Below are 143,299 nucleotides of genomic sequence, written 5' to 3' on the forward strand. Positions count from 1 at the left end.
TCTCAGAAACCAAGAGAACTAAAACAAGGTGCACAACTGCTCACACAGTACACATAGCCCTACATGATGCAAGAGTACTAAATGTTTGTGGTAAACATTGAATTAATAAATAAAACCAAATAGTTTATAGAAACCTCAACATGCTTGCAGCTGTATTTATGGTAGCAGCTTCTTTAAGTTATAGCTGCAAGTCTTTTCTTCCTCTGGCTCACAGCAGCAGCCTGCACAAATAATTCAGAGTTGATCTGAACAGTCTGCTTCAGTCCACCACATGCTGTGTCCATTTATGTGCAAACAGACATTCAGAGATCCCTTTCTTGCTTTCGAAACATCTTCAGCTGCTCTTTAAACTCCCTAACTGCTGCTGAGAGCAGCACAGATGGACTCTAATTTCTCCACTCTAGCATCTGCACATTTTTAGCCCCTTGCAAAAGAAGAGCAGGCAACTTCTGACATGCCAGTTTGAGACTGGCAGGTACATTTTTAACCTTTCAGCTCCAGGGTTCTATTCATGCTGACAAAACTGGGATGCTGCCCTCACCCATGCTGGTAAGACCATACTGATCAGTTGTGTTCTGGCTTCCTCCTCCCTGACTCATTAAATGTCTGCCAGCAAGCTCCATTTACCTTTACCCTCGTTCTAACTGCCCCATTCAGGGTGTTTTATTAGCTAAAAAAACCAACCAACTTAAAAAAAAATCGAAAAGGCCTGGTTATATTATAAACTGGATTTTACCTGGACCTCATTCACACACACAGATCAAACAAGGAATGGGCAAAGAGAAAGCTCATAATCAGTGATTAACTACCAGCTACTTCCTACAATTCAGTTTGTAGAAAAAACTTATGTAAGGCAACTCAGATAAGAAGCTCAGCTGCAAGTAGTGCTGAACCCAATCAAGAAAACAGCATCCAGAGTTTTGCAATCACATTCCCCTCATCTCCAAGGTCAGTTTCACTACAAAATCAAAGAATGAAAACCTCCTATCCAAGAATTCAGAAATGGAACAGGTCTGTTACTTTGCAAAGGCATCCAGCTTTCCAAGACAGTGAAGAGTATTAGAGAAAAACATGGGCACCTGGTCTGCCCAGGGCCATGGTCTCTTACTGACTTGTGCATCCTCAGTGAGATCAGCAGTAAGTAATGAGAGCAATAAAAAGGCTTTTGTCCTTGTCAAGGGCTAGCTCAGTTACACAGCTTGTTATAACTCCCTGAATATTTTCTACTCAAAAATCCAACTACTCAAAAGTCCAGCACTCAAACACTGCCAAGTCACAACCACAGTCACCTTACAGTACCAGAAGGAGCTTTACTTCTGTCTGTCCTGTCCTCCAAAGCACTTTTCAGCTATACCTAGATACTAAAAGTGTTAATGTAAATCCTGAATGTGATTTTAAAAGCAGTGGGTAGAAAGATTTACAAGTCCAGTGTCTTGACACAATCACTCTAGCATGAGGAGTTACTTCTGATCTCTTTCTACAAGTGGGAAAGATGCAGAGAAGTAACAGAAGACTATTGAATCTATGTGAAAGGAAGAGTTTAGAATGTTAGTTTACAAAAGCATTACCTGATAGACAGAAACAACCTAGATGGCTATTTCCAGACTTGAATGACATTTTATAAGTCACTTGAATTCTCTGAATTTCCTGTCCTCTGATTGCAGTTCTATTGCATGGGCAGGAAATATTTTTCAAAGCATGTTTGTACAGCACTGGAGAAAAATGAGATCATAACCCCTTTTACATCTTCAAGAGCTAACACAAACAGCTTAAACAGATAATTTCTACAGACATATAATGAAGAACATCTGAATTTTATTTACCACATAATTAGAGGCCTTTTTCAAAAGTTACTCATGCCTCTAGATGAGTAATCTGAAAATCTCAGCACTTGGTATATTGACACCACAAAAGAAACTAAGCATATTCCAGAATTATATATTCATGGTTTCTTGAGGGCTTTTAAAGTTATATACAGTTACATTAGTATTGCATCAATAAGATACATTACCCTCCATAAAAATACTTCCTCTCTTCCTCTAAAGCCAGCAAGGCCCTTGTGAACTCTAGCTGACACACTCAGAAGATTTACATGTGTGTTGAGTGGCCTGCAGCCATACCTCCTAAAGCTTTCATCTCATACAGCTTCACAACAGGACTGACCAAGCCTTATTTAGAGGCAATTTCCAAGAAAAACAGCTTCACAAGCATAAAAGATGAGCAGGATGAGATTACAGAGTGTGACTACATTCAGAGGGTCTGTACCTGGGGATGCAGGTGTCCATCCTGATTCCAGACTTTAAGACACTGAAAAATCAAAGGCACCACATCACAAATTGAGATATATAATGCATCTGGTTTTCTTTAAGTAAATAGTGAAGAGATTCCATTAGGATACTTGAAGTGGAAGATCATCTTGTGGAAGGTCAGTCTGAGCTACTGAGAGACATTGGCAACCAAAAGAACCAGCGAAGGCATTTTAAGTCCAGTTACAAGAGAAACTCAGATAAACTACCACGGTCAAATCCAGATTTTATTATTACAGCCTGAGGAACTAGCAAAATACAGCAATATTCAACAAGGTGCTGGCTCTCACTCCGGTACTGTTTGCATTACAGATACATAAATATTGTGAAGAGAGTTTACTGAGCCCAGCTTGATCAGAAACCATTCCACTGCAGCCAAAAGATCTGGAAAAACCCCAAAACAATAGATGGTGTGACAAGAGAGTTCTAGACTGCTATGGGGTACTTCCTGGATGACAGGCACTATGTAGGAGAATTTGCTTTTGAAATAATATAAATACTATAGCATCAGTTCCAGCAGACAGAACAAGTCCTGTGCTCATATTTCACCACCATATTCCCAAAAAAGTACCAATGCAGGACCTGGCTCCATAACTACAGCATGAATAACACATTCAACTCCATTCCATACAGTGTAAGTGCAAGCAAGGAAAGCAATTAAATTTACAATTTAAAAATATACAGAGACAACAGTAATGTTCCAGAAGAAAAAGAATCTTCCATTTTTACCATGTCTGCTTTTCTCTACTACAGGACAGACACTTCGTAACATTCCAGTCCAGTATCAGGAGTGTTCATTTTTAGGTGATACCAATATTGTTTAGGCACAGTAGTAATGCTGTTGTGATTCCCAAATATATGTATACACACACCACTTCGAAGATAACTAACTAGTTTACCTCAGACACTAAGGCAATACTGCAAAGATCAGCATGTTCTACGCTATAGCATCTTTTTATTATCTCACATTTCACTTCTCTCAAAAGAAATCTTTTGCTTTTTGTCATTAGTAAGTGCATGCAGACATTATTAAAGATGTGATTTCAAGTCACCTAGTTGGGGAAATCCTCAGCTAGTTTCAGAGATTACACATTGGCAGATATTATGGATTCCAGTATAATCAGTACTTTGAGAATCACTGAATAAGTAGTATAAAAATTAGCCTAAAAGAAAACTCAAGTGCTGTCATAAGGCATTCTCAGTCAAAAACACAGGCAAGAGTTTCAAGCTGCTAACACTTCACACTTCCAGGCTTTTGGCAGAATTATAACAATTATAAAATCAAAACTTTTTTCACAACAGCTGCCTAACATTGCTTTAAAGATTAACTGGGGTGATCACATAGAAAAGAAGGGTTTGTCTCACCTACGTGAATAGTACTGCACTTAGTGCAACTGACAGCTAGATGTTACTGCAACCCCAACATGGCTATCTAAGGCTTGATTTCAGCTCCTGTGATCTAAAATAAAAACTTATTTACAGAGAAGATCACTCAGCAGAAGATTCAGATCCAATTATGCTGTCCAGGTGATGTCACTACTCTACAATTCCAGATGAGTTTCAAGAACTATTTGACCTGTATTTATTTGACCTATATTTGATCTTGTACTATAATGCTATTTAAAAAAAAAGAAACATTAAAGTAATTTGCTTTTAATTAGTGTTTATATTTAAAAATCAAGCCAGCATTGCAGTTAAAATGAAGAAGGCTTGGCATTGAGAGGAAGCAACAACCTCCTTGTGCTCCTGCAGTGAATTTAATCTCATTGTATATGTTTATACCCACTGTGAACAACCTTAAAATCTCAACCCAAAAAACATTTCTATAAACTATGTTCCACTGTAACCCCCAAAGCCATGCTGAAATTAAGAAAAGGATTCTCAGAACATGGTTTGATAATGCAAACCATCAGCAACAGAAAAAGCTAAGACATCCTATTTGGTCACCTATTCTATCAGTGGTTTCTCATCCTACCCACCCTCTGCCTTCAGTTGTATCAACACACTGTTTCTTGTGACAATCAATTAGAATCAGGAGCAAACACCTTTTTAAAAAGAAAACCTTGTTTGCATCTTTTCTAAGGCAGTAAACAGCAATTCACTTTGTCCTGTGGCTCCATGACAGTATCAGTCATCATAGCACAAGCTGGGGTTTTACTTTGCTGTGTATCTTGTGATTAATACTTCATTGACTCCAAGCTCAGTGAGAACAGTAAAATATCAAGGGTGTTCAAGAAAGTCACCAGGTAGTTGTAAAAATGCTCTTGAAACTTTGCCTGAAGGCACTCCTGAGCAGGTCAAGGGAGGACAGCCAGGGCCATCTGAGAGATCATGATCAGATCATGAGAAAGACTCATGGTAATGAGGCCAGTCAGAGGTCAAGCTCAGAATTCAATACGCCCCTCAGCTGCAGTGAGGATAACCAAGGTCAGGTGCAGGCCAATGATTAATGAACAGAGCCACAGTTACCAGGTCAGGGTTAAAAAAAATCACTCCCCAGGTCAGGAGCAGCAAGCACCAGTGACAGGCACAGAAAATAGCACATCCACAGCTCAGGTAGGGACTAGAGGCCCAGGACTGAGCTTGAATGGGTTCCTGGGCTGGGAGAGCTGGGAGGGTTGGATGGAGATCCTGGGTGAGGCTGCTGAGGGCCATGAGAGCCTGCCTCAGGTTCTCACAGTTACAAAAGTAAGCCCCATCAAGATTCTTATCAGTCTGTCCAGGAAGGAAAAGAAATAAATCACTTTAGTAAGATCACCCTAATACTCTGAAACTCATTTTTCCATACCAAAAATAAGCACATTCAGGAGAAGGTGGCTAACCTTTCCTCATTTTGTTGTGTGCTGTATGGATAAATGATTCCCATCTCCATGGTTATTAATGTACTGCGTAAGTTTTTGGTAGTTATTATAAATGCATACACACACACACACACACATATATATCTATATATGCACATTTGAAAAGACTGGCATCTAACTTGGTCTCTCAGACCCTAACAGTAGGGCCAACAAAACTAGCAAAAATTCATTTATTCACTTTAGTCTGAACCGTGCCCCAGTATTCTAAATGAAGCTAAAAGGAGGAACCAAAGAAAGGGATGATATGTTGTATAAGATCTTCTTGAGTAACAGTCCCTGAAAATTTCCTAATGTGAGATAAATAAAAAATTTGGGGTTTAGCAATGTGGAATTGAGTATTGATTGCTGTCTCTTGAAAGCAGCACACAACATGGTTTTCAGGAGTAACAGAAGTTTTTGAAGGAATAGCTGTAGTAGAGACTAGAGCATGCTGGAGGTGGGTTCAGGAGCAACTTAGGATTTCTAATATTTTATTCAGCTCAAATAGATTTAATTGTCTCCAGAACAGTTCTGGATCTAATGGAAAAATCTGGTTATGACAATAAGCATAAAGATCAGCTTATCCCATGTAAGTCAAACATAAAGTCAATTTTCTTCCACATGAAATAAGATCTCTAGTCAGTCCTCTCTGCTCTCCTGCCAGTGCTCTGAACAGTGTAATATCTGTAATTTTGGGTTTAAAAAACTTCAAACATAAACTTGACACTGAAGTTCTGAAGTCTGGATTTTGGGACAGGTAAGACAGTTCCCTGAATTGCAGGAGCAGGTTGGCATTCATTACCTCATTGCATCACTCTCCTAACAGAAAAGCAGACAACAGAAAAGCAGATAACTGGTCTGCTTGGCACAGCAGAGCATTGTATCATTCTCTGGGCAAGAGGAGACTGAGTTTGGCTGTATAGCTTCCTGTAATAAAACATACAGAATTAAATTCCCACGGGTTTTGCACTGACATGTCCTCTGGGCAAAGCAGCTGCAGAGAGCACATGACAAAGCTACCAAACACGAAGAAGATCTCAATTATTCTCAAGAGACAGAAAATGCCTCAAGCCTCATGTGAGGACGAGGTGTTCCCTATCACCTTGTCTGACCCTCTAAACCTCTTCTGGCACTATGAATTCCTAAGGCTCCTTCACTGGCACCTTGAATAATTTCCTTTCTTGCACTTGATACACACAGAGGGCAAAAATTAGGGGTAGCAGCAGCAGTGCCCAGGTGCCAAGGGAAGCTCACTGTGGACAGCAATTTCCATAGCCTGGAATCCCAGGCAAGTCTCATAGGCACTGACTGTCAAATGTTCCAAAATGCCCCAGATGAATTTCTGTTCTTTCTGAGAATTTTCTTCCCATTGAAACTATCTTTTGCTCTTCTGAAGCCTAAATAGGCTGCATATCCATTGTTAAAAGTGCCTTCTACTTCAATTTGCTGTGAAGGTTTCTCCTTCTAACCTCGTAATTTGCTTCCATTCATAACAGCAAGGTATATGCAATTTCTTACTGCATTATTTGCATTTAATTTTACTGACTTGGAAAAAAAAAAAAAAAGCAAAACGTTTCTGACTGAAAGATCATTCAGCATATAGGAACTTCACCCAGCCTTATCTAGCTTCATCTTTGTTAATGGGTTTGTACCCTGTACCTATCAGCTGCCAGAGTGAAAATTTGGACTCTTTGTGAAGACACACAGTGTAACAGGGGTTTGCAATTCTAAATCTGTACTATTTGTGAAGACAAACAGTGTAACAGGGGTTTGCAATTCTCTGCTCTCAGCTGCACAATGTACCTGCAAGGAGAACACTCCTCCAGGTCCAATAGAACATCCTCAGAGAGCTTAGATCTTTGCTTACCTTCAGAAAGGAAATGGAAGACAATAGAAAAGCCCATATTCCTAGAGAGTCCAAGGACTATTAATAAAAAGACTTGTTAGTCAAGATTTACACATTCACTTTATCTCATTAAAGAAGAAAAAAATGTTTCACTCTATCATTTATATCCCAATGCCAGTGTTACAGGCAGAAGGGGCTGCAAGTAGATAACTTCTTTCCACTGGATTTTTAAACTATGATTCATAGAACAGTACTTCTGCCAGGCACATGTTTTAATAGAAGTTGAAAACAAATTAGCTTGAGAATGGCTGTGGTACTTTGTGTTCAAATAAGTTTAAGTGGCTTTTCTTCACAGAGTAGTTTTGCAATTATCTCTGCCTCTTATTTTGGGGAAAGTGGTAGCCAGCTTCTTTAACTTCTAGTCTACTAACCTGAGCACAGTACTACATGGAGATGTGTTTCTACCCTCCAGTAACTAGTGAAATCATGGATTGTTTTATATTGAAGAAGTCTCAATGAGACAAGAGTATGCATAGATACTTTGAGAAATAAAATTCATTAGATCAAGGGATGGTTTTCCCACAACATGCAAACATTTAAATAACTGACATTCCTGTCTCAGCTCATATTAGATCCTTATCCTGCTACATCCTCCTCATTGCAAGGATTTGTTTAGTTAGGAATCTTATTTACTATCCAATAAATACTTACTGTAGTGGAAGCTAAAGTACACCCAGATTAGTACACTGTGCTACATAACAGTCAATGTCCTTTTTGTTTTCAAAGACCAGTGTCCAAGTAAAAGGATTGCGGAGTTAAGCTGAAGACATACTTATAATAATGTAGATATGTAGGAAAAAGGGAAATGTAGATGAAAAAAAACCCCTGCAGAAATTTAGATAGTGAAAAAGGTAATTTAAGTTTGCCTACCCAAGACAGTGTTAGGTAATCGGAGGCAAGAAAAGAAACCCTGCAAAACACAAAACCACCACACAGAAAAATAACTTCTTTTTCTTGTTCCAAAGCATTTCAAAACCATGTGTCCTTGAAACATTCCAAATTACAAATCCCCCTTGTACAAAACTTTTCTGGCACCATGGACCAGATTTGGTTGTGCTCTCTCAGCTAATGCTGCACCCACTTTACTTTAGACCGTTGCTAAACACATGACTTCCATTTACAAAAGCAAAACCTTTTTTTGTGCAAGTTTTTCTACCTGCTGGAATGGGTCAGGATCCTGAGAGCACCAACAGGTCCTAATGTCCCTCATCAACATCATCTGGGGAGTCCATCCAGGCACTGTCTGTCCACTGGCCCAGGAACTGCATTTAAGCTACAGACCTTGCTCTCAGCCCTTGCCTGAGCTATGCACAGCCTAGTCCTCACTGCTCCTGCTCTGCTCTCTCCACCTTTCTGCTTGGGACTTTGGTCCAGAAGCAGAGTAGGGATATGTATTCTACATGCCATAGATTCGCTACTTGGGCTTAAAAAGTTCTTTTAGTCACTTAAAGTATGTAGCACTTTGTAGACAACAGGCAAACCAACATTAAACCTGTCCAAAGAAATTTAAATAAATCTGCCCATGGATGTACTTTGTTATTAGTGCTTATAGCTCACGACATGAGTTTGGCATTTAAATACACAAATGATCTCACTCACATGCCAGTGCAAGCTTTTTCCATTCAGTATGATATGCACAGGATACCACAAAGGCTTAAGTATATGCTGGTTTCAAAGTAGAACACCACAAGCTTCCAGTAGGAATGAAAAGGTCATTTCTGCTCTAGCTATATCAGCGATAATCTAGAATAGTCAGTGTCCTTAGTGCAGAACAAAGAATAATGAAACCGTCTCCCAAACTTCACCCTAAGAACTTCCATACTATAATTTCTTATGGTTTCTTGAAGTTACCTTCAGATCCTGTCCAGTCTACCCAGGAAACATGAGACAAATCAGTGATTTATTCCCACTTTCAAGAACCAAGCCACATGCTGTTTCTACATAATAAATATACAGAAAATACAGTGCAGTCTACAGAGAGGAGAAACCGAGAATAGTGTGACACTGGCAATGACTGAAAGAATTAGGATTGCTCATTCCAGAGAGGAAGGGGCTGAGGCATGATAATGAATTTTATAATATGAAAGGCTGCTGCAGAGCTCTGTGGAGACCAGATATGACAATGCTGTAAAATCAAAGCTTCTTGATTTGGCTCTTCATTCTGCACTGTGCACTTTTACTGAAGCAGACATTGGGTTGGGAACTGACAGAAAAGAGTAAGGAGCCAGGAGAGAGAATTGTAAAAACCAGTAAGCCAATGTAGTAGGCTGGGAAGACTTTAAAAGAAACACCCTTCCACAAACACTGCTGGATTGCCCACCCTACTTTCGTCAGGGAAAAGGACGAAAATATCTCGGTCTGAGAATTTAGTTGGAGAATGGGTCTTGGTGAAGACTTAGCTATTGTATTTGTCCTGCAGCAAGAATGAGTGACAACTAGAGATCAAGTCTAAACCCAAAGTGAGCTCTTTGACAAGCAGGACAATGACCTCCACAGGGACCTGAATAGAAAATTGAGCCCTGCTTTTATGGTAAAGGTGGCTGAACACTGGAATAGGTTTTGTGGACCATTCTTGCATATATCTAAAGCCTAACTGCTCATGGCCCTGTGTAACCTGCTCCAGCTGACCCTGCTTTAAATAGGGGGTTGGACTAGATGGTCTCCAGAGAGCCCTTTCAACATCAACTATTCTGTTCAGCCATGCTGAATTTCATACATGGTTAAATTATTCACAAACATAATTTTTTAGCTAGGCTTTCTTTTGGATAGAAGACAAAAATTAAAAGGTAGCTTTCTGAATCCTCAACAGGTGATAGTGGATAATTTTGTATATGAACCTCAGCAAAAAGTAGAGTAGAAAAGCATTTGGGCCTCCCACATACAGAAAACTCGAGAAAGGATTTGGAAGAGCTTCTAAAGATGCACCAAGGGGAATGATCAGAAGGAAGGTGAACAAGCAGGAAAACACCACAGTCAAGGGAGCAGGAGATTTTAAAACTATTTCAGCATGGTCAGGGATCATGAGGATGAAGTACCACTCTTGACTGAGTGCTGATTGTAGCCTTTGGCAAGAACGATTATTGACTCAGGAAATATCTCACATTTTTTGCTTTACTTAAGAGCTAACTGAAATATTAAAGCAGTGTTTTGGGTTGTTTGTTTGTTTTTTATATCAGTAATCATCTTTTATAGCTCAAGTGCTTCCTACACACAGAAGTTCCTGGGTAGGGTTTCAGAAAGCACGCAAGTCCCTTGGATGCTTCTAGAAAAGCTCATCTCTGTTGTTTTGCAGTGTCAGTACTGCAGACAGCGGAACACTTCTGCTCCAGACATTCCTGGCTAACTGGAAGCATGATTGCAGCACATCTCTAGTGCAACTTGTTTGAATCACCAACACATTTTTGCACTTATTCCCATTCTTGATTAAAACTCTTACTCTGCTCTCCAGCCTGTGCTGCTAATGGTTTGCTGTCTCTCACAGCTGAAGGACAGTTATGTAAAGGTCTCCACAGCCCTTTCCTGATAGCATCAGGTGGGAATTTATCCAAGGTGCTTCATTTCTTAAATAATTAGGAACAGAACAGACTATAATGGAACAATATAAAGGACCTTTAAGGCCAGGGACAAATGCCAAAATCACTCTGGAACAGTGCTTATGTTATCATTTCCTGGGACATTTGGTATTATTTATTAACTGCAGGAATTTTTATCTCATGCCAACAGTTATGTGTGATCATAGTATGCAAAAATCTACTTTCTAAAATCTGGTGAAGTTCCAGGAAAGAGTTATACAAGTTCCATGTATAAACTGATGATGGAATCCATATTCAATCCTGCTTTAACAATGTTCAGCTAGAACTGAATCCAGCAAGATCTATAATGATTGGAGGTTTATCCTCTGTATCCATTACAGAACTACCACTGGTACGGGCAGATCCACATTTGTTAGAGGTTTATGTTTACACTTTTCCCCATTTGTGCTGGTAGCTCATTTGATAAATAACTTGGACTGGCTTTTCAGAGAGCCTGAGGACTCACAATCTGAAACAGCGATGCACACTATTAATTCAAAGAGAAGGGAAAGCTTGTGACTTGTATTGAAGAGATAAGGATCCAATAATCCAGAACTTCCTGTTGAAAGTATAGCCCAAAGATATGATTCTATTAACCAGTAGTTAAATGGAATCAGTCACATGAAGAAAGTCTTGCTTGGAGGACTGAGTATGGGATACAGAAAGGCCCACAGTAGATTTGACCTCTCTCAAGAAGTCAAGTCTTGATCTCACAACACACCTCCTGAATTCTACAACCCTCCTCAGGGAGATTAGGGACACACTTGAATAACCTCCCAGAGCCAGAATGCACAGAACTGTGTAATGAAGCCCAGAAATTTACTACTAACTGGGCTCAGCTGTGATTGGAAAAAATCTCTGTGCAAACACTGTTCAGAAATGGCGTGGACACTGGTGCTACCAGCTCTTGGTCAGAGGTGAAACCCTTCAACCTACACAACCCCTCTCATTTCAGCGAGGCTTTGTCACTTGGGTTTGCCATAACCCTAATTCTGGTTGTAAATCTTTTTTTGCACTGCTCTCTGGGGACAAAGGAGGGTAACAAGACTCTTTTTCCTCCTACCTGTGCTATGTTCTTATAGGATTATGCTTGGAAACAGAGAGGTCTGGTGCTGTGCTTAATTATTGTTCCTTTTAATGGACAAAGGCCATTCACTATATTTCTCTGTTGAGGAAGTCCATCACATTTCCAAACAACCTCTAAATCCATGATTAAATTTATAAATAATTCCTGATAACACACAAAAAAATTATTAAATTGCAACAGACTCACTGTTTTTAGGATTGCCTAAAAATGTTTATTTATATACTTGAATTTAAAATTACTAATAATTCTTTCTGCTTAAATGAGGAAAATCAAAATATTGGCATAATACTACATTTCTTTGTCTTTCCTCCAGGTTCTTTAGTCTGTGCACAGTAAAATATTGGGTGCAATTACTTCTCATCAAGACAAGCATCCTGAAAAAAGTGTTTGGGTGCCTGGTGCTATTGAGTTAACATCAGGTCTGACAGGCAGTTTAAGGCTCTTCTATCCTACCTCAATTCAGAATGGGGCTGAAGTGTTGAAGGGATCTATAAGGTGATCGATGGGTAAGTATACTAAAAATAAATATTATTAAGGTACAATGCATAAGGAATAAATGAACTGCAAATTTATGACACACGAGCTGTTCTTTATTAACATGTTATTTGACCGTGTGTACATTAAGAAAAAGATCATAGAATGGTTTGGGTTGGAAGGGACCTTAAAGAACGTCTAGTTCCAATCCCCCCCTTCCACTAGACCAGGTTGCTTAGAGCCCCCTCCAAGCTGGAGCACTTCCAGGGATGAGATCCTTTCACATTATTTATAATAATATTTATAATATTTTTCACATTCAGAATTTTTTAATTTGAAAGGAAAAATATTGTGGGGACAGTTTCTCTGCTTGTTTGGTTTTTTTATTTATCGCTCAAAAGAATATCACTCATCTGTCTCTTTTTCATTCTTTTCCTTCCCAACTGCTCACTTCTGTGGTAGACTCCTAAATGTGCTGCAACTCATTGTCTCCAAAACAGACCTGCCAAGAGGACTCACCCCAGTACTGTGCCCTGACCTGCTGCAGGATCAGGCACCAGGTCTGAGCATGACTCCCCTGGTTCCTCAGCAGGCCAAGCAGCCCAGGACCTTGACCTGCAGGTCAGACCAGACCCCCTTGGGCACACCAGCCCCACAGGGCATGTGCCTGGAGATCTCCACCATGGACCAGGCAGACACCAACCTGGTCAGACTTCCCTAAAGCTGAATAATGTCAATTCTCTGTGTGTTAACACTGAAAGACATGATGTGAAAATATCTGCCTGTGTTATATCTCTGTGAGAATTCCTTATCAGTCTGTGAACTGTCCAGGGTTTTTCAAATAGCTGCAGAATCCTGGGAGTACAAGTTCTGTATATATAGCTCACCTGGTGCTTATTCTCTGTTTCAAAGAAATAAAAATTTCAGGGAAATACTAATTTCATTGAAATCGAAGTATTTATTGCAAACTAGAAATCCTTTTGGTCAGGCCTATCAGGCACATGGTAGAATTTATTCAAGTAATGCAGCAGTGACCTCTGCTGCACAGCTGATGCTATTTCATAGCTAAATTGAACCTGTTGTTAATACTCTTTCAAGTAAGTTAAAACTAAAACTTTTTTCAAAAACAAGCATACTTGCCTCAAGTTAAGAACATTCCTCTTTTTCCTAATAAAGAGGAGGGCTTCAAACCCCAGAAGATTATTTTTGAAGTTACTGGCATGAAGATACCACAACTTCAATTTTGAACGTTTTCACTGCTTATTGAGGATAGTGTTAGTATTAAATGAGCCCTGAACTACCCTTGTAAAAATATTTCTATTAATTTTACTGGGAAGGAACCAGAGGCACAAACCATTGGGTGCTGTGCCCACAGTCACACCTAAAATCTATGGCAGAGGCATCAGTTTCAGGGGACATAATGATTTCAAGCCCCGCTCTTTAACCACAGGATGACACTTTCCCTTTCCTGTGCTGGATCAGAAGAATATCAACCAATTGTATAAGGCATAATGCCTGTACATTATGCTCCACACCATCCATGTGGCAAGGAAAAGCAATACAAACTGGAAAAACAGGATGCTTGTTTTCAGCTTGTGATACATGACATGTGATCATGTAAGAATACAAATATCCTAAAGCATCTTCATAAAGTACTGAGCAACCACAAATTCTGCTAAATCAGCAGAGGCAACATGGAAAATGTTCCTTCTCCTTCCCTCCCATGCCTAAATCTTCTCTTTCCACTCAGAGCTCCTAGGGACCGTACATTTCATGGTGAAGAATTTGTGTCTGGCCCCTGCACTGGCCCAGCATTACTGCCCTCTGTTCAAAAAGTCAGAGCTGGCACAGAGCAAAGCTGTGTGATCTCACACTGACCCTGTGTGGTGATAACAGGCTGCAGCAAGCAGCCAGCTTTCACTCAAACCCTCCAGCCACAAGCAACAAAACAAAGCAGATTCCTATAATCAATCACACAGTGTTAAAAAGGTGTCTCTACTTCACAATGTGTTTCTGTCTCAGGCATCTGTTCATTACTGTGTTCTTACTTTTTCTGTAGAAGACCCATTTTCCTTTCTCATGGAATAGTTTAAACCCCCTAAACAAGCTATTTCTTGTTCTCTTTTTGATAAATGAAACATAACATTCTCCAGGGTCTTGCTGTGAGGTGTTTTTGCTGAACCTGAAGTTTTCGGGCAAAGCATTCTTTGCTTTGTTTGGTTTTTTGGCATTCTTTTCAGAGATGTGCCAGAGCAGTGTGTGGACTTCCACCTTGCTGGTGCTCTCTACACAAACATCACCACCCTGCTTCTATCTCACTTCATTTCAGTTTTGGAGGTACTGACTTCCAGGATAAGTCTTTTTGTCCACACAAGCTCACATTTTGCTTTGCTACATGATGCAGTAGCTTCAGCCCTACCTTTACAAAAAATGCATTTTGCCAGAATGAGCTCAGCAAGCAAACAGCCTAGTTCTCTTCTGTACTGCTTTTTAATATTCTACCACTTTTTTGCATCAGTCACAAAATTTTGTCAGCTTTCACATTCACTCTCAGATTAGGGGACAGGGATATTAAGTCTTCTACAAACCACTGCGTAGCCCTACTAGTGACAAATCCAATAAATGGCACTCCTCCCCAACAACAGCTTTCTTAGGTTTTCCTGCAAGCTAGCTCATCCTCCACTTCATGTCTGCCTAATGTTTGTAAAGGACCTCTTTACTTTTGTAAAACCTTTTATTTGAAATGTCATGGCATAGTTAAACTTTTAACAATGTTTATCTATGAATATATGTTTATCTGTGAATATATGTTCTGATTACTTCTCAGCTGAATGCGTTCCTCACTTTCCTATGATTTTGTTCACAACTTACATCAACTAAACTTCTTTGTAGCTGCTACTTTATTGTCTCTTTGAATCCTGGCAGTCAGGATCCACCTTTTGTAAATCTTGGCACCAACACTCTTCTGGTTTCACAAAATTCTGGAAGTTTTAAAAAACATTTAATGCTTGCAACATATTTCATGGTTAAGCCAAGTAATAATCTGGATTTATATGTTTAGAATGCTTTGTACTTCTGCCATATTGGCACTGCATTTGTGACATTCCTTGGGGCTAAGTGTAAAAATAACCCAGAAATCTGGGATAAATAGATTATTTTAAGGATACCAAGCAAATACATACTCTGTCCCAGTAAGTATGTATATTTACTTAGCATTCCTGAATGTTGTCCTCTAAATGAGTTTCATATGTGCCTGCTAAGCTTGCTAGATCCATGGAATGGTCTCCTTCGTGCCTGGCATCAGTGTGGTGTTCACAGCAGCAACTGTGATACCATCCCTCTTCCAGGAGTAGTAGGTAAAATGATGGCTTTTCAACTTTTATCTTTCCTCCATGAACTCACTAAACGTTAGCTGCTTGACTTTTTGAAACAACAACAAAAAAACCCACTAAATCTTTCTTAGACAAATGTATTATCACCAGTACTCTTAAGATTGGCAAAACAAAGTATCTGGAGGTTCAAGATCTCTTCAGCAGCTTTTTGAGAACTTTTGCTTGCAAAAGATTCATAGTCAAATGAAAAATGTTACTTACAGCTGATGTTGTTTAATAGTCTCTATGGTTACACCAGGATTAATGTGTTTTTTCATCCTCAGTTTATGGAGGCAATCAGATTCCTGCTTTTGCCATCAATACACAATAATTGATCTGTACAGAGGTTTTAGTACTGATTTCTGAATCACAAATAATTTTACCACCACCACCTAAGAATAAGCCATTGCCATGGCTAAAATGGGACAGGCCTGCTCCTCTCCTCCTGATATTTTTTTTTAGTTTTACACTCTGGATCACACAAAGGATTTTCATCCTCAGTGTCCGTCACAGCCACTGAGGTTGAAGCTGCCCTCTCTAGCAGTCCTATCCAACCCGCCAGCACACAGAGAGTATTTTAACCAGCCTGGATGTAGTCCATTCAGTTCAAGGCACAGCAGAATCCTCAGGACAATCAGCACCTCTGCTGTGGGCACACTGGGATAATTTCCATCCTTACACTGAAAGTGCACTGCACTTGTGAGATTTGTGTAACACACAAGCAGAGGCTGTGTCTGACAGGAACGTGGAGAGAGCACTGGAAGCCTGTTGTAACATTCAGAGAAGGGAGGGACACATTCACTTCATAACCCTCATGCCTATGCTGATCGTGCAGTTTGCAGTCCCTTAAGGCTCCTGCTGTTGTGCAGCCCTTTGTCCACACCCAGCACCCTCCCAGATGCCTGCTGGAACCCTCTAACCTTTCTGCCTCCTACAGCCTTAAAAAATTACCTCTTCTGACCTTAGAAGTGAAGATTTTTGCTCCCTTCCTTCCTGACCAACCCCGCTACGAGCTCAAAATCCAGTTCACATGTGCCTCCCTGCTGAAATATCTGCTTAGATAATATTTGAAAATACCATATTCTTGTTTACCATGTCACTCCCAATCCCCTACAAATCTCACTGTTGTTACCATTATTTTTGGTAGTGCCTTCCACTTTGTATATCTCTGTCATTTCTCTTTTAACCTACTTGTTCAGCACTGCTACAGTGACTCTGATCTCTGATCAGAACCTTTCTGTGCTAAGCACTGTAAATGCAGATCAGCCTTGTTTCAGCTAGTTCATAATATTCCCAAGCAATGAGGTAAAACCAGGAAAGAGAAAGCAAATTTGTGGAAAGCAAGAGAAAACAGCAGCTACACAATACAGCCCAGAAAGGGAGACACTGTTCTCAACATATGAAGTGCTCCAGGGCCTAAAACAAACAAACAGTTTTTCAAACTGTTTTTTTAAACTGCAATAGTCCTTATTTTCCTCCTTCCATATGCAACACTGCTAAGTATCTTGAGATTCAACTTGTAAGCAAAACTGGTAAAAAAGAAAAGCAATTACGTTCCCCTATGCTGAAAGGGAAAGCTTTCCCTCTAAAGTGAAACTGAAATTAGGTCCCACATGCTCAGAATGAAAGTGGATGTTTTGCAAGTTAGGCTACAAAAATTTATCCAAAAACCCCACTTATGAAATAGCAGAAAAGAAACACGACCATGTTTTCCCCAATACTCAAAGGATGAGAGAGAAGTAGTAGCAATGTGGCAGCTGGACAAAACTAAACTATATCAAGTTGTAAGGAGGTAAAATAAAATTAATTTCACACCTTTAATTCTTGTGGATACAGCATTGTGAACTCAGTGGCTTGAAAAACAAGCTAAGTTTTTAAATTCTCAAACTGACACATGACCTCATGAAACTAAAGCATGTTATCTTTGAGATTCAGCATCTACACTGATTTTTCAAAGTATGCACAGTATTTTCTTCAAGACAAAACAGAGCAGTAAATGGGATGTAATGTGTCAAAACCTCAATATAGTATATCCACATGACAAGGTTAGTTTAATTTTTAGCATCTTTATTTACCTTTAAGTACTTTTTTTAAAAATTTCATTATGCTCATCCTGTATAGGGAGTATTTAACTTCCAGCACTGCAGCTCAGTGGTGGCCAGAAGGCTCCTGTGGGTGGCCACTGTGTGCCTGCACAGAAAGGTTCCTGAATAGAGGAATTCTTCAATCCCTCTCCATCTGCCAAGGAGCACTGAGGCCTGAAGACAGCTTTGGTAAACAGTCACATGAAGAGTTTTCTAGACACCATTCTAATGTCAACCCTGTTCCTAGGCGTGGCTTTTGTGGTTTTACATACTGGCCAGGCCTACTGTCATGCACAAGAACAGAAACTTCATCTCCTGGTCTCCAGGAGACTGCAATGAGTTAACTCCTACTTTAGGAAGAAGCTAACTCATACACAGTCTATTAGAAACTATTTTGAGAAACTTGTTTTCTCTGATACTTTCCTCATGGTTTTCCACCAGGTGATGAAGTTCCTCTAAATAAATCATAACTGTTTTCTCTAGAAGGAAATTACACACATGAAACTTCCAATGTCTGTGGAACACTCCCTGTGCTAAAAGAAATAAAACTTATTCACTAGCGTGTCAAAATATGCGTTTTTAGGCTTATCACAAAAAAAGAAGGGAGAAGACACTTAGAGCACTAAAATTAGAGACTTTTCCAGAAAAGATTACAGTATTACATTCTGTATTAATAATGAGAACTGCAAGAGAGCAGCATTATGGCATACAATGCTATTAAAATTATTCTTTTCAAGATTAGTGTAGACATTCGGAAACAGATCGTACCAAAGCCTACTGAACAATTACAGATTAAAAATTCACTACAGCCTAGTAAATCTACATTAAACCCTTTAATACAAACACAGTACTTTCAAAGAGCCTACCTTTAAGGGAAGATAAGCTGTGACTACTGGGATTTATCTTCTGTCAGGGCCCTGATAGCACCAAGAATCCCTCACTGTCCTCATTAGCCTCATCTGGGACCTCCTCCCATGTGCTCTCCCCATTGGCTCAGGAACTGCATTTAAGCTCAAACTCGTAGCTATGTTTCTTCTCTGTGCTGCTTTGTTGGTGTGTCAGGACTTAATATTTCTGTCTATTATTATCATCAGCACTTCTGATAGATTTACTCCCTTTTGTTTCACTGCAGAGAGAATCTACTACACACTTTGAAAGTGTCAGGAACTGAGCTTTTACAGCTGCAAAAACAGTTTCTTCTTCTTCTATACGCTCTATACTCTATATGCTCTATACTCTAGGCTCTATACTCTACACTCTATTTTCTATACTCTCTATTTTTTCTTACAGAAGTGTGGATTGTATTTGTTAACTGACCAATAAGATTAACACACGATTCTAGTTTTTCTTTTCTTAACCTATCCTGGTCTAATTCTAACAGTCATAAGCCTTACACAAGTGTTACAAAGGTATTACACAGATTTGTGTATACAGTTTCTATCAGTTCTTATTGTTTATGTGAACACTCTATCTAAAAAATGTGAACAGTATAATTCTATCTGTATTTTGTCTAAAGTAAAGAATTCTGTGAAAAGGTAACACTGCTGCAGCAAGAACTGTGTCTAAGGCCTCTGCTACAGCTTTTTAGTGTTTAAGGCACTCAGCATGTATTTCTACTAGAAGTTAAAAAATCTATATTTGTATTTCACTTTGGTGTGGCTTCATGTATCTCAGCTTGTCCAAAGGTTTTAATTCAACCCCTGTGCTTTGGCTTCCCTCTGGGCCTGAGTCCAGAGGAGCTTTCACTCCAACATTAGGGGTTATCAGCTTTTGCACAAGTTCTAAGTGTTTCCTTTTCAATGTCTGCCATAGAGCTGTCCGTTTTGATACCTGCTTTCCTGCACCACTGCAGCTGAGAGGAAATGGAAGTATGTATCACTTGAGGACATGGATAAGCCTCTTTTTTTGTCTCTCACAGTACAACGGGGGAATTAGCAACAGGTCATTTCTTTTTGTTGCCACTTCCTGGAAAGAACACAATAGAACAAAGTCCCCCCAGTAGAGGCTGTTCTCACTCATGTCACACTGCTATTTTCAGCTTTAAAAAGCAAAAGTCAAAAAAGTACATTATTAGAGCTGTTTACTTTTCGGTGAAGTTCATTTGCCTGTGTGAAAATGGATTGATCACTGACAAGTTAAAAGAGTCAAACTATCAATCACAAAAGATTATGCTGCATTACTGCAACACTTTCTTAAACTGTAGGACTATGACTGTACTTTGGCTCCAGTGTCTTTGCAACAGATGAAATGCTGACTTCCAAAGAAAGCTAGCACATAGGCACCACAGCACAGACAGCACTTGGGCTCTCCAGCCTGCTTGGACACTGCCTGTGAGTCTGTCTTGCTGTGTGTCCCTGTTCTCTCATCACTTTCACAGGAGAAATGATAGAGATCTCCATGGTCTAAGCCATTAAAAAATTTACTGGAAGTAAGTACCAAGCAAAACTCAAAGAACTGCAACATTTAGCCTCCTCTGAGGAGCTTGTTTGCAATGTTACCAACTCAAACATTCAAAAACTCAGCCATTCGGATGAATATGCTTTTAATGAGACTGTGTAATAAACAATGCCTTGTGTTCTTTTCATTGTCTTCCAAAGTTTTGGGTCTGTAATTAATAGAGTTTCAGATGGTTTTGATTTGGCAACCTTCAAATGAAAGCTGAAATTTAGCCCCTTGATTACTGCAAGATCTGTTAAAACTACTTTATTAATCATTTTTGAACAGGATTGAAGTTCCTTTCATTTTTTTAGGTGCTGTCTCTTCACATCACTTATGCTGGATTCTAGCCCAGCTAAAATTTTTAAGGTTGACAAAGGCTCTTTTGGTCTGCAAAGGGTTATATGACTGGTGATGGAAAACTGTTGGGAAACCAAGGTAAATTCTCCACTTTTTACGTCTTCTGTGTTAGTTGGCTGCTTTCCACAGAAGAGAAGGAAGTTCTCATCTCTGGCAGTGTTGGACCGAATTCCAGTTCAGTATGCTAATGACCAAATTCAAAGAATATATTTCACCATAACCAGACTGTTTTCCTAAATGACTGAAAGTACACTGACGTCTACTGCAGCAATTCAGAACAATTCATGGCACTACGTGCTACTGGCCTCCAAGCAGGCTTGATTATACCAACACTTAAAGGAAATCAGTAGCAATCTGTATCTTTCAGATGCTTTTAATGTTGCAACTTTGAAAAAACCCCAACCAAACAAAAAAATCTTCAAATGAACCCAAATCAACCCTGAAACTGAAAAATAGCATTTGTCAAGATCAGATTTTAAAAAAATTTTTGTAAAAAAATTTGTGCCCAGATGTGTATTTTCACACTCCAAAATTGCCAGGTACAGAAAAGGCGACACTTAGAATCAGGCCAATTAAAACTTTGCCCACTCTTCAGTGGAAAAATCCAGGAGACAGCCATGGCACTGGAAAATATATTCATGTTATGCTGTTCTAGAGGAAAGACTTCTTTTGGGGATTGGTGAATATGGCTGCACTACTCCTCACCCCGGGACAGGTGTTCTTGGGGGAGCAAGGAAGGAGTGTTCACTGTGTCTTTGCCTGGAAGAGCTTGGGTTTTGCTCGGCATGTGTGAAGCTTTGAAAGCTGCTTATAATGCCTCACCTCTGCCACACATTCACAGCAAGGTCACACAATGTAGGTCTCTGACATTTCACCATTAGCTTACTAGAACTACTTATCTGCAGGTACATAATTGACAGACCTGGAGGTTTAGCATTCCTCCACCCTGTCTTAATACTGTTTAGTACATCATGTTCCAAAACAGATCACAACTGCTTGGGAAGAGGACTGGGGCACTTGTAACAAGTATGATCCCCTAAGATCTCTGCAGTCTGGGAGTTCTTAATCTTGCTCCAATTTACATGAATTATTGTGCCATACCTGTTTAAGATTTCGTTGTATAAATAATTGGGTAAAGAATCAATAAATTTCTTTAGTAGAATTTAATTAGCAGAGGTGCTTGGCACTACTCACTTTATGGAAATTGCCTAAGGCCAGAAGCTGTGATAACCTTTGTTTAGTCATCTCATTAATGACAAAATGAATGTTGTGAATGTTTCCCAAAGTAGCAGGGCACGGGCATTTGAAGAAGTTTTTTTTAACAAAACAAAGCAAAAATAAAAAAGGAAGGCTTAGTTCAACTGCAAATCCATTAAATGGAAAACGGACACCATAATTTTTTGTATCTTAAAGTATCCCATTACAGTGAGTATTGTGCCTGTTTGGAGTCCTATTTTCCAGAGCAAGATGGTTAAATCATTGGCTGCACTCATGCACTACAGCCCAGCTTTTGTAAAGCTGAACTACATAGCATTTGAATCCTGCAAATCTAAAACCCACAGCATTTTAACATTATCTTCTTGTAAGACCTCCTGAAATAGACAAGATGCCAAAGAAAATGGCACCTTAGAACCTACCTCTCTGCCAAAAGTTATCCTGCCCAGATGCTCAACTGGAATAGCCAGATTGAGCAATGATGCTGGGAACTCTTCTGAAATATCCAAGTGCAGTGTTTACTGAATATGCATCAGAGGCTTTGGTATTTGGGTCATCTTAATGCTTCAATCTTCTGGTCCTGTGTCATTCTTTCACTGTACACACTTGCTCTATCCATGCTTTGTCTTATGCCGTGGTCCTTTAATGCTGCTGCTTGTAAAACCCCCATTTTGTTCTAAATTTGATTGTAACTGGGTCCACTCTGTGTGACTGTTATGAGGGGAAGACTTAGAAACCACTTGTGTCCTAAACTGCTATTCTTTAGGTATCATTATTATTCTTGCTTTCAGGATGCTAAGGTGTTGTTAAGAACACATTTATGTTCCCTATGAACTGTCTTAGCTTGTGAGCGAGCCACAAAAATAAGTTTGGATTAAAAAAGGAAAAATTCTAGTTCTTCTTGCATTGTTACGGTCAGGCTTTAAAATACCTTATTTGGATACTTTGACAAGCAAATAAATATGATAGTTTTTAACTACTCATTCTTTGACAATCTGAGGGTCAGTTTTGTTTGTCTTCTGAACAGAATAAAAACTGGTCTCTGGATTTTTTAGATCTGTGATTCTGCTGAAAGGCTTGTGCTGTCATTCAGCATGAATGTACATATGAGAAATAACCTACTGTCTTAGAATTCTTCCTGCAGTTGTAGTCAGATGCTGTCTGCCAATCCTTTTGTTTTGATGGCTGGATTCACTCACTAAAAGGAATCCTGCAGGCACCCACATAATGATCATTTTAAGTGCTGGTCTTCAGATTACCTCTGTGTTCATTGTTGTTTCCCCTTCCATATGGTTGGAAGTGCACTCAGTGGCGTTTCCAATGGAACTCAGTCTCTCCCTGTCCTTTTGAACAGCACACAGCCTCTGGGCATCGAGCAGATACTGTTTTTGGCAGGGGTGTCCATCCTTCTCTAGCATCTATGTATTTAGCTGCCTGTATGGCAATGAATGAATGCTGTGCATAGGAGATGAGAAGGATTCAATGTCTGTCTTACCCATTATTCTGTGCTGCAAGGCCTTATTCCAAGTATTTTACATAATTACAATGAAAACCAAAATCCAAACAAACTCAACAATTTACAGTCAAACAAAACTTTTGTTTTCTTAAGACAGGCCTTGTGGGAGTCTACAGAGGTTTTTCCTTGTCTATTATTTATAAGCTTTCATATTATGTGAGAAGCTTTAAATTTCTCTGGATAAATTATACGTAGGTAAAATACTGATTTTTTTTCTTTTAATTAGCATGTTCAGTAATAATGATGTTTAATTAGCTCAGACCTGCACGGCAAATTTGCCTGTAAATTTCTGCTTTCTTCACATAGGGATTAAAATTAGGCTTTCTGGTTTTATACTAAGGGTTTTTTTAAGCTGAAAACAATAGTCAAAAGGAGTAAACAAATGCAGGATTGTTCTAGTAGTCTGTTTCCCCAGCACATGATATTCAAGTACTTAAAACTACTTTAAGTGTCAAAGAATTTCTGTAAAATTAAGTCCTTCAAATTTGTCTATAAAGCCCCCCTGAAGAACTTTAATTAGCTGTATGGATTTTGAACAGTTTGTGATTCTTCTGCAGCACAGTTTGAGCCAGAAAGGCCAATACCTTATAAAGAGGGAAACATTTTTAATGTGCTTCCTACAGAAGTGTAGAATATGGACAAAAATGAATGTGGTGTTGATACATCAAAGCCAAGGGGAGGAGGATCCTGTGGTCCCAGCAACACAGCTTGACATGCTTCCAGCCTTCTCTAGGACTGTTACAGCCCACTTTTCTCACCTTTGCTACTTCTGCTCCCTCATACTAATTTTCCCTTTAGGAAGGGTGTGCTGAGCAGAGAAAGCTGGTGCTGGTCAGAGAGTTACAGCTGTCAGCAAATAGCACACGGTGAACTTCCCACTTGTAGTGTGCTTCCTCTCAGGCCACACAGCCCCAGGCACATGATTTGATGATATAAGGGACTTTCCTGTGATCATAGGGGGATTACCTAACTGCTTCACTGCTCCTCCCCTTCCTGGAAGGGGGGGAGGTCAGGATCTGATCCAAAACCAACAGAAGTCTGTGGACAGAATCTCATTGACTGACACTAATTTTAAGTCAGACTCTATAAATAGACAAATTTGCATAAAATGTGATCAACTGAAACAACTGCTCTCTCCTTAAGTTTCCACCTTACATCCAGCAGTCCCATCAACTTTCAGTGGGAATGTGCATGCCAAGGGCCTAGCAGGAACACAATTAGGCCCCGTAGGGTTTTCACAAAGTTAAAGATATACTGAATTTTTGTCATTTTCTAGCCCAGCCTCCTGCTCAAGGCAGGACTGCTGGCAGTGCTGGATCAGGTCAGCCATGGTTTTGTTCAGCTAAGTCTAGAGAATCTTTAAATGATGGAGGCTCTGAAACCTGAGTGGCCCATTAAAGAACTGCATTATGTACCTGGTGAGGTTTTTTTCTAGCATCTGGCTTGAACCTCTGAAGTAGAGACAGCTGCCTATGCCACTGGTGGTTATCTGCCACTATGGAGAAGAATTTGTCTCTATCTTCATAACTGACCTTCAAATAGGTGTAGGATTCTAACTGACACCTCCTCAGCCTGCTGCACCTGCCGAAGCAAGGCTGGCCCTCTCAGCCTCTCGTTGTAAGGTATGTGCCCCAGGGCCCCATCTTGGTAGCTGTGTATTGTGTCCTCTCCAGTTTGTCAACATTTTCTTTGAACTGAGGGCCCTAAAGCTGACTCCAGTATTTCAGCAGCAGCCTCACCACTTCTGGGTACTGAGCCACCGTGACTTACCTCACTTTCCTGACTGCATTTCTAATGCAGCCCAGCATGTAATTTTCTTCTCTTGTGATGTGAGCATGCTCCTGGCTCATGACCAGCTTGACTTTCACCATAACCCCTACATCCTCTTCAGCAGGGCTGTTTGACAGCCAATTGAACCTGACTTCTCTGTAACCCAACATTACCCTATGCCTGCCCACCCTCCTACCAGAAACCCAGCATTTATTTCCTCTTTTAAGATCAACTTGGCTTTAAAAGTTTGCGGGGTTTTTAACGTGTGCTGTCAGCTTGACCCACTGCAGAGATCAGTATCAGCTGCGCAGTCTGTCCACAGCTCCACGTAATTCCATACCTGGGCTGTATCCAGTACGGTATTTTACACTGTTACATACCTTTCCCTCTTGGTATTCCTTGTGGAAGAAGCAGCTGTCCAACCTCTTTTTCTGTAATCACTCTCATCAGCAGTCACTAAAGAGTTACAGTTTGTGTATCCGACCAGGAAATGTTAAATGTTTGCGGGCAGCCAATAAAAGCAGAGATCAACAACCAAGCTGACTCACTGGCAAGAAAACTCGAGCTGTGCTTGAATTCGGTTCAAAGCCAACTCACACTTGGTATCTACAGTGGTTTCACTCCATCATTCCATAGTTTTATGTCTGTATTTCCAGAGGTAAGTTGATTTTTATTTCCTGTTTCTTTCCATGACACATCTGTATACTAACATAGTTTCTCTCATAGTAAGGAAACATCTTTGCTATGAATTAATTTTTTAAAATTACTTTATAATTAGAAACTTGAACTAAATGGCTTTATAGCAGTCTTCTTCATGCCCCTGCCTGCACAGCTGAGGGAGGATGGCAAAGTTATCCAAGACTTTTAGTGTCTTACTAAAAAATAATGCAAACTGTTTCCTTGCAAAGGTCACTCCTGGAATATTGATTTTGGAGTTTGGTGGTGAGATTTTAAAAGGATCTGGGAGAAAAAAAACATTCAAAAGAGCAGAATTACTGAAATAATGTTTTGGTACCTTGCAATACAAAGATGTAGTAACTCAGACAGGGAGAATGGTGCTTAGCATGTCGTGACATGGTTTGTAATGATAAAGATTGAAATGGTTTCTGTTTCAATTTTCAAAAATTTCTGGTTTTATTAGATTTTGCAAATCCAAAATAGGAGCTGATGATTAGCTTTAACTTTTATCTAAGTAGCCAGTTAGCAAGAGCTTAAAAAATGCTTATATTATTACTTGATTCAATTTTATATAAAACTAAATGCTTTCAGTAACGGTTTAGGTGGTAAAATCATTGTTTGATTTTCCTTGCGCTATAGTTGGAGTTGAGTAAATAATTTTGGCTATTTAAATTATTAATTATTGCTGTATATAATAAAAATGAGACATAATTTTGCTTCTGCCAGCGTTTTGATTACCTCCTTCATATTCAGGATTGGTAGATTTGTGTGGTCTGTCTTTAGGAATAAATCGCTCATTTAGAAAATTATCTTCATTCAGAGGAACCCTTCCAAATTTTATGAAATTGTTAACTTGTCAGCCTCATCTCTTTTTTTAAGGAAACTCTCAGAGAAGCACCTAAGGCAGTTATTGCTTTCAAACTACAACAATCTAACAAAAAGCAAAAAGTTTAACTGTGCTTTCCTACCAGAATCAAATATGGTTAAAGCTGAACTGGTAAATCAGCTGCTGCTTTTTGCATTTTTATTGTGGTTAGAGGCAAAACTGAGCTTAGATTGTGAACATGCTTGAGGGAAGAGACTGAGATTCACCAGCAATAAAATGTTCATGAACCAGATGCAAGATCACAGGCAAATTTATCTTCAGACTTTTGTTTCTGTTTTATTTGTGGAGAAAAGGTTATGTGGACTTTGAGGCTTTCTGCATCCCCGGAGCTCTTTTTGTAGAGCACATCTAAAAGGACACAGTTCTCACTCAACAGTCCTCCACAGCTACTTAAGTGCCCTCGTATTTCCTTTTCTAGCCCTGCTCTACTGGACCTCAAAGGGAGTATTCCAGTTGGAAGAGTTCTGACTCACTGACCACAGATGTTGCAGTAATCCTTACCAATGCCATCTGTTTTATGCCATCTATTATCTTAGATTGCTTGTTTTCCTCCTTTACCATTCCCTTTTTGGCTATCTCTAGCCTGATGGAGCTTCACAGATGTAATTAGTACTGTTACTCGGGTAGTAACAGGGTGATGCTTTGCAGAAGTTGCCTCTAATCCGTGTGTGTTGCCATGCAAAGTGTGGGAGACGTGCAGCTGGCCCTGGAGAGGTCCCAGACAGACACTATACTGCTCAAATTAGTGGTGGCTACACAGACACAACTCCATTTAGCAGATTTCTGACAGTTCACAATAGCAGGAATTTTACCTTTTTCTTTCCTTTTGCATTCACATATGATATATTAAAGAAGATGTGCAAGAATGATGCAGAACATGCTGACATGAGTTATTGAATAATTGCCTTTTTTATCAGAAGTGGAGAAATTATTTGCCTGGCATACAGCTGTAAGATGTTAGTTTGTTGTCTACATAATTCAGTATCACATTACAATCACATTTTATATTGTAAATACTGGTCCACTATTTCAAAGACGTCAGATAGAAATAATGATGAGCAATTAATTAGCACCTTGTAGACTCAGATGGCAAATTATGGTCCAGACACCTCTTTGCAATTAGGGCATTTTTCCTCTCTTTGTAAGGAAAGTCTGACACAAAGTGGTGAAAGGAAGGCTGTTGGATTTGTTATTTAGGAAGTAAGGGGTGGTGCAACTTCACTGTGCTTTGGTAATTGTGACAAAAAACCCTCTTAAAACTTTTTTCTTTTCTGTCACATTTTCCCCCAAGCCAGCCATCAAGAAATGGCCAATCCATTACCTGTGGTAGCCCAGGAAGATTTGGAAAGCTTTACCTTGACCAGGACAGGCTCAGGCTTTGCACTCAAAGCCTTTCATATTTCCTGGAACACTCCCATCTCTGTGAAGCTGCTGACCAGCCAGGACACTACGGACAGGTACATGTCTTACCTGCCCAACCAACCACGCAGGTGGGCGGCACAGACCTGCAGTGGTGGCACCAGAACAAATCATGGCATATCCAGGATCACCTGATCCCCAAGAACATCTCCATTCCTAGAAATCTTGACTAGCCAAGAGGCAACCTGGAGGCAATTTTACTGAGAAACAAGCTCTATGGTTTTTTACAATTTTTTATAAAGTAGAGCTTAATCCTGAAGTCAATAACTAATCTACTCTAATAATGTCTACAAACCCTGATGAGTAACAGCAGTATGCTAAGGTGTTGTCTTTTTAGGGGTCCCTGAAGAGACCTCAGTTGAATTTAATCTAAACCAGCTGCACAGACGAGAGCAGGGGAAATGGGAGGAGGGAAGGTGATGGCCAGGGTTACAAAGCAGTGAGATGTGCATGGAAAGCATGGAAACACATCATTTCCTGAATGTCACTAATAGCAAAAGAATACAAGTTCTTGGGAACAGTAAAGGAAAAATCCTTGTTTTATTCTTAATCTAGCATTTCATATACTCCAGCTTTTTCCTGCCTTCACACTTCAATCCTGCTTCAAACTGTGCTCTTATGTTCATATTAAAGCATCCAGACATCTTTCATTTTATATTAGAAAAACTGAATTTACTTTATATGAGAAAAATACACTACACTACAACTGCTTCATGTTCTTGGAATTGATTGGAAGATTATATGATACTGGGTTTATTGGATAAATAACACTAGCTTGTGCTCAACCATATGGTTCTCTCTCATTTCCACATCCTACACTCTCATCTCTTTCTGAAGTTCCCCTCAGTATAACCTGCCTCTAACTTGTTTTTTTTACAGGGAGTGGAAGTTGCTACTTCAGGACATAGCAAGTGTCAGACACTATGAGTCTGAACATCTCCTGCCTTTCCTTGGGGTTTACCAGTACCATGGACTTGTGGGGATAGTGACTGAATGGATGAACAATGGATCCCTCCAATCCCTCATCCATGAGGTAGATAAAAGGTGTCATCTTTGAGATGATAAAAGTAATTATGAGATCAGCCAACAAAGAACAATCAGCATGTAAATTATGGACAGTAGTCACAATCCTTTCTTCAGTTTCTGCATTGTAGTTCTGCTTGTTGTCAAATGAAAATGTGAATAGTAACAATTTCACACTACTGAAACCTGTATTTTTTGTTACCTAGCATCAGCTGTACCCGGAACTTCCCTTTCCCTTACTCATAAGGATCCTGTCCGATGTGGCTGAAGGGCTGCATCATCTTCACAGCCTGGAACCTGCCCTCTGCCACTGCAGCCTGAAACCTTCCAATGTGCTTTTGGATGTGCAGTACAGAGCCAAGGTAGGAGCTTCTACTGTTAGTTGATTAACATAAAATCTAGTGATTGCCCTACTGTTGCATATATTGATCTTAATAATCAACATTTGATACCAAGACTTGTTACATTGTTACTAAAATTACTTTCTCTCACGTTTCCATAGATATCAGACTATGGCCTAACCAGCTGGAGGAAACAGCAGCTGATGTCAGACCTGCAGAACTGCCATCAGAGAAACTGCCAGGATTTAGTGTATCTCCCTCCTGAAACACTTGAAGGAGGCCTCCGTTCCCAGGAAGGTGATATTTACAGGTGAATGGAATTTCTAAGGGCACATCATACCTAGTCCATGCTGCACTCTACAATGCTGCCAAAACACTTATCTTTAAAGATATTACAGTAAAAATGCCAGACCTACATAATGCAGTAGGATAGTATTGCACATGGGGCCAATTACAGCGTGAATTAAATTTTAAATTCCCATATTTGGTGAATAAGATACCAAGGTTAAAAACTGTTCTCAAAGTCAGTCATATAAATATTTATATAATGGACTTAAATGTTTTAAAAGTGTAACAGCTGCCAAAACTTTCAGATATATTTAGAAGCTTCATAACTGCTTCACACAGTTTATAAGTGTGAACTGCCATTAGCTTTAGTTTCCAAAAGAATTGTTTATGCCTAGATCAGGCCCAGGTAAAAATAAGACCTTTCCCTCAAAAGGGTCCTATTAAGGTCCTATGGAATCTCTGCTGGGATAACTTACTGGGCCACTCAAGCACTCATACTTTTTAGTGGAGTGACTTATAGAAAGGAGGGAGATTACCCACTGGCACATGACCCTTTTGGGTACGTTACATGCACTGTGGCTGCCTCAATAAATGAGAGGACCTCAAATTGCCACTGGTCTGGATGGTCTGGATGGACACACATCATCCTAATCAGCACACAGAGCTGTGGACTAATATTACAAATAACTTTTAAGGAGACCACTCTTCTGATTTCTAAGCTTTTGTGAAACCAACAAATTTAAACTCCTGCTTTATCATCACAGAGGCAGGCTCTAAGATGAGTCAAATAATTCATACACTTGAGGAGACCTATAAATGATGTGACTAATCTCATGCTGTTCACAAACACAAGTTTTGCACAGGAAAACTGGAGCCTTATTTTCAGGTAGCATAATTAATTTTCCAACATTGTATTAATATATATTATTTAATGTATATATGTATTATATAGTACCTTATATAATAATATGCTCAGATGTGACTCAGGTGCAAGACATAGGTGTATATCTGAACAGTGGTGCAACAAAGAAAACAAAAATTTGTGTCATACATGAAATACAAAGTACATTTAAGTTACATGTATGTCCACATTACATTAATACTTTCCTAGAGAGCGCAAGTAAAAGCACTTCCAGATTTTTATATGAAAGTGAGGCAGAAGAGGGGGCTCTTTTAACCACTGTAATCACTACAGCAAGATATATAAATAAGCAGATATGTTTATCCTAGAACCACCTCTTCCCCTTTTGATTGCTTTGCTTCTGACTCATCCATAGCCTGTTTTTTCTCATCCAGCAGCCTCCTCTTTTCTGCCTTTGATCGTGAAGATTGATATTTTTATTAAACCACTGTATTTTATACCATCTCAGTTGTGGGTTATATGTATAGATCTATGATATCACTGCAATTATTCCTAGGATGTTAGAAAAGGAAAAAGGTACTTGGAGCCCCATCAAAATTTGCTGAAGAAAATAGAAACATAGTGCATCAGAATCAAGTTTTTGTAGATTAACTGATGTGCTTGTTGGTACCTGCTAAAAAGTCCAGCTGATATTGAAATTACTTGAAAACTAACCAAAAATGATAGAGAAAGGAGAACAGAAGGTTACAAAATTCACAAGGTCAAATGGAAATGAGATGGTAACCTGAAAATTAATTCTGATTGAACCTATAAACAATAAAAACCCCTCAAACTGATGATTTTGTAAGAGCAACTTAGTTGAAAACTGAAAAAAGATCCCATCAAATTAGAAAATACTTGGATAGACTTTGTCTTGAAAAACTCCTTTCTCTTAAAGCAATAAACTTGCTCTTTGAAATAACACAGATATAGATAGCAAACTAATGAATGCTCTTTCACTGTTTTTTTCAGCTTTGGAATCCTGTGTTGGGAGAGCCTAAGCAGAAGGAGACCTTTTGAAGGTATTTATTGTTCATGTCAGACTTTGTGCTGTCCACATCTTGTCCACAAATTCCTTTATCATAGTGAAATTATGATACAAACACCACTGTCTTTTCAGATGTCCCTTTGCTTTTTCTTACAGTTACAGCACAAAGCTCCACATTACAGGATGTAAATATTAGAATTCCTCGCCAAATCCTAAATGTTTCCAAAGAAGCTGCTCTTTCAGAAGGTGAAAGGCAGAGCTTCTTCCCCCACTAGTATCATCAGTCTGTGCTTGATGAAACACTGTCACTGAGTTGGGTTTTCCACATACCTTTAGTGAGAAGGAATATCACTTCATATTTGTCAGCTGGAATTCCAAAATCAGTGACAAGTAGCTAATTGAATGAGCAGAAAACTCATTTTTACAATTGCCTGTGTTTCAAATACCAATCCAGAAATGGCAGTTCATGATGAATTATCTTAAGAAAGCAGGGAATCTTACTTTCTTAGACAAGAGTATGAGCAGTTTTAAAGAACTCAATTTGCAAAGCATTGTATAATAGTTGTCACAGTCTAGGAATGATCCCCGTTTCATGGACATCAGCAAGGGCTTCTTTGCTATGGGCTTCATTCTGCATGGAGAAACTGATTGAAGGACTCCTGTATTTTACAGACTGAGGACCTTTGAAAAATACTGCATGCAATAATATCTAAATGCCCATACAGCTTATGGCTGCCATCTTGAGGCTGCTCAAAGTAGATTTTTTTTTACAATTCTTTCGTTCTATTCTCATAATGCAAGTGTAAGGCTTTATATAAAACTTTGCTTAGGATAATAACATGTATTCCTGAGGTATCCGTGCACATAGTTTACAGTACAAGTTTATATAACCATTTGTGACTCAATATTGGACAGAGTTCTTTATCCTGAAACGTCCAGTTGCAATAAGGAGCTATAGCTATTGTTAAAGGTTAGCATATCCACTTACAAGAGCATTAATATATTTTTCCTTTTTAAAAAGCAATCTTTGTTTTAAAACACACAATATGACTTACACTGGATGTCATTTTAAGAGAGTTCTGAGGTCTTTAATATTTTTTGGCAGTGACATTTTCCTTTAAATTGTAGGTCAAACAACCCTGCTTGATGTTTTGAGAGGAATCTGCAGCAGTTTGCGGCCAAGCCTTTCAGAAAAGTTCATACCAAGCAATTTGCCTGAGAGGAATACACTGTTGAACCTCATTGCTCTGTGCTGGCATCAAGAGCCAGATTATAGACCACATACTGCAGGTAACATTCAGGATTTGCTTTCTGTGCAAGATTTGTAATGGAGACGTTTTTATAGGAACATTGTGTTAGCACTCTGAACAACTGAAGTGGAAGTGATCTTTAGATTATCAGACTACCTTTGATGTTTCCTCTAACCAAAGCTTCCTACAAGAAATTGACTTATTTGTCTCCAAAATTGTGTTTATTATAAAGTAAAGTATGAGGTGGAAGTTGTATTAAACTAATTTCCTCTAGTTCATCCCATTTCTCAATATAATAGTAATGCTAGTTGCAATATGACAATGCCTAAATATATACATTCTTCCATACACAATATGTTATTTAAAATGCTTTATTACTCCTGCAGAATGTGTAGACCTTCTAAATGGAGTTCTGACTAGTATAAATAAGGAGGTAATTTCTGCAGCAATCTACAACTTGAGGGATGCAAAGGTCAGTGCAAAATTTCTTGTTCTCCTACAATGGCATTACTTGAGTTGTTCAATTGCAATCTTTGTGATCCAAAACCACGAAAGGTTTTGTTCTGATTGTTTTAATGGACATGCCAGAGAGCTGGAGAGTACCCTTTGGCACTACAGGTTCAGAAATTGTAGAATATATATTGTGAGGTTCTCTAGAAAATGAGTCAATTGCTACCTGCTATTTTAAAAATATGATAACTTCTTTCTAGTCACCACCTGGAGTCAGACTGGCAAACCCATGTGAGTGAGAACAAACATTAGCTCAAGTACTGCAGATTAGGGCTAGAACCAAGGACAAATTTTTTTGTATGTACTGGTTAGAAACCATTTAGTTCAAAACCTGAATAGCATTTGTACCTGTAGCAATACCAGTAACAGCCCTGCTCTGTGCTCTTCAATAAAGCTAATTTGATATATGCTTACACTGCCATGGGAAATCTGGCACAAATGTGACTGCCACAAACATAGCTACATCCTATCTAGTTAACTTAGGCACTGAGGGAAAACAGTGACACACGTGTTTTGGCCCTTGGACAAAGACTCTGACTCTAGCTGGAGTTACACAACCCATGCTGTGTTGTTGGTTTCATTCCTGTGTGTTGTGTATATTGATGCATGCAGGATTATTTCTGTATGTTGCAATCGTATTCTGGGCATATAGAACAGCCTTGATGAATGTTTTAATAGGCGGCATAGTTAGAGTCAAATTAATTTTTACTACTGTTGAAATTTATTTAAGATTGTACTGCCGAATATTCCATAATCTAATACTTCCACCTCCCTTGAGCAAGGTTTTATATTTTAATTTGTTAAATTGTGAAGATTTATTTTTTTACTGAGCATTATTTATTGTTCAGACAACCAAACTGGTAAGTCCAAAATTACTCTGAAAATGATACTGAAGTTTCTGGGAAATTGATTGATTCACAACTGTTGGAGTATAAAATCTAAAAAATAGTTTAACAAATCTGCTGTGGATGTACAAACTGGAAAAAAGTTACAAGTATTGACACATCCTTACTGCAAACAACTTGGCACACTGAACACAGCATGGCCATGCTGTTTGGCTCCTTAAAGGAAAACATGTTATAGCTAGCCCAATCTCTCTCAATACAGGCTTATTTTCACCTTCCCCTGCATGATTCAAAACTGGGTTTTTAAATAAATTTGAAACACCAGAAACAGTAACGGGGTAGAATTTTGTCAGATTCTATGCCCGTTCACTCTGGGCAGTTCACTATGACTATATATGAGCATACCTTACAGGATAATACGTATTGTCAACATAAGTTATGTTAGTATAAATTGTTGCTCCTGACAGCTGTGAACGGTACAAACCACGTCTACACTTACTGGAGTTATTGTTTTCTTCCAGGAGAGAGCGCTTAATGCATGCAAAGGCTCAGAAACGTACACATTGCAGAGACACAATGCAGAGGTGAGTTCGTGGCACAGGAGTCTTCCGAGTACTTCAGCGACTTATTTCTCCCGACAGCCCTGATATAATGCAAACACGTGGGCAAAATGTTCCTAACCAGGATAACTCCATCCAATAAAACCCACTGCTTTACCTTGTTCAAAGCAGCTCACTCTGACACTGCTCTTACAAAAACACCCCCCTCCTCTTAAGGTTTGTTTAGAACCTCTCCTGTTTAGAAAAGATTTTGGAACAAAAGTTTCCAAGAAGATAACACTTCTCTATTTTGATCTCTTTCAGATCATCTGTCCACAAAAAGACAACCGCTTAATCAGCAAGAAAATTCCTCTTGTAGTGCCAAGCTTGTCAACAGTTCTACTTGATAGCAGTGCAAATACTGCAGGAAGAGATAATATCGAGATGGGTGTGTCAAATGCTACCCCACAGAATGCAACAGCAACAAAAGGTCACTGTTTTGACTTATATTCAGGTCCAGCTGTTATAAGAAAAGGACAAATACTACTCGTTGTTCCATATAGAAATGTAATTTTTCATGTAAAATTGTCACCTCTCAGAGTAAAGCTGTGTTCTCTACTGGTATCATCTGAAGCATGAGTTCACTGCAGGAAACCAGAGACACCACAAAGCTTTCCACTTAGATGTATAGATCAAAAAGGCATTTTTACTAATTTTTTTTTAGAATACTGAGCTGTAAATGTAGATCTGCCTTTCTCTCACACATCAAATACTGCCTGTTGCTTTTGACAGAAAAAGTCCCTTCTGGGAATCACACTGCTTTGTGCCACCAGGAATAACTGTTTTTTTTGTAATCTGCTAAGAAAAGGAGATATGTTTTAAAAAGGCTATGTTGCCAGGAGCATGTGAATAATTCCTGATAATCACTGTTCCTATACAGATAACTTCCTTTACCTTTCCAATGTGGGTTTGTCCTATCTAAGTGTTTAAATTTGTGTCAAGAAGAGATTGTACTTCTCATGCCTTCAGGTACAAAAATTGAGACATCAGAAGTCAATTCACTTGTAGCAACATCTGCATTTCCAAACATTTTAGTTCTGATCAATAGCCATCAGACTTATGGACAGAACAAAATGTTCCATAACTTCAATAACAAATTCCTACAGACAGCTTAGGAAAGTCAGAAGTGTGTAGTAATACACGCCAAAACCTTCCTAGGAATCATGATGTATTAACAAGAGCCAAAGTAATCTCAAGTCAGTCTTCAATTCCTGTCTCCTGTAGTTGCTGACATACATATAATGCTTTCTTGTTGTTCAACTCAAAGGTCTAATCTTGCTCATCTTAAACTTATTCTAGATCACCCAGGCTCTGAGAGTAGAAAATCAAGCTCCTTTTGCACAACTCCTTTATCTGGTTCAACTGCAGGCAAAGAGAGCAGTCAGCGTAACTCCCCAGCACTGGCTCTTAAGCACAGACCACAACCAATGCACCTTGGACAAGCAGTGACAGGTAAGGCACCATTTCCAGTTTCAGCTGGCAATATTCACCTTGGCCAGATCTTAGTGAGCAAATTGTTTAAAATTTGGAGGACACAGATATTTCTAAATTTTATGCACATTTTCAGGTGTTTATGGTGATAACTGATTCTAACTTGATACAAACATCTCTCTGCTCGTGTATAGCTGCTCCTCTGTTCTTAGAAGTTCAGGCACTGACCACTGAGAACATTGGCTTGTTCTTTTATTCCAGGGCCACAGTGAGGCTGAGAACAGTTCTGAAAAGACCATAATAAAAATACAAAAAATATAGCACACACTGAATGTGAAATACATTAGTTGTTTAGGTCTGCAATATTTTTTCACAATCATAAGCTGTATATTGCATATCTCCACAAAAGTAGCTATTGACTACAGAAACAGGTGACAGGGGACCCTTCATCCCCTCACTTACATGGTCTCAGGTCTTCCTGCAGAACAGAGACAGAAGGGGTCAGCTTTTCATTTGTGAAGACCCTTTACCTGTGGGGGAATCTTTGTGAGGTTTTTTTGCTAAATTTTTGCAAGCTGGCCTGTAATAGTTATCAACCTAGCTGGCCATCCTTCTCCATGGAAATTTACTTGAGTGATGACATAATTTCTGGATAAATCAACAGACTAGACCGTGCAGGAAAAGCTCAGCACAGAACTCTCCTGGCAACAATCAGAAATCAGAATGACAGAGGCATGTTCTCCAAAGCAACATGGCTTTTGGTTATTAATTTTCTCTTGGTGTATGGTATTTACCATACACTAAAAACCCTGATGTCAGCACTAGGTGTTCTAATCACCTTGTGAAGAGAGGCAGAACCCAAAGCTCTCGACCCTTTTAGTCAAGAGTATTACTTTTCTTATTAGTTTGGCTTTGACATATATTCACTTTCCCAGTTTCATGCTACATGTATCAGACACTCCTACTGCCCTGAAGCACCTGTTATCTGTTCTTCCACCTTCACAGGAAGATTTCTTATCTGTGTCCAGCCAAGGTGCTTTGCATAAAGTTAAATACAGATGCTAGATGAATAGGGCAAGACCTGAAAATCAAGTCCATAGACTGATCTTCGCGAGTTTCAAACACAAAAATACTTTCGGACTAGTTTCAAACACAGAACATAAACTAAATCCTCCTCCTTCCTTCCTCTACCGAGTTTGTATTTCTGGTGTTGATGCTATCACTTGCTTACAACTTCTGGAAGAAAAAAGCACTTCATCTCATTTTGTTTTCTTCTCACTCAAGGTCCTTGCTGCAAAGGAAACTGCTGTCAAATTCTTTCCTGCCAGAGACAAACCATACTGAAGTGCATGACAGAAGGACGCCTCAACCATATCCTCGATGTGCTTCGCTCCCAGCAAACCCTGTCCCGAATGGATTATGAAACAATTACCTCGTACCCCACAGTGACTGGGCGTGCTCGGGCACTGCTGGACACTTGCCTTTGCCTTGGCGAGAGGGCAGCACAAGCTGTAGTGACTGTACTTTCAGTGAACAAATGTAGTCCTCTGGGACAAGTCATTCATTGCCCAGACTGTCCTAAGGTAAACAGGCTGATGTTGTGACTGATTTTTTTGCAGTCTGTTGTATGCATCTGAGCTCTAGTAATTTGTGATGGCAAAGATTCACCTTAGTTTCTCAGAACCCATTGACTAAAGTCAATTCTTCCTACAGCCCATTAGTTGAGTCCTATAGTGGAAAAAGCTAACTGGACTAAAAGGTCAAGTGAACCACTGCCAACAGAAATCGCCAAGACTGTTCTTTTGGGTCTCAGAGATGGGAGAAGTGCAATATGTACCAGAGCAAACAGAGTTCAAGGGAGATAACACCTTATTTCCTTGACATTTTTTAGAAGGAAGGAAAATGAATTATGATGTTTTGGAGGTCACACTATGGAAGAATGGCTGTTTGTAAATCCTTCCAAATAAGGATAATAAACAACAGAGTACTGGATAAGGAGAAAAAATTTACTGCCTTTCACAGAGCTCACATCTCAGACAGCTGTTAGAGTGAAAGGTTTCAGAAAATCAAGAACTATCTCTTCAGTAGGGTCTTAAGGAAGACTTGAAGGTTTTATATTATGCATATAAATTACTTCATTTTCCTCAGAAATGGTTATATGCTCTGAAAATGTAGCAGTACTTACAGCAGTACTTTGGAGAGGTGGGACTTCTCATTACATGGAAAAATGTTAATACCTTACATCCATGTTTCTCTCTAAATATGTTTGCAATTCAAGTGTAAAATTAAACCAGGCAGAAGAGGTGCCAAGCTGATAATTTTGAAATGGTGATCCTGCTGAACTGTTGTCATGGTTGTACTCAGATGGGAGACAGCCTGGGAATACTGGGAGGCTTTCCTGCTCTGGCCTGGACTTACCCATGGTCACAGATGCTTTGCAGCATCCTGTTGCTGCTTGAACTCATCCTCAGGTCACGGACCTTTTGACTTGAATTCACATGGAGTTCCAGTCTGTTCAGTACAGCAGCACAGAAACATTGCTGTTATCCAAATGTTCCCAGGCACAGTCCAGTAAGATGATAAGTGGTACAGCAAGCAGTGAAAGCAACAAACCAGCCACTAACAAGCACCAGACACTTGTGTACAGAAGGCAAACAAGCCCCATGGCAAGCACAGGAGTCTGTCAACAGCTAAACAGCAATAGCAGCTATAAATGTGATCTAGCACATTCCAGTCAAATCTGTTGTTACCCTGAACCCTTCAAGCCTCATGCTGGATGCTGAAAAGAACATTTGTCATTTAACCCCAGCAGACAGCTATGCTCCACAACAGTAAAGTGAGAAAACTTGTTGGTTGAGATTCAGACAGTTTAACAGGTAAGGCAAAAGCTGCACACAAGCAAAGGAGAACATGGAATTCATTCACCACTTCCCATGGGCAGGTGGGTGTTCAGGCATCTCCAGGAAAGCGGGGCTCCATACCACATAATGGTTACTTAAGAAGATGAATGCCATCACTCCAAATGTTCCCCCCTTCCTCCTTCTTCCCTAGCTGAGCATGATGCCACATGGTCTGGAGCATCCCTTAGGCTAGCTGTGGTCAGCTGTCCCAGTTTGTCCTATCCCAACTCCCTGTGCACCCTCAGCCTCCTCCCTGGTGGGGTGAGGGGCAGAAAGGCCTTGGCTCTGTGTGAGCTCTGCCCAGCAATAACAAAACATCCCTGAATTATCAACATGGTTTTCAGTACAAATTCAAAATACAGCCCCATACTAGCTCCTATGGAGAAAACTAACTCTACCCCAGCCAAAACCAGCGTAATTTGAAAGAGAAATAATACGATTACTTTCATTATAATGAAAATAATGATATAAGGTTATGGATTTTTAAAGGCCCGGTGGGATTTCTTCGAGCTTCTTGGCACAAGATTAAGATGAGAATTTGTTATACCATCTACAGGTATTTCAAATGCAAAACCACGTTTTTTGTTCCTTTATGTCACTTTTGTCCTCTCTGCAGTTTTGAAGTTCTCATTGAATTCAGTAGTTAGGCTGATTGCAACTTTAAATGCAGTAATGATGTTTAGTTTAGGCACACTTAAGAAATTTGTTACATCAAAATTTCCAGCTACGACGCTGCTAGAACAATAAACATAATTTATTTTTTTTACATAACTTCACTGAACTTTGAGACTGCCTTGAATTAAAATATTGTTACAATTAAAAGCAATGTCTATCAGAATATGTTGACAATAGTTTTGCTTATTAAAGGAGCTAAACATCTATTTCACAGCTGAATTTTTTTTCAATTTGCACTTTAAATGGGAAATTTCAACAGTCTGCTAAAAAAGGATGTCTTGCTTGTGAGGAAAGGAGCTACTGTCATGGTGTATTACCTGTTTAGAAGGCATAAAATACTCAGTAAAATATCTATTTCATCTAAAATATCTATGTTTATCTAAACATTCACCTGTAGTTACAGACCTTTAAAAGAGAAACTGGCAATACTGTTGAAACTTAATATCAGCTTTCAAAATCCTTCCATTTAGTTTTTCTGCTGGATACTTTATACTTCTGTGAAAGATGTGCTGGCTGGCACGCTATGCTGAATTTTTGTTGTGTTTTTGACACAGAAACAGTTTTGGCTCTTTTCTAGAAGCAGCTGCCTACTTGAGAATATAATTTGATGTCAAACCTAAGTCCACTCTTAACTGTTAATAGAAGAATCGTTATCAAAATAGTGTGAGCACAAGTTAACTCCTTGTCCAGTGCAGTATTTTTGAAGGGATGCTGCACGTTTGTTGAAATGAAACTTCTGCTGATATAAAAAGTTTTGATACAAAACTAAAATACAGTGACCTGGAACTAACATCATTTTTTCTCACCACAAGTACATACTCTCATACAGCCCCCTCTAATGTTTAAAAATGTCTCATGTTGGTCACTGGTGTGAAATATCAAACTGCTGAAAGCTTATGGTATTTTGCTCCTGCCCAAGCTTGTTCATTAGCTAAGATTTCTATTGTCCTCACCTCTGTTTTCTGCAGTTGCCTTGACATTACAAAACAATGTAGAATAAATGGCACTGAGAAGGAGTAAAGATAGAAGAATCAAACTGTTCTTTAGTATCTATGGGAATAAACAAGGTTTGAATGTGAAGAACAACTGGCGTTGCAGGAAGGAAATATAAAACATGGGTATCTCTAGAAAACAGCAAGGAGAATAATAAAACAAAATCACTTTAGGACTGATCATACAAACTGATTAGTAAAACTGTTGCAGTTACTCAGAAAGACAAACCTAGAGTTAATAGATGTTAAAAATGACTAGTTGTACAAATTTTATTAAGCTATTTAAATTTATTAAAGAAATGGTAAGTAGAGTAGGCAAATGTTCATTTTTCTGACTTACAGAAATGTAATTTTCTTCTTGAAACTGGTTGCAGCTATCTTTGGCTGATTTGCAAGAAGATGACTGTCCCTTGCCCTTTGTCCTATCTACACCACACTTTTATCTGAGATGGGACAGTTTCTGCAATGTAAGAATGTCTGCACTGGAATTTGTTTGAAGTTGATTTGTGGAAAATTATTCTGAGGTACTGGAATGAAATGTTTAAGAGATTAGTCCTTCCAGCAAAGAGCAAGACAAGCAAAGCTATAAATAACCCTCAAAAGTTGTTACCAGTGCCTGTTAAAAGCAGTTCCAGAGAACATCAGAGGAAGATAACAAGTGCATATTCATAAACTGCTAATCTACAGAATTTCAAAAAATGCATTAATGGACTGCTAACATACAGAAGAATTTTACACCACATAAGTAGTCTAAAATGTACAAAACCTAAAGCACTAATGAAAACATGCTAAACCTCAAGGGTTCTTACTTTATTGTTTCAAGTCTGAATCCTACATAACCTTGTAACATTCTCATGCTTACCCAGGTTTAGTCACTCGAGCATCATATATGAAGATTTGTAAAGGTTAAGTGCATAAATAAATACTTGCGGGCCTGGTATATTAGGGAAGGACCCAAACATCATCAAGGCAGGCACAGAAAATTTAGATTTCTTTATTGCTATTTATTGATTTCAGTGCTATACAGCTATTAACTATGCTCTCCTCCAGTAATACATGTTGTCTCCAGGACTGCTGGGGTCTTTCATGCCTCAGGAAATCTTGTCTTGCACTATATTCCCTTTCATTCTTTTCCTGCACACAGTCCTGCCCTGCCCTCCCCCCTTTGCAAAACACTTTACTGGTGTGCAAAAGGCCCTACCATAGTTTGATTTTGTTCCTTTTCTAGAGAAGCAATCCCCTCATGGCTTGCCTGGAACTACATTCCCTTAACTGAGCACATGGTTGGTTTGACAGATGGTATGTCAGCTGAGTTAAACAAAACTCCTGGATTTTGAAGGTAAGTCCACCATAAATTAAACTACTTTACAAGGTCTGAAAAGAACATATCTAATGAGATATTTGGGTTACATTAAAGTCAGCATAGCTGCAAGAACATATTAATTGTAAGCATTTTGCTTAAACCCAGCAAATATGGTAGATCAGAAGCTCAGACATATTATTTCCAGCTCTCGTGCTGATATGATTTGTGATCAGTATTTCATTTCCTGCCTTTATTTCTCTTTGCCAAGAATACATGACAAGTAATATTACAGAAATTTATAGCCTGTCATAGGTTAGCAAGCATAGTCCCGGAAGGGACGTCCTTGCTAAGGGGTGCTTACAGTTTCCTCTGGGAACTGATAGAACCTATCAGCTGGCCAGTTTGAATATGGACAATTCTCTAAGCCACTTAAAGTTGTGATCACCTCTGTGATCCACATTTAAGAATAGGCAAACTCCCCCTCCAAGCTCTCTCTCGTTTCCGGCGCTGGGACAGGTGGCTGCAGGGCCCCAGCAGGGCCCAGTGGGCCCGGCCAGGCCCTGCCTGGGCCAGGCCGGGCCGGGCCACGGCCATCCTGAAGCCATGGACCTGTTCCAGCCATGGAACCCCCCCCACTGCCTTGCCGTGGGCAGCCGGAGCAGCTCGGCTCTCCCCCCTCTCCACTTCGATAAGAAAAAATTCAACATTCCAGCTGTAAAGCTGCAAGGCCGAGGTGAGATTAACCCTTTTATTGCTGTGAAGAGCTGAAAACCTGAGGGAAGAGAGAGAGGAGATGCTTAAAGCTGAAATTCTGTTGTGAAGCTATGATATATCAGAGTATCCTGTTGTAATTTCATGAAGATATGGGGGGTGGAGTGTTCAACTCGTGAGCAAAAGCACCTGCGCTGAGATAGGCAGATGCTGACGCAGCTGTAATTTCATGAGAAGTTTGGACAGGGAGAGATGAACCAGATGAGGACTTTTGCTCCAAACAGGAAAGGAGAAAACCTCAGTCCCTAGAGATGAACCAGATGAGGACTTTTGCTCCGAACGGGAAAGGAGAAAACCTCAGTCCGTAGAGATGCTCCCAGAGATAGTCCTAAAGATGAAGATGATGAAGACCCTTTGCTCCCAGGGAAGGAGAAGGGCCTCTGTTTTTGTTTCTGAACGGCTCAACCTTAAAATTGTACCCCAAAAAACTTCAAGAGTGGACCCTCGAAGGCAGTTGCGGGAAAAGCTGCAAGTCGGGGGAAAGGACTCACACGCAGGCAGAGAGACTCCTCTTCCTAAATGGACTGAACAATATTTGGAAGTGGGCGGCTGTCTCGTTGTGATAATGTTTTCATAGCATGAGCAAGAAGAGACTTCTCTTTCTAAATGGACTGAACAAGGTTATTATGGAAGTGGTAAACAGACTGAACATCTTAAGGGTTGTCTTTTCACATCGTCAGTGGGAGAAGGGAGGAAGGTGGGGGGAGGAGGAGAGTTCTGAAGGTGGTATAATTTTTTTTCTTCTTTTAGGTCTGTTAATAAACTTCTTTATATTCTTTCAAGTTTGGTGCCTGTTTTGCATTTCTCCTAATTCTTATCTCACAGCAGATAAACAGTAATGAGTATTTTGGACCAAACCACTACACTAAATTGGTGTTTCCGCCCGGTTACAAACCGAACCCGCGACATAGCCTCAAACTGCCATTTTCCCTGCGCTTTAAGAATGACCTTTCTTCTTTCAGAGAAGACATGCATCAGTTAAAGAACTTCTGGACTCCTTCAACCAGGATGAATTAAATGGCAGTAATTTAGAATAAGAACTTGTTCACCCCTTGAAATGTGATAACATTCCAAAGTATCTCAGTATCTATTTCCAACTTCTGTACTTCAACTTTCCACAAAGCAAAAGCAATATTCATGCAAGCAGAAAGCATGCCTGAATTTCATCCTTTCAGAAGAAACCTGGCTGTGCTCCAGAGTACAGTTAGTCCTTTCTGTACAGTTGGTCCCTTCTTTAGATACCAAGAAAAAAAGTGCCATATTAGTTAACAGAATGACTACTAACATTAAATTTGTTGTCCTTTGGCCAAAAAAGGGCTCAAAGCTTTTTTTCAGTTCATTAGAATGTTGCGGGGGAAGAGGGGGAATGAGAAAAGTGACTAAGGAATACACCTGGAAAATACAAAAAACCCCCCAGTTGTATGAGACTTTTGACCTTGTAACAGCTGCAAAATATGTTCCCAAGAAAGTTGTTTCTATGCCACTTCCATGTGCTGTGATAGCCTCCTGCCACAAAAGAAGAGGAAACTGGAAAGAGAACACAGTGAGGCGAGTGCCTGCCGTGTTCACTTGTGTGTGCAAGGCGCCAAAGGAGCCATTGTTTGCCACTTTGTGCAGGCAGTGTTTTAGCAGAACAGTGCTCAGCTCTGAGCATGGACTGAGGAGAACCCAGAAGCTGATAAGCAGTGAGGAAACCTGATGTTAAGGACAAGCTGATAAAACTGTGTGTGTTTGGTTTAGCAAACAGGAGATGAAGGGCACACGAAAGAGTCTGGAGCAGAGGCGCTGAACACGCAGTGAGGAAACAGAGTACCTGGTCTGTTCTTGTGCTTTGTCATTCTGGACTGGCTTCCAAGCAGGGGCTTAAATAAGATTTAAAGGCCATCATGAAGACAGGCTACCTCCCCACACCCAGAGAAATTAGCAATATTCATGGAACTTTCTTTTACCTGAGCAAGAGTTCTTTAGTTGACAAAATTAATGCAAACAACACTGATTTGCTAAACCTCTTCCCTCAGCCGGTTCAGTTTATTTATGCAAACTACAAACATTTAAAATGATTTAAGGAAAAAGTTAATGTATTTTGCTGGGAGCTACATAACATGAATATTTATAACTGCCCTGTAACTCAATCACTATTTATTCCACTAACACCTACCTGTGAAGTCATGGGCCTGTTAGCAAGTCAGCTGTCAGGACTATGCACTAGAGATAACTTGAATTAAAGTGCCCTGGAGATTATTTCCACCCTTTAGAGTGTTGCTATGAATTCTAAAAAGAAAAGAAGATTCTCCTATATTTTTGCTTCTCAGCAGATCATGGTTGGTCATCTTCTCTCAACTGCCATGAAAATGTTTCCATTTTTATTAAAATGCAATTTTTATCAAGCAAGGCTTCTGTCAATCCATTAAATGTTTGCTGAGAGAGCCACTTTGCATTAATGTATTTTCTTCCCTCTTTTTGCATGAAACCACAGAAACATTAAAAAAAAAAACAACCCCTCATGACATACGTTAAAATGCAAGTGAAATAGTAGAAAAAAATTAGGTTGTTACTTGTGCTGAACAGATATGACCTCACACAGAAATTTGATTGTTTTTCTGATAAAGTGGATGTCTCAGACAGGTTTAACTAAGCCCTGGATGAGACTAAAAGATTTATAGCCAAATAAATATTTCAACTCAGGGAAGCTTTCTGCAAAACAAGGCATTGCTCCACTCTCCTCCCTTCTGCTCTGACTCCTGCAGAGCTGGTTCAAATGCAGCCTGGCAACTCTGGCTAAAACCTTTTCTCTCCACTGAAGTCAATCATATGCTGATATTCAAACCTGCAGATTTATTTGTTTACAGAAAACTCTTACTTAGGTAGAGAATTCATGAAATATACAAGGGAGGAGAGATTTGGATGCTGTTCTATATTATGTCTTTCAAAACTGACATTTAATTTTCTATAAGATATATACTAGCATTTTAACTCCCCAGCTGTTGAATTTTAATGTGTTTGGTAAGATGTTTTCCTGTATGCTGTTTTTACTAGCATATCAATATAGCAATTTAATTCATCACTAAAATCAGAGAAGCATTCAGATTGAAAAGACCTTTAAGATCATTATGTCTAACTGTAACCTAACACTGCCAGGTCCACTGCATTCTTAGCTGGTCTGAGACTATTTATTTTGGCTTAAATCTGATGGTATCTGTCAGCTTCCTCACCCAAATTAGACCCCATCAGTGAAAGCTGTCATTTCTTGTTCAGTGTTCTTTATGTCCATCTTCAGTAGCAGGAGAAGGAGAACCCGGCCTGTGGCCAGGCCTCTCCTGCTCATAACAGTGCCAATTAACTGTACCAGTTGCTGTGCACAGACACAGCTGCACAGGGAAAGGTGCACTCTGGATTTGAGACTTCCAGATATGTTTGGGCATGTAGGCAGGATTTTTCTTGTTTGTTTTTACAGCTGGCTATTTAATCACAGATGTTTTTCTTGGACAAAGGAAGCCTTTTCAAGGAACAAAATAAAAGGCAATTATCAGGATTTCACAGCTGTAATTTTACTGTATGCTATATACTGGATTTAACTCCAACAGCATGCAATGCGGCTGCCTCCCCATTGTTTCAGTACAACCACCTAGTATCAGTCTTTGGGTTTTGTTTAAACGACATAACCTCATGATTATCTACAATGTATGTCATTCTAGCATACAATAATCCAAAATAATAATTGATACAACACTTCAGTAATAAAATTTGTCCTTTGTAGTAAGGACAAATATAGAGTTGTTCAGGTAGTGTGACACTGAGCAACCTACATGACCAAGTGACTGATGTGCAGGGTGAGGACACTTGCAGGACTCCAGCCATAAAGTTTGTTGCATGAGATGACACTGATGACCCATCTTAACAAATAACTTGGCCATCACCTATAGTTTCAACATAAGCTGAGGTCTTCCACATTTTCCCATACCAGTGACCCTGAAGTAAAAATAACTCGCTGACCTCCAGAGTGTAATATGACACACGAGGTTTAATTCCCTTTATCCTCCTGCCTAAGCTCTAACACTGAAGCCCAAGTGTTTGCTCTCACTTCACTTACTCTTTCAGACTCATGTAAAAGTAAAGACAACAGTGTCACCAACATCACCAATAAGTGATCATGTCTCATAAAATCAGGGTTACTGGTATTCAGAATGTTTGTAGCTTGTGGGATCTTGACTGAGAAAAAACAGTACTAAAAAACCCAGCAGTAAACTTTAACAAAAATAAATATTTTCTTCCGGAACTGAAGTACACCCAGAAGTGTCTGAAGCACAGCTTTCAGTGTTTTCAAAAGTTGGATTTATGGCACTTCACAGTATGTGACTGGGAAGCTGAAAAGGCTTTTCATAGTTCTGGGGATCTTGCATAACTTGGGAAACTCTTGGTAGTTCTTAATTAGTCCACTATGATTTGCTCTGTGGGACACTGTACACACCAAGTAATCAAGAGCCAAGTGGGGAACAAAGGAGCAAAGTGCAAAACACTCACAAATAGCCTGCTGAGAAATTATTTCTGGAAAGTTAGCAAAGTCAACCATCATTTTAATTTTAGGGCTGGATGCCTTCTAATATTAGCAAAGAATGGATTTGAAATTGGAACAACTATGCTGGCAGACAAAAGACTAAACCCATTAATAGGGCTATCCTACTTACTGCAAAGGCAAATGGACTGGCAATAAATCCCTAATCTTAAAGATTCTATTAGCATTAAGATATTTTACATCTCAGTTCTTAAGGTGTACTTTTAAATAGTGAGACATTCTGAAAATCTTCCTCATGGAACATGTAGTCTTGGGCAAGAACTGAGTGAAAACTTCAAAGGTGTTCTGAACTTATATTTGTGAAACAACATGGTTTTCCTTCTTTTACAAGGCTTGCTATACAAACTTCTGAATTAGAACTTATTTGTCACTCTAACCACATGTACACAAGTCTGTTCCCCTTAGAGGCAAAATGTATCAGGTCAACATGCATTGGCAAATTTGATTGCACACACTGTGTAGAATCTATACAGAAAGGTCTTTGAGATTATGTTTTGGAAAACTTTACTTTTAAAGACAACCTGAATTTGGATCTATTACAACTACAGAATCCCACAGAAGTCTGAAAGTTTAGGGAATAAAGGCTGTTCTTACTGTCTGCTCATCCAACGATTGTTCCCACATTGTAAAGTACTGTGTTATTTTAAGTTCTCTAAATAAAACGGCAGAGAAATTTTATTAAAGGTCCAACTTTATTTGTATTGTACAAACATTTCAGAGTAATTCATTAATTAAGAGAAAAGTAATAGGAGTACAGTAAAAGCAAAGATGGAAGAGTGGGATCAGCACTGATGGGGTTGTACTGTAACACACTGTGTTCAAAGTACCTCTGCTAAGGAACATCTGGTTATATTTAAATGGCAAAGTTTGGACACAGCATGATAACACAAACAAAATGATGACATTGGCTTCAGCCTCTAGTAACCAGCTGCTCGCAGAGTGTCAATGTAACTACTGCTGAGCATGGTCAGAATCTTCTAAGCTTCCATACTCCTGCTTTTAATCAGAGAGAGAGACACAGGAACCACAAATATATCAAAAAAGGACTTACAACAACACAGGGGAATCTATAACAGAAAGGAACTTTGCTGTTTTGAAGAAAGTCTGAGCAGTTCTATTAGAAGGCCAGAGTTACCTAAGATCAAAAAACAACCCAACCCAACAGATGTCTTTAAACTGTCGCACCCAGAAGAAATTTATTTAAAGGCTGTTGAACTGGGTTACAAACATTATAACTAAGGACTTCATATTTTTCAATCACAGTACCCACATACTAATTTGGGACCTGAAACAAGAAAAAACCACCTATTCTTAACATGCTATTTTTTACAGCTACAAATCCTCCTTAGTTTGTTTTTATACATAATCACTTTTAATAGCCTTCAAAGTAGACATGGACAAAGAGCATTATCTTTAAAAATCCCTGCAACATTTTAAGACAATGATTTTAACTTCCATGTTGTTTTTCAGGAAAATGAAGACTGCAATTCACTCACTCTCATTAATAAATAGCCAGATGCTCGTGAAGTTAATTCAACATAGATAAGACAATTTGTATAATCTATGTTGAATTTATTCAAAGGGTAGGGTCTCAAAGCTGAATGATTTCGTTGTCTGAAACATTAAGTCAAACCATCTGTTTTAAAACAAATATATGTACAAGGGACTATTTTTTCCAAATAATCCCCCCAAACTGACTGGGAAAAGCTTGATGTATTGCACATTCCCCTTGTAATAGAGAAGATTACATGAGCAAAAGAAATGTAAAATTAAAATATAAAGTTTGTGACATTAATCACAATAGTGATAAAAAAGTCCTAGAGACCTTTGAAGTTTATCTGAAGATGGGGATATTTTTGCTATTGTTTCTTAGCCCTTCTAGCAAAGTTAACATTTGAAAACTTGTCCATGCTTTAGAAGGTACCTATTCCCACTTCTGCTTTGCAGCATGGACAGCACTGAACAAAACCAGCTTGTAATCCTGTGCAACAAAGATATGTACAGGTAAATAATAAATTTTGGTGAGATTAGATGAGGCAGTGAAAAGAAAAAGGTATCTGAAAGGCAACAGAACCAGATAGGACAAATAAAATTAAAAGATGGGATGTCAAAGCTTATTTTACAGTCTGTTTTAAAAAACTTCAGTGTAGAGAAACTAAGTTTTCCATAAAAGAAGGACTAATGTTAATCTTCAGAGTATTTAAATAACTGCAGTTGGACAAGACAGAGACATCCCACAGTTTCTGTTTCTTAAAGAGCTATTTTCCACTACCTCCTCCTCTGCTCCTAGCTTGCTCCACATTTGTATTCTTGTGATTATAATAGTAAAAAACCAACCTTCATTAAAGTATTGTTTTTTGCCAGTTTGGTGAGCAGAATTGCCTTACAGAGTGGACTGGACAAGTGCCAGAGCCAATCAGATGCTGAAGGCCACCGGAGTAGGAGGAGACATGCAGCTAGGAGCAGGGGAAGGTAAATATAGAAGCCTAAATTTAGACCCTTTCCTTTAATTGCCTAGCACTTTAGTGCTTGTCGTCACTCTCATTTGTAAGTCACACTTAACTCTGCTTAAACCACCTACAGCAGAAATTTGCATGATGGAAAGATGAAGGTAAAAAGAAAGGGGAAAGGATCAGTGAATTTGTTTTTGTAAACAAAGTCACTCAGCTTTAACCAAAGAAAAGAAACAGGTGCACTTAAACTTATTTTTTAACTGTGTCTCTCCTGAAATATGTGGTTGACACTGTGTTTGTTGTTTGAAATGATTATGGTTGAAAAACCACCAAAAATAATCTCTGCTTTTAAGTGCTTATAAAAATCGTCATTTGCTGGGATCTGGCTGAAGTCCCAGATTTACTCTCCTGAATGATTTCACGACCCCTGTGAGTAACTCCTGTGTGCACAGAATGTACATTTCAAAAAAAACCATCAAGGTGGTCTCGGGACTCACTCTACGTGGTAGAATTTCAAAAGGAACCAACATAAACCATCAAACACATGGCTGGCAGCAACATCTCCATCATAGTACTGTAAGTTCCAAGCTGCAATGAGTACTACTGACGTACACACAGCACCCCTTCAGTGCGACCCTTAAGGAGCTCAGCACACACTCATTCTTCCATTAATTAAGTGCATGAGAAACACATTCTTGGGGGACTTACACTGTAAGGATATGCTTAAACTCACCCTGCACACCAGAATGAACTTGGGAATAAGCACGAAGCTGATGTATAAGGTTCCAAAATCACTTACATTCAATAGCTATTTTTACCTTGGTTTTGTCATGTTCTAAAACCATTTAATGAATATCATGTGGATTCAGTTTCCTGTAATCTGATGCTACTTCGATTTGGTTTGTTTAGAGGTATTTAATCGGTTTATTCTTCAAGATTTTTGAGTTTAATTGCATTTTCTAAGATGTATCTAAGTGGCAATATTAGCCAGACACAAAAAAGCAGATAGGGCAAAACTCACAGACTTAACCAAAACTCAGTCTTTGTTCTCATTAGCTAAAGGAGGTAGATCTTAACTTGATTAAATTAGTATCAGATAAAACCCTAGTGGAAACAAAATCTTTTTTAGCTGTTTTTCGTCTCCCAGCACTTAGAGAATACACACTCCTGTATAAACATAACTTACCAGTGGCCATTTATGGAGCATCAGGGATGAGCCATACAATTTATGTAATCTGTAACAAGAGCAGAAATAAAGTAAGGAGTCCAGACTTACATTTCACTTCCATAGTAAAATGGAAAAAGTTATTTATAAAAGACGAACCTTACCAAAATGGACAAAAATATCTATCTGGATGATTATTCTGAGGTTTGCTTCTGCTCACTTGCAAACATTTTAGAAGCATTGTCTAGCCTTATGATGCTGTCGTAACTTGGATCTCTCACACCAACCTCTACAGTGTTCTAAGTTTTCATCATTCAGAAGATGAACTTCTATTTTGAAACCCTCAAATAAGCACTTTTTCTAATAAATATTTTTCGAAGTTCTAAAGTAAAATGTCATTCTCTATACTTTCAGTATATGCCTAATAATTTGTTTCCTATGTCTTGTCAGTTCTCATCTATTTCTTGTTCCTAAAGGCAATTTTATAATTAGCTCATATTTTATGAGTCCATTTTTTTGAGAATGCTGTCTTCAGTAGATTCAATCATGAGAGAGTTTAAAAGGCAGCTAGCAACAACTGAAATCAGCTGCATCTTTTACATTCACACTCAATTCACTTTTTGATTAATGTGCGAGACGATTGTTGCAAATGCCCATCTATCTACCTGAAAATCCTGTACTACAGAACACAGAGCACTAGCACATTTGTAGCAATGACTAAACACTATTACCACCTAATGACTGCTTTCTGGTTCATATTATCTTTGTAACAACAATCAGTTTCATATTGTAAGAATTTGATTATATTCTGGGGATGTCATCTACTTTTTTATCTTCTGTCAGTGCTCTGTAAGTGGCTTAAAAACAAAGAAGTCGCCTATCAGGGCTGTTAAGCTCCCAGAACGCAGCAGACTGGTTTTGTTTGCTGCTTTGCAACACTGTCAGTAGCTTTAGCAGGTAATAGATTTAGTATAGTTTGTGTTTGACAAAAGCCAAACAAAGAGTTGAGACAAACTTAATTACAGAGCTGAGATGATCAGGCTCCTGCAAATGAGACTTTGTTTTGCCATGGTGCTTTATAGTTTAGAAATAAAGTCTAATGTAATTATCTTCCCTATGTGCACTTAAAAAGCCAACTTCTAACAAAATACTTTCTTAATTATTTTTTATCCATACACAATGTAATGAATATCTGGAGATACAGATGAGGGCAGCAGTTGCCTGGTAGCCTGATTGTCACTGTGACAATGAAGGAAAACAACTCCTTGATAAAACACACAACCTTTGAGAGAGGAAGTAAGATGGAAATCAGAAATGTAAGCCTTGTGGCAATAGAATTGGACTCCACTATTGCATTTACTAGCACATTTATGGGTATTACAGTGCACAGTTTGACTTTCTCTCTTCTTTTACAGCCTTATAATTTTTATTTGCCCCTAAGATTTTTACCCTCTTGAAAAACGTCACCTCTGACTTAATCGTTTCAGATGGTAGATAACAACCATGGACTAGGGGAGGGAGGAGTAATTAAATTGTTTCAAGTGAGACTATCCTGCCGCCTGAGCCCTGTTGTCTTTCCAGGCACTGACCCTCCCTTTGCCCCACAGGGAGCAGCAAAAAAGCAATAAAAGAACATTAAGAGTGAGCTGTGGCCTAGGGTTCACTGGCTCAAACAGGATAAAACTATTAACCTGCTGGAGACAAGAAAGCTTTCATTACACTACCCCAGATAAATCTACTGAACGGCCGATTCCTTACTATTATATTCAGGCACCATGGGCCAGTTTTACTCACGATTCTGGGAGGTCCATTAGATGTATTATAAGGGAGCCAAATTTTAGGTGTAGCTATGCCCCTCTTGGGGGCTGGAACACCAACGGTACTGTTCCATTTTAATTGCCATATCCACTGTGACTGGCACTTACGACCTGTGCAGCAGAAACCCAAAATATCACCAGATTTCAGGGTTTCCACCCTCAGTCTCGAGCCTGAGAGTGTCTCAGGTGTAACTCATGTGGATGCAACTTTGCGCAGCGTCCTCCTCCGGGGCTTCACGGGAACTCCGTGTCCCCCGAGGCCCTCAGGGACCGCGGGGTGAGGGCAGGGCCCCCCAGCCCAGGCTGGGAAAGGCGCCATTCCCGCACCGTCAGTGCTAAAGCTCTTCTCCATCCTGCCCCTGCGGGGAAGGGGGAGGCTGGTCCCCCGCTCCGGCTGCGGCGGGGGAGGCGATCGAGGGTCTCCCCACCCACCGGTAGCGCAGGAGCCGACGCGAACTTCGCGGGGCAGGGGGGGAGCTCCGGCCCTGGAAACAGCTCCCTCCGCACCAGCGGGTAACGGGGGGTCCGGCGCAACCCCTGCGGAGCGGGTATGCTCCTTGCGGCTTCCCCGTCGGGCCGACCAAGCGGCAGGTAGCGGATTTTTGCCGGGGAGGGGCGAGGAGGCAACGAAGGCGGTGACGGAGGCGGTGATCCCGGGGCGGGGAGACGGCGACGGCGGCGACGGCGTGGGGGGGGGCGGGACGGGACGGCGCGGCGCGGCCGCCATCGCCTGTCGGTAGCAACGGGTGGGGAGCATCCTGAGACAGCTCCGCGGGAGCGGAGGTAACGCGCTTCCGGCCGCACAGCCGGGGTGGGCTTTCGCCTTCCTTCGTCGGTTTCCTTCAGCTCCCTTCACCTTGAGGGAACGTGGGCAGGGAGCGGCCTCAGCGCAGGGGCTGCCGGCGGCAGCGCTGCCCTGCAGCATCTGGGGCGGCGGCCTTGGCGAGCCGGGCGGCTTCCAAGTGTGCGGTGGTAGCAAGATAAATGCCGCGGTTTCTGTATTGTCTTTAAAGGGTGCCCCAGCTCTTGATGGTCCTCGTCTCAGACGGGTGCCTGTAGCTGCTTCCTTCCCGGGGCTGTCCAGAAGGCTTGCAATCTGTGTGAACCTCGCTTATTTTATAAGGAGAAAGAGGGTCGCCACCGCTTGTGGAGAGCGGAGCGGCCACTGAGAGTCCCAATCACACCTCTGCAAATGACCCTTCCCTCCTGCGGCCGGACCTCGTCAGGGTCTCCGGCCGGCGGCGACAGCCCCTGGAGTCGTGCCTGTGGCGACTCGAGGGTGGCTTTGTGAAGCCACGTGTTCCTTTAGTGCTTTTTGGTGGTGGGTGCAGGTAATTCTGACCGCTCCGTTAGCGAGCTATCGCAGGGCACTGAAGTGGGCTTAGTGAGATCCTCAGGCCAGCATGCCTTTGCTTGCTGGCATTGGGTAGTGATTTTGATTATGTGTTTTTAAATGGAGTGTATTAACTACAATCTGATCAGGTGCGGCTATAAGTTCCACCTAAAGAGTACACATGGGTGGAGGTGTGAAGGTAAGCATGTGCCTTTTGGCATTATTTCCCCCTCTTTTGAGAGATTTTCTGACCCAGCATGAAAAATAAGGTGAATTACTTTAACAAACTCTACTGTTGTTCCTTCTGTCTTTACCTGGAGCTTATTGTATAAATTTCACCAGATGTTCCTCTCATTGCAGCAGCTTTGTGCACTCCCAGCCTAAATCAATTGTCTATCACAAAGTCCCTGTTGTGAGCTTGCTTCTGTTTTTTCTCTTGGAAATATGAAAATAATGAAAAACCATGAAAAAATATGAAAATATGACTTACTACCATACTGATAAACTATCAAGTGAAAAAAATTGACATAGTAACTTTTCTTTCATACCTTTTTACGTGATAAACTTACCTTGTCTGTTTTTTCAAAAGTGGATGTCACAAGCAGTTCTATTTGATCAAAAGTTTGTTTGTGGGGTTTTTTTTTATTGTGCTAAAGATGGTGTGTTTGTATACGCAAGCACAAAAGACTTGGTTGAACAGGTTAAATCTTTACATTGGGAATTGCTTTTGTTGCAAGGGCTTCCTGTCTGTTCAGCATATGTATGGTAGGGCAGAGATTCTTCTCTCACCAGGAAAAAGACAAACATATCCTAGACAAACTCTAGGCCTTTCCCATGTTGTGAAGTGCCTAAATATATACATTGCAATGAATAAGCGTTTCTGGGACTTAATTTGCTCTGTTGGTGCTTAACTCCCTGAAGACTTTGATGCTGTTTGCCTGTATAGAGCAGTCTTGAATCTTGCTCATAGGGTCAATCATTGTGTTCAGAAATAGGAGTCTTACATCTGGTATATGTGAATAGCCAAAGTGTGTATGTAAAGCTGTGTTACGAGAGTTGTTTTATGCAATCAAGAACTAAGGAAGACGGAGGCAAGAACACCAGAAATCTTTGCTAATGAGTGGGTAATGTATAAAGGCACAGCAAACACTGTAAGCTTTTAGCAGTTTGGTACTTCACCTTGGTTATTAACTCACTTGCAGGTTCATCCCAGGTCAAACAACTGACAACTGTTCTCCTCAATGGGAGAAAGGGGATCTTGGTGGATGGTTCCTCATTTCCTCCCCTTAAAGGGGGTCCACCCTGTGTTAATACATTGCTAGTTGCATTTTTAACCTTCTTCAGCTCCTCTGGTACCTGGCTGTGGTGTGATAGGCCTTACCAGAATACATTTTTTTGGTGAAACAGTGAAGTGATCCTAGTTTCAGGTCACTCTGTCCTGGTTTCATATCATAGCTTTCTATACCAACAGCAGAGTCATTTCAGTAGAAAACACAATCTATACATATCAGCAAAAAGATTCCTCACAGATGCAGTGATCAGCAAAAAAAAGTGTTGAAGACTTTGTATTGCACAAGGCTGAGCGATGAGGAAATCCGTGCATTGGTTAGCTTGTGTGAAGGCAGAACCCGGCATTAGCCATAGCACTCCTGTGGCTGGGCTTTGGCAGTGTTAGAGATTGTTCTAATAGTATTTTTAGCTGCAGTACATTAGGATTATTGTATGTTAGAAAATATATACTATTTGTCTCTAGCTCTCCTCTTCCAAGCCTCTCTTCTGTTTCCACTGAAATAATGATCTTGTGACAGAATCATGGATTTAATGTATGTGGTTTTTGTCTGACATAGCTTCAGTTTTCTGTAGTCTCTGCTTTCCCTCTTCCTTGGTAAGTTTTCTTTCCAATTGGTCAAAGCTGCAGATCTTGGTTCCACTTAAGATTAAGGAAAAAACCTGCCAACAGTTCTGATTTTGTCAGAGATGTTATAAATGCATCACGTGACTCAGGCAAATAAGCAATCCCTGCCCTTAAGGCTTTAAAAGGCATATAAAACAAACAAGGCTAGAGAAGAGAATAAAATATCTAATCTTCAGTGAGCTGTTGTACACACCTTCATGCAAATCCTAGTTGGTGGCAGATTCCCAAAATTGGGAATAACAGAAGCAGAGGGGAAGAAGGAGAATTGGGGGACAGAACAGGCTAGGTTGAGAGATACTGTGATTGTTCTTTCCTGGCTAGAGATAGCAGGGCAAGAAACAGTCAAGGTCGTCAGTAACAAAACTGTATAGACCTGCAGTCATGTGCTGCTACTGAGGTGGAGGCATTTGAACAGTGACTGAGTCCCTAGTTGCAGGTAATTAAATGCATCTCTGAACTCCAGACCATGAGGTAAATCGTGGTTACTCTTAGTGCAAAACCGGCTGGGCATTAACACACCAGGTTTGATATGATTTGAATTACTCAATTGACTTAAATCGTCAGCGTGCTTGAGTATTGCAAGTAATGTGTATGCTTCTGATCAACTTGTACTTTGGAAGGTGTTCAGGAGAAAATGGAAATGATGATTAGGATATGTGGGTAAGAAATCATAAAGCTGTGTAGTTACCACCAAAATGATGTTTTACGTTTGTGATCGGTTCTTAACATATTTATGCAGTTTTATCCTTTAGCTGTAAGGGCTGAAAATGAACACAGCATGTTTCCAAATGGCAGTTGGATGTCATAATAATAGCTGTAGTATTCTTGTTTCTTCCGCTGACATTTGTTCAGGGTGAATTGCCTTCTGAAAAACACTTGGAACTAATGTCCTGTCCCAAGTTCTTTCCATGGAAATGAAAAGACTCAGTTTGGAGTTGAGTGATATTTTTATGGGTCACAAGTGTTCTTTCAAATCCACTTCTTACAGCCAAATTACTAATGAAAATATCTGCTTTGATTATTTGTTCTGCTGTTTTGCACAGCTTTCTGATGAGTGTGTCATATTTATAATTGATTATCGATAATATGCATTTACAGATAACTAAACTTCCTCTTGTAAAGCAAACAAATAATCTTGTGAATTTCTAGGGTGCATGTATTTTTGAAGAGCTAGCTCTACTACACCAATAACAGAAAGTCAGCCAGTAAGTGGTGGCAAATGAATTTGGCACAAGATAGATGAAAGAGTAAATAACAAGGAGAACTGGTGTGATAAATTTACTTTGCTTTTCCTTTGAAGTTCTGGGCACACTCATCTGTAGAAAGTGTGTGGATGCCTCCCTCCTAGTTAATTTCATTTTGTTGGAGGTGCCTCATTATAACACTCAAGCTTTTAAGTTCTGAAAAGGCAGTGATTAGTTTCTGGAAGTTCAAAAAATGTTGGTCTAATTTTAAGTGTGAAATTTGAGGTCTTCCAATGTATCTGTGATACTAGAGGTTGACTCATGTATAAATGATAAAATGTGTATTTAGTAATTAAGCATCTTTAAAGTGTTTATTTGGAGTATTGAGGGGAAAATAAACCAGAAGGCATCCAACTAAACAGATTGAGGATCTCACTTTACATTATTTAAAAGAATGCAGTCTCTAAAGATTTATGAGTTGGAGATGAATGATGTAATGCGTTTCAATAACAGATTTGTACTCCATTTCAGTGGAAGTTACTTTTTCAATTGATTGAAAATAATCTTTATAATTTTCACATCTTCATTCTAGTTCAGGGATGTCAAGTCAGATTTTCTGCGCTGTAGGATACAGGTGTTGGCTTTATGATAGAGGAGGAGTATTCTCTCCAGAAAGGTGTGCCTGCAAAAGCTTGTGTGTTCATCTGTTGCTAGATGCTCATGTAGTTTGGGTGACTGCATGTTGACCTTTCAAAGTTCCCATATTCAGGGTTTTTGTTCACTCAGTTGACAAGTTTATTGTTGCAGTTAAAAAATTTTTTGTAAAATTAGTCTTACCCCCCCCAAAAAGCACAAAATCTACCTCCCACACTAGATTAGCTGCTTTATTCTAATTGACCCAGACTTCCAATTTTTTTTCTATTCTGTAGTAAATGGCTGAAGTATACACTAAAGGTTTAATCGGGACAGGGGAAAGGAATAGTCATTAAATTAGTTCTGGTAGTTATGTAGGGCCTATTCTTTATGGAGCTGATAAACTAGTAAACTTGTGTAAAATGGGTCTAATGGGTCTTATTCAGAATTATCAATGTCTTCTTGAGCTAAGAAATGTTATTAGCAGTAACCTGCTTTTGGAAGGCATGGGAGAATTTTCTGGAGACTTCAGAAGAAAGTGGCTCTTTTCCAGACAGTCAGTTCTGAAGCAGAGGAAAAAGATTAATTTCTGTGACCTTAGATACTGTTAAATACAGCTGCTAATGGAAGAATTTGGATTGAAACTCCTGTGGGTTTTTTCATGTACAGTCTGTGCTTTTAGATAACTCCGAGAAATGAGGCAGTGAGATTTGGAAACAGTTCTGGGGAGGGAGCGATCTGCAGAATCAGTCAGGAGTCAAGGGTTGGATCAAGAGCGTTCTGCAGTAAGTACCTCTGCCTACAGCCCTTAGCAAGAGCCCCCAGTGCATTGACAGCATGTTACTAATCATTCATAAATTATGTGTCTAAGCACAGTAAGTGGATTGATATTTTTAGTATTGCAATACATCTGTGTTCATGCTTAGAACTCCCATCTTGGTCTTGTGGTGCTTCCTTATCTATAACATCTCATTTCCTTCTTTCTGTTCTTTCTTCTGTTCTTCTCGAAATAGGAGTCCCTTAATTCTGTCCTTCTTACAGTTTTGTTTGTTTGTTTTCCTAATGGTAGAAGTTCCTCTCTCATCCTAAGTTACATTGGAATTTGTCTCTTGCTTTGTCTGCATTGGTTCTCCTGTTTAACTGTGCATGAATTTGATTTCGTGTAAAAAAACCCAAACATGAAGCAACAAAAGGAAATGTCTTAATTTATATTTGTAAGTCATAGGGTAAAAAGGTGAAAAGAAGATTTTGCAAGAAAGTCCTGGGATAAAAAAAATTATAATGATTTCCGCTGTCTATATTTTGTTTTAGATTGTGATTTGGAGTCGTGGAGAATTCAGTCCTTCCACAATGGCAGAAAGGACAGATTTTACAAAATCACATATTTCACTGGCTGAATACAGCCCCGTCAACAAATCAGAAAGGACAGATCCAAGTGGAACACAGGATGGAGACCAAAATACATTGCAACTGAAGAAAGAAATTTCTTTAATAAATGGGATAAGCCTTATAGTAGGCAACATGATTGGTTCAGGTATCTTTGTCTCTCCCAAAGGAGTTCTCATCTACAGCAGATCTTATGGATTGTCTCTAATAATTTGGGCAATTGGAGGGATATTTTCAGTCTTTGGAGCTCTCTGCTATGCTGAACTTGGAACCACTATTACAAAGTCAGGAGCCAGCTATGCATATATCTTGGAGTCTTTTGGGAGCTTCATTGCTTTTATTCGTTTGTGGACCTCGCTCCTAATTGTTGAGCCAACTAGTCAGGCAATTATTGCCATCACCTTTGCTAACTACATAGTTCAGCCTTTCTTCCCTTCTTGTGACCCTCCGTATTTGGCTTGTCGTCTCATAGCAGCTGCTTGTGAATGTAAGTATTTCTTGACATTTACTATGGTAAGTTTTTATCCAGGGTGGATTTTATTAAAACAAATCTTACCCACACTCAGAGTTGTTGCATACTGGATCTGCAATGGTTTGAGTTACAGTGGGGCAAAGAACAATTCCAGCACATCAGTACACAACACTTGCATGTGTTCAGTCAGTGAATGACCATTTTCTCATTTGGAAGCAGAACAAGGTCTTTAACTCTTCCAAGCTTACTTACCTGGCAAAAATGGGGGTAAAAATTGTTATCCCTTGGGAGAGGTATTTTAAATGAAACCTCAGGATACTCTTGGTGTGGTCTTAAGAGCTATTGCAGAATGGCTCTTATGCTATAAATTCTGGTGTAATTTGATTTGCAGTAATTTCTCAGTGGTTACATGGTTCAGGTACTCCTCTGGTTTCAAAAAATCATTCATTCAAGATTATGCTTGGGATTAACTGTATCATCAGTACAACAGGATGTGTGGTAAAGCTGTTTTGAAAAGTGGAAATTTTGTGTGCACATAAAACACTGATATAGCCAGCTCTGTTAGTCAATATAGAGAAGCAGCTGTCCACAGTCAAACCAGGACTGTTCTGCTGTATCAAAAGAATGAAACTGTATATTTGAACTGTGTGTGTCTGATTTAATTTCAGGTATTTTGTATTAAAAGTGTTTATATACATATTTTACATTTCCAGTAAACAGTGAAAACTGTATTTCAGCAAGTCTGTAGGACAATGCTTTGTGATGTACTAATTCATAACCATGTGCTCTGAAGCCTGTCACGTGTATTGACATGATTTTATACCAAAAAGCTCATAGAGAACTTGGGCTCTTTTACTGCCAACAATGTGCTGCAAGGATATGTGCTGCTTCTAGCTGGTTCCTTTTTGATGCATCTGTTGGAAGAGCTCTAATGTTCCTTATTAGAGTTGTCAATATAGGATACGAAAGGGAACCGACAGAGCAGTAGTGTGTGCTTCAGATATTTGACCTCTGTAACTGGTTATGATGATTGCAGCTTCCCCTTCCATTTTTGTTATTGTTGTGAAAGCATTAACATGCTGGTTGGGGTCCAGGCAGGGGGAAAGATAATCACAAATCTGTCAGTTTAATCAGTTCTGTTCCCTCCTTCCTTCCAAATGAGTGAAGGGCCTGTAATGTCATGTTCACATTCCTTAAACAGATATTGTCCCAAGGTATGCTGGCATGAATTCAAGAGTGTGGGAGAATCTGCTCTTCCATTTAAGGTATCCCGTCACTCTGAGAGCAGTTAGCCCTCATAAAAAGGAGTTTATTAAAAAGCAAGAAATTAAGACAAAACAATTAAGTTAAAATTATTATATAGTAGGTATAGAAAGACAGTGTGATGTCCTCTATGTTTGCTGCTAATAAGGGGAATTAACAACTCTTTTTTTAGTGGAGACACGTGACAGCAGGATCACTCTCAGGCAGGCAGAACAATTTACTTTAACAGTCTGTTTTATGGTTTAAATGCTTGTTCTGCCCTGCTCTAAGTGTCAGTGCTAAGACTCACCCCTGCTCTACAACTTCATTTAGCTGTTAAAGCTTAGGCTTCTCCCTGTCCTGGCAGGGCTGATGTTGTTTTTCACATCCCTAGCTCTGGATATGATTAATCCCATAAGAATGAAGCTGCTGGGAGCGAAAGCCTGCACATTGGTTAGGTACAGATTGTATGTGAGAATGGGTGGGTTTATTGTGGGGTTTACTTTTAGTTTTGTTTCTTGGGTTTTTTTTAATTGTAGTAGTAGCAATACTAGAGCTAGTGTGAGAACAGTCTGTTATACAGCATTACTTTGACAATTGTTTTGGCAGTGGGGTGTCATCTGGTTCTACAGAACTAAACTTGACAGTTCTCAGAAACTTTAAGTGGCTAAACAATAATTAAGTTGAAGAAAACAGAGTCATTTTAGTGAAAGAAAGAGAGGACATGTGGCTTATTCAGAATTTTGATTATCTTTCTCTTTTTTTTTCCTTATAAGGTATCAGAGTATCATTTTGTCTGAAGTAGAGACCAAGCCCTAACTTACTGATAATAATTCATCCCAATGAAAGTTGCTTTTAAAAAAAATGGCTGAAATAAACCCAGTGAGCAAGTACTCCAATCACTAATACTGAAGAGCAGAGACTGAGCAGAGTGGTTTTTTTCCTGAGGTCTCTGTGGGAGCTGCAGCAGTCCTGACTTTTGAAATTTGATACAACTGGGGTTTTTTTCCCCCCCTCATCTTGCCAAGCTCACTTGAACCTCGTTCAGCTTGGCCAGACTGTTTAACATACTAATGCCATACTTGTCAGATCATTACCTTTCTTTTGTTACCTTTTAAAAGTTATTGTTTTCAATTTGGTAACTGTGCTTAGGTAAATTTTTATCTTAATAGTATCACGGTGTTCTTGGATTATGGGAAAGGAGATAATATATCACATCTTTTTATTTAATTTTGATTTACTACTACCTTACTCCTGAAACAATCAAGTTTCATTTTTATTTATATGCATATTTAAAAGATGCAGTACAAGGAGACTCTGTAGAGATAAAAAGTACAGTGGTATATAAACACTTTTTCACTAGCTAGAGAGAAAACTGAGATTTGGGGGAAATATTGTTTCCAATACAGAAGTTTCAATAATATAGTGATAATCTGGTTTAGAAAAATATGTACTGAATTAGGATCTGTTAAATAAAGAATACTGAAGGTACTGAATCCTATGAAATATACAGCCCTTGAGTTCAGGCAGAGGTTGTCTGACTCTCCACTTCAGAAAAAGATAATGAATGCAAAAGCAAAATGTTGAGAGTCATGAGAACTGTCTTGGGGAAGTTGATCACATGAGTAAATTTAGTCAGCAGCTACAAAATGTTTGTGAGATCAGAAGGTCTCATTTCAAGTTTCATTGCAATCTTGTGAAATAGGTCTGACTCTCTAATTTATTTTGATTAGAGGGCTAAATACACTCAGAATACTCATTACTTCCTACCAATTTGTAAAAATCCAGACTACTGTTGTATTAGCTGTAAAGCATATGCTCTTTTAGAACCACACCTTAGGTTGGAAGGGACCTTGAAGGTCATCTTGTACCAACCCCTGCCGTGGGCAGGGACACCTTCCACTAGACCAGATTGCTCCAAACCCCATCTAACCTGGCCTTGAGCACTTCCAGGAATGGGGCACCCCCAGCTTCTCTGGGCAACCTGCGCCAGTGCTTCATGACCCTCACATAGAAGGATTTCTTAATGACACCTAATCTAATCTAATCTAATCTAATCTACTTTCTTTCCAGTTAAAGCCATTACCCCTTGTCCTGTCAGTACGTGCCCTTGTAAAATCAATCTGTTCTCCATAATACCGTTCAGTAGAACTGGAAAAGAGTTTTGAATCACCTGTAATCATACTTAGCATTGCAGCTACTTCATGGATGTTGAACTCAGCCTAACAAAGAAGCATAAGAAAAGCTGTTCAAACACTCTTTTGTTTGCCCAAAGGAATTTCTAGATAATCTTTCACTTACTGGAGCAATATTGCTACACTGAAATGAATTATTTCATGTAGCAGTTCCTTTAGTTTTAGGATAGTTGCAGAGTGCAGCTGATGAGGGGTAACGTTAGGAAAGTGGGCATATAATCAGAGAGCAGGAAGGTCTTTCCTTCTGTCTGTTGAAACAGTGTGTTTAGAACATGTTTCCTCCTGTTTTATTGGAATCAGTGTGTTTTCAGTACTTGTGTATTTGGCTTAGTTTAACCTAAGTATTAGTATAACAAGTAAGTGCATATTTAGATTACAATTAAAAGCTTTGAAAAGTGAGTTAAACTGAGCATTGTTCAAATAGTCTTTTAATTTTTCTTTTCTTTTCCTCCCTTAGGTCTTCTAACATTTATAAATTGTGCCTACGTTAAGTGGGGTACACGTGTGCAGGATGTATTTACTTACGCCAAAGTGCTTGCTCTTATTGCCATCATCGTCACCGGACTTGTTAAAATATGCCAGGGTAAGCTTGTAAAATTAAAGCAAAGGTTTGTGTTTATCAGTTAAACTGAGTGACTGCTCTAAAGACTGTAAACTACCCCTGTATGTTTTATGAAAAGCCTCAGTAAAAAAAGCATAATACAGCCACCTTGAAAATACCAATAATACCAATGTTAGACATTATCATGAAACTGTGTCATGAGATATCCATTCAATCTCAGTTGACTTTGAACTTGGTTAAAGAAGGTAATTGATTGCTCAGCAATGTTGTGTAATTTACAGCCTGCAGTACAGAATAATAGAGGAAGTGAAAACAGCAATATACAGAGACAGTGGCAGTGGAGAAAGTTATAAATTTCTCTAAGGAACATGCTACTTTACAGTGAGATCAACTGAATATTTTTTTTACAAAATGAATCTCCAATCTGAAAGTGTCTGAACTTAAAGCACAAATAGATTTCTAAGAATATGTAGGTAGATTTGTGAAACTACAGCTGTTTTTGCTCAAAGCCTGAGTTCGGTTAAAGCTGTTGAGAATTAGAACGTGTGTGTGTTGGGCGGTGTGCCTTCAAGTTAGGAGAAATTATGAATTTAGTTTTATTTTTAGCCCTTCCTTTGGGAAGAATTTGTTGGTGTGTTAGCTTAAGAAAATTATCCTGCTTTCAAAGCTGCCATAAAGATCTGTCTTTCCCCGGCAATCTGACAATTTATGTCCTTTGCTCTAACTGGTTATTGTTGAAAGTTCAAGAGCAAGATAACTACCGTGAGCCAAACAAAAATACGCATATGTGAGCACCAGGTTTAATCCTTAACACATCAGCCCATCCCTTGTTTCATAGATACTGAGCTTGTTCACATCTAATTTCCTTGACATTGTCTCCTCTTTATATTCCTAACTCAGCAGTTACTCCACCTGTGTCTGTGCCAAGGGAGTAGCAATGTCTAATTGGGATAAAAAGTAGGGAAGAGAAATAAGATATTTTAGAGGCCTCAAATATTACCCTGGCCAGTTTTAATGGAGTTTAAACACTTCAGATGCATACTACAGAGCATGTTTTGGAGTTACACAGTAACTTGCCTTTCTGTTTTTGGCAGTTTTGTGTGTGTTTGTATATATATACAGTCTGAATATATAAACTGTGATTGATGAGCTTGTCTTGACTTGCCTAAAGTCAAAAGATGGCACAAGTTTTCACAAATACTGGTCCAAAAAACATACATACACTTTTAGCTTGGGAAAAATTTGTCTTAACAGTAGTACTTTATGCTCCATTATTTTTTCTCAGTTGTGTATTTTTAATAGCAAAACCTCAAACATCCATGTAGGTGTTTTTGTGGGGGTTTCTTGTCATAGTTGTCTAAAATCACTTGTAATCTTTGTTTTCTGCATAGGCTAAATGTTTGAAAATTTAAAAGGATTTAGAAGAATAGAGTGGGTTATTTTCTAAATATATATGTTATAAACCCCCACCCTTAAACTGAGTTCTGTCATTGCCAGTTGTTCATAACTTAGTTGGAACTTAATGTTCCTGAACTTCTTGTGCCACTGTGGACAAACCAGGTGTTTAATTTTAGAGCAGTATCATACACACCCAATAATTTTTAGTACTTTTGAATGCCATGCTTATTCTCATGGCTAAAACACAGAGTAGAATTGGAAGAAAAGGTCTTAATAAGCATATTTGAAGGAAATAGTGTTTCTGTGGTGTTTTTGCAATTGTGTGCCACATTGAAAAACATTACTTACTATATTTTTTTATCCTGTCCTTCATTGCATCTCTTCCACACAGGACATATATGGCACTTTAAGAACGCTTTTGAGGGATCCTCCTTTGATATTGGAGACATCTCCCTTGCGTTATATTCTGCCTTGTTTTCTTACTCTGGTTGGGATACGCTCAATTATGTAACAGAAGAAATCAAAAACCCAGAAAGGTAAATGATCTGAGCTTTCTAAATGTGGATATTTCCCAAGTTGGTGGGTTTGTGGATGTTATTCACTAATGAATTCTGAGCTTACACAGAAATGAGTAGAACTGCTCTGCTGGTGAGGCTGTGTATGGCCACTGGCAAAGATTTACTAAACTCCATTAAAAATGAAAAAGAGAGAAAAACATAAGAATAAATAAGTGTAGATGATTGCAGGATGCTGTATTCCGTGCTAGGTAAGCTTTCAGTTCAAGATGCTGTTACTATTTATTATAGTAGATGTCAGTGTTGCAGTGGAACAGGTACTTAAGTGTTGTCTGTGTTTACCTGTGCAGTCATTCTGATTTCATATTTAAGAATGTTAATCTTTTCCATGAATTTATGCTCTAAAATGTGACTGGCTAATCTTGCTCAGTTGTGAGTCTGTAAGCAGACACCTTTATGTTAGAATAGACTCCCCTTTGATAATTTTTACATCCTGTTATGAACAACAGCTCAGATTGCTATAGCTGAATGATAAAGAATGAATGAGATTTTTTTTTTTTTTAGTTCTCCCAACTGATTTTGACTTTTGCGGTTTATTTTCTTCTATGTTGGATGTTGAGTTTTATGCTGAGTGTTTATCTAACCAGGAAAGTTATCTATTAAAAAGATAAAATAGTGGATAAGTATTTTAACTCTAAAACTAGCTATTTTTAGTCAGATTGAATTCCAGATTGACAATTTGTTTCTTCAAATCCTCTTTTAAAGACTTGATAAACATATTCAGAATGCATACATTTTGTATTTTCATCAGTCATTTGGTCCTTCAAATTGTGTTTTTTTTCTGCTAAAAACTCCTTTTTTTGAGTACTGTTGCAGTGCCTTTTCTTCTTTTTAAAGTTAGTGTATTGTTCTCTGTTATCAGAGAACACATCTATTAGATGTATAATTTTGAAAAACAATTTTTCTCCCAGGATATTTAGCTGATGAAAATTTCTTCATATTCATTTGCTCTATATAGGCATCAGTGCCTAATACAAGCTTCATTCTTGATAAAATGGTAGCTGGTAAAGTGAACTTCATGTTTCAGCTTTCTGCATTGACAGTTCTTGGGAATAATGAGGTATTCCATAATTCTACAAAATTACTACAAGAATTATATATTTTTCATGTTCACTTGATTGGTAGTGCCTTCATGCTTGTCCACCCAAAAGCTGCAATCCACAAATTACATTTGACATTGGCTTCATTAATCTTGGATGATGCAAAGTCCTTAAAATTCTATTTGAGATTTTTGTTACATTGTGTAATATTTCTGAATTAAATTCACAGTTTTCTGCTTCTCTTTCTTCTCTGTGCTGGGATTCTCGGGTCTCTTACTATGAGTGTGCAACCTGGAAGAAGAGTCAGAGCTCCCAGTTACTAATTTACTGATTTATATGGAGGATTGTGGGGTATGTTTGTTTTTCTGCTTCCATGGCAGCAGACAGACACAGCTGGACTTCTGGGCCTCAGGAAGTTTTTGAGGGAACTTTCAATGTTTTAGTCAGACTGGTAATTTTTATGCTTTGGGGTTTTGTTGTCTGGAGGTTTTTCTTGTTGTTATTGAAAGCAATGTTCATGGCAAATGCACATCAATGTCACCCTGCTCTGTTTGATTTCAAGCTGGGCAAATGTGAGAGTAACACTCTCAGTTCTGCTTCCCCTTTTGAAACATTTGAATATTCCTGTGAGGTTTGAGGAAAGAATCAGGCTGAGAAAAGCCAAAGCCTAAAATTAAAAATCTGTCTCTGCTCTGTAGTTTCTTTCTGTGGAGCTGCACACTTAGGACTGTGAGTTTATCTCACAGTTAAGTCTTATCTGCTTACATCTAAAGGTTAGCACTGTTTTCCTGTTACTCTTGACTTCTTTTTGTACAGCTTTCTAGACATGTGTTGCTAGTAAGCTACACCACATGCTGGGGCTCACAGCTGTTCAGCAATTTTAGATCTGCATCTCTGTTGTGCAGCTCAGTTAGCATGTTCTCTGCAGTGGTGAGTGCAGATGAGAAGAACAGGGGTTTGGTTTAATAGATCTCCCTGCACCAGTTCTAGGAGTAGGTTCTGGAAGGACAGCCCCATTCCCCAGGGAGGAGTGCAATGACTCAGAACTCTGCCTCTTTGGGTTCTAGTTGTGGTGATTAACACAGACAGTAGGAAATCATTTAAAGCATTTAAGTTTGAAGGCTGTTATTACAGATCTGGAAACCTTGAAGTTAGAGTATTTGAAGAGCGATTGCATAGAATCCCTTTTTACACATAATTTAGGTTATAAGTTACTATAAAAATCAGATTTTTTCCCAGTCTTCTGTATTAGAATTTCTAGTTATAAAAGAAACCAAACTCTGGTTCCAGAGGTACCTTTTTTTGAAATCTTTATTTTGGCTTCATAACTTTTCTGTCTATTGTAAAGGATACAAATAAATAACTGTAATCTGTTACTACTAATGGATTTTTTTTTTTTTCCTGCAGTTATGGGTTGTGGAGTTTTGGTTGTTTTTGTCTTACAGGAACTTGCCCCTGGCTATTGCAGTATCTATGCCAATTGTGACAGTTATCTATATTATGACCAATATAGCTTACTATACAGTGCTGGATGCTCAAGCTGTTCTCGCTAGTGATGCTGTGGCAGTGGTAAGTTGACCAAGTGTTATGAGTGTTTGAGATTGCTTATAAAATCATTGGTAAGGGTATGAGCAAAAACCAGACTCAGTGTTAAGCAACAGCACAACAAAGTTCGTTGGCAAGATTGACTGTACTACTTCTAGGACAGTTAAGGCACACCAAGGAAAAACAAGCAACAACAAAACCAAATACAATCCAGGCAATCAAAACAGAAATTAACTGAGAGCTACCTAGGTGTATATGTGTGTGTGTGTGTGAGTGACAAAAGGATAGCGAGAACAAGGAAAAAAGGAATGCAGCCTAAAAGCTTAACAACACTCAGACACAACAGTATTTTAACTTATGCCTACCTTAAGCTTAAGTTACAGCTTAATGTTAGCAATTTAACAAATGAGTAACACTTAGCAGCACTTATCCTAATTTATGACTTCCAAGTCGAAGTTAGCAATTTAACAAAAGAACAACACTAAGTAGCATTTAACTTAGCTTATAACGATAACTTAACCTTACTGACAGGCCTAACTTACTGAGATATCTAAGGCACTTAAACATCTAAGAAAGCCGTTTTTCTCCCAGATTTGCTATAGCGTATATGCACGTTTATGCAGCCAGACAGAAGGACTCAGTGCAAACAAGGTACCTGTGAAAAATTCCCCTCAGAGGGCAGTGAAATACTCACTTTGGACGCCTTTGCATCTCCCCAGTGGGTGAAGGGTCAGGCCTCGAGGAGTGAGGTATCAGCCCAGGACTCACTGTTGGCTGATCCTCCAGTTACAGCAAATGTGAGAGTTGGCTGGTTCTGCGAGGCCCTGCTCAGAGGGAGCTGCTCGTCGCAGCCTGCTGCGGTTCCAGGAGAGCTCCAAGGGTCTCCTTTTGGACTGCTGTTTGTAGGGTCACAGGAGAGTGGGCTTTAGTCATAATAATGTCTGGGGCGGCACTTCCCTTGATGGTGTGAGAACAGGAATGTTGTGCTGTTCTGGCAAGAAAAATATTTTCCAAGGCTGTTCATAAGGAGAGCAGTAGCTTGTTAGACAGCAGCAGTTCCTGGGAGCAGATGGTGTTTCTGATAAGCTCGGGAAGACCTGAGCCCAGGTGCTGTTTTTCAAGACTGAGGCCTAAGGAGCATTTCTCAGATCACAGTGCCTCCTGGAAAGGAGGAGGGGGGAATGCACCACCACATCAAGTGGCATTTTGCTACATTATTGATTTTGCACCTTCTAGGGATGCATTTCATTTCAAGGGATGAAACAGGAAAAATCCCTAGTTTATTTTAATAAACACAGGAGGACAGAACAACTTATCATAAATATTTTAATCTCACGTAGGAAAGCAGTTAATGAAATCATGTCTAATAATAATAGATTACCAGATTTATTAAAATGAGCACAGATGCATCTTGTTACTGTACTTTGCTAAGTCACTAATTAGACTTGTGCACTTCGAGCTAACTGTAAATTAAGACTCATGAGTACATGGTTGTGTTCCTTTGTGCTGCAGTATTCCAAACATGGAGCAGGGTTGCTCTGAGCTGATGGTTGGTGCAAAGCTTACCTGTAAATGGATGTGTGGCAGCTCAGCCATGACAAAGCTCAGCTTTGTATCTCCTCTTCAGTAACTTATACCACTGTCTTCCCAACACTGTATTCATTCCAAAAACTTTTTAACATTTTGAAATTCATTATTTTTGTGTATGGAAGGAAGTTTGGATCCAGTTAAAAGATCTAAACTTCTTAAAGTAAAAGCTGGTAGAAACGTGTTCTGTACTTAAGCTAATAATGAAACAAAAGTAAAGGGTTGGGTTTTTCTTTTGCCCTGTAACTAGTGAATTAATGGGATTGTTCTGGGTACTTCATATACTTTAAAGTTGAAACTTGGGAAAATTTAATCTTTTTGGGTATTTAAATCAGAGGAAAAGAAATAATGCCTTGCCTCCCTTTTAGATTCCCAATTGGCTTCTAAAATATAAGTAGTTAGACAACGGATAGAGCGTTTTAAATACATCAAAATGAAGGAAGTATTTTCTCTGTTCCCACAGAGGATTACTGGGATTAAAAACCAGCTTAGTAAACCAGGAAACTCTTGTTTCAGATACATGGGCAAATGGTGCTGCAAAAGCTCTGACTTAACCTCATTTCAGACTGCAGAAATATTTGTATTTAGTGTAAGATTTCAAAGTAGTTTATGGTAAATGTGGGCCGTAACTTGTTATTTCAAATTAATTATATAAATGTTTATTTCAAAATGTATTGAAAGTAAATAATAATTCTTTACTAATATATAAATAATAATTCTTTTAGCAGGAATACACAAATACAGAATTGTCATGAAATGTATTGGGAAAAACTTCCTAAAACATCTCAGAATGAGACAAAACAAGGATAGAAAATAAACATATGCTAAGGGGTAATTGATTTCTATTGTGGACTGTAGTATCCCATATAAAGTACCGTCCAGTGACTGATAATGGAATTATTAATACTTGTCTGGTAGTTACTTAATCCAGACAAACCTAAAAGCCATTACACAGTCCACTGTCTGTCCTGATTTCTGTAAAGCAACACAGGTTTTTCCCTAACAAAATCTGGAAAATACGCTCCTTTGACAGCAGTGAAATTCTCCAATCCAGCCTATCCTCTAAGAGCATTCTGTGCTTGCTCTACTGCTCCTGCCCCTTGTCCTCGCAAAGGTTTATACAGCTGGATGGCGAATGGGATCAGGAAAAGTGACCCACCCTGGGAGACTGGGACAGTGATTCCCTGGGGGCCTGCCCAATCCATGCTCCTGAACACAGCAAGTGACAGCATTGCAGCAGCAATTGGTGGCCAGATAAAGGAGGGCTGGTGAATGCCTGAACCTTACTGCACATGTGAAACCCAGGCCTAAATTTTTATGATTTTATATATACTTCATTTAGTTGTTCTTTGAGATCGTTTTTTTACCAAGAGTATGTATTTATCTTTGAGTCCATGTATACGTTTATGTATATATACATGCAACTTTCCATGAAATTGTAATACTCAGAACGGGACAGATCAGGTTTTCCTCTCTACTGTAGGATGTATCTGAACATGGAGGAGAAAAAAGGAAGACTTAAAAATGATGTAAAGTCCTTAGTCAATCTAATCACATGCAGAGATACTGAGTGACCGGGAAAAGAATGAAAAAATATGTTTTTGAGTTCCAAAGTTATTTTAGATGTTTTATTTCTTGGGCTAATTTTAATGGAACTCGAAGAATGTCGGAGATTTTTGGAAATCTAAACATTAAGTTTTTACTCTATCTCAGGTTTGTCAAATACCTGAATTTAAAAGCCGAACTCATGTTCTATCTAAAGGAATTTTTGCTGAGATGTCTCATCAGCTGGCAAACAATGCTTTTCTGATTGCTACTATTTCCATCCCTTTTAGAATGATTAGGTGAAGGTGCAGCTGAAGTTTAATACTTAACACATGAGCTATTGAAGATTCCTTCTCACTGATGTGAACAATTGCCCAGTTTTATGAAACTGACTTTAAACTTGATCTACTAAGACATTAGCAAATAGTGTGGGCCTCTGGTAGGATGTTTGTAGAATGGAGGAGTTGACGCTGAGGACCTGACTCGTGCATGACATGTACTTTGCACTACTCTGTGTGGTTGGGTCGCAGTAGGGAGTGCAGCACGTGTGCTCTTGTAGTTAATCTTCTAATTTAGCCTGTTCTTAAAGGGGAGCTCCTTTTAGTGCTGAAGCTAAACAATGTGAACCAAAAAGCAGTAAGTGGCAGTAATTTGGAGAATTGCTTCAAAAGTGCACTTGCAGTTCAAATTCAAATACTTGATTCAGGGGGAGGGGGGAAGAGCCAGTGGCTGTATTTGAAAACCCTCCTATAATACGAAAATGTAAGAATCTTTATGGTGAAATTTCTCTGGGTGGTGAAAGAGAGTTTTATCCTCAATGGAATATGTAAGAGGACTTAGGGCATTGTATTCTGGGGATGAATGAAAAAAGGAAGTGAGAATTAAGCTATTGAAAAAAATTAATCTGATGAAAATGAGCCACTTTCACCTGCTCACATATTCTACACGTGATACAAGACACAGATTACTTATTGCCCTTTATGTAGTTGGTGAAAGTTGATGTAGGGCGAAAATTGTATTAATGAATTTTTGAAGAAACATGGTAGTAATATTGCTGCATTTTAGTCTTTGGTGTAGTCAAGTAGCAGTTACATTTAATCTTCTTTGTTGCTCCCTTGGGAGGGAATGGAGTATCTTTATACTCTTCAGGGAAGAGGCTTTGAGCTGTAAAGGGGTGGGGTGAAGGTATTTCCGGCTTTTGAATGGATTAAGGGAAGGAAGTATGAGTGTATCTTTCCACGTCACCTCGTGTACTGTTTTTCTTGGTGGCTGTGAGGCAAAAGAAATCATACTAAGGGATTGTATGGGGAAAAACATGATAAAATGTCCTCCTTTTACATCATAATTGCCTTCATTGTAGTATAGTCCCAGTGTTGGGCTAAGACGCTGAAGTTTTAAAGCTTTTTTATTGAAGAAATTCAAGTGGTACAATAACAGCTCGCTTAAAAGTTCTGAAAATGCTCTTCAGATGATTGCTGATCATCTCAAATCACTCACTTTTTCAATGATTCCTGTCAGAGTTTCACAGTTGACTTCTGTTTTACCTCCTTATGCAAACCAACACAGCCTTTACTGTTAAGTGTTACACATATGAAAGTTACTGCAGCTGGCTCCACAAGCACTTTCTGGGCTGTTTTATCTCCTCTAACAGGAAACATACTGGCTGCCAGTGCACAGCTCATTACCTGCTTCCTGTGTTTGGTCATGTCTGTGGGTTTTGATTGAGTTCATATGATAGCTGGTATTTGTCAACTTGCTTCTTTTACTTGGAAGAGCTAAAAATGCTTGAAGCAAATAGTTGTTTGTCCCGCATAGCCAGCTGTCATCTTTCTTGGAGCTGTACAACTTTGTCAGTAAACTGGGGATAAAGAGGATGACTTCAGTTGCATCTTTGAATATCATCTCATGAGTCCAGTGTAGATCAATCAATTCACCCTCTCTCATATTCGAGAGCAGGCTTGCTTTGCTTTGCCATGCTCCCTCAATGAGCTGGAATGTGGGAGGCTGTGTGTTTTATAGTTTAATAAATGTTGAGTTACTTTTTTCTAACTGAATTCAGGCTGAATTTTAAAAATTTTTCTTAGACCTTTTGGATATTATTTCTCTTCCTTCATTGACTTCACTGGCTTCTTTTCTGAAGAGGAAAATCTGTTTGTCCTTAGCCATCAGTGTCATGTTCCTCTCCTTTGCTTGCACTGGCACTTCCCCAGTAAGGTTTCTTTGGATGAAGTGCACATTCCATACCTTACAACTGAAGAACTCTTCGTTAGGGATAGGCAGTTGCTTTTAGAGGGGAGCTGTGTAGTAAGCTATTTGCCTTCTTTCTTGGAGCTAACTGTAATTCACTGCCAATGCAGCACTCCCAATGCCAGTTACATGGAAGTTCTCTGGCTTTGGAATTCAAGCTGAAAAGCTGAGCTGAACTTGAAAGAGTGCTGTGTAATATTTTCAATAAGAGATAGGTAAGAGACTTGGAAAACACTGAACCCTTGTTCTACAGCTAGCTGTTAGAGATGCTAAGAACAGGATAAACACCTGAGAAGGTTTAGATCAAATATCTTCAGTACTTCCATGAGAATATAAATGGAACTGTTTTACTGTTGGAGCTGACATCAGAAATTTTACTGTGGACTGGACAGAAGAGACATCTTACATGCATGTAGGAATGCAATATATTAATGCAGCAGAGTAGTGCTGGTTCTCTTACCATAAAATTGTATTTAGTGACCTAAAAATGAAGAGGGAATTTTGTGCTGGACCTTGCACTGCACTGGTACCTTTTTCTCTGAGTCAAGGTGTTGCCGGTAATACAAGGAGAGCATTATGTCTGTTTGAGTAGAATCGATCAACAGCATGGTAATTGAAACAAGAATTACAGGAAACACTAACATTTAAATTGTTTTCTTTTGCACCTTTACCATTTTCTGGGTTTGACTGAGGTGCACTCTTTCTTTTCTTTCATATATGTGCCATTAAATCTAATTTGGTCAATGAGGAGAGATGTCATACAGTATCCTGACAATGTAATCTATGGCAGTGGGAGAAAACTTCTTCTGCTCAGGGTCTTTTTTTGCATGTGCAGCTTCCTGATTGCCATAAATCAGAGTTTGTTTCTGTTAACAAATAGCACCTTGGAGACCTCAGAAGCTCAAAATTAAGAAAACACACTGTAGTTCTGACTGCCAGATCTTCCTGTGATGTGTGAACGTATTTACACTTTGCCTCAAGAGAAATGTCAAAGCAGAATTAATTGTGTTTCCAAAACACTAGTCAGATTGCTCATATATATATTAATCCCCTTACTGCTCTGTATGATTTTCAGGGTAAGCATGTTACAGAACTGAGCCTGGAAAAGCTCCTGGGCAATGGGATCTTGAAAAGAGTTTCACGAAGAGGCTCCGTAGATGCCTTTTAAACTCTCCTAATAGAAACGCATCATAAGCTTTGGGTATTTTTTTGGTGTTTCTTACTCATGTTAGGCTACACATGAGTGTAGCCTAAAATTCTCTTTGCATTTGTCCCTCCAATCAATACTGTTTGGTGCTTTGCCAGCCCAGCATGTGCTTGTAGCTCCATACGCTCTCAGTGTAGTCTGACATTTCTTGTGTGCCTCTAAGTGCACTTCTTGTGTGCAGCTAAGTGTGATGAAGCAGTTCTCATCTTGTGATTTGTAACATAAATGTGGGTCTTGCTGCTCATCTGTGTGCCTGAATTACTGAGTGTGAGGCAGTATTCCGTGTATTTTGTTGTGACAGCTCTTGATGCGGGGGATTTCTGCTGCTTTTAGTTCAACCTGTTTGTATAGAACTGTTGTTTGGACCTTTAAAAGGACAAAAAAGTGTTCCTGCAAACCATTCACAAGTTTCCAGCTGATGATCATGAGATCAAACTAACCCAAGACAAAAATAAAATTTAATCAGTCATTCATCCCTTGAAACAAAGCTGTAATTCAGTTTTTGACCATTCTTCTGGGAGTAATGTAACATTTTAGTCATGATGCAATAAGGGCAGTTCAGCTGAGAAGTGCACAGCTGGAAGCCTCTTCCTTCATTGTTATTCCCCGATGATGGTTTGAAAAAAAAAAAAATTGAAACTAAGGAGAACAATTCTAGGTGCATGTCCTACAGTGTGCATGTATCTGTGTATACCTTACATACCCAATGGATGGGAGGGCATAAAAGAACTTTATCCTTAATTGCAAGTGTTAAATCAGCAATTCTCTGAATTCTGTTTCCAAGCTGTTGGAAGCAGTTACAATTCAGGTCTGGACTACAGGATTTTTCAGGCTATAGCAGAGATGACAATTTAATCTCTTAATCCTTCTTGCTCTTTAGACTTTCTCAGAAGAATCCTGAGATGATATCCATCCCCATAGTGGTGGCTTTCTCCTGTTATGGTGGACTAAATGTTTCTGCTTATAGCTGCCTCCAGGTAGGCTCCTCTGTCATCTTCCACATACCTTTGTGAATGCTCCATTCTTTCCTCCATTGCCAGCTCATTTGTTTTTATAAATGGACTTCACAACTCCCAGAAGTAGTGGTAGTTAAAGTGGAACTGGTGAGGAGCTCAACTCAGAGGTCTGTCTCATTCGTGGAGGATTCCTGATTGCGCAATTGTGGTTTTAGCAGAAAGCAGCCACTAACTCTTCTCCTTTTCCCTCCCTGCTTCCCTTCTTGGTGCAATGCACTCAGTGTGCATGCTTGATAACTTGATTTCATGTTGTGCTTTTCTCTGCCCTGCCCTCTTATGGAAAATAATCCTCTGATATGCACACAGTGAATGTTTATTGTTGCTGCTTTTACTTACACTTCAGTAACTCTTTCAGCAAGAAACACTGTGGAGATCTTTGGGTTTGTCTTTGTTCACAGGAGATTATAGCTGAGCTTTAGAGAAGACATTTCTTGGCATCTGTTGAAAGGAGAGTGTTGAAAGATTTATAAATTTGTACTCAAGTGTCTGAGTAATGAACTTGGCTGATTTTTGTTGTAAATGAGGGTGAAACCCTGTCAGAAAACACCTGCCTAAAGGCAGGTGGGTCATTATGTGTCATGTTAAGCTGGTCGATACCAATAGAAAGATGAGCCAAACTTTAGGTACCTTTCAACTTTGTTTTGCTGAAAGATCATTTTGCAGGCAGATCTACTTGGCAAACCAAGCAGTACTCTTTTTTAGATGATTGTCAGTTAAAATAGTCTTACGCATTACCTCACCTCAAGTTTACCTCTTGAAGTTTCTCCACCCTTTTCTCTGTCAGGAATCCCAACTACAGCATTAGAAAGTACATTGGAAATGACAGGGTTCAGTAGAGGTTGTCACTACTCTTACCTTTTGAAGAGTCTGACTTTTACAGATCTAGGGAAATTACTTATTTAGGCTTTGAGCTGGATCAACAGTTGATGTAGAACATAGCCTGCATCCTGAATACATTGAATCTGTAGCATTTTGATCTGTATATAATTTGTGGTTTTTACTGCTCAGAGGAATGATTGCTGTTTTCCAAGATGTGTGAAACAACATTAGCATATCTTAGAAAAACTGGATATAGATTACAGGATGGAAATAGCTTTGAGTTAGTCCTGCACCTGTCATTCACACTGGCCCATTACCAAATTTTTCAAAAGGAAATGGAAAATGCATGCAAAGAACATCTTTGGGGGGGAGGGGGGGATTTCTCCAAATGACATGTTAGCTAATTTGCATCCTTCAGCATAAGATTACATTCATAGGTTTTCTCTCTCTTCTTTAGCTTCAGATGTTAATATTATTTATCTAAATACTTATCTTTCAAGCAATTTTACTTAACATCTTAGTTCTCTAACATCTTGTTCTGTATCTTAACTTTATATATTAAAACAAAAAATCCTCCAGGAGTTTTGTGTCTAGTAATTTCCTTTGCTGTTTGGCTTCAGAAATCGGCAATTCAGGTTCAAATATTCCTTTAAAATATTACAACAATTGCTTATTAGAATTTTCATCTTGTCCTCGTTCTGGAAGAGTTATCTTAATTCATTGACTGGATCATAATAAATGACATTCTGCTTCAGGAGACTGGGTTTCTCTTTGAAGCTGCATTTAGATGCAATAGGGATCTGAGAGAAGCACTTTCGGTTCTAGGAATTATTTATTCTTGAGCAGCAGAAATCTTTTATATACAATAATGTAAATGATTTGTTGCAGTTTCAGTTGGCTGAAAATGCATTCCATGGTAATCCATGGTATACAGAACACGTTTCTTATGGCATGGTCTTCTGCTAAACTGATGTTCTGATTTCAGCATGAAATAGAATATGTCTATGGACTAGTTCTTTTATACTTTTCTCATGTTATTTTTTATGATATCTGTAGGAATCTGTGTGAATTTTTCCACCCCTGTGTTGAATGCTCCATTTTGAAGGAAGCCATGCTAAGATGGATAAACTAAAAGAGCTCTGGAAGAGAGGTGCCTTTCCGAGAACCAGAGTGACACAGCTGATGCATTGACTTTGAGCCTTTAGGCAGAGTTCCATTGAAGTGACTATTTGGTTTTGCATTGTCCTTCAGCAGCAGGAAACCGTGTCTGCCTTTGAGGCTCAACTAAATTACACAAAAGGATGGAATACATTCTGCTTTTTAGTATTAATGATGGTACACAGCAGAGTTGGATTCTGAGCTGTAACCTGGATAATGTGCCGGACAAAGCACTTTTTCAATGCAGACAAAGAACAGGAAACTATATCTGGCCAAGCTTTGGTTTTCTCAGCATCTTGTGGTTTAAAGATTGACATTATATACAGGGCTTTGTCCCATGAAAATCCAACCCTCATATAACAAAAAAAACCCCCAAACCAACTATATTAAGTCTTTCAGGCTTTTTTGACCTGCGAGAACATTAGGAAAACAGATCATAATGCACTGCTATTGATGATCTGAAAGGTTCCTGGAGTAATTAAATCAAAATTTGACCACTTAAATTGAGATAACTTCATATGGTACAGATAAAGTCCAGTTCTGAATGTTAATCATCTTTGATTGAGCTCCTTAGCTCTTAAGTGTAATGATGAAGACCAGTGCTTTGAAGCGGAGTATTTCCGCTGTCGATCTTACTGTGTCCCGCAGCCATAGGGAGGAGGAGGAGAGAAGATCCAGCAGGCAGGAATTGTACAGCAAGATTGATTTATTTAATTATTTTACAAACTCTTTTATAAACTTTTTCTTCATAGTCTGGTTGGACAAAGGATTAGCCACGCCTTGGGGGTGATTGGTTAAAATCCTAAAACATCCATTGTCAAAATATTCTTCTACTGTACCATAAACATAGTTCTACAAGGTTGCAGGTGTTCTTAGTTTACAGAACTTCTGCTGTTATCTTCCAGGAGAGAGAAAAGTATCCCACGGTTTAGAAGAAGCAGGAAAATTCCTTGCTAACAGCATTTTTGTATCCACAGGGGAGGCCAAGGGCAGTGTGTTTAAAAATACTAAAATACTAAAATCTGAAGAAAATTTTTATAGTAGACAAAAGTGCAGAAAGCTGAACTACTATATATGCTTTTTATGTCTGAGGATCTTGAAATTGTTAAAGCAAGAGAGAGATAAGAAAGCTATTTAGAGAAAGGTTCATGAAAAGGATTAGATTACTGCTACTTGCTAAGGTGTAAAATACTCAAATCTTTGGTGTTTGTTTGAATACTACTTATACATCAGTGTGTACCTTTCTGTTTCCATAGTAGTGACTTCATGCTGTCTAATGTAGACACGATTCTTTTGCTACCATGACTGTTAGTTTGCTTCTGTAAAAGAAATCGTGAAAGTGATTCAGTTTCCTGTAGGTAAGATTGGGATGGGTAGGAAGGCTTCCTCCACCCATGTCCTCTGAACACAGCACGAGGGGATTTCTGCCTAACTTCACGCTAAAGCTAACGTCCAGATACGTGCAGTGCTCAGACCAAGATGGGAGGTAGAATACCATGGTGGCCGATTAGCCTGTGGCACAAGGGACACAGAGAGCTCTTGGTAAGACAGGCTCTGGTGTTAGAGACTTATGATCGTGATGAGGGAAAGAAGTTTCTCTTAGGATGCTTGTTCTATTATGGTAATGTAGCCCAGTTTGGCTTCTCCGGTTAGCTGTTAGCTTCTACCTCTCGTCACTCCCCCAGAGCTTCCCCACTGGTTTCCGTTCCCTCGTCCCGCCTTTTCCCTGCCCCGGATAAAACCTCTGAGTTTGGCATTGTTCCGCCTTTGCCTCTGGAGCCTTTCACAGTGGGGAAGCAATAACCTGCTCCTGTGGAATGCCACGCAAAGACCCTTCCCATCTCTTTTGTCACCAGCTTTATACTGAAGCTAGCCGTGCGTTTGTGCGTGCGCACGCGTGAGCCCACAGAGCTGGACAGAGACAGTAATAGAATACCTATCAGTCTGCGTGAATTAAATTTCTTCATTTTTCAAATGTGTTGTCTGATATTCTAAGTCTCCCACCCTTTTTTTCAACATCCAGGAGGCTGAACAGAATAGACCAGGACAGTATATTGCAAATTATTACCCATTTTTGTTTTAGACCTAAGATTGCTGGCAATCAGTGGCTCTTACCACTTGCTGTGAAACTTTGATGCTCATGACTTCTTGGTTTCAGAGCTCTACCATGGGCAGTCCCCACAGTTGCTTGCAGTATTGTCTAGCAACATTAACAATTGAGCAAGTGATAAGATCACTTGCTTTGTCATTTGCCAGGTTGTGAGAGTAGAGCCCAGAGGCCGGTGGAGCTAAAGGAAAAGATGATGTTGCTTAGGAAACTGCAAAAGAAGGAAAATAAAATAGATTCCTAGAATAGTATCTCTAAACAGTAGGTGTTATGTTGGCTGTGGTTATCCACTGCAATATGGCAGTTCTCTGGTTAGGTAATATTTTTAGTAATCCAAAGAATGTTCACTTAAGTTCTGTAGGTCAGTTAGATAATAAAATATATTAGAATTGGTATAGGATTGGTAAGGAAATTCTCAAAACATTTTGGTTTTCTTTGTGAGCATTATTTTTGTGACCAGAAGATATGACTTCAGATGCTTGGCTAAAGAAGTTTGTGCTTATTTAGAATCCATAAATAAATAAGAAGACTGTGTGATTCTTTGCACTGCATTATGGACTGTCCTTACTATATTACTGTTTTTCCATACAAAATGTATTCCAAAGCTCTGATGTCACTGTTTTACATATTCTTTTTTGCAGATATTTTCATGTTTCCTTTTCTCTTCCCTTTCATCAGACATTTGCAGACCAGGTATTTGGTATCTTCAGCTGGACAATTCCCATTGCTGTAGCCTTTTCTTGTTTTGGTGGACTTAATGCTTCAATTCTAGCATCATCAAGGTATCTCTTTCAGTTTGACAAATGTTCATAAGTCTTTTTACATGTTACTGTTATGCTGATCTATTATAAGAGTGGCAAAAATAGTTTTTTAGCTGAACCTATAATGAATAACCACAATAAACAACAGATCTAAATAAACCTCTGTGTGTATGTGTGTACATACACTCTTAACACTGCTTTGTTTCCCCAAAACATTCCTGAGTGTATGCAGAGCATAATTAAAGATAAAATTAATTTTGTCTGTATGCTGATTATTTGCTGATTATTATCTTCCATTTTACTTGATAGAATAATTCTAGCAAGTTTTTGTTTTCAAATGTATTTACTGACCTTTTAAGAATCAGTATTTTAAAACTTTGTACTTGGAAAAACCCTAAAAAACTTGCTACTGCTATGAAGCTGCAATTGGAAAGCTCAGGATACAGTGTAGAACCTTTTCTTTGAGCACTGACCGTGGATATAACTAGCAAAAGTTTTAAATAGCTTTATTCAGGCGTTTTAAGATTATTCCTGTCCATTGAATGAATTTGCAATGCCTCTGTATTGAGAAGAAATATGATCATTTGGTGAAGCAGTCAACATAGAACAGTTGGTAATAAAATTGTGTGTTTGTTTTTTGAGCATGTGGTTGAGTGATGTAATTTTAGGGCCCTGACAGTCTCTTCTGCTTGGCATTGAAAACTCTTCTTCCCTAAGCTGGAATGTTTTCAGTGCTAGCTTTTAGAATTTTGTGAAACAATAGAAATTTGTTTCAGTTACTTAGATGTTGTCTGTTTTACCTGCAATATGACTTTTTAAAAATTGTTGTTAACAGCATGTTTCTAAAAGCTTATATATCTTTCAGTGGTTGTTGTACAGTACATTTTTATAAGAAGGGTTGAATCCAGGTTCCAGTTTTAAGGGTGGAAATTCAGTGGTGTACATATTTATTTTGACTCGTGTTATTTTTTGATTTTTTGTAATATATTCTCTCTTGCCTGTGGTCTCAACATGTGTTTTCTTACTGCTTTTTTTCAGGCTATTTTTTGTAGGATCTCGGGAAGGTCACCTTCCTGATCTGTTGTCTATGATCCACATAGAGAGGTTCACACCTGTGCCAGCACTGCTCTTCAATGCAAGTTGTTATTGCTTTTCTTTTCAACTGATTAGATGGGACAAACAGCACAGCTTCCCTCAAAATGGAGCTTCAAGACAGGGCTAGAAAAATGTACACACATATATATGTATAAAAAATAACATGAGAAAAGTATAAAAGAAGTAATCCATGTACGTATTCTATTTCATGCTGAAATCAGAACATCAATTTAAGCAGAAGACATGTCATAAGAAATGTGTTCTGTATACCATGGATTACCATGGATTGCATTTTCAGCCAACTGAAACTGCAACTAATAATTGACATATTGTGTATAAAAGATTTCTGCTGCTCAAGAATAAATAATTCCTAGAACCCAAAGTGCTTCTCTCAGATCCTTATTGCATTTAAATGCAGCTCTGAGAAACCCAGTCCCCCAAAGCAGAATGTAATTTATTATGATACAGTCAATGAATTAAGACAATCTTTTCAGAACAAGAATATGAATTATTTAGAGGAAAACTTTAAAAAATTCACAAGAGACAACTTAAAATATACTGTCATCAAGGTGATTGCTGAGAGAGTGATTTTTTGAGGCATAACCAAGGAGTATAAGGTGTTAAAGGCAAAAAGAAGCATAAAGAGTAAGTTTCAAACTTTTGGGTTTAGATTCTCAATCCTGTTTTTTTTCTGACAGTGTTTTATGACCCTTATTTACCTGGCTGTGGAAGATGTCTTCCAGCTTATCAATTACTTCAGCTTCAGTTACTGGTTTTTTGTTGGTCTGTCTATTGCTGGGCAGTTATATCTACGTTGGAAAGAACCAGATCGGCCCCGACCTCTTAAGGTAATACTTACTACACAATTGTTTAAAATCCCTGCCTCCATATAATCTAAAAGTACTGTCTAAAATCTGGACCATGCATGTTAAGTCTAAAGGTTACAAATTGATCAGAACATAAAGCATGGTTTCCATTTGATGTTGTACCATGAAAGTTAGCTTCTCTGTTAGGTAAGAATAAGAGGTTGTTGTATCAGTATACTCTATTATTATATGCTAGTTCAATCAGTATTCCTCCTGTCTGCTCACTGGGGAATGTTTCAATAGCTTAACATACTAGTTAGCCTTTTATTTAGCAGGAGAAATCTCTGATTGGGAATGCTCAAGTTAAGTAACTCTGTGGACCACATTTAGCTCTGATGATATGTGATCCTCTAATAACCTTCTTATACTTTAAGTTGATACTGTACTCAAAAAAGTCAGTAATTCTTGTTTCCCAAGTGTTACTGGTTTTGTCTAAAAACACTTCATGCCCTATGCACTTTGTTTCAGCACAGCAGTTACCATACTTGATTACTTCTGCAATTTTTAGCAACAGTTCTGTTAAGAATAATTCTGTGATTTCCTTATGGTCCTAAATAGCCAAATATATGAGAGGAAGAGCAGATAATTTCACAAAGTGGGTTTCAGAGAGAAAAGTCTGTATCATAATGTTTGTAACTCTAGACAATGAATATTTCATTAACGTTGTGTTCTGTTTTTTCTGTCTGCAGCTGAGCCTGGCTTTCCCAATAATATTCTGTATATGCACAGTATTTCTGGTGGTAGTGCCACTCTATAGTGACTTTGTAAATTCACTGATTGGAATTGCCATTGCTTTATCTGGAATTCCATTCTTTTTCTTGGGAGTCTATTTACCTGCATCAAGGAGACCAAAATTTATAAACAAGCTTATAGGTAAGTTTCTTTGTTAGCTGGAGACCTTGTTAGGAAAGGGGAAAAGCAAATTGCTGACTCTTGGTCTGTTGATGGATAGGGTTGTGGTGGGCTGACCCCACCCATGTAGCCGCTGGCTCACCAGCACCCCCAGCAGCATGAGGGACAGAACAGGAAGAGCAAACGTGGAAAGACCTGTTGGTCAAGTCAAAGACAGTTTAGTAAGTGAAAAGGGAAAAAACCCTGCTGCTTTTAAAAGCAATCAATCACTGACCCATCCCACAAGCAGTCCAGTTTGCAGCCAGTCTCCAAGCAACAGCTGTATTGGAAGAGATTCCCACAGGCAAACACTTCTTGCTCAATCCGTTTCGATTGCTGAGCATGACATCAGATAGCATGAAATAGCCCTTTGCATAGTTTGGGTGGGCTGTTCTGGCCATCTTCCTGCCAAACTTCCTGCCCTTTCCCATCCTGCTGGCTACAGGAAGAGCAGAGTAAGAGGAAAGAAAAGAAGCCTTGATACTGTGCAAACGCTGTTCAGCAATAGCCAAAACATCAGAAAAAAGTCTTTATTTTAACCAAGGCTGATGACTGTAAAAAGTCTGAACATTCTTGGTAGCACAAACTGTCCAGCTTTACTGAATCAGTTACTTGAAGATGGATAGATTTTGTCAGTAAAGGATGGAATTTTGCCTTCTGTTGAATTGCAGCAGTTAAATTACACATTTTTCTCCATCAGTGCTCTCTTGTTATTGTTACTAAGTGAGACAGCCATGATCAGGGATATGGTAAGGAAGGTTTATAGCATAATCTTACCCTGAAAGCAGGATGTACTGCTGCAGCAGTAGCATATATGTAAATATTCAGTAAACTTGTAGCTTTCCCTGTGTGCTGTTAGTTTTACCTTTTTTATTCCACCAATTTTACACTCTTAATTACAGAGAAAAAAATATTTCACTTCAGTTATTAGCAGGGTGCCTAAGAAGCAAAACACCCTAGGATATCAACAGAACAGTCTAAGATACTGTCTGTTAAAAATAATGAATGGGAGACAGTTATTTTATTGTTTGTTTCCCTAAAGAGAAGTGAGACAGCATTCCTGAGAGCTTTCATTAGTCAGATGTGTTTTGTAATTAGAGTTGAGATAGGTGGCTGTTGTTCTAATTTATCTCCAATTTCTGTGCAGGTGCAGTTACACGAAACATGCAGCTGCTCTGCTACTGTGTTTTAACAGAGATGGACACAAATGAAGAAAAGAAGTTAGAAATCAAATCCAACTAAAGTTTAAAGCCATTAAAAGAAGCAGGAGGGAGGAAAAAGCAATTACAAAAATGAAAGGGAAGAGCTGGAACTGGAAGACACAGGAAAACTGTTTTCGGTGGTCTTCCAGAAATGCTGAAAATGTTCTTACTTGCAGATGGATTTCAACACAGATCATGCCCATGTGTCATCCTCCTAAACTGTGGCATGTTTTCAGGGCAGGTTTTCATTGGATAATGATTACCTACTCATCACCTCCACACACAAGCTGTGTGTTAATAGTGTTTCTTCTTCAGAATTGGTATGAAAATGATAAGAGCTAATGGATCAAATTAGATTTCTGCCGAACCAAGTGGTAAAGTAATCCATTATTAAGTTAGACTAAAACCCACTTTGACTCCAAAGACCAAGTCATTTCCAGCTTAATTCTGATGGATGTTTGCATGAAATGATTTGCTGTACTATCTCAGTTCTTATCCCAGAAGACAACTGGTCACAACAAACTACTTCATTAGTTTTTCTGCCCCTAATGATAAATTAAGTTCTGCTCCATTATTTAAAGACTGAACCAACCTTTCTCCCTTTGAAGTTTTTTATTCTGTGGGCTACATGGAAATGTATCTGACTGTGGCAAGGAGTTAATCAGCAAAGCACCTTGGCACTAAAGATTTGATTAATGGTTGTTGATTTTTTGTTAACTCGTTAGTGCTTTGTCAATTTCTGTTAGGTTTTATGAAAATTCTGAAATTAAAATGTTCAGTTTGAAGCCTGTAAGCATTTGTTTCTGAACTGTTTCAGTGAACACACAGTAGCTGAGTTACCTCAGCAGTCAGAAAATTCCCTTTATAAACTTCAGTGCTGTTCACTAGAAAGTGACCATCTAAAACCTCACAGAAACCACTTAACTTTCTTTTCCATCTATAGTAGAATTTCTGTGGCAGATGCTAGATCTTGAAAGCGAAGTAGCAGGGAGGAAAACTAGAAATAAAAACAAAAGTAAAAAGCACTATTGCAGCACACATATGCTAATTCGTAGTCTTTGTAATTCCAAAGCTCTAAGCCTAAAATCAGGATAGTTTTAATATTGAATTTTGGTGCAGCAAAAGGCAACAAGAAGCCAGCCTGTTTGTCTGGCAAAGTGAAATGTACTTCAAAAACATACCTGAGACTTTTACCTTAGTTCAGAATGTCTGTCTCAGTTGACCTGAGTTTGGCCACATGTATGGTTTTGTGCGTTTAAGTTGAACTAAATCTTGTAATTACAAGATTATATCTGAAGCAATATATGCTTCAAAGGGTGCACCAGTGGCATCAGTGACTTGAATAATAGTGGGGATACTTGGATTATTGCACTGCCATGTTAACCTTTCTCTGAAGCAAACAAAAATACCTTGCCTCCACTACTTTGCCATTAACAGTGAAAACTAATTGGCCTAAGTCACTGCTGCAGCCTGCAGTTCATGAATGACATCGACCAGCTAAGAGCTAATCCTATTAGCTATTTTTTACAGACTCAAGTGCTAAAATACTTCGTGTGTCCAAACAGATACAATGGAATTGTTTTAAAGATGTACAAATGCAAGTTAAAATGGTGACCTGGGTTCAGCTGTACCAACTCCTGTGATCTTTAAATGAGTAAAGAAAACTTGGTCAAAAAATTTTTTATTTACAATTTAAATGCACATTGTTCTACTCCAACAGTAAAACTACTGGGGGAGAGTAATGGACAGGTCAAGGCATTTCATATGCTCAAATGCTTGTGAAGAAAGTTACTTGACACTTAGGAACAAATGAAGTAGAAAGCAGTAGGATAGGATGCCTTTTTCCAGGACTTCCACTTGCCATCAGGGCAGACAGGTCAATCTTCTTGTGCAACCTGACACATTAGTCATGACGAGAAGGGCTGCTGCCAACAGTACCTCCATATATGTGGAGGTACATTTGCTACAGGTACAAACTCTTGGGCATGCAGCTTTGGGAAAACAAAAATAAATAAAAGGTCCCTTCAGAACTTTAATACATGCAATGGACAGAAAATTCTTTTTAAAGCACAGAGTATCTTGTGCTTAGAACAAAATTTGTGTTGTCAAGTGGCCATACTCGCACCATCTGTTTAATATCCACCAGCTGAAGTTGGCTGCTCAGATAGTACATTCTCCTACAGCAGCAGACATTCACCTCCAGTATGCATTTCATCTCCCAAAACAGGCTATTAGTCAGAACCTAAATCTTCAATCTCATCGTATCCGAATTCCTGCAAAACCTCCTGTTGGTATTTGTCCCATGTTCTTCTCATGTAACACTGGTCCTCATCACTGAAGCTGTCCTCAGAGTCTATAGGGAAAGCATAAACACTTCTAGATTATCCCTTCTTTTTACTTAAATAATTAAGTTAATCAGATGAGTTTAAGCTTCTTGAGAAACTAAGTCTGAACAACTTCCGTATGAGCTGAGGTTTGAATTGTGCTTGAAGTACTCTGGGGTAGGGCTTAAGAAGCCAGAGGCAGTGTTTCATGACCATGTGGACCCAAGTCATGGATTCCTTCTCTAAGCAAGCAAACTTTTGCAATTGCAGCAGCCTTAATTTGGCTTCTCAATTTTGTCTTTTCAAAAACTCTCATATCTCTTTTAGTTGCAAGAAAGATAGTACTCCTCTACACAGATTTCACCATTGTAAGAGCAGAATGCTACCCCAGCAGTGCTTTTTTAAGAGTTGCTTTTTTAGGGGTTGCTTTTAAAAGAGGGGATGTATACATGCACAGCAAGAAAGCAAACAGCATTTATGACAGGTGTACCTTTTTCTCCATCTTCCTCAGGTAAGAACTCATCTTCTTCAGGATAATCATTACGCCAGTTATTTTCATCATTTTCATCATCTTCATCTTCATATACTTCCTCTGGACCAGGATCATCATTTACCTGCATGTCAACACAAAACATAATGCTGAGTGTCTGTATTTATAGTGAATGTTAAGGGTTTTCATCCACCTGTGCAACACTATACAGATCAGAGAGCCAGGAGATACTTTTTGATGGCAGGCAGAATGAATTCTGCATTGACACAAGGCACACTGCAGGAGAATTTGAGCTGTCACTGCCTTCACCATAACACTTCAAATCTGCTTTAGGTGAAAAATCAGTTAAGTCACACATCTACATGTTCCACTCCAGCATTTAAATGGTAATGTCTAACTTAATCCTACTCACTTCAGCAGTAGTGTAATAGAGCAAGGAAGAGAGAAAGTAGCTTCAGGTTCCCAGTATACAAGTCTGTTGATCACAGGATCTATACAACAAAAGACTAAAGCTTACATTGAACTTCCTAACTCCACAGTCACTGAAGAACAATTTATTATGAAAAAATATCTCATATGAAGATTAAAGTCAAGTCCTCAAATACTGAAAAAATTGTGTCCCCCCTTGCTCTTCTTTTAATTCAGTCATATTTACAATGACATTTTAATGGCTGCCTCCTAATCACAAGCCAGACATGAATTACTCAAGTTTACATTTGTGTGCCAAAATTTAACTGGCAGTTTGAAAGAAGAAAGATTCTTCTCATTACATGAGCACCATCTCTTTCACTTTGTCATATGATTTCCTTGGATCAAGAGTAACCTGCAGAAACACGGGACTGGCAGTTACAGAAGGCCTAACGCAGAAGTCACTGAGCATACATGTAGTATCTATCTTAAAGGACCTTTCTTGGCATGGCAACTTTTAATAGCAGGACTTTAAGCATCTTTTATTTATGACCTTTCTATTCGAGAAAGATCGTTTTTTCCACACCCTTACCCATTCATATTCTTCTCTATAGGGCTGTACAGAAAGGATATTTTCAATCCAATCGGGGGCTGATGTTTCCTTATAGTAGATGTCATAAACATACTCATCTTCTTTGGCACCGTGTTCTTTTTTACCATCTTCGGAAACATTTAAACGCTCACGGATCATCTCTACTGCATTGCAAAGAATTGCATCTGGATCAGTCTTCTGCTGAGAAAAAACAAAAAATGTGTATTTCCACTAAAGTCATGCAAAGTCTTATTTACAGCAAACAGTTCTCTTTGTAGCTAGCCAAGGATGCCACTGAAATCTGAGACTGAAACACTTTCCTATTGGAATGCTTTTAGAATACTGGCAACCTAGAACAGAAAGACACCGAAAGTTTCCAATTATTGTAGTACTGTGCATGTTTCCCTAGTACATGATTCAGATACTAAGAGAAAACTTCTGTGACCAGGCCATTAAAAATTATTGAAGGGGATATGACAGCTCCATAGAACTGCCATTTCTGCTGACACACTGACTGAAAATACAGGTTTTAAGACGGCCTGTGCTGTGTAGAGCATTACACCTGCAGCACTGCAGAAACATGTGCAGACAGTAGTGTGGATAATATGCAAGCAGGTGACAGTACACAAAGTGTGTAGGAGAAACAATGGAAATGTGACAGGTGAACAGAAAAAGGCTGGTAGGCCCTACAGATACAGTTTTTATTTCCTTTCTTCAACATTAACACAGAAGAAATTTCTTCATGTTTTCTCCTCCCTAATAAATTATTTGCAATGTATTTGTTTCAGTGATCTGCACTTGAAGGTCTACACAGGCAGTTTTTTGCACCAATTTTTCCCTCCTAGAGCTTTTAAGAGTATTTTCCAATCCAGTGGTATCTCCTGAACTAGTTAGTTCTGAGGAGCAGCTGCAGACCTGCTGTTCATTTTCTTCTAAATACTTAAGAGAATGAAGAAGAAAGCTCACTTCTTTGCTTTCAACACCTACTGCTAGTTCTAAAAAAATGTAAGAGGAAAATTCTGATACTACTTCAGTTTTGTTTTTTCTAATTAGCAGAGGGATGGATAACAGTTACCTAACAAAATTCAAATGCCTGTCTGAACTACCTGCTTAATAGAAAGTAAGTGTTCATACTAAACTTTGATGTCAAAGCCCTGAAATAACCTGTAGGAAATGCTGAAGGATTGACAGCTGGCTGGGCTTGCCCTCACCCAGTCTCTTTAAGCATTGAAGTTTTCCTCAGAGCTGTGATAGGCTGCATAAAGAAAGCATCCACATGTACTTACATACAGTGAAGGAATTACCAAAGCACAGACAGCCCTCTCACCTTCTTTCCCATGTGGCTGTGAGTCTGTAATACAAAATCTTACCAACACTCTGTATACAAGGTGACCTTACAGAGAAGGCACAACTCTGTATGCTTACAACCACGCTAGACATTGAGCAGATACTCCTCCAACTGAAAACATACTGAACTCCTAGTACCAATGAAAACAGCATGTAGGGACTTGAGCAGTCTATCAAATACCTGGAGTTCTGCTAAAACAAAATATACAATAAAACTGTATATTGGAACTATGAGAAAGGAGCGTTTTTTCCTTGAGGGAATCTTGCCTACAAGTGCTGTTCCTATGCATCTGGGTAGATGAAAAGGCACTGAATTAGATTTTTCCTTTTCTAGGTAGAGAAATTAATTAAAAAACCTCAGAGATCCACCTGACAGATGAACAGAGAACTTATACATCAGACCAGGGCAAAGAAAAAAAGAGGCTGGTACAAGCCCTTCCTTAAGCAGCAGCTCCACACACAGTCTGTCTCAACATTAATGCACTTAGGATCCTCATGAAACATTCCAACTTGCAGTCCAGTTAAGGCTCCTGTTAAATAGTGGAATACTTAGAGTGCAAGCAAACTCCCACAGCAGTCAGCCCACGTGTACCACTCAACAGTGATACCAAAGTACTTCAAGCATGCTAAGTTCATAGCTGACCTGTGGGTTTGCAGCCGTTACACTGGAGTCTCCCGTCTCCTCTTCTTGTACAATATCAAACAGCTGGAATTTTCCACAGCAGTCTGAACTCTTATGGACAGCACCACTCTCCTCTGGTGAAGCATCTTGCTGTGCTGCAGAGTCTGACCTGTCCCCATCGAGCGCAGCCTCGCTGTGTGTGGCAGGTGCAGCTGTTTGGGTGCAGTCGGGCCGATGGCTGGATATCACACGGTAACGGTTCTCCTTCCTTTTCACCTGCTTGGCAGAACGCAGTTCCTGAAGGATCCGCTGAGTGCTTCCCAAAGAGGGGCGCAGGCTTTGAGCTGCCTTGTCTCGTGTGATGGCATCTTTAACATACTTCTGAACTGGTTCGTTCTGAGAAAAAAGAACAAAAAGGAGGAGGAATATAATGACACCATCAAGGTAGCAAGTCATACTTCTTCCTAGAAAGGATTAAGAGCTGCAGTACCAATAAACCTAACAACATTCAAGTAACTTCTACTATTACTTAAAGCAACACAACAATAACATTCTCTTGTTATGAGGGGAAAAAAGCAGAAGATACAGAACAAAAGTCCTTAGACTATTTCAATTTGATTTTTAAACAACCCTATGGCACAAAATAACCCTCCAAACAAAAACACAGGCCTTTGGAAGACTGCAATGCACCTAAATTTAGGGCATAATATCCTTTATCGTGTCCTAAGAAGATCGTTTTCCAAGACAGAATAGTCTTAATATAAAAGGCTGGATGGCAGATGGTAGTTGTTATCCAAGTAGGGCTGAGCTTCAGCATCTCACACAGCAGAAATTTAAGCTACACTTACTGACTGTTCTATAGTTTCCAAATGAAGAATAGTCTCTAAATACAGAAAAGCGAGTGCTGAGCAAAGCTTGTCACGGTGGCCCCTGTGTGCTGCGGCCCGTAGCTCCGGTCCTGCCCTGTCCGCGGCTGTCACAGCGCAGGAGGAGCCGCCGTGCCCTCGGCTACCGGGACAGGCCGGCGCTGCTCGGAGCTGGGCTTCTCTCCAGACCACCACATCCACAGGGGAGCCTGAGACGGCCGCAAGGAGCAGCCAGAGAGAGCCGCTGCTTTCCAAACCCTTCCGGGAGCACCGGCCGGCCCACACCGCCCGACCCGGCCTGCCCCGGCCCCGGTACCTTGGAGGACACGGTCGCCACCAGCTTGAAGAGGTTGGTCTCCACGGGCTCGGCCCGGCGCCGCTTGCAGGCGAGGAGCAGCGCCTCGGCCGGCTCGGGGCCGCCGCGCTTCCGCCGCACGCGCAGCACGGCCGCGCCCGCCATGGCGCCCGCGGAAGGGGCGGGAGCGCCCGCACAGGCACGCCGGGCCGGGCCGGGCCGAGCTGGGCTGGGCTGGGCTGGGCTGGGCCGGGCCGGGCCGGGCCGGGGCGGTTCGTGCTCGGCGGCGGGGGAGTGTCCGCGCTGCTTGGGGAAGGCACACGCGGTATCCGGGGTAGGTACACGCGGCTTGCGGAGGTGCCGGCCTAGGGCTCTGAGGAGGGGACGAGCCCGCGGATTCTCGGGCCCGCGGATTCTCGGGCCCGCCACGCTGGTTCCGGGCAGGGAATGGTGGAGAGTGTTCTGGCCGTCCCCCATCGCAGCTCATTCCTGAGGCGGGGAAGGTCCGGGCCTGTCCTGGTCCCGGTCCCGGCGTGGGATTTGCGGGTCCCCCCTCGGGCAGGCTGTGGGGACTCCGGGAGAGGGGCCGCCGCCGGCCCGCTGTGCTCACTTACGGGGGTTCTTCCATGAGGATTTACTGCTGGCTTGGTTTTTTTTCTGTGTTGTGTTCTCAGGGATTAGACCTAGATGATCTTTAGGGTTCCCTTTCAGTTTAGAACTAGGTGACAGATTTTAGCTTAAAACGTCCTTATGAAAGAAGCGTAAAGCAGTCACTCGTACTTCTGGCCAAGGCAGGTGTAGTGGGGGAAATGTACAAGTATGCAGAGCTAAAGCGATGCCTGTTGTGTTTACTAAAAGTTTTATGGTTGGTTTGGATTTTTTTCACAGCCAGTATTTGGTGTATTATATTGAAGTGAAGTCAAAACTGTACATAATACATAAATAATACAATACAAATTGAGATTGATCATGAAGACCTTTTGTGGAAGAGCTAATCCAACCACTGGTTCGATGGAGTGGTTAGAAGAGGGTGAGGACTATGACTACCACCAGGAGATTGCAAGGTATGCTTGGAAAAGTAGCTTGCTATTCCGTTAAAAGATACCAAAAAACGAGCAAATCCAACTTTTTTTTAATGGTAGTTTGGGGGGGGTCTGTCTTTGTAGAAGTTCCAAGGGCATGAGGTAAACAGACTGTAGAATAGTCTGAATGTCAGTAAATGTGCCCAGTGGTGTACAAGGCAGAACTGTCAATGTCGAATTTTGTGAATTATTCTCCAAATAGTTTCCTTGTAAACTTTTTAAAATGTTTTCTGTGGGGCTGATCCTAATACTGACAGTGACTGAGGTGGGGCAAAATTCATTGACTAAATTTCTTTTAAATGCCAGTGCAAAATATAACTGCCAGTTGTCTGTTCCTGTTCTGCCTTTTTAAGAGCTTAGTGTAACAGCCAGAGAATGTGGGAAGATATATTTTGGGGTATGTTTGAGTAGTGCAACCCGTGAAGAAGGGGGAACCAAAGAAGTTTAAGTCTTAATAAAAAATGATCGGTCATTAGTAGTCTGTCTTTCATTGCTCTGTATAACTCTACATCTGTCTCAGGTGCTACTTCACAGCTGTTTCATAGGTCTGTGCCTTGGGCCCATTATGTGGAGAGGATTTGTGCCAGTGGTTCATGAGTTCATTTATATGCTGATGGCCAGATCACTGAAATTACATTATCCCTTAGATTTGAGAAACACTTCAGATCCTCAAAGCATATGTCAGTTTTTTGTGCATGTATGGGCCACGTTGCTTTGCAGAATGGAGTATTTTAACTGGAATATCTTTTATTGCAGGTCACGCTATGCAGATATGCTTCATGATAAGGACAGAGTAAGTATAGAGGCAAAACCCTGTTGAATGGTGGGAAAAGAGCCATTTCATTTCTCTTGAATAGCTGTCACTGATTGTTGTATAGGTTTTTCTGAAAGATTAAATGATTACATTTTTGTACTCTCTAAGGTACCAGACCTGCTCTTAGATCGACAGATGCCCTCTTACATCTTACTTTAGTGTTCTGTTGTTTACTGCAGAACATTTTTATATTCGGTAGCCGATTTTGCTGTTCTGTGTTTGACATTTTTGACAGAGAGCTCATTAGATGAAATTTCAAAGGCTGTAAAAGTGGAATTATTATTCCATCAGTAATCTTTTGAAAGACTATTGTGGTGCTTCCACAGTAGGCCTCTCTCTGGTTATAAATTCACAGTCAGAGAACGCAAGATGTCTTTAAAAGCATAAATGGGTAAAAGGTTGCTGATTTTTTTTGTCTTCTCCGCAGAATGTGAAATACTACCAAGGTATTCGTGCTGCAGTGAGCAGAGTTAAAGAGAGAGGTGAGAAAGCAATTGTGCTGGATATAGGGACAGGCACAGGACTCCTGTCCATGATGGCAGCTTCGGCCGGGGCAGATTTCTGCTATGCAGTTGAGGTGAGCATTTGTTAGGAGTTGCACATATTCAACACATTCTTTGTGATGCTCTTATTTTCAGACTATCTCTCTTATTTTTGTTCTGAAGGAAACAGAAATTCTCTTCACAATTGCACTGTTAATAAAAGCAGGGTTTTGGCCTATTTCAGTGACTATCTCAGTGCTGGTTGTTTTGGTTTCATTGACAGTGTCTTCAGCACCTGTAAGTCTCTGGGGGTTTCTGTTGATGTATGTGTATATATTTTTATTTTTACAAAGAAATTAGTTTGTTTAATGTAAATGCTACAATATTAATATGTATTCTTGTGTTTCAAAAGTTAAATTGGAGTAGCTTTTGGAGGCAACTGATACTCTGTAACAGTGGAGGTCTGAATTTTTCAAGTGAAGCTCGTTGCCTTGTTTCATGGTAGTGGACTTAAAACATAGGAGAAGATACAGAGGATGTTAATTTTTTTCAGAACTAAATGTATTGCATTTTGTGTTGGTGCCCTTCCATTTTTGAAAGCTGACATGAGGGTACCATTTTGTTACACTCTTGCTGTTCACAGGTGTTTAAGCCTATGGCTAATGCTGCTGTGAAGATAGTGGAGAAAAATGGTTTTTCTGACAAGATCAAAGTAATCAACAAGCATTCCACTGAAGTCACAGTTGGCCCAGGTGAGAAAAATAGGCTAGGCTTAAAAAAAAATGTCAAGTACCTGAAAATTATGAAGAAATATGTCTTACTCGTATTCCTCATATATTTTTAATTAAAACAAGTACTTCGAGAGCACTTGAGGGAGCTGGGGGTGCTCAGCTTGGAGAAGAGGAGAACCTTATCTCTACAACTGCCTGAAAAGGTTGTAGCCAGGTGAGGGTTGGCTTCTTCTCCTGGGTGACAAGTGACAGGATGACAGGAAATGGCCTCAGGTTGTGCCAGGGAAGGTTTAGGTGGGAGATTAGGAAAAATTTTTTCACAGGAAGGGTTGTGAAACATTGAAGACTGCCCAGGGAAAGGATGGAGTCACCATCCCTGGAAGTGTTCAAAAACATGTGGATATGGCACTTGAGGACATGGTTTAGTGGTGGACATGGAGATGGTGCTGGGTTGGTGGTTGGACTTGATCTTAAAGGTTTTTTCCACCTTAAGGATTCTGTGATACTTTACAATCCAGAAAGTAACACTGGAAATCTACTTTGAAAGACAGTGTTCTGGTAATATCTCAGTAGCCATTTGCATTTCAAATGGAAAATAATTTCCAGTCTTCAGCAGACTCTCTGACAGGAATAATTTTTTTAATTACTTGTGTATTCACGTAGCATTTTCTTGAAAGACTTACATAAAGGCTTAACATTACGATATTAATTTGTGTCTTTTAGATGGAGATATGCAGTGTCGGGCAAACATCCTGGTAACAGAATTATTTGATACAGAGCTGATAGGAGAAGGAGCTTTACCAACCTATGAGCACGCACACAAATACCTTGTACAGGTAAGAAAACAGAAAGTATGTCACATCTATCAGTAGAGAAATTCTTCTGCTTTTTCTTGAAGTAGGATGGAGATTATACAGAACTTAGGCTTCTGTATCCCTTGGTAAATACACCATTAGCTCTGCTAGTAAATCACAGGCTCTGAAATAACACCTGGTTGCTTTGTGTTGAAACCAATAACTTGCTGGTTAACCAGTGTCTTTCAGAAAGGCATCCAGTCCTGATTTGAAGCTCTTCTTAATAACATCTTCGTTCCAAGATGTTTTAAAAATTAAATTCTCCTAAATTTGATGAACTTTACCTCCCAGGCATTGGTTCATTTTTGGTTGTTTTTTCCTATTGTGCTCTTACTACTCCTTATGCATTTTGCATGTGAAAATATTTTAAACACTGTATTTAAATCAGTATGGTTTTTTTGAACATATGATCTACAGGTATAATTTTTAGGGCTTTCTCTTCTACATTTTCTTATATTTTCCCTTCATTAAAATGTGGATGGCAAAACTTTATTTAGGTTTCCAGGTTTCCTTTCACCAGTTTAAAAGACACTTTATAAACATAGTAGCACTCCATAACTTTGTACTGCTCTCCATATATAATTCCAAATTGCAATTAGTCTTTTTTTCTGTAAAAGCATTGTTTTTGGACTTCATGGTTGGCTCTTAGTTCATTGTGGGATTTTTAGGACAACTTGTATGTTTTCTACTCTTTAAACATGGATACAAAGTTGTCCTTGCGTAAATTATTTTTCTTATTTTCTCATTGCAATCACCAACTCTTTTTTTATTGTTGATAGCTTACTAGATTTCTGCCTTGAGAAGCCCAAGATAAATCTCTTATTTCAGAATGAGAGTGGAAATGCAAGTTTAACTGAGGCTAGTAAACTGATAATGTATGGTTAATGAAGTAATCTGGCCTTGCTGAACCACACTGAACAGGATAGATACGTATATTCTATTTCACAGAGAGATAAATTGCTCTGATGTTACAAAAGTCTCCAAAATAATTTGTATTTTAGATTTCGAAGCTCCCAGTCCAACTTTCCTTTAAGTGGGCTTGCATTTCAATTGATTTAATTTTCACTCATGTTAATAAGTCAAACTTACTGTATGTTTTTACCCTTTGTTTTGAACACTCAGGAAGGATGTGAGGCAGTACCTCACAGGGCAACAGTGTATGTCCAGTTAGTGGAATCCAAAAGAATGTGGTCCTGGAAGAAACTGTTTCCTGTTCATGTTGAAGCAGAGGATGGTGAAAAAATTCTTGTTCCCCCTTCAGAAATGGAGAACTGTCCAGGTGTTCCTTCTGTTTGTGATATCCAACTGAACCAGATGCCTTTAAGTGACTTCACTACCCTTAGTGATGTGGTGGCAATGTTCAGGTAAAGGAGACATTGTTTTGTTCAGAACAAAGTTACCCTGTTACACCTTTCATATAAGCTGTGCATTCAGCTTAAGAAGCTGGTGGGAATTTCTGAAGAATGCTGAACTATTTCTTTTTACGATTTTCATGCTTCTCTCTCTGCAGTGTGGATTTCAGTAAGCCAGTACAGAGTGCTTCTACCTATTATAGAGTGCAGCTGGAGCCTGTGAAATCTGGCAAGGCACAAATTGTCCTTTCCTGGTGGGATATTGACATGGACCCCTCTGGGATGATAAACTGTACAATGGCTCCCTACTGGGTAAAACCCACTTCTGCTTTGCAGGTAAAATACTGAGCCTTCAGATACCATTGTCAGATGACTGAGCAACTCTTCTGAGTACTGGGGGGTTTAAGCAGCTCTGCCTTAAATTGCTTAGGAACTTTGCTAATGTCTAAAGTATTGGAAGATGCTAAATAAGCAAACTGTAGAAATTTTAGCTATGGTATGTGCCTGTTTGAGGTTTTCTTCAATATTAAAGAGTAATTTTTATGTAACACTTAGAGACCGAAGCTGACTTCCAGGTACTGTTATTTCTTTTACTTTCAAGAAATAAAGATTTCTGTATCTTTTTCCTTAACTAGTCTTTATCCCTGGTTAAAATATTAGTCTGTGGTTTGCTTCCATGTAGTTCTTCTATTAAATTTCCAAATAAGTGTTATGTTTATGGTAGTGTGTTTATATGCTTGTAAAAAAAAGAGGCTGGTGTAGGAAAATGCTGGATTGATACGGATATTTAGAGAAACCCTATCACTATTAAGTCAAATTCCTGTGGTTTTGTGTGAATGTATTTACTAGTAGGATGAATTTAGTCAAAAAATAAGTTACAAAATTATTGATTGTCTACACTTATGTTTGAGAATGATAATTTCAAATATTAAACTTGGAGGTGTTCAGTCAGCTTAGAATGACTGTTCAGCATGGGATACTTGCAGTGCAAAAACCAGCTTTTTGAAACACAAAAGGGTTGTGCCGTGACCAGAGTGACACTAAGTGATGTAATTCTAGGTGCATGAGGCTGTCAGCAATTCAATACAAGTTTCTAACAAGTGAACTGTGGAGGTGGAACAGCATTAATAAATGCAAAGCAATTTTGGATTGCTTTTAATTTTGTTGAAATAGAAGCTTGGCTAGTGAGCAAGCCAGTGGTCTCAGGCTTATTGTATTGCAAGAAATCAATATTATTCAACATGTAATAGTGGTATTTATTCAGCCTTGCTAACTTGAATGAGATTCTTAATAGTGCATTTTCGAAGTTGTGCCTATTCTCCCTAATTGATTTCCTGCTATTTGTTTACTTTCCATTTGCTATTTATGAGCGAGTTCTTAAGGTTTTGTATATATATAACCCTTTTCAGTGGAGAGATCACTGGATGCAGTGTGTTTATTTTCTTCCAAATGAGGAGCCAGTTCTGCAGGGTGAGAAGTTGTACCTGACTGCCTGTCGTGATGAGTACTCTGTGTGGTACAACCTGCAGAAAGCCAGGTAACAATCTGTTTGTGAAAAAGGCTGCTGTACTACTCCTAGCTGGAGTATTTGCTGCTCTTAGGGCATCTAGTTTTGTAGAAGAGCAATGTAAGAACCCAAGGACTAGAAAAATATGAAAGGCTGCTTCATGGGCAATGCACAGGTGGAAAATACACATTATGTATAAAAATACAGTTGGACTGCAAGCTCCTGCCTTGTACCTGGTTGCATTCTGTGACAAAGAAACATAAAACACTAATGGTTGATTCCTGGAAATCCTAAAATAACAGCTCAGCTGAGGTGGCACATAGGTAAAGAAGTGAAATAATTGCCATTGTGTTTCCATTTTCTATTTTCCTAGTCAGCACTGTCTTTTAGAGATTTCTGCTTTCTGCTCAGATTAAAAAGAGCTTAATCATGTTGGTCGTGATGACGATAGCAGCTAACATTTTTAAAAAACAGTGCTAGCTTTAAAATGTCTGAATTTGCTGTGCCTTTTTTAATTAGGAATCCAAACAAGTAACTGTTTGCTGAAAGAGCAAAGCCTTAAGTACCTAACCATCACAGTGGGAAAATGGGGATGGTTCTTGATTTTGTCTTTTAAAGAAGGTGAAAATTCTTTTTGGCCTCTCTTCATTTGGAAATGCAGAGTTACAAAAATGTCTCTGGAGAACCAGTAACTTCGAAAAAGTGACAGCAGAGTTCATATGCTTTAATGTGCATATCAGCCAAAATGCATACATGTGCCTGTTTGCAAAAACCATGTTACTGATGCTGTAGTTAATATTTCATTGAAATTTTCTACAGAGAAGGGGAAAATAAAGCAGATGAAGAGGAGCATAAAGCAGATGTTTGCGTGGAGAGTCCTGTCTGTAGGTGTCATGCTCATCTGCTTTGGAACAGAGCCCGCTTTGGGGAGCTGAATGATCAGAACCGAACACGCCAATACATCAAGGCCTTGAGGAAAGTGAGTGCTTGTTGCCTGCAGGTTTTATTGGCTTCTCTGATGGATGCACATAATGTTAATTTGCAGTAATTCTTTATGGAATTTGTTTGTCCCCTGCAAAGGACTTTGCTCACAAAGTATATTTCTTATCCATCAGCAGATGTAAGTTATACTTTTGTCTTGAAAACTCTAATTACATTTTTAAATGGTAAGCAGCCATTTTTGCATAGAGTTTATAGCAGTTCTGTGTGTTTGTTACATGTAGTATTGGTAGTTGAATGAAGACATCTAATACATTTTTGAGCAAACTTTTTCAGACCTAAGTCAATGGCATTAAATGAGAATTTTTTACCATTATTTGATATGAAAGTGTATAAAGTACGGAAAACTTTTCCCTATGGAATAAGAATAACAATGACTATTTGTTTTCTGTAGGTTCTGAAAACAGATAGTGTTTGCCTTTGTATCAGTGATGGCAGTCTGCTGCCTGTGCTGGCTCACTGTCTTGGAGCAAAGCAGGTACAGTACTTCATCCTGTTTTTCAGATCTTGGCATTTTAGTTGGTATTTTTCTCTTATGTAATTCATTTCCAACTCATTATTTAACTATTTCCAGTGCCCCATCAGGGATAAGTGAGGAATAGGCTCACACTGTGTTGAAGGGGAGGTTAAATTCATCTCTGATCAAGCTGAAGTCTAGGAAGATAAATAATTACCAGATTTGACATTTACTGATGTGTAGTTTTGAAGGAAAGTGCTGCTTCCTGTTTGCCATCTTCTATCTTGTGCTTTTGGAAGCACTCTTTCTATGGACCTTAATGTCTGGCAAGGTTTTCTTCTTCTTTTATGTACCATAATTACATTTATTATTTGGTCTTGAGTGGAAGAGCTGTAAAAGCAAAGTAGGAAGCAGTAAGAATACTGGGTCTGTGTGTAACTGAGAGCTGAGAGCTTCCTGGCTGTCCCACATATATAAATTCCCTACTTGATGTCACGAGGCTCTTTAAACTAAAATCTGTTAGTGTTGAACTGAATATTTGGGGATGTGTAATGTAATATAATCTGCAGGAATGTAGTATATTGCTTAACTATTCACCAATTTTGGATAAAAACGAATGTTTTCTCTTACTGCAGAAAGCTTCTTAGCACTTTCCAGCTGACACAGTCTGGTCATGTTAAGCAGTATTTACGATTTGACACACTGGCAATATGCTTGCATTAGTTCATGAGTAAATATGTGCTTAGAACAAATGTTAATATGCTGTGTGCAACTTAAAGATGGAAAAGAAATATTTGCATTCGGATGAGTTTTTTTCTGGTATAGCTGTGAAAACAGAATTATTTAGCCTGTAGTTTGGGGGGGTGTTTCGTTGTTAAAAATGTTTATTATAGTGGGCTGTGGAATAGGTGCATAGTTCTTATGAACTGTGCTCACTAGGGCATCGAACTGTTTCTTCATTCTTCAGTTACATATTCTTTTAATTAAAAACTATAAAGCTAGTTTGACTAACTGTGTATTTTCATTAGGTGTTTACGTTAGAAAACTCTGGTGTGTCCTGTTCTGTCATGGAAAAAGTGAGTATTCCATTTACTTTTAAAGCTGGATCTCTCCTGCAGATGCCTCTTGGCTTGTCTGCTTGAGCTGCTGCTCTGCTGCTGCCTTTGCCTTGGTGATAAAGGCCAGGCTGTTTGTGTCTGAGGATCAGTGAGAGCATCCCACAGCCTGCACCAGTCTTACCTGGCAAGCAGCATCCAGCAGTTGTCTTCCAGCTGAGACAAGTTGGGGATGCCTGCTCTGCTGTTGTCTCTGCCTCGGGGAAGGGCAGGGGAGGCTCTGCCAGCAGAGTGGAGGCTGTTCAGGAGAGGCAGCTGGTGCCTAAGAAGTGTCTGGAAGCAGCTTCCTGAAGTCATCATATGGCTGTGGCTCCTTTAGTTGACATTGTGTATTTGAAAGAGGTCTGGCTCAGCCTGCAGCTCAGGAGTGCAAAACCAGGAATGGTGGGCAAATGAGGACCCGAAGCTGGTCTCAAAGAGAAGCCAAATATGCAGTGTATCCATAGCTGAAGTGATTCTTACTTTTCTTGGTTATCCTTCTCATATGCTTCAAAGTATAAATGAATGAAGGTGAGGAATCTGCCTTTTTACGTAGGTAATTGAAGGACTATGGAGGGCATGTGCTTCAGTTCCCTGGGTGTGACATGTTGGCTCTATGTGCATACAGCCTTGAACCATAGACATGTATCATCCTCACGAGTTATGGCAGGAAGTTATATTAAAATTTCTTCTGGCTACTGGGGTTTTTTTCTAATATATTTTCAATAAAATTATTATTTTGGTCTCAACTGTGGCTTTTGATAAAGACAGTGTGCTACTTTTTGATTTTAGTTTTTTAAAGCAAATCATCTTGAAGATAAAATTAAAATAATAGAAACACGTCCTGAGTTGCTGAAGCCTTCTCATTTGGAAGATAAAAAGGTATGTTACAGTTGCTCAGTGTACTGAATTTCAGGGGGTCAGTAGGGAGCAGGAAGTAAAAATGAATCTTGCTTTCCTACTGTGCCACCACAATGAATCCTGTTATGTCCCAGTTCCCATAAAATGTCATGAGTAAATGGTTCACACCATGTGCCGCTAAAACTAAAGGAGACTAAAGATTGTGGGAGGGTTGTTGCTTTGTTTCTGAAGGGTCTGACTTTCCCTGCTGCATAATTGCACCAGTTGTTAAGGCAGTTTAACTGGTTTAACTGCATGTGTTCTACAAGGCTGTAGCTCTTTCACAGCTCTTTCACTCAAGAAGATTGCAATCTATTTGGAAGTAATAACATACTTTAAAACTTAAGAATTATATCACTCATTTCAAAGCCTTCCAAACTCAAACTGCAGTATTTTCTCACAAACTTTGTTGTGGGAAAATTCAATTTAAAATGTGATAACTAAACCCACAAAACAATGTCCAGTGTGCTGTATGTGCAGTATACAGTAATTAAATCCCTAGGGAGCAGTAGAAGTTTTTATCTAGATGATTTCACTTAATATATTGCGCTGGCAGCTATTGGAAGATCTAAACAGCCTGTGTTATGAGTTGTACTTTATTACAATGATTTTTATGTCTTCCTTTCTTTGACAAGATTTCTGTCCTTGTGGGAGAGCCATTTTTCACTACAAGTTTGTTGCCGTGGCATAACCTGTATTTCTGGTATGCCAGGACAGCTGTGAGCACTCACCTTGCCAGCAATGTCACTGTGCTACCTCAGTCTGCTTCTTTGCACATGATGATTGTGGAGTTCCAGGTGAGATTGTTTAGATATTTACACAAATCCACTTAAAACTGAATATTCTTTCAGGACTTTTAAATGACAACTTTAATGCATCTTAATACCGTCCAATATGTTTCGTACTTACCAGCTGAGAAAAGAATATTTGATATCTTGAAGGTGAATGTTGTTGTTTCAGTCATCTCTTGTCAGCAAATCAACTAAAGTAATTTTGCCATTTAAAGTGAAAGGGCTGCATGTTTTAATATATTTATTTAGAGAGTGCTGAAGCATGTGACAGTTGTGGTTATTTATAAAATTTCATATGTTATTATATATACTATATATAAATATATGTATCAAGTCGATATTCTGCAGCATACCATTTTTTGAAACAAGGCTTTATAAGACTGTAGGCAGGATTCTCAATTGTATGGGGGTTTCTTTTCAACTGCTTAAGGCTGTGCACAGCTCTGAATATGAGCACATCTTAAAAATACTTTGAAAAGTTATATTTCAGATACTGTACAAAGTTATAAACTTACTTTTTTCAGTTATTAAGGACTTTGTACCTAAAGATTGTGAAGTGCTTACCTACAGTGACAATGGAAATTAGTGAAGTACTTTCCTCATTAATATGTAAAGTCCAATAGCTTAAGTGAGGGAACTCTGTAGTCCAGCGCTGTGTAAATAAATATACGTATCTTTAAGTAAAACTCCTATAATCTAATGAATTTTCACATAAAAAAAACCAGCCTTCAGTTTATCTGTTAACAATGCCTGGTTTTTTTTGTTGTCTTTTCTCCCCTCTGGCTCACCAGCTGTGTAGTTTTTGTGTCTGAGCTTCTCTCCCTTAACAGTTTCCTTATTCGAATGCCCTTTAACCTTGTTCTCTTACTTCTGCTTTTGATTTGTGCATGTGAAAATGGGGTTTTTCTTTATCCCTCTGGGACTAATCAGCTGTGATGCACATTTTTTCAGTTTTCTGCAAAAATGTAGAGAGTTTAAGTATATACTGAGTAAATAATGTAAATCTGAATTCTGTAATAGGGAGCAGATACTTAGACTAATCAACAGTAATCAGATTGAGATAAGCAGTAAATTCTAATTCTGCTCTCTTATCTAGAGGATTTAGTTCCCTAGACCTCAAAGCATTTTGTAAGGAAGTAAGCATTATTCTCTCCATGGTCTGGATGAGGAAACCAAAGCATGCAGTGACTACTGAAGATTATTCAGCAGTCTAGTAGCAGAATGTAGAGTAACATTTGTGTCACCTAAGCCTCAGTTTTACATTTCCATATACAGGGTTTGTTCAGAGATGATTCCACATAAACATTTTGATAGAACATTTAACTTGTATTTTGTTCCCTTAAGCTATCCCCAAAGCTGATGCTTTAATTTTACATTTTCTTCTTTGCTCAGTGGTGAATCTAGACTCAAAGACTGGAATCTGTGGGATTTTAAAAATAACCTCTGCATTTACCAGTTCTTGGTTAGAGGGAATAGACACAGTGTTGCAAGGTCTCCTGCGGAACAGGGTCTGTAGGCTGTTCTGTCTTCTCAGAATGGATGTGTCGTCATGGTTAAGCAATTAGTAAAACCTGGATCCAGGAGAAACAATTTGATGATTACTTCAGTTATAAACTTGTTTCATCCATAATTGCATTTAGGGAGCAGAGTGCTGCCTGTCTGTTTTGATAGTTCTGCTGGGTGTACCATTCAGAGACTCTTAGAGAGTCACTCTGGTTCATGCTGTATTCAGGCAGAAGTTATAAAGGTATTTGTTTAAATGTCCTGCTGCCAGCTTGTAAAGCAGGAACATTTGAGAGTAAGTGCAACAATGAACAGGTAATAAAAAGTGTATATATCTATAGTTAGTGAATTGTCATGTTAAGAGACCATTAATGAGGTCTGAGAAAAGGCAAATGTTGAACTGAATCATTGTCTGTCCAGTGGGTTGCTAAAGTCCATGAGAGGCATGGTGTGAAGTGGCTAAAATGGTCTCACTCCACCTTGGGGGCCTAAAGGGAAGTGTGGTTCTCTGGTAGGCTCTGAGATGTTTGATACTGCTGGGAGCACTTACCTGTGCTGGACAGTGAAAGTGGAGGTGCTGTAAGGGTTAGATCTTGGTAAATCCATACCTGCTCTAAAATAAACTACCCACAGAGATTTTAAGAAATGTTCTTTAGAGGAGTTGAAAACAGTGATCAAAGAATTAACCGACTTCAAAAAATCTTTTCCCAGAATTATCTTCTGATTCTTGTGGTAGTTGTAATGGTTTAGGAATATATACACAGTAAAAAGTCTTTATCTGGCTTGCTATCAAATGTCTAAGCTACAGCTAAAATTATTTCAAGATTTCCTGTTTCCTTTAATAAAGCCAAACAAAATCCTGTTTTCATTTGTAGGACTTATGGAGAATCCGGAGTCCATGTGGCATCTGTGAAGGTTTTGATGTCCAGACTATGGATGATATGATTAAAGTAAGAAAAATAGTTTCAGCACAAGTCCCAGGAAAACAAAAATTCAGTTTGACTTAATAAAGCATTTAGTGACTGTTGAAAAACTTGTGCATTAGGCAGCACCTCATTGTTTGAGATTTCTGTCAGTTTCTAGAGCTGTGCTGTCAATATCCATATTTGAGTTAGCCATTGAGATTACATTTACAGTAATTGTGGAGGAGTACAGGAATTCATCTCGAGGGAGAAGAAAATGTCAGTGCATTGTGTTTTGAAAGTGCCCGTTTCTATTTCAGGGATCAGGGCCCCAGTCACAGCATTTGGTTTCACACATGTAGGACATTTTTTCCCTTGTGCCTGAGAAGTGCAGTCCTGCCCTCTTGAAGCTTTATTGCTTAAATACTCTGAGTTCAGGACCCATAATTAACTTAAAAACACGGACTCTTTGCATTTCTATCATTTTCAGTTCATTTTATTCTTTCCTTTCTTCAGGATTCTCTGAATTTTAGGGAATCCAGGGAAGCAGAACCTCACCCGCTGTGGGAGTATCCCTGCAAGTCACTCTCAGACCCACAGGAAGTTTTGACATTTGACTTCACAAAGACTGTACCACAACACTGTCTCAGCACCGAGGGCTCTGTAAAACTCTTACGGTCAGTTTTCTCAGTGCAATAAATATTCTTGTCATCATCCATTTTTCTACCAGGAGGTAGAGTTCCAGCTCTTTAGATGAGTTGAGTTTAGAGCTCTTTTAAGTGTAATACACTTAACTGGTGCAAATGTGCTTGGCAGTTTTTAATAACATGACCTAAGGTTCTGGAAGTTGCTCTGACGCAGACTTTCTGTGGCTATTCACAATAGGCTATAACAATAATACAATAATATTAGGTATTATCAGATTAGATAATATGCCTCTGTTTAAAAAAATAACATTTTACTGGCTGTCACTGTGATTTATTATTTAAATAGATTAATTTATAGTTAAGAGAAAATAAAGCATTATCTGGATGTTTTTAATCTTCCTGTTTGTTGCCCATTGCTGAGTTCTTGCAGAAAAAGCTCCTGCGTAGCTTGTCAGATTATTGTGTTTAATAATGAATGAATTACTATGTTTAGTAGCTTTAAAATGACTGTTTTAATAGCTTTTAATGTATATGCTATTCTTCCTTCTAACTATAATCCTGGCAATCTTTATATTTGCCACATCTTCTGAGATACTTTCCACTCTAACTGTGGACTGTGCTTAAATCTGTTCAAACTTGAAATGCTGTTAAGAATTAAAAACCCAAGAAAGTTTTATTTTATAACTATCTGGAGCTTACATAGCTCAAACACTGCTGTGTTTCTCATTAAACAAAATTCAAGCTTTTATAGACTCCAGAGCCATCTGCATGGGGTTTCTGTGCCTTTGCAGCAGTTGTGTTTACAGGCAGCACACTGGCATGACCTCTGCTCCTTGTGGAGCGGGCACATGAAGTAACATGGTGTGTGTGGTAAATATTTCCTCTAAATTCAGAGTCAATAGAAACTGGGGTCTCTGAAGGAAGTTCTCAGCGTATGCTGTGTAATTTATGCCATGTTATTCAGTGCTGGTTAAGTGCCTATGCTGCTGAGCAGATGTAGTTATGACATGTTCTCCTCCATGCCTTTTTTAGATCTCATATCTGCAAATACTTTAGAAGTTGCTGGCCCCAATTACCAACTCAGTCAGCTGTTCAGCTTTCTTTCAAGGAAAGAGTTGTTCATGCTCTTACAGCTCTCACTTAAACACTAGTGCAGTGTTTAAGCTGCCAGGATTATGTACAGTAACAGGTTTTATCCTGCCCCTCTCCCCAGGAAAGGCAAGAGCCATGGAGCAGTTCTGTGGATGGAATATCACCTTGCTGCTGATGTCTCCGTTAGTACAGGACTGATGCAAATGTCAAATGAAAAGGTATATCTTCAATCGAATTTATTACGTCAAAGTCTGTGTGTTTGCAGCGGGTCTCTGTTGGCCATGCTTGGATTATGTAGTGCCCCTTGTTGCTCTGTTTGAATACTGTGTAGTCAGAATTAGTAAAAATACCTGTTCATGTTTTAGTGGGGAGCAGGAGATGTACCTTAAAATCGGAGTCTGATTTACATCCAAATGCTCCCTAGTTTGGAATCAAATTCAGAATTTAAATGGGATGCTAGGTCAAAGTAGAGTTTTTTCATACAAATAACCTCATCTCAGTTTAACAAAAGCAAAAATTTGGAGGTTAAGGAGTAAGTATTTTTAGTATTCTGTCTCAATATTCTTTGGCCAAATCCATTTTTGACTCGGTGACTTCAGTGTGTGATGTAGCAGATGGTATTTAAAGTTATGTGTTCCATAGTGGAGTGGATGGCAGTGTAAATGAAAACTGTTGATCATTGTGTGCTCAGCTGGGATCAAGAACTCTTACTGCATTCTTACTGTATAGTAATAATACTGGAGATTTTGACTGCTTTCACTTTTAACTCTCTCCTGTAGGGAATCTGTGAATGGAATCCCCACTGCAAGCAAGCTGTTTATTTCTTCAGCTCTGTTATTGAATCAGAAATTCTGTCAGAGCCTACTGCTGTCACATATGCTGTAAATTTTGACACAAAGACAGGAGAGATTGCCATGGATTTTAAGCTATTATAAAATACTTTCCTTTTGTTCATATTCCTAAATTATAATAAACATACAGTATTTTTTTTTTTGTATAGCAGGGGGTTTCTTTTATTGTGTTCAGAGAGCAGACTGTTCTGAAACATACTTCTAACTTTTTTGGATTTGTTTTCAAAATACAGTTAGTGAGGTAGAGAGGAACCATTTCTTAGGGACAGGTATTCTTGTCATATATTCTTGTATATATATATCCATATATACACATGCTTTAAATCATCTCTTTCAGGGTTTCACACAGTGTTAATGAGCTGCAGAACAGTTGACTTGACAGTAGCAGCTGGTTATGTCATGGCATATCATGCATATGAGGTCACCAGGCCTTAACACTGACATTAGAGAAAAGTCAGTTAAACAGATCTATTTCTAGGCTGTGCTCTTTTCACTGTAAAATGGAAAATAATCTCCAGAGTGCACCAAAAAAATCCCAAGTCAAGCTACATATGTATATTAGTACACTTAATAGGGAGAAGGAAACAGCTTAGCTGCTCTCAGACTTGTCTAAGTTGTGGCTGGTTCTAAGCTGAAATGGCCAGTAAATTAAACTGTGGTGCACTGATGTTCTGCTGGAACTGATGTTCTGTGATGCTGCATTTCTGAAGAGTCCTTTGCCAAACAGTGACCAAAATCTGGGAAGTTGTAACTGGAAATTAGAAAATGCACATATTCAAATTAGTTGGAAGTGACAAACTGATGGTAGTCTGACCAGAAACAAAAGGAAAAGAATGGGAGTAGTCTAAAAAGAAAATCTTTATGAGATATGTAATATTCCATATATGATTAAAAATGTGCTCTTAAACTCATTTCATCAGAGATGTAAATAACACCTGCCAGTTTGGCTAACTTGTAAGGTGCTCTGCAGTAGCACATCAACTACTGAGGTTTTCTTAGTTGCTCTCCAGATCACACTGGCAGCAATGGCATTGTGTGAAATGAGTTCTGCTTTAGATGAACAATCAATTGGTGTATCTGTTTTGTATGTGTGACCTATTAAGATTTTGATAGAAAATCAGTGTCCTGCCAGTCCCAAATTGTGTCAGCCATCCGCAGGGATAACAGTTACCAAAGCTACTCCTATTTCCTCTGAGCAGCAGCTTTAGCAAAGTGAAAGGAATACCATGAGGAAGCCACAAGGCAGCAGCAGCCTCCCCTACTCTGCTTTCCTGGTCACCATGATACATCATTCTTGTGAGTAAAATGTTTTCCTTTTTCTTTTCCTAACGGTGTGATCATATTTATAGATCCACAAGCCATCTGAAATATTCCTAAATTTTTAGACCCATTTTCCTGATGAACAGAAACCCTGCAGCTCCTGCTGAGGTCTGTGAATTTCACTTTTCAAAACTGCACTTTTAAGATGCTTAACTTTAGTCTGTCATCTCTTACAGACTTTGCTGGAATATGTAGGTTGCTGTTCATGAAACAGTTGTTTTAATTTTGATACACTGTGCTTAGCCCACAGAAAGTATGGTAGCAAATATTGTTGTTATGTGTTGTACACAGTACAGTTGGAAAGGGAACAATAATATGGCCAAACCTTTAAAGTAGTAAAGGCTTGGACCTTTATTTTTTTTTAAAAAAGGCACAGGCACAATTGTGCAAGGCTGGAAAAGGCTGACATTGTACAGCTGCTCTTCTCCTGACTCTGTCCTGTAACTCCTGAGTCTGGCCTGACACAGAAAGCATGAGCTGCTGTTCTTGTTCTGTGGTAGGAAGAGCTTCTGAAAGTGCATTTAACTGCACAAGTCATTCTGGATCCAGCAAGAGAATACAGTGTTCTATAGGGAACCCAAAAATAATAGCAATATATTAGAATTTATATGTTTGGAAAAATAAGATAGGAAAAAAACACAACCAAAATCACAGTGTTTTATTGTGTAATGTTAACTTTCTCAAAGGTAGCTGTGTATGGATGTTCCTGAATTGTGCTTCCTAAGAAAAAATTAAACATAAATTTGTTAAAATGCCAAAGGGAAGAAATCCACACTGATGGGAATTTGTATTTTGTTACGAGTGTTACGTATGTTGAAGTTATGTGGTCCTTGCAGTGGGTATTAGGGATGGTGACTGAGGGGCATCCTTGTTAAACCCTTTTGATGTTGTGACACTTGGGACTGTAGAGGTTCTCAGGGGTGAGTGCAGTGAAGGGGAAGGGCAGAGGCTTTATGCAGTAGCAGCAATCTGCAGAACTGTGCTCCCAGGGCTGAACTGTCTGCTGTGTGCATATAAGGAAAACATCTTAAATTTCAGTATACCTGGAGCAGAAATTGCATTGCTGCTATCAAAAAAACCCCCAAACCACTGGAAGGATGGAATGCCGAGCATATTTTAGCACCTTTGGGTTCCTTAGAGGAGCAAAATCTGATGGATATACTCAAGAAACCTTGTGCATGTTTTAGTTCACTGTGAGTGTTACCAACATCACTAATGCTTGTTGGTTTGGCTTGTGCATTTAGACAGGCACCACAACTGCTTTAAGGATTTGGTTAAAATTGCTGGGAGCTGTTATGTTGAGGCAAGCTCTTACCACGTGTGTGTGTACTTAGGACTATTTATTGTATGTATCAGTCTTCCTTGACTTACATGAGTTCTTCAGGTTGGACTTAAAAACCTAATGTGATCTGTAAATTGTGTGGAAAACAGCTGCTTACAGGGGGGGACTGGCCATTTCTTACACATGTGTGCAAGAGCAAAATAAAAGACTGCTTCTATCTCTGTCCTCCTCCACAGGGCATTTTACTGCAAGCACGCACTTGGGGGAGGAAAGCCACTTTATCAAAAAAACACATTACCCAGGAGCAGCATTCAGCCTCCCATTTGTTCCCAGACCTGACAGAAGCATTCCAGTGATGTTCTGAGCTGGAAGAGCTGCTGGCTATGGGCATCTTAATAAGCAGAGCAAGAATCCTATTTTCTCTTGGAAGGAACTTATTCTGTGCTGCCACTACAGGCAATTTTTTTTCTTAATGACAACAGCTTCAATCCTGACTAGGCCTGCAGGTACAGATGCACGTTCTAATAGAAACAGGATCCTCTGCCAGCATTGAACTAACAGTATTACAGTTCAGATATTGCAATAGAGCCGGTGTCTAGCTGGGCAGCTTTTTTAATGCAAGTCATGGGTTTTAGTCAGGTATTAAAAATCATAATAAACTACCAACTGTTGCCATTTGCATTTAACTTCCCAATTTTGGCTTTACTGCGGAAGTAACTGTTCTGTAGTTCTGAATTGCGATGTAATTTTACTAAGATGTGGTGGTTACCACAGCAGAGCTCCACAAGAGGGTGCTGAGAACCCACTTCGAAATTTCTAGCACATTATAAATCAGGAAAATGCAGAGTCTTGCCAAATGCAGCTGTCTCATTCAAATCACACGTCGTGTTATGAGATACAATGTACATACATGCATGGAAGTGGAAAACTAGTGAAAAAGGTGACAACTGCTAGTAAATCTAATCCAGACCTGCACCTACTGTTAAAGCAGGCAGGCAGGAAAGTGTCTCATGCTGAATACACAGAGTGAGTAGTACTCCTTGGACAGTGAAGTTGTCATGGTCCTAATGAAGGACAAGCCTTGCATTGTAAAGGGTGTTTTCTAAGTCAGGCAGCTGCAAGATTTGTTCCTTTATTTGCAGAACTGGTACCTTTTGTCTGAAGGCTGGGCACTTCAAGGACTGAGATCCTGGAGCTTGCTTTTCTCCTTCATTAGTCCCTTTGAAACTGCTCTGTGTGGGCTTCCTGCATTTAACAAGATAGAGGATGCATTTCAGGACTAACTCATTTAGTCACTCATCTTTTGTATTCTGTTTGTAGTTACAGCTGGTTGTTAGGGGGGGGGAGAGACTATTACAGCTTCCTGGTGTTGGATTTTTCCAATGATGATTGTGAGCTGAATACAATGGGTGCTTGTGTTGTCATTCTACCTTATTGACTCTGATAGCATTGCAAAATGTTAATTTGGTTTGGTACTTAATCATTGTAATACTTCACATTTCCAAGCATTTAATGCAGATTAGTGATTAAGATGCTTCTCAGAGAGGGGTGTGTTGTCATCTCTATTTTTCAGATGAGAAAAAACCTAAGTGTGCTTTGTGTGGGTGTGTGAGTGTTTCATCTGCCCCAGGCTCACTATAAGATTAGAGCCTCAGAGCTAAAAATTACTTGCTCAAGGCCGTGCAGAATAGACTAATCCCCTGACTCCCCAGCTCTGCTTTAATCATTTGTTTTCTTAGCACAGTGTGATTTCAGATGCAGCCTTATGAGGTTTGACCGAGATGCAGCAGATAAAGGCTCAGAGGCAGTAAATCCTTGGATAGCTCAGTAATTAAAACCACCTGGGTTTTAACGTACATGTAAAATATATTAATATTATATAAAAACTACATAAATATATATATTTACAAAGCTATAGAGCTTTGGTCTTATTTTTAAAAGCTGTCATGAAGATGACCCACTTTTTTCCCCCCCCCAGGAGGAGTCTGCCTAGGATTTGAGAGCCCTGAAGATGCCTCTTTTGTGGACAAGGGCACTAATGAATGAATGAGAGCAGATGATCTTCCTGTGTGCCACGGGAAAGCCCTGTAATTGCAAGTCTGGCTGCTCTTCACAGAGGTGTGGGCACAGTCCCAGGGTATCTTGGCCTTAAGTTACACAAGACTGGCCATGTACCCTCTGGTTCTTCCTCAGGGTTTTGCTGAAGTGCAGCTGCATGACGAGCTGCAGCAGCCCCTTTGCTGTGGATTGTGCCTCTCGCTCCTGTCATTTTCCACAGCCTCTGCTCTCTCTTGCCTTTTACATCACTCCCTTGGAGAAGTGATGTTCTCGTGCTTTGGGAGAAGGGAGTGGGTGCTGCAGGTTACTGAGTGTGCTCTTGCTTCTGCAGGGTGGTGGATCCTGCTGTATCTGTCCTCACATAAGGTGCCTGCTGGCTTCCTGTTAGGGTATCTAAGAAACCAATTACTCACACTCCTGACAATCAGCAAATAAATTGAGCTGCGGCGATGAATGAGGTGGGAGTGAGACACAAACAGCCTTCACTGCGGCACTCCAAAATGCCATATCCCTGCTCAGCTGCAGTGTTTCTAGGAATGGTTGGAGGCACTGTACAGTAGGTCTGCATGTCTCATCTCATGCCTGCTTGACAGGCAGCAGCAAAGTCACTTGTGCCCATGGACTGATGAGAGAGGATGAGGCACCCTCACATGCGGTGGAAAGGCTGGGAGTGCATCCAGAAGTGGGATGAATCGGAGGCTCTGCAGGACTGGCGCCTGGCAAGTGCAGGGGTGCACTTCATCGTGTCCCAGTGCCCCTTCCTGCCAGGCTTCTGAGGGGCTGAGCTGCAGGGGGGATGGACACATTCTCCTTAACCCTCCCTGTGCATCCCAGTGCCCTGGGCTGTGTCCTACCCAAAATAAGATGTGTCAGCTCTTGCTGTGAGCCCACAATGAGAGAGCAGCTGGGTGAGGGGCTGGCTGTGTTTTGTGAGCAATAGTGGGACTTGAGAAACAAAAGTTCATGTGTTGAGTGTGTCTGTGTGACTTCCAGCATGAGGGCACCAAGAACACAGGAGTAATGAACTGGTGTGAAGAGAATATTCAGACCATCTAATTTTGCTGGCTGTTATGCCACGTGTGTGTCCTGGCATGCTGGGACGTGGTACTGAGGGCCAAGACAGTGGCCTTAGTATTGACTGCTCATGTTCCTGCTGTTTTAAATCAGCACTGGGGTTTTGTGTCTCTTACCTCCTGAGCTGATGCTGTTTAGGTGTTCTCCATAATGTTTCTCATTGCCTGTTTCTATTGAGTAACAATGGTCTTTGGACTCCAACTCAAGTAGTTTCATTACTTTAGTGGAGTTTAGGTGATGGGCCCTTAAGTGACAGTGTTGGCATTGCTGCTTCTTGAGCCTTGGTCTTGCTTAAAATCAGTGCCCATCTCTTCTTCCTGCAGCTGCTGTGTCCCTGTTGGCCAGGCTGGTCCTGAGAGCAGAGCAGAGCTGTCAGAGCTGACGGGAAGTCTCCCAGAATTAGGGACTTGAACCTCTCTCCAGCAAAAGCTCTTTCTGCCTAGAAATAAATTTCATCTAAAGTTTATGCTTCTGGAATTGATGCACAAACCCAAAGCTTTATCTGAATGCACTGAAGAGGCTTTGGCTGTGGGAAGGTGTGGTAAGTTATAGCAGTTCTCTTGTGCAGCCTGTGTGCCGTTAGAGAACTCCAATCCCGAGTGTCCAGGGCTGCATGCCAAGGATGGAGGGTTTGGTGGAGGCACTGTTAATACCTTACGGCCCTGTGTTGAAAACTGCTGGCATACTGCATTATGATGGCTTAGTATGTGTTTCTGTTTTGTATGAAACTGTTAGGGAAGCTGCCATCTCTTCTTCATGCACTAAATTAATTTCTACCCCTGCCCTGCCCTGGCCCTTCACTTTTTGCTAATACTGACTAGTGCTCAACAAAAACTAGCAGTTCCTTCTGCATTGCACAGCAGAATAAATGAACTATGAAGTCAACTTCTGTGTTAAATGTTACGTTTTTATCTTTTCTTGCATTATCTTGACACATACCCCACAATATACATGAAAAAAAGTCTTCAAAAAGGGAAGAAGGAAAAATATCTAGGAAAGTCTATGTCTTCATATTTCGATACAAAACAGGCTTTATGTTTTGTATTGAAATATGAAGACATAGTCTTTCCTAGATATCGGAGTGCTCTGCTCCACAGATATCATGGGTCTGTACTGACAAAGCATTTAATTTTTGTGCATTTTCTTTTGTGCTTGTCACAGATCTGAAGCACTTCAAGGCCAGTCTCATCCATGTGCACTGCTGCCAGGCTGAGGGGTTTATTTCATGTCACAGACGACATGAATGAAGCAGCAGGGTAAAGGCATAAGCAGCATTTCTCTTCCAAAAGGGGCACCAGCATCTCAGACCATCTCAGCAGTGCTTCCCAAACCAGATTAGTGCCCAGGCTGAGCTCCTGGGGCCCCGATAATGTACGGGGTGTGTTAATGTACAGACATGGTTGTCAGCATGTTCCTTGTTCCAGAGTGTCAGTACAGGTATCAGCGGGAGGTTTTGGTGAGGATGTCATGTGGCCCTTTCAGGTGCTGTTTATCCCACTCTCTTTGAGGGCTCCCTCGATGGCAGATGTGTCCCCATTTAGAATGGTGCCATTTTTGTTGTGTCCCTGTGCCAGTCAGGCAGGCCCTGAATAAATACTGGGATTTTCTCACAGGAGATCATCTGTTCAGATAGATGCAGTGCCTTACATCCACTGCCAGCTTCCTGCTGCTTTCTTGGATGCTGCTGCCCATATCCCTTTGCTTGCAGGGAGAATATTCTACTTGTGTCCCTCCCTGCCTCTAGCTGGGAACGAGATACACTGCTCCATTGTTTACCTCTCCTAGAAGCTGAGGGTTGTGACTCTCTTTTTGCGACAGTCTGTATTTGCATTCCCGGGGTTGGCTGGGCAACAGCTAATCAAGTAATTACATTTTAAATAAGATTTTACAAGAAAAGCATGTCTAAAAATAAAGGCAAGGTGTAGTCATGCTTGTCACCAACAGAGCTAGTCAGCTGTGTGTGTTCTGGGGAATGTTTCCTGGGCAATTAAGGGCCATTTAATCTTTCTTACTGTACTTAACGCTTTTTGTTGTATTTTTAAAAATCTTTTTAGATGTTCTCCTATCTTTGCAGTATGTCTGTAGATCCAGTATCTCCTCCCATTCCTTTTCCTTCCATTCCCCCCCACCCCCTGTGCTTTAAGTACAGTCTTCTCACACAGAGTCTTGACAGGCAGCTATTCATACTTCAAGAGTTTGTGCTTGTAAGCTCCAGTTCTGTCCACATTTAAAACATGAATAAAAATAGCAGTGTTGGGGTTTTTTTAATAATAAATGGAAGGTCCCAAACAGATAATTACGCTTTCCATATAAATAAGCATAACCCAGAAGCAGAAGAAATTCTGTACTTTCCCCCGTCTTCAAACCAAACACAGGAATGAGTGGGACCTTCTGGGTTGTTCTGTATCATCCCTTCCTACAGCTGGGCTCATGCATAGAATCTCTGTAAAAATATATTCAGCTCTGTTTTAAAAGCATTGGGGCTTCAGAGAGGAATTTTTTTTTGTTTATTTTGCATTCCACTGTGGTCATTTGGAAGCTAGTTTTGAACTTTCCTCGTCATGTGGTCAGAAACCTTCTTCTAATTGTCAGCCCACGAATCCAGACCTGGACAAGGACCTCTTATACTGGGTGTGGAGCCACTGCCCAGCACTTGACCAGACTCAGCATTTCTTTCTGCCAGTGTACAATAAATGCTACATGTACAGCTTCTCATTTGCTCTGCCATTGGAACAGAGCTGCGGTACGATGAGGTTTCTGCTGTGAGGTGAAAGGACACTCGAGGTCAGCTGGGGACAAAAGGGATCTCATCAGGTAAGCTCTGTGAGTTCAAAAGTGGCACAGAGTTTCAGGAGCACTCATAATGAAGTGGCTGCAGCATGAAGTCCTGCTTATGTGCTTATTGTGGCACACAAGACAAGTTTGGTTAAAAGTCTGAGTTTGCTGTGGCTGTAAATAACTTTGTTGGCAAATGTGGAAACGAGAAATTAAATGTAACCAAGGAATAACAGAAAATAGAGTTTTAAATACCTGTTTCATAACAGTCTGTTTTTGGGGCGGAGAGAATGGACCAGGTTGCATACTGAGAATTAGTTTGTGTGATACACCTTTCATTAGAAATATATTTAGCATAGTGCTTGGCACCATGCTAGGCCTGGGATTTTTGTTTGTTTGGTGTCCTGCAGACCTTGCAGCTGCCTTTTGTTCCTTGATACCCTGATGTCCTTACTAAGCAATATAAAACATTCCATGTTGGCTTTGCTGGAGCTGGTGGTAGTGTGGCAGTTGACCTCAGGAGAAGTGTTTTAAATGTAGAGAAAGAACCAGCTGGATTTTTCTAGCTGTTCAGAACTCTGGATTGGCCTTTAAAAGGTATTTAAGAACCTGTTACAAAGAAGGTAATGATTATACCTAGGCAGGTCTGAAAAGGTAGTGAGGATGTTGCCCGAAGTGTAGCAGGGCTGGGTGTTCAAACTCTGCTATTTTAGAAGTTCACAAACCTCTTTAATGAGAATAAAGGTACCTAATTACTTTTGATGTGGAAAGATGTCATCTTCCCCTCATCATGCTCATCTCTTTCTGTTCACTGTGGTGGGATCAGATATACTGCCACTGGGGAATTTCAGGTTCTGAACTCCCACATCACACTGGCAAAGTGTCAGAGGCTTCTGAGCAGACACTGCAGCCTGTGATGCTGTGGCAGCATTGGAAACCCCTTCAGTTGTTTGAATCCACAGAATCCCAGAATGACTTTGCTTGGAATGTAAGACCTTAAAGACCATCAAGTTCCAACCCCTCTGTCATGGGCAGGATGTCATTTACTGGATCAAATTGCTTAGGGTCTCATCCAACACAGCCTGGAACACTTCCAGGGGTGGAACATCCCTGAATCCAGAATCTTAAAATTACATTAATATTGTTGTGGAATAAAGCAGTTCTCAGCCCAGCTGCATCCTGAACTCTCTGAGTCATCCTGCTCAGCATTGGTGGGTCCCAGGTCGCATCTGTGGGGTCTGTCCCCCCTGGCCTGCAGACACTGTCCTTTGCAGGCAGCTCTGGTTCCCTGGTCTGACACTGCGGTGTCTTGGCCACCATCCTCCGTTTGGTCTCATTAAGGCAGAAGGATTTATATCAGTTAGTAGCTAATACAGTGTTTAATGTGTGTATCTGTGAGGCAAATTCCATTTTAGCCGGGTGGGAAGCGGTCAGGGATATCGATATTCCATGTCCTAATGACAGCCCAGCATTCAGGATCACATTAAGGTCTCTACTGAGCTCAGCTCACTGACGCATCCTGTTGCTGGGATTTGGAAGGGTCAAATCATTTGCAAATAGGAATGGGACTTTTAAGGCTTTTGGTTGCTTTGGACACAAACTGCCGTGGCTTGAGGAGCTTTAGCAGAGCTTGGCAAAAACGCTGGTGTATCAGCTGTAGTGTAACAGTGAAAACTGTATGGAGCTTTAGGCTTTTGTTGCAGTGTTCACACAGACGAAGGATATTCTGACACACCTGGCTACCAAATAATGAAGCACTTGAAGCACTTGGAAGTTACTCTGCTGTGTTTGGCTTTGGAGACATCAAAGGTTTACTTACAAAAGGGAAAGAGAGGGTTTGGCAATGCTGGGCACTCTGTGAGTTGGTGAGATGCTCCTGTGGGAGCAACAGAAGGTGAAGCATCAGCTTACAGACATTTCCACAGAGGCAGAGTAAGCAGGTGCTGTTTTCCAGGAATTACACCATTTACAGATAGGGGAGCCAGCTGAAAGCTGGTGTCTTAATAGGAACATGTGGAAAATGTCCCTTTATTTTGTGGTTATATTCAATTATCTCATCCTTTAAAGCACAGAGGAAAGCTGTAGCATTTTTCTACTACAGATAATCTTCTTTTTTGATTAGTTGACCATTCAGATGTAGTTCTTGGTACCACAGGGGAGGTATCAGTGGCTGAGCACAACCTCAGCAGCTCATGTGATCTGCAATAGTATGAAATGTTTATCAGACTCAGAAAGGAGTTTTGAGGGTGTTTGGGGACGAGGAATATACATCCTAAGTTAAATGTTGATGGAGATTCCATGATCTTTTTGTGTAACTATTCTCAGATTTTTTTTTCTCCTCCCATTTTCTTCTAATCTTTCCTTCAATTAATGCATATTTCTTCCTGTCCACATTTAATGGTTGTAAGGAGCAGTGGTTAAATCTAACATTATGTAAAAGATGAGAAAGAGGGCTGTTGTTCTCCTGCCAGTCTTCCTAGCAAGCTCCACACACTGATTTCACAAGTGGCTTCTTGGAGGCTTCCCTAAATGTCAGGGAAAGTATGGAAGAAAATGGGCCTACAAATTTAGGAGTGGTAGATGGGAAATCTGGAATAGTCTTCTGAAAGGTCATGAAAATGTAGATGAGCCACTTCAGTTTGCTGCAACAAGGAGACCTGCTACACCAAAGTATTAAATAGTGAAAGAAAAGGGCTACAAGAATAATGGTTTTAGCAGCATTCTGTGCAGGAATTTCAGTGGGATAGGGAGGCTTGTGTTTTAATAGGTGCTTTGCCAAGGGAGCGTGTAAAATAGCTGAAGAGCCAGATGGCAGTGCTGTTACAGTGCTGACCCACAGGCAGCTGTGGGCACAAGTTCATCATGAACTACACTGCAACTCCTGGGCACAGGGAACAGGAAGGAGCTGCAGTTTTCTGTACTTGTTCCTATAACTGTCTGCAATATGCAAATATCCAAGAAATTACTGTGTTTTTAACTTGTAGTTCCTTAGCGCTTTATAGAAGGGAGCCCACTCATGAGCTGCTCACATAATAACAAACTGTAGCAGTGGGAAAATAGGTCAGGTATTGCAAGAGAGGCAATCTGAGAATCTACCACTGGAAAATCAAGTCTGTCAAAGTATAATGCTATGGTAGCATCAGAATGCAGACAAAAATCACCTGTGCAGCAATGGAGAAAGTTGCAGAAATCCGTCTCTAATGTCCTGTCCCACAGGATGGGGTGGTTCCTTCCTGAGGAAATGACAAGAATGTGCGTTGGGCTCTTTCTTACTCATTTGCATTCCACTGATACCATCCTTTCTGCTTGTGGAAAAAATAAATCCTTCAAGGAAGGGTTCCCTACTGGCTTTTGCAGGACTGTTCAGATAGACTAAACCAGTAAAATGGATTCTTTACATTGTTTTGTTAAACCAACAATTGTACAGGAGGTGTGATGTGTGTTTTTTATTTTTGACTGGACAGCACAGAGATAAAAACCTGCTCTGCCTGAGCTCAGGGGCCAGATCACTGTTGTGGTACCCAGCTGTGCACCTGCATCCTCCCTTGTTCCTGCAGTCTGGGGCCAGGCACTGGCAGGCTCCAGTGCAGATCCTTGTCCTTAAAGCAGGGACTTGGCGTGAATGTTCTGCAGGAAGGCTGCACATCTGGAAAACTGCTCAGGGTATCTGTGCAGGGGATGTTTGGGCAGTGCAGGGGGAGTTCAAAGGACTCATTTCTTCACCTTGTATTTTCTGCAGGTTCACTTGAACAGATGTAGCACAATGAGATGTACTTGACCCACCCACCAGACTGTGATTTGGAGTCAGATCTCTGTTGGTGACATCAGTCTCCACATCACAAAACCAGAGAAAGTGACTGCACAGAATCATTTGAGCCTTAAAATTTTATTATCTTGATTGCATCAACCAGTTATTCCTTTCAGCACCAATAAAAGACAAAAACCCCTCCATATTGTTTAAAATACCTTGTTTTTATCAGGTCTGTGATTGTGGTTTTCTTGCAGGTAAAGAAACCAATGAAAATATTTAAATTTTTTTTTAAATACATTTATAACAAAATGTCAGAAGGTGTGTGCTTACCATATAAAAACATTAGGTTCCAGAAGGATACAATACCGAAAAATCATTGAAATAAAAAAAGGTTATTCTTATTATAGGACTTCTAAACCTCAGCAATAATACAAGTCTTTAAAAGCATCAAGATTATATTTAAAACAAGATGGTATGGAAAAGTGAGACCTTCAGTAACAATTTGACCCTCATAAGGGATAAAATTGAGAGGTTTTCAAAGTGCTTGAATTGTATTTCTGTCCTCATCCTGTAGTGCCAGGAGGAGGCAAAACTGCTTCATTTGTGAGCTGATGATATGTGCTGACACTGCTGTGCTGCTGCGTGATCCAGGGTAGCTCAGACACCAAACTGGGGGCAGTCGGATCGGCTTCGTCTGGACCACCAAACAAAGGCCATTAGAAAAAAACCTCCTTATTGGAATTGTGTGTTCCTTAAATCTTACTGTCTTACCCAACAAGTAGGTCTGAGGGTCTGGCCAGACTAACTGAGAGTGTTTCCGGGATAAAACTTTGTCATGATACTGGCACAAGGCAGGTAAACTCCTCCTGCAGCCAGCAGGACACACATCCTCGGGCTGCAGGCTTCTCCTGGAGCCAGGCTCTGGGAATTTCTGTTTGGGTGCTTTAGGCAGATTCTACCAAGTGTCCAGGCTGGGATGGACAAAACTGGGCGCCACTGGAATGAGTAAAATGCCTTTTCCCCCAGCATGAGGCTGGGTGTTACCTCGCTGGTGCTCAGCGGCTCCGTCTCTGGGGTGTGTTTTTGAAGTGACCTAAAGTTAATAATTTTGTCAGGACCTGACACCTTCAAAACTTCTGGAAATGCTTGGTTTTCAATGGTCCTCTTTGGGTCTTTTGTTCACTTGTTCTAGAAGTACTGTTGTAAAATGCAAACTGAACAGGAGAAACAAGATGTTATCAAGCTTTTATAAAAAGGTGATACTTCAACTGCAGTATCCCTGGTAAGGGGCAGGTAATAAACCAAGCATAGTCTTATCACTCACTTCTTGAAGATGCCTGAAATCCCAGTACAAAGTGGGATAAGCATAGTAGAGTAAGCTTGATTTCTTATAAATAACATTCTACTTATAAATTGGGTCATGCTATCCATAAGCAAAGAAGGATTGACATCTAAAAAAGCCTTCCAGGGTTTGATCTCCTGGGCTTGGTCTCTTCAGCCCCGCCCCTTCTTTTTTTTTTTTTTTTTAATTATTATTATTATTATTAATGCAAATATTCTATCCTATAGTGTCTGCCTAAGGCCTGTGATGATTGATATCATGCCAGTACAGGCATTGTCTGAGTGGATTCTCTGTGGGATATTGGATGGAACTGTGGTGGTTGGAGTGGTATAGGCAAAACTCGTTTTTCTCCTGGAGGTCACTGTCCTGGAAGGGGAAGCCTGATCATTCCAGCTCACTGCTACAGACACTCTCTGACCCCTGCAAGCATTGCCGAGGCATCAGAAGGCACAGGATCAATGCAAAAAAACCAAGGAGCATCTATACAGTGATGCCACAATGCTGAACCTCCCAGCATCACTCTTGCAAAGTCACATCCCTAAGACAGTAAATTATAAAGAACTACTTACACTGGTTAAATGTATGTGTATTGTGTAAGAGAACATTTTACAGCTAGCCAGTTCTTGAGCACTGAGGAACTAGGAACAACAAAATCCAGAACAGTTTACTTCAAATTTGAAAAAACATTTCTCAACATATCTCAAAAAGTTGACGAAAGTGGCTGAATTTTTAGTCAGCACAAAACCACAGAACAAATTTTAAAGTAATTTAGATCATGTTAGTTTTACTGTAAGTAATGTAACATTGTTTGGCAGTAGTTCTATGTCCCACACAGTGTCAAATTCAGCTCCTGTAACTGATACTTGGTGAAATTGATATCAAATTGTAATTTACATTGTTAGGAAAACTATTAAAAATACCGTACCTTGTAGTTAGTCTTACTACTGAGAAATAGCTGCTGGGCAGCGCACAAATTGCTACTGGTACTGTTTGGGTTTTTTAAAAAAGGTTAATAAAATACAAGCAAGGTAGAAAACAGGATTAAAAAGCATTGGTTTGGGTACAAGTTTTTCTGAATTGGGTGGAGCAATAAAAACCCGAAAAACACATTGCACATATGTGCACCCTCTGTATAAAGACAGACATACAAAGTGGGAAACTGGTGGTGCACTGGGGTAGTACACTAAAGTCTCTGATTCTGTAAACTTGAATTCCTAATTTTATAAAAAGGGGAACTGAGTATGGTTCCATTTTTGAGTCCCCATGGGTTACACTTCAGACTACCCCATGGTTTGGCACAGTACACTTTTAAGAGGCAGTCTCTGCTGAAGGGACCCCAGGACTGGAAAACGAGGCATAAAATGTTTCAAGACCAGGTGCAGAGGGAGAGTGTGAGCGGTGGCCTTGCTGCCTCCTTGGAATTAGCCAATACTGTTAGTCCTGTACTCTCATGACTATTAAGAGTTTCACTATTTGCAAAATCAGGCTGATCTAAGTACAAGTTCTGTTGTTTACTGTAGCTAACTAAGCAAGTACCAGAGGCTGTGCAGATTGAGATTTCTAATTTAGATCTATTCTGATTTAGCTCAAGCTGATTCACAGCAGGTGTAAACTAAACCAAAACAAGAGCATCCTCAGGAGTTTGTGGGCAGTGTAACTAAAACAGGTTACTTAATGGAGTACATCTAATATTGGGTTAACTCTTCTTAACACAGGGAATTTGTAATGCAAGAGGAAATAACACTAAGGAGATAGGCAGAAGAAACTAAGTAATGGGTAAAACAGAAGGACTCTCATTGTTCTCCCAACAACACAAACCCTCTGAAACTAAATCCCTAAGAAAATCCCAAGTCTCATTATGGACCTGATTCTTAGTTTTTCATTATTTTTGTTAAGGTTACAGAGGCTGGGTAGGTCAGGTCATGGGGACAAGATGGCAGAGGGGAGCCCCACATTTGAAGAGCTTTATTGGAAAGAACCTATGATAAGAACCTATGGTAAGAACCTATGGTAAGACCCCCATTCAGTCTGTGAGTGCAAAACAAATGGAGAATCATGTCTCACAGACATCAAAACAGCCTCTGTTCCTGGGAAGCAGTTACCTAAGGCCAAGAGTCACAGTTATATTCTCTACTCTCCAGCTGGCCACATTCCACTTCCCCTTTAAGTGTACTGATTCCTTTAAAAAATTGTCAGGTTATTCTGCCTTATCAGTCATACACTGTTCTACACCTTTTTCCCCCCAAATGTCACTTATGTTTATTTTTTACTCTATATCTAGCATGCATTTTACAATTCATTTCCCACTTACCCTTTCTAGCTAAGGCAGAATGTTGGCTCTGGTGTTACCAATGGTACTACAGGAATCTATTCACTCTACTGTAACATACATATCCCATACCATAATTCAGAACTGTCCCACGCATGGGAAAGAAAAGACATTACAGGGAAACTGTTTCTTCTTAAGGGAATAAGTTGCATTTAGAAAGCTGAAGGCCTGATTCTGGAGTCATCATTCAGACAAAACAGTTCATAATTCCAGTGGGAACACAGCTGGAATAAGGGTGGAACTGTGTTCTTAAAGTCTTGATTCCAAATCTTTTAATTATCCTTAAATCAGACAGGAAGATACTGGTCTGCAAATTGAAGAGAGTTGTTGTTTGGTTTAAGATCTACCTGTCCTGACAGAAGGGTTTGCCAGTCCCAGGACGCTTTGGCTGGGTCTGGTTTGTGCCCTCCCTTCCCTGCTGCCGTTGCCAGGGATGCTGTGCCCGGTTCCTCTCCGGTGCATGCAGTGCGGGCGCATGCGGCTGCTGCAAGCACGAACTACAACTGTCACAGGCTAAAGAAAGAGAAAAGCTGCAGCTTCGTAATTAGACAAAGAAATGATGCAAAAAACCATTGAGCAGCACTAACTCACAGACTAAGTACAAACTAAATTGTGCTATATATTAGTATAAAAACATGTTTTAGTAAGAATGGCACTGGTTCAGAAGGAATTAGGACTTCCATCTTGGTTCCGTTCGGTCCACAGTGAAAGCATTGTAGTACAGGCCTGCCCTGTTGCCTGAGCCACTTGTGACAGTGGCTTTAGGCCACAGCCCCTTCCATTTCTTCCCTTTTTAGATCCACATTGTTGGTACTTTCTGGGAGTAGCCCAGGTCAGGTCTGGTCATCTCTCCTAACGTGGCACCAGAATAGTTCATTCTTATCCTCTGATATTTTTGAAATATCATTCATGGCTCCCTCTTCTAATCTCTCAGAGCTGGTCAGTTTTAAGGATCATCCTCTCCTGTAGACACCATGAGACGCATTGCTACTGGTAGGTGGTCTGTCAGGCCTGCTAACTGGGTAATAAAGCTGAACTCTTCCACTTCCTGCAGAAGGAAAACAACAGTAAGAAAAGGAGCTGAAAAATCGGTTTGTCATTCCACCCATCAAAACTCAGCCTCTTGGAGGGCTCCCTAGTGTATTACAGAGTGTGTTACAGCCAGGCTTGGCTGGGCTAACACGGAACTGCCACTCAGGGCATGTCAGTGGGCTGCAGGGGATGAGGTGAGGCACTGGTAGCACCCAGCTGAGCTGGTCTGCATGGAATCTATTGTACTTTTTCTTTCTATTTGCAGTAACATCTGTGTTGCTCCAGACAGACTCATCTGCAGTGCTGCAGTAGGTGATCCATGTGCAGAGTATGGTAAACACATGTGAATGAGCTCCTCATTTTCACCCTGGAATGCTGTACAAGGCAAAGTCCTACACTAGGAAGCAGACTGCACCCTACAAGTTCTCCCTCTGGGTAGCTCATGTCAGCTTCTGCCTACATATTGCAGAGTTGTAACTTAGGTGGATTTTCATAGGCTTAAAAAACATCCAGACATTTGAAAAGATTAAAAAATATTCAGACTGCAGGCATAGGAGAAGCATCAAGCAAAACAGTTAGGCAAAAGCTTAAAAGGAGAGAGAAAATGAGGTTGGTTGGTTGTTTTTGAAGAGCAGTACAGCTACCAGTGCTGCTGTGGGAATCCTCAAACTCACCCTAACTTTGTTACAGCTTTACAAACATGGTACCTGCATGCAGAAGTGGAAAATAGCAAAGCAGCAGGTCCTCCCAGGAGTATGGGTTTAATCCAACAGAACAGGCTGCAGTGCCATTCAGACAAGTTTGTTGCGCAAGTTACAGCCTTTTTGGCAACTCTGAAACTTACCACTTTCCATTCCAAGTAGACACCTTCTTCTGTATAGAGCATATAGTCAATCCTCCTCCCATTTCCCTTCAGTGATGCCTTCCTCCCCTTCTGACTGGAACTGTGGTTCTTGCTGGTGGGATAGACTAAATATCCTTTCCTTCCTTCTTCACTTTCCAGCACCCTATTTCATTAAAAAAACAAACAAAACAAGTTTTAATGTTTCTATGTTTGCTTATCCTTTCCAGTTACATGTTACCCAAGTTCTGTCCAAATCCCTGGTAAAGGTAATCCCAGTCCCAAAGGACTGTTAAACCTGTAAAGCACATCTTCTTCCAAATGTGTTTTCCAGTATGAGACTGCACTAACTGCTGACAGTGCTCTTAAAACCCCATGGCAGCCTTGGCATCACTGGTGCTGTCTTAGAACTTCCTTGTAGCCAGGAGAACAAACACTGAGAGGGGAACCTGCTATTGGTACTATAAGGCAGCTCAGAGCCCCTCTGTTGATTTCCAATGTTGCTGAAACTGGCAGAGGAGGAAGTTGTTTCCTGGATTGCTTTATGACAAACCTGAGCACTTTGATACAAACCTCTCCATTCTGATCAGAGCAATTCCTGAAATTACAACATCCAGCTCTACAGACAGCGTGTGGATGAGGACTGGTTTGCAGGAACACACATCTGGGCACATGGTGGTTGGTTTTGAGCAAGTTTCAGCATCAGATTACTGTGTCTTGGACCCCAAGGTCTTACTTCACTAGAAATGACAGCCTAATTTACTTGATTCCAGTATGTGACACTGCAAACTCCTCCACATGGATGTACTCAGCAGGTGTGTTAGCACCACCCCCACCTTGCAAGGCATTACCTGGCCCAAGGCCACATACAGAAGCACTCAAAACTGAGAATTGGTTTTCTAGGTACCAATCTTGTGTTCAAGGAAATAAGATGCTGCTCCCCCATTAAAATACTTATTTTTGGGTGCTTAAACCTTCACTGTAGGTTTTAAACAGAAGACTGTTAAGGCCCTGAGCAACTTGATCTAACTTTGAACTTAGCCCAGCTTCGAATGTGACTTTGGACCAGGTAACCCACACGGGTCCCTGTCACTCTGTTTTTACAGTAATCCTGTGCTGTTCTGTGTTGTTTTGCTGTTGTGTTGGATTTTGAAGGAAACTTGTTTTACCTTCCAGTGTTCTATTTAAAAGCTCTGCCGAAGGAGCACCGAGGAGAACAGACCCAACTGTGTGAGTGAAAGCCGGACTGGGACCCGCCCGTGCCGGGGTTTGTGCTCACGGGTGACATCAAGTCCAGCACAGGTGAGTGGCACAGCTGTGCACGCAGAGGGGGCTGCTCAGGCTGTGGTTTTGCTGTATCTGCCTTACAACACAAACTTGCAAAACCACTTCCTCAAAAATCTCCTTCCTTTACTTACCTGCCAAAACCTGAGCTCAAGGTTCTGTGGTTTCTCTTGTAAGAGTTGATGACACCATTAAGCTGCATCATCAACTGTCTCAAGAGAAACACTGAGCCATGAACTTGGGTCCTAGCAGGCACAAAGCCTTTAATTTCACCTTGGGGAAAAATAAGGTACTTTTGGTCACCTGTTTTTTTAAGACTTGACTTGGATGGGTTTTATGGGGTTAGGTTCAGGAATTTTTTTAATGCATGCATGTGAGATTACAGAATGGAGGAAAAACAAGGGATAAACACGTGATATGTTTTAATGTGTGAGATTCAGATGGTTGTTTGTCAAATTTTGGGGTTTTGGAAGGACCTGAATGGTGGCAGAGGGGACCCAGCAGTGGCTACAGTTGATTAGGTCTCAGTAATGTTATAATCTCTAAGTTTGGGTCAACTGATAGATTCGAGAAGCACTTTATGTGCTTCAGCAGGTAACAGTGACAGAACTCTGATCATGTAGTCATTTGATCAGAACTTTTCTTAACCCCCCCTTCAGACTTAGGGAGGTATTGAAGGTTCTTAGATCTTATTATAATCAGTTTATGAAAGTAAACTTTCTTTTATCTGTTGCTTTGTTTTAATAAGTCACATTAGCTCATTGTCTGCACCCCATTTTGATTCTCCAAAGAGCTCTTGCAAATGATTCACTTCCTTAGATTGTTTTTCTAGGTTGGAAAGGAAGCAAGTTCTTTGATGGTACTAACCTCTTTCAAAAATTATATTTATATTTGGCAAAGCTAATTAAGTAACAAAGTAGAAGAAACTGCTGATTAGCTCTGCAGCACTACTGCAAAAAATATTATTTGCATTAATTTAAAAGATAAATTTGTTTCAGCTTCAGTTATGTCTTTTAAAAAGTATGTGAGTGCTGCATATTCATTTAACCTGCATAAGTGCTCATGGAAGGGAAACATTAATTTCAAATACATGAGCGAAGCAAATTGTAAATGTGTGTGCATGTGCTGCTGCTGAGAACTTGCACCTCTCTGTGCTGTGTTTGCTGTTTGACTCTCCAGGAAGTCGACACAAGTAAAGGACAGCTGGCTCTGCCGTGCTGGCAGTTAAACACTGACAGTTTGAGGGAACATTTCTAATTGTGACTGAGTTGCACAACTAAACCTGATTTTTATCAGAATAATTGTCTTGATTCATAGGATACAAAGAAAGGGAGAATAAAATAATTGGAACTTTGTTTTTCCCTGATGGGTTTTCAGTCCCAAAAACCCCAGAGCTGGAGTGTGAAAGCCCCATCCCTCGGTTGGTTGGTTGTGTAGTGCTGACCCAGCTGCAGTGAGTGAAGGAGCATCAAGAGCAGTGATTGCAAGGGAGCCATAAAGCAAAACTCCCTCATCCCAAACCTCGAAGGACCACCTCTCATTCCAGCCAGAAGCACCTGAGCTAAGGAAGACTTTTCTCACTGGTGTTGCAGCCTTTAGCTCAACTGTGAGCCCCTGTCCAGCAGTGGAGACTGGAAAAAATTGCATTTAAATTTTTTCATAACTGTGCTGGAGTGTGGTCTCCTAGACCTGCCTCTGGTCAGGGTTCAGAGATAAAAATGGGCTTATTCCAGTGCTTAACTTGAAGATGACAACCATCTCTGTGAGATGGGATTATTTGCATGCATTTCTTGAAGCCTTTCTGAGCAGAAGCTTGTGTGGCTTCCAGGACTGCGGCAGGGCCCAGGTTGTTACATCTAGCTAATTAATTGTTTGATAATTGTAATGACCTGCTCATTATTTCTACCAAGTCTGATGTTTTGCGTATGCTGTGCTTAACGCAGAAGAGATCGTTAAGAACGAGTTGTTCTGCTGCTTTTATGGCCTATTTATTTTAGTAATGCGAAATACTTAATTTTATTTATAAACCAGAGAAGAGTGCTGATGAAGAAATAATTCTCTGGATAGCTGACATTGACAATTTAAATATCTGTAAAGCTTCATCAAGGTTTATTATAGAAAAATTTGAGAATGGATCAATTCTAGGTGGTACCCTGGTTTGCTGTGTATATGAAGAGTATTCGTTAGCTACCTAGTGCCCCACAGCTACTGTGCTATTTAATATTTAAATGTCTTTAAAGTCCAGACCCCATTAATTGCTTTAAATTTCTCTGAATTTCTTTGCAAATTCCCTGTTTGCCAGTCCCTTGCAGAGACAGCAGGACAGGTTCCCTTGGCCTCTCATGGAAACCATGGCTTCTCCAATACATGAGCACCTCCACATAATGCACACATGCAGAGCCCTGTTTCCCTGCAGAAAGAGCCAGGGGAAATTACAGTCTCATTGAGGGGTTTTTCATCAGTGCAATAGAATTATAGCACATTGCAGAAAATTGAAAGCCACACTTAGCAGGCAAGAAGTCTTATTCATGTTCTGTTCCCAGCACTCAAGGCTGTTTTCCAGTTATCACATCCTGAGGTGCTGTGCATACTCAGAGGTAGCACAAGTAGTATTCTGAATTCTTTATTGATCATTTGCTTGCTCCCTATTTAATCAGTCATGTATTTGTCAGTGGAACGTAATTGCTGAATACAAGTAACTCTTTAGGGAATAAAACATAATACCCCAAAAGGAATTTAATGACACGCTGTCTGAAAAGGCCACTTTAAAACACAGGGCTTGTTTGGGTTTTGTTTCTTTTGTTTGTTTGTTTGTTTTTGCTTTGTTTTGCTTTTCTTGGGGGATGAAAGGGGTTAGGTTTTGTTTTGGTGTTTTGGTTTTTTTAAAATGCTCCAAGCCTGCTTTTGGAGGCATAAAATACAATGTTGCACCCCCAGAGAGATTTGCATTTACAAACTTGATTCTAGGGCCAAATTTCTTTATTTTTGTTTTCCAGAAGTCCCTTTCACATATATTAAAGTTATGTTGAGTAGTGACAATATCTACTGCCTATAATGTACCATTTCCATTATGCGAGTCAACAGAAACATCTGGACTGACTTCTTAATTTAAATAATTTTACCTCTGTAGTATATTTTGGTAATGAGTAGTTAGAACATCTTCTATGGTTAGTCATGATGATAAGGTATTTATTTAGCACAGTAAACTTGCCTTCATGGTGGAGAAGGTGACAAAAGGATTGCCACATTCATTAAGTGCTGCTCTAAAATGTACAAAGCTTATTAATTTCTCTCCACTGCCATATTGTTTAACAAATAGGTATTCAAGAAATACATCTTAAGACTACTGCTAATTAAGATTTTTTTGTATTTCTCATAACCCCACTAGCTCAAACCAAGGACACTTGTTTCTCAATATCAAACACTCTTTAGAAGTGATGCTGCACTAGTATCACTGGAAGATCCTAAGCCGTATTCCTAGTTCTGTCTGATGTGCTATTTAATTCCTCTCTGTATTTGTGAGCTGGTGCTTTTAGGTGTATTGAACTCTGTGATGAATGGGTAACTCAGCAGCTGTTGGGCTGGGGGTGGTATTTTAAACTTTATGGGCTTTTTGAGGAAAACTACATTTCCTTTTGTTGCTGCCCTTTACAGTGCTGTGACCACAGAACTGGCTGCCTGCAGAGATTTTCAGAAAAGCTGTCCATGTACCCTTTTTGGGAGTGCTTGGAGTTTCTTGTGCTATGGGCCTGCCCAAGTAGGAAGCTCTGGAGACAAACAGACACTGCCTGCAGCTGCTGTCATCACCCACTGAAGCCAACCTTATTTGACTTAGAGAACCAGCCTCTTTTCCTTCCCCTTTTATACTCTTCCCCAGACTACCCTGGGTAAAAATTTGGTTATTTGTTTTGTTTTCAGTCCATAAAATACCTCTCACTCTGAACATATGAAATGTTAAACAGCAAGCAATCAACATGCTTTCTACACAACTGTCTAAAACATGTGAAAAGGTTAGGAATTGCATACTTCTGTAGGTTATCTGGGGTGCACACTTCTTCATCATATAACCCTTCAGGATCCAACAGGGTACCTGTGAACAGAAAGGGAGATGTGAGTGTCCCATCACAGCTCCTGGGATGTGCCTCCTGGGAAGTTCCCAGAGGAGCAGGTGTGTGGGAGAGTGGGGACTGCTCTGACTGAGAGCACACTGTGTTCACTTCTCCTCTCTCCAGACCTCCCTACTGCCTGCCACCTTGCAAATGTCTTCACACTTCCACTTCCTCAGCCCACATGTCTCTGATTTTTTTTCTCCTACCACAGAATAAAGCCTCATTATTAAAAAGTTCTACTTATCTTTATTATCTTCAGTTATAAAAGCTCCTCTGGAGAAAGTATTAATTCCTGTTCTAAAACTTCAGCAAGTTCAACTGAGTCTCACCTGGTATTAATATCTCAGAGTTCCAGGAAATCTTTTACAATACAAACCTTACAAGTTCGTAGAGTTGATTTGCTTTGTTACATCCTCACTGACAGTATTTATTGAGCACCAAATGGAACACTCTGATCAGAAGCTGCAGGCTTTCACTGCATGCACAAAGCACAGAAACAATAATTTGGCTTCCTTCCCCTCCAAGTAATCTAGAGATTATTTTAAAAGTACAATATGTGGGGAAGGCATTCAGGTAGCTTGATGCATGAGTTCTGGAAAGTGGACTGAAGTTCAAGATCTCTGTTTGGGTCTTAATTATCATTCCACAAGATATTGTTAAGGTCTATAAAATTTATGTTATAAAAATACCCCTTATAAATATTTGTCCTCCACCAAATTCTTTCTGCTGGTCAGCTGAAGCAGCTGCTGCTTAGAGCTGGCTGTGGGTGACAGACAGGGAGGTGTTCCCACACTGAGAGCTAGAGAAGGACTTACCGATCGCCCAAGGTTTATCCTCCCCAGGACCAACTCGACATGGGTCTTTGTAGTGTGTAAACAGAGAATGCTGTTGCTCCAGCTTGTCCTCTGCAGGGAAAGAACAACCCCAAGAGAAGGCACATCAGCTCCTGGTTGTGAACCTCTGCACAATTGTGTGTTCTGCCACAAGAGGAACACCAAGCCCTCGTTTCTCCTCAGTATAAATACCTAGGTTTGATTTGAATCACTTCAGCCGTAGCTTTACTGCACAGCAGGATCTTGCCTCAGTCAGAAATTCCAGCAAATGTTTGCTAATAAAAGTGCTTTCCTATGCTTTCTTGCAAAGTCTTTTCTGTGAAAGATATTCTTGGTAGTTTTAGCTCTAAGCTGAAGTGAAAATTTTCCAGTGTATCTCCTCTCTCTGCCATTGCTTTGCTTACACAGTACAAAACTCTTGTTGAGATAGAACACCCAGAGGAGAGCTGGGCTGGCTTCCCAGTGGCAAAAGGAATGGCTGTTTGTGGGCATATTTACACATCTCAGTAAGTTTGAAGATAAAACCTTATGCTTTCTTTGCTTCAGAAGAATTCCCTGACTGAATGTTTTCCAAGCTATAACAGATAAGGGAAAGGACAGGCAATTGATAATTTGCTTGGGATGTTATCTACAGCATTAAAGCCATTCTAAACATAATCAGCATGACCTATCAACCTAAAATTAAATTCTTCCTAGTTGCTACTGTGCTCCTTGCATTGAAGGCATCCAGCACATCAAGCTCCTAGGATCACTTGGTAAGATATCCCACAAAAATGAGCACACCAGCATTTCAGAGCCTGAGCAAACCAGCAAGTTCCAGTTCTGTGTGTGCTGCTTATCAATGCAGTCGCCATAGCCAGGAAACAAACTGGAACGTGAAAATGCCAGTGGCTACAATTCCACTGTTAAATGGCAAAGGAACTGCAAACAGCTCCTGAAAACTTCCTTACAGCACTTAACACCTTTTACAAGGTTAGAACATCTTAGCAACACTTGAAGGCTCTCTCTTGGGATCGTCAGAATATTCACCTGAGTTTGGAGCTGCTGCTGCTGTCATGTATTTGTCCCTGTCTGTGTGCCAAGAGAATGTGCGAAATGGGAAATAAAATCTGAAACAAAACTCTGAACTGTGAGCTGTGTCTCTTAGACAGAGCCCAGTTCACACACCAAGGATCACATCAAATCTCCTTGTGTAAAACGCTGGTCTTGCCAAGTGAAGAAGCTGCTGATCTCTCTGCTGAACAAAAAGGTGGAGTGAAGCAGTGCTGTGCTCGCAGCTGTTGGCTAGTTTGCCGTTTTGTTATTCACAGTCTTTAGTACAGCTGACTGACAGTTCATCCATCTCATTACGTCTTTCCAGCTGGCTCTTGTAAAGCTCTCAGTCTTGAGAACATCCTCAAAACTGCAAGGAGATTGAAAAACTAATTTTTCTGGGAATCCTGGGGTTGTGGCACATGATTGAAGGACTGACCCTCTCTAAGTTCTGCCAGGTGGGCAATGCAGAGAATTCTCTTTCTGTCTGAGCAGCCAATGGGTTTGTTTAATATTTATGGAAAAGTAGAAGTTGAAATCTTTGCCATTTTTCATATCTCTGAGTTTTCCCTTGTTGTATCATTTGTCTACACAATCTCCCTCAAAGCCAAGATAGATTAAAAATTATTCATTTACAACTGTGGCACTGACCATGACAAGTCATAGCTGATGACAAAAAACTTTACCCATCTGTTTGGAAGGCTTTTTTTTATGCTAAAAGCTTTAAAAACATAATGGACTTTTACATAAGTCAGTCCAAAGCAACATGACAGTAGGTAACTTTCTAATAACATTCCCACTAAGTGTGAATTCCCTGTATAATGTTGCCATAATGTTCTGTAAATCTGGAGGGGAAAACTGAGTTGCAGAAAATTTGTCATAAACGTAAGGTCACTCATGGATCTAAAGATCTTTGAAAACTGTACTGTCAATATAACTAAGAATAGAAGCTTGGTATTCACTAAAACATTAATTAGCTGTTGAATCAGTCTGTGGAGTGGGAAAGGATACAGAAAATCATAAAGAGAATTACAGGAAGCTGAATATTGCTTAAAAAAACCTTAAGATACTCAATTAACCTATAATGCTAACAAATGTCCCTAAAACAATGAGTAATGTAAGAATGGAGGAGAGAACTTTAAAACATTGCATTAATCTTGCTTAGTACATATGGAAAGAAAGTAATCTGAAAATAAAAAAATTAAATAGCCAGCTTAATTCCAGTTTCCAAGCTGGGTGCATTTTAAAGGGGAGGGTAAACAAGCGTCAGAGATAGTAAAGATAAAATTAATTTTTATAACCCGTTTTCAATCCTCTTTAGCAGCAGTTGCAACGTTTACAACTATTATTTGCAAAAGGAAATTGTTATTTTTACTTTTTCATTAAAAAGACAGCTCAGAATTGCATTAATTATGCTCTGTACTTCTTGTGCAAGATCTTGGGTAGAGTGCCAACACTTCTCAGGTGGAGAGTCCTGACCATATGTTCTGCCTCACAGCTTCACTCCCATCTCTCTCCTCATGCTGCAGAGCCCATTCACTCTCGATTTGTGATCTGACTGGGCAGTCTCCCATTTAGTTTGCAGCAGCTTGTTTATTTCCTTGATGGACACCTTTGCCTCCAGGCCACTCCATCCAGCCAACAACGTTGCAAGTGAAATGGTCAAATCACAGCAGATGTGTCTATTTGTGTCCCCAGCTTCTGCCTCTCTTGCCCAGCACTGCTGCAGCCCCCTGGGCTTATGTGGCAGCTTGGGCAGCTGAAGAGCTGTTACTGACCACTTCCTTCGTGTACTCCCTCAAAAACTCACCACCACTGCTGCATTATACTTCACCCTAAGATGTGTTTGTCTGACTACAGCATTCTGTAGCCACTGCCACTTACTGCTCACCTCCACCATTCAGAGCACTGGCCAGCACCTCTCTAACCATTCCAAGTTTCCTTTGGATCCCAAGTTGTGATGGATTTACTGTTTGTACCTATGAGCTAGAAACGAGTGAGACAAGGGCTGGGGTTTGGGTTGGTGGTCTTTTCTACCCAAGTAAACGTTTCTCCAACTTTCCTAAAATCCTCCATTTCAAGTGTCTGATACAAGTAGTGAGATTAGAGATAATAGTTTGGGGGTTTTAGATCAGACAATGCTTTTTGTTACAATTTCTTCTGGTTGCTCTCTACCTCAGTTACCTGAGACTTCTTATAAAGACTACAGAATCCACTGGCTGCTGTTCCCAAATTCACCTGTTCATCCACAAACCCTGATCTGAATTGCTGAATCTCACTTTGGATGCTGCAGCCTGAGCTCCCCTGGGCACTTTCCCTGTGTCCCCCCTCCCTGGACCTGCCCTGTGCTCTCTGTGGCAGCATTTCAGCTGTGGCCCCTCAGCCCCAGCCACTGGTCCATGTGCCAGCTCCACACCAGCAGGGAGCTCTGCTGGATGCCTGAGCTGGACAGAGCAGGGAGGCACAGAGGATACACGGACACAACGCTCTGCACTCCATGTTGGCAATTTAACTGTTAACACAGCATAATATTCATGTTTGGAAAAAGCTTCCATCTCTGTGAACTCACCACCAATTAATTATGGTTTTGTGGAGTTCTTTTTCTAGTACCCTCAGCATTCAATTAAAAGAAAAAACAAATTTCTTTAAAAAAACCCAAAAGTACATAGCATGAGTTAATTTTTTTCCAAGATTGATTCAGCAATGTTGAATTCTCTCTGCAGCATTAGTCTCCTATGCATATATGTACTACTAAATTATTTTTAACTGCATGAATTTACTACTTTTTCTCCACAAAAATCCCATAGCATACATGTCTCTCATCAGTAATTAAAACTGTAGGACAGTAAGTGTCTACCTAATTCAAGTGAAGCTAAACCACTGTATCTGTCCTCATTATTGCTATCACAAGTCACAAATTATTGCTCTTTGTGCCTTAAAACCCATCATGCTTAATTATTCCACAAAGCTCATGGGATGAGCCAAGGGGAGTAGCTGACACTTAAAGCTCATACCTATTTTAGAAGTGTCTGTAGCAATTAAGTTTTTCCTAGCAAAAGCCAGTCATAATTTAGTATATAGTCATATACTGCTATAACCCACAGGGATCAAGAACATTCCTATTCCTTTTCAGGACTGGTAGACACCAGGAAAAGGCAAACCTTGTCTTACCAGAGGAGCAGTTATCGAAGTTGAGATCTCCACAGAGTACATCAAAAGCCACCAGCTCCTCTGGATTGGCTGTACTGGAGGAGGAGGTAGATTTTCTGAATTCAGACAGCCAATCTTGAAGCATATCCAGTTGCTCACATCGAACAGTAGTGTCTCCTGCAGCAAACAGACAAACAACCAAAACAAGGAGTGAGACCTCCTTCTAGAATGTTACTCAGCCACGTATCAGTTGCTGAGCTATTGGCAGACATCCAATTTCCTGAGAAAAAGGCTGCAAGACAAGAAATTATGTGGCCAGAAGTGCACTCATAGTGTTTAGCCTGTTAGGAAGTCCAGTAGGAACAACACTTTTCGATGGTTTTAAGTATCTCCTTCTGGAACCAGTCACATCTGAAGAAATGAGAAGTGCCCTGTGCTACAGAAAACCAGCCAAAATGATGTCTCTTGCTGTAGGAGAATCTGATGCACTACATTTATAACCAGAAATTCAGAGTTAAAATCCTACTTCAGGCAGAACTACACAGTATGTTCTGGGGTAAATCACTTGATCTTGCTTTGCTTTCTAATTTTTAAAAATGAAAAGTTTAACTTTCAAGTGTAAATAGTAAATATACATCAGTGTTAAATTCATCTTACTTATACTGTAGTAGTCCATCTGAGGATGAGTTCTATTTATGTTCACATAAGAATGCCTAAACTGAAAGTATTTTTTCATATTTCTAAAGGCACGTGTTAGAAGCAGGTTTAGGTAGGCAGGAATTCAGAAATAAAGAACTAGATTCTTTTCACCAGTTCTGGGGAGTTACACCAGGATGTTTTACATGAAAGGGCTGAGATTGATTGGTTGCCAAATGGAACCATCTGACACACAAAATAGCTCTTTAATTACAGCAACTAACCACCCTTAACTTCAAGCACATTAGGTGACATGAAGTCTAATAAAAAATGATTCCTGTCTCTCTCTTACAATGATTACAGCAAATCATTTTGATGTGGGCAAAGGAGCAGATAGATACATTCTAGAAACAATTCTTTACCATATTGTCTTCCCTTTTCATTTTCACTGTCCCTACAGTTAACAGCTATAATTTTGCTTGTTCCAGATTTTCAAAGATATATCAAGTCAGAACATTACTTTTCTTCAAAGTAAAAGATTTGTCTTCAAATGCCAGAATCAGAAGGAAAATCAGTAAACCCAAAATTACTTAGTCTGAGTAGAATTTTACTTTCACATAATTTACTACTTTGTAAAACCTATTTAAAACATGTATGTCCAGAGCTGCTTTTAGAGGCCACTGTGGAGATGGTGAATATTTAAGTCTACACCCTCACAGTTTATTAATCACTCATCTCAACTGCAGCTGTCACCAGGACTCTTTAGGGACTCTTAAAAAATGAGCTCTGCAGCCTTAGCACTGTTACTGCATTAGTACACACAGACTCCAGAGTCCTGGAGTCCCATTAGGACTTCACCTTCCAACCACTATTACCCTGTGAAGGGTTGGAATTTCAACAACATCTCAGGGCAGGGGTGAGCAGGAAGGTGTTAAAGCAACAGTTAAAAGCAAACAGAATCAGAAATGTTCAACCAAGGATTATTTGACACCATACTAAGTAATTAAAAGAAATATTGAAAAGACCATGAGTAGGGAAGGAGGGTTCTAAGTAGGTTCTGACACTGACTCATCTCTTCAGGCTGGTAATTCCAACAGCAAAAAATCTGATCTTTTTCTTCTGCTTGTGTTACTCCCAATAAACCTTTACCAGCTGGGCTGTAATATAAAAGCAGATGCAAGCATTTCCCAGATCTATTCCCTAACCTACAGTTTCTAGTTACTTGTACCTCAGGTTTACATCGTACCCTACTCACACAGCTTGACACAAATCCAGACCAACTTACTCTTGGGAAAGCCCCTTGCTATGACAGCACAAGAAAGCCCTACAGTGAAGATGGAGCTAAACAAAAGCACAGCAAATAGGTCACATGGAATAAATAGAGCCTGGAGCAGGTGACACTCACTACAAAAGGTGTGCGTGACTAACAGATCCATTCTGCTTAGATCAAGATAGGGGCAAAATTACAGATTCATGGAATGTATCAGCTTGTGAAAGGGACCTCTGGAGATCATCCAGTCCAGCCCTTCTGCCCAAGCAAGGGTCACCTACAGCAGGTTGTTCAGGACCATGTCCAGTTAGGTTTTGAAAATCTCTGTGGTGGGAGACTCCATAACCTCTGGGTAGCCTGTCCTGGTGCTTCGTCATCCATGCAATGAAAACCATTTTCCTCTGTTTAAATGGCATTTCAGTTTGTGCCAACTGCCTCTTGTCCCTTTACTGGACCCCACTGAGGACAGGCTGCCTCCATGTTCCTTGCACCCTCCCATCAGGTATTTACACTTTGACAAGAGCTTTCTCCTCCTGAAGATGTCCCAGGTTTCTCATTCCTGGTGAAGCTTATCCAAATTCATGGACTGTCCTCCTTTTGCAGCATCTGAATCTTCCTCTCCTGTCTCCTCTCCTTAGGCTGTACTTTCTTCTGACATGCCATTGTTTCCTCATAACATAACTTTTAAGCATTGTGCTTGTTGACAAGAATGCAGTAAAATCCCGTTCCCCACAAAGTCCCAATTACATAAATTGCTTCATTTTCTAAGATGGGCTTTTACATTCCTTAATGGTGAAGGGTTTTTTACTCATTTTCTGTGAATTATCCATCTGGCATGGCTTCACCAAATGAGAAATAAAATACCAGGACCATTACCACATGGGCATAAAACTCAGGCAGCAACCTGTCTTAGATCAGTGTGAAAAATATAGCAAACCGCTTGACTGAAACACACAAAAGCAACATTCTCCAAAACAGAAAAATCTTGAGAAAAACAAGAGACATGCAGGCAAAATGATGTTGTGTCTGATAAGATGCACTGCTGTTACTAGAAAAGCATTAACTGCACAGTGACATACGTCTCTCTCTGAGGATGCTGAGCCTTTGTAACAGCCCTGTACAGCTTTTAACCTCAGGGCTCGACAGGTAAGCAGTAGCCTTGGAGCTCTGGGAACATGACTTTCATCTGTCTTTAGCAAAGTGTAGGACTTGTGACAGCCCGGCAGCCCTGACTATCCCCACTAGAGGTCACAGAAGTAATTGCTCTTCAGAGCACTACTGGGAGCCGGGGCATGAAGTCAGCTACATTTCCAGGACACAAGATGGAATCCCTCTAATGAATCCCTCTAATGAATGACTTGAATGTAACTGTTTTCTGAGATTAGTATTATCCAGCTCACTGCAGCTCTCAGCAGGTACTGCATGTATCCACGTGCAAAAGTTACTACTCAGACCCGAGTCTCAGCATCTCCCAATGATCAGTAGCTTTGGAGATGAAGATAAGTGAACTCATCAGACACCTAAGTAGAAGAGAAGCCAAAGCTGCATCCAGAACACTCAGGGGAACAGACATTTCAGGAACTGCTCCTGAAGTGAAATAGCATCAGTAAATATTAACAGAAGAGAACTAGGTAGTATCTCCCAACAAAGGTTCAACTTCTTAAATGTTCAGATAGAATCAGTGATCTGACTGCCTCCAGGAATTAGCCAGAGAATACAGATTTGTGCTAATTCCTCTGCACTCTTTTCTTCAGGAACTGGCCTGGAAAAATGCACATAATTGTGTTGTGACTGGTTCCTGCAGTCATCATCTCCAAATTCTCTGAAAGCTCCTTTCAGCTTCAAGTTTTGTGGAAGGATGAAAGGGTAATACGGGGAACTTCAGCCAGCATAAATAAATACTTCACCTTTGTTCATCGTAGAATAATCATACTTGCCCTTTCCATTCACTTTGAAAACACTTGAGTGAAACCCTGGCTTCAGTTAGAACTCAGGCAAGTACTATACACTGACTGTTCTGTCCTACTCTGAAAGACATTGGAAGGAGCACTATGGTTGTAGGACAAAGCAAATACAGGCCTAGTCGCAGGAAATTAAAAGATCTAGTGGAGGTGCTGCAGTATGGGATGTACTGTCAGGGAACCTGGGGAAGAAGAGCAAAAAGACTTGCAAAGTGTAGGATGTAAAGGCTAGTCACAAAGAAAAACTGTTTCCATGTCACAAACCAAAGGTTTCAGTTCACCTCTGAGACAAGCTGTGTCACACCTGACTATGTGCAGACCCCTGCACTTGGAACACTTAATCCAGGGTAGACTGAGGAAATAAAATAAACCAAAGTAAGAACAAACCACCTAAAAACCCAAAGGAACAAAGCCCCCTTTTATTCTGCCGGGTTACTTTTCAGCTAGGTCAGGTCCCCAGTCAGGTACAGTGCAGCCTTCGACAGCTGGGGTAACACAGCTGAGAGGAGAGGGAAGGACAGCCTGCCCTGGTGTGGATATGCAGGCTTTGCTACCTCAGAAACATCTGTGGAATCACTGCCTAGGGATGCTCAGCACAGGAGTTACTCCTGATTGCACAATTTGAAACACTGAGAGAGCTTTCTCAGTGCTGAGTTCTGCTTCAGCTCTGTGTTGGCTTGGGTACCTGAAACTGGGGCTAGAGAAGTGTGGGTTCCCAGCAGCTGGACTGCCAGTGGCTACATTCACACTAAATGCAGAGCAGGGATGTGAACAGGTTATGAGATAGCATCCAGCAGGCTACATCATTTGGGCTGGGGCTGGAGTAGCTTGAGGCTTACTGTGCATTGATGGCTTGGTGGGGTGTCTGAGAGCCGTGACTCAACAGGATTCGGGATGTGGGTGGATTCAAGGCAGCAAAACCTGTCCAGAACATTAATCACTGACTAATCAAAAGGCATAAAAGAACCATGTAAAATTAACAGCCCCATGGAAAATAACTACATCAAATCTCATTAAAGGATCCCTTCATTTGTCACTGAAATGCAACTATTTCCACAGTGGAAATAGTTGCATAGCAGCAACCAGTATCAGGCAGAGACCTGAGAAGAAAAGCTACATCTAATTCTAAAGTTTCTTGAAAAAGTTGAGGGTCAGGTCTGAACAAATGGTAGTTGCTCTGAAGAGAGTTGAGCCAGCACATCTCTTGAGAAAAGCATAAGTAGCTGGTCCCTGATCACAAGCAGTTGGATCATTTCACTTTATACTTATGTAAGTATTGGAACTGTCAAGTGTAAGTTTATGTATCCTAGAAGGGAAACCAGGTTGTACTCAGCTATGTATGACAAGATGATTTAAATGGCTGACCTTTTAAACACTGCTTGGTTTTACAGATACACATCTTTACATCGTTAAACTGGTCTTTTGGATAATTTGTTTAATGTGTGAATGTTACCAATCAAATGATGCAAATCAGAAAGCACAGCTCTGCCAAACTTATGAACTTTAGTTTTCCATTTCATTACATAAACAAATATGATATATCTAGGGACAGACTCTTAAAGCATTGTCTGCTCTATTTGAATGTAGTTTGAACCAGATAAACCTAAAACTATGAAGCAGGAAAAGAAAAGGTTGTGTTTTACCCGTGAACAAACTTTGGGTTGACTGTGAAAATAGAACATTACTTCCCCTTTCTTCTTCCCTCCCCCCTCTTCCTCTTTAGTATTTTAGGGATTTCACAATGTGGTTATCAAGGACTAACCGAGAATACATGACTAGGTAGTAAAAAGGAACAGGACTGAAAACTAGAAACAAAACCCAAAAAACTAAACTAAACTGGAACAGCAATAAATCTCAGCTCCACAAGAGCAATCTCACAGTACATTACCGTAAGTTAAAAATAGAAAAGTAGAGAAGGATGTTGCATTGTTAAAAAGTAGCTGAAAAATTCATTAATCTTTTTTAGAACCATCCAGTCTCTCTAATGGACTTGAGGGAGTGGCAGTTTTGTTCCCAAGTCCCAGTGTCACTGAGGCAGGGATGGAGCAGCAGAACGCTGCCACACGCTCAGCACACGGGTGCAAAGCTCCACCATCCACGTGCAGCCCTGCCTTGCCTTGGTCCCAGCACATGGGCTGTCAGCAGCCAGTCTGACAGGGCTGTCCTTCTTCCAGCAGCCAGGATTACAAGAATCACAGTCATGTTAAATAAATGAAGGGTATCCAACCCTCTGGCTAAATAAAATGCTGATCATACTCAAAGTAAAGGTCTGTATATTTGGCTTCTATTACTACACCTACTCTAACTACAGAACTGCTTTTAAACATATGACCAAGAGAATTTTCCAGTGAGTATATTAACTTGCTAATCATTTATGGATGAAATTTGCAGGTCAAAAGCCAGAGAATTTTGGCTTTTTCCACCAGAAATCAGCAGCTAGAATTAGTGTCCCAATATGTTTCTTCTGATTATCCCCCAGTTATGTACAAAGAAATTTTTGTTTATATGCTGATACTCACAGTACGGGTTATTAAATGTTGTTGAGTAACAATGATAGTAATGTATTTCTAAAATACCAGTATTTGGTTAAGAGGGAGCAAAGTTCCCAAGGGACATTTTTTGTTTGTGCCTTATGATAATTATTCTGGGACTGAAGATGTGAAGGGTTGGGTATACTTGTCTACCCTGCTTTGCAACACATGCTGCACTCAGAAACACAGGAGGGGCAACACTCTGGCTCCTTGTGCACAGTAATTCCACCACAGGCCTGGAAATAGTGACAAACTTAGATATGAATCTTAGGACAGTACCTGCAATAGCTTGCAAGTGAGTGCAGGAAATGTATCCCACAATTCTTTGGTCCTGAGGTGTACTTCCCACTTGCACCTGGAAGGGAGGAAATAAAAAAGGTGATTAATGGAAGAGCTCATACAACTCTACTTCCAAGCCCATCTGTGTAGCCTTTTTCACCACTCTTTCCAACTCCCTTTTGAAAACAGACATAAATACAAAACCACCAGAGACACACACTGGGGCTTACTGGTCTTATTGGGGCTTACTGGTCTTACTGGGGCTTGTGGCCAGCCCCTTTGCACATTACCATGTTCAATGTTTTGATTTTGATCTGCAACACATACAAAACCCTTACTTTCTCCTGTTCTTTGCAGTGCCCCTCGTTCCCTGTCCCAGCTCTCGTTCCTGTGTAAGATTCAGGCCCACCACTCAAGTGCCTTATAAAACTAATATCACCAGCAGCCTGATTCTTGGTACCTGTGTATGACTAGAATGTAAAAGGAAAAAATGCCACAGGCATCTAGGGAAAAGGATGAAACATGAAATAAATATTGGTTTTGATCATGTTTTCTCCATTCCACAGCAAGTGTTGGATTTTGATGGATTTTTTACATTCTCCTACAAAGGTGTTGGGGGCCTTGCGGTGCCTCAGCAGTGTTTGCTTCCTTCAGCTCACAGCACCAGCCCCCATGCCTGTCA

The 143,299-nt window shown here is 39.9% G+C and overlaps 5 protein-coding genes and 1 long non-coding RNA gene across 16 annotated transcripts in view; 4 read left to right on the plus strand and 2 right to left on the minus strand.

Annotated features, from left to right (window-relative positions):
* The first annotated feature begins 25,183 nt into the window (after positions 1–25,183).
* Positions 25,184–39,877, plus strand: LOC121664262 (receptor-interacting serine/threonine-protein kinase 2-like). 2 transcript variants are annotated; one of them, XM_042027443.1, is made up of 12 exons: positions 25,184–25,595; positions 27,793–27,958; positions 28,800–28,953; positions 29,150–29,305; positions 29,446–29,594; positions 31,446–31,495; positions 32,590–32,751; positions 33,098–33,183; positions 34,588–34,650; positions 34,930–35,095; positions 35,965–36,117; positions 37,381–39,877. In XM_042027443.1, exons 2-12 carry the CDS (start codon positions 27,807–27,809, stop codon positions 37,698–37,700), a joined length of 1,611 nt encoding a protein of 536 aa, XP_041883377.1. In that variant the 5' UTR covers positions 25,184–25,595; positions 27,793–27,806; the 3' UTR covers positions 37,701–39,877. The 2 variants fall into 2 exon arrangements, with proteins under 2 accessions (XP_041883377.1, XP_041883378.1); XM_042027444.1 differs by having other exon boundaries at positions 25,244–25,595; positions 27,797–27,958.
* A 13,566-nt stretch (positions 39,878–53,443) lies between these two features.
* Positions 53,444–85,519, plus strand: SLC7A6 (solute carrier family 7 member 6). 6 transcript variants are annotated; one of them, XM_042027446.1, is made up of 11 exons: positions 53,444–53,528; positions 58,480–58,595; positions 59,122–59,683; positions 63,563–63,688; positions 65,457–65,601; positions 68,126–68,249; positions 80,590–80,693; positions 81,711–81,807; positions 82,466–82,615; positions 83,323–83,506; positions 84,672–85,519. In XM_042027446.1, exons 3-11 carry the CDS (start codon positions 59,161–59,163, stop codon positions 84,764–84,766), a joined length of 1,548 nt encoding a protein of 515 aa, XP_041883380.1. In that variant the 5' UTR covers positions 53,444–53,528; positions 58,480–58,595; positions 59,122–59,160; the 3' UTR covers positions 84,767–85,519. The 6 variants fall into 6 exon arrangements, with proteins under 6 accessions (XP_041883380.1, XP_041883379.1, XP_041883382.1 ...); XM_042027445.1 differs by having other exon boundaries at positions 58,493–58,595; XM_042027447.1 differs by lacking the exon at positions 53,444–53,528 and adding an exon at positions 53,545–54,277 and having other exon boundaries at positions 58,493–58,595.
* An 872-nt stretch (positions 85,520–86,391) lies between these two features.
* Positions 86,392–91,849, minus strand: SLC7A6OS (solute carrier family 7 member 6 opposite strand). 2 transcript variants are annotated; one of them, XM_042027452.1, is made up of 5 exons: positions 91,692–91,849; positions 90,531–90,905; positions 88,541–88,738; positions 87,541–87,664; positions 86,392–87,079 (listed from the first exon to the last, which is right to left on the minus strand). In XM_042027452.1, the coding sequence occupies exons 1-5, from the start codon at positions 91,833–91,835 to the stop codon at positions 86,958–86,960; spliced, it is 963 nt and encodes a 320-aa protein (XP_041883386.1). In that variant the 5' UTR covers positions 91,836–91,849; the 3' UTR covers positions 86,392–86,957. The 2 variants fall into 2 exon arrangements, with proteins under 2 accessions (XP_041883386.1, XP_041883385.1); XM_042027451.1 differs by having other exon boundaries at positions 88,541–88,741.
* Positions 91,850–91,912: 63 nt separating this feature from the next.
* Positions 91,913–110,551, plus strand: PRMT7 (protein arginine methyltransferase 7). 3 transcript variants are annotated; one of them, XM_042027454.1, is made up of 18 exons: positions 91,913–92,004; positions 92,559–92,734; positions 93,509–93,545; positions 93,994–94,143; positions 94,692–94,800; positions 95,503–95,615; positions 96,756–96,997; positions 97,144–97,321; positions 98,395–98,522; positions 99,312–99,471; positions 99,886–99,969; positions 100,977–101,024; positions 101,835–101,924; positions 102,578–102,739; positions 105,112–105,186; positions 105,655–105,815; positions 106,999–107,095; positions 107,657–110,551. In XM_042027454.1, the coding sequence occupies exons 2-18, from the start codon at positions 92,640–92,642 to the stop codon at positions 107,810–107,812; spliced, it is 2,085 nt and encodes a 694-aa protein (XP_041883388.1). In that variant the 5' UTR covers positions 91,913–92,004; positions 92,559–92,639; the 3' UTR covers positions 107,813–110,551. The 3 variants fall into 3 exon arrangements, with proteins under 3 accessions (XP_041883388.1, XP_041883390.1, XP_041883389.1); XM_042027455.1 differs by lacking the exon at positions 91,913–92,004 and adding an exon at positions 92,021–92,173; XM_042027456.1 differs by lacking the exons at positions 100,977–101,024; positions 101,835–101,924.
* Positions 110,552–120,104: 9,553 nt separating this feature from the next.
* SMPD3 (sphingomyelin phosphodiesterase 3) overlaps positions 120,105–143,299 on the minus strand; it is a 104,760-nt gene continuing 81,565 nt past the window's right edge. For both annotated transcript variants that reach the window (XM_042027457.1, XM_042027458.1), the window contains 6 exons: positions 142,618–142,693; positions 135,962–136,117; positions 131,741–131,830; positions 130,843–130,906; positions 125,536–125,698; positions 120,105–124,707 (listed from right to left, as the gene is read on the minus strand). In XM_042027457.1, the coding sequence (XP_041883391.1) occupies positions 124,606–124,707; positions 125,536–125,698; positions 130,843–130,906; positions 131,741–131,830; positions 135,962–136,117; positions 142,618–142,693 (651 nt within the window). In that variant the 3' untranslated portion in view covers positions 120,105–124,605. The remainder of the gene's footprint in view (positions 124,708–125,535; positions 125,699–130,842; positions 130,907–131,740; positions 131,831–135,961; positions 136,118–142,617; positions 142,694–143,299) is intronic.
* LOC121664269 lies at positions 125,694–132,881 on the plus strand. Its single transcript, XR_006015908.1, has 2 exons — positions 125,694–126,834; positions 130,471–132,881. It is a non-coding gene; the product is annotated as an uncharacterized LOC121664269 (long non-coding RNA).

This window comes from Corvus kubaryi, unplaced genomic scaffold (genome assembly GCF_017639235.1).
Source record: "Corvus kubaryi isolate FWS band 111438036 unplaced genomic scaffold, C.kubaryi_AGA036_p1.0 37300, whole genome shotgun sequence".
NCBI lineage: Eukaryota > Metazoa > Chordata > Aves > Passeriformes > Corvidae > Corvus > Corvus kubaryi.

Coding starts and splice junctions, on each gene's coding strand:
- LOC121664262 (XM_042027443.1), top strand. CDS start 27,807: ATGGCCAATCCATTACCTGTGGTAGCCCAGGAAGATTTGGAAAGCTTT. Junction 29,595..31,445: donor CAGGAAGGTGATATTTACAG/GTGAATGGAATT, acceptor TGTTTTTTTCAG/CTTTGGAATCCTGTGTTGGG. Junction 34,651..34,929: donor TGCAGAGACACAATGCAGAG/GTGAGTTCGTGG, acceptor GATCTCTTTCAG/ATCATCTGTCCACAAAAAGA.
- SLC7A6 (XM_042027446.1), top strand. CDS start 59,161: ATGGCAGAAAGGACAGATTTTACAAAATCACATATTTCACTGGCTGAA. Junction 59,684..63,562: donor CATAGCAGCTGCTTGTGAAT/GTAAGTATTTCT, acceptor TTCCTCCCTTAG/GTCTTCTAACATTTATAAAT. Junction 80,694..81,710: donor TCAATTCTAGCATCATCAAG/GTATCTCTTTCA, acceptor GCTTTTTTTCAG/GCTATTTTTTGTAGGATCTC.
- SLC7A6OS (XM_042027451.1), bottom strand. CDS start 91,835: ATGGCGGGCGCGGCCGTGCTGCGCGTGCGGCGGAAGCGCGGCGGCCCC. Junction 90,906..91,691: donor TGGCGACCGTGTCCTCCAAG/GTACCGGGGCCG, acceptor CTTTTTTCTCAG/AACGAACCAGTTCAGAAGTA. Junction 87,080..87,540: donor TGAGGAAGATGGAGAAAAAG/GTACACCTGTCA, acceptor CTTTCCCTATAG/ACTCTGAGGACAGCTTCAGT.
- PRMT7 (XM_042027454.1), top strand. CDS start 92,640: ATGAAGACCTTTTGTGGAAGAGCTAATCCAACCACTGGTTCGATGGAG. Junction 94,144..94,691: donor ATTTCTGCTATGCAGTTGAG/GTGAGCATTTGT, acceptor TGCTGTTCACAG/GTGTTTAAGCCTATGGCTAA. Junction 105,816..106,998: donor GGCTCTGTAAAACTCTTACG/GTCAGTTTTCTC, acceptor CCCTCTCCCCAG/GAAAGGCAAGAGCCATGGAG.